This window comes from Triticum aestivum, chromosome 3D (assembly GCF_018294505.1).
Source record: "Triticum aestivum cultivar Chinese Spring chromosome 3D, IWGSC CS RefSeq v2.1, whole genome shotgun sequence".
Classification (NCBI taxonomy): Eukaryota; Viridiplantae; Streptophyta; class Magnoliopsida; order Poales; family Poaceae; genus Triticum; species Triticum aestivum.
The window spans coordinates 18,831,079-18,975,257 of record NC_057802.1 but is presented as its reverse complement, the minus strand read 5'-3'; the positions used below and the strand labels follow the sequence as shown (position 1 = coordinate 18,975,257).

At 48.2% G+C, this 144,179-nt stretch overlaps 2 protein-coding genes and 4 pseudogenes across 2 annotated transcripts; all 6 read right to left on the bottom strand.

Annotated features, from left to right (window-relative positions):
• Positions 1-18,792: 18,792 nt before the first annotated feature.
• Positions 18,793-28,843, bottom strand: LOC123073838 (LEAF RUST 10 DISEASE-RESISTANCE LOCUS RECEPTOR-LIKE PROTEIN KINASE-like 2.4). The gene is made up of 4 exons (XM_044496856.1): positions 27,959-28,843; positions 20,957-20,995; positions 19,162-20,227; positions 18,793-19,084 (listed from the first exon to the last, which is right to left on the bottom strand). Exons 1-4 carry the CDS (start codon positions 28,674-28,676, stop codon positions 18,937-18,939), a joined length of 1,971 nt encoding a protein of 656 aa, XP_044352791.1. The 5' UTR covers positions 28,677-28,843; the 3' UTR covers positions 18,793-18,936.
• A 15,907-nt stretch (positions 28,844-44,750) lies between these two features.
• Positions 44,751-61,357, bottom strand: LOC123073839 (PR5-like receptor kinase; annotated as a pseudogene).
• An 887-nt stretch (positions 61,358-62,244) lies between these two features.
• LOC123076967 (LEAF RUST 10 DISEASE-RESISTANCE LOCUS RECEPTOR-LIKE PROTEIN KINASE-like 2.2) lies at positions 62,245-78,159 on the bottom strand (annotated as a pseudogene).
• Positions 78,160-83,968: 5,809 nt separating this feature from the next.
• LOC123076969 (uncharacterized) lies at positions 83,969-91,468 on the bottom strand. The gene is made up of 2 exons (XM_044499143.1): positions 90,685-91,468; positions 83,969-84,233 (listed from the first exon to the last, which is right to left on the bottom strand). Exons 1-2 carry the CDS (start codon positions 91,340-91,342, stop codon positions 84,133-84,135), a joined length of 759 nt encoding a protein of 252 aa, XP_044355078.1. The 5' UTR covers positions 91,343-91,468; the 3' UTR covers positions 83,969-84,132.
• A 7,819-nt stretch (positions 91,469-99,287) lies between these two features.
• On the bottom strand, positions 99,288-100,019 carry LOC123076065 (uncharacterized; annotated as a pseudogene).
• A 23,989-nt stretch (positions 100,020-124,008) lies between these two features.
• Positions 124,009-140,967, bottom strand: LOC123076968 (LEAF RUST 10 DISEASE-RESISTANCE LOCUS RECEPTOR-LIKE PROTEIN KINASE-like 2.1; annotated as a pseudogene).
• Positions 140,968-144,179: the final 3,212 nt, after the last annotated feature.

Here is a 144,179-nt window from a genome sequence, read left to right as displayed (position 1 = left end):
GGACATATCTGGTTGTTTTACATACCATGGAATACATGATTAATCCAAACACAAAAGTGTGTGGAATCTGCATCATGTATTTTACTCATCAGTGTTTTGGGACACCGAGTCTTGCAAAAACTCTTTCCATGTGACTTTGGCAAGAATCACTCCTTGGCGTTTTAAATGCTAAAAGGTTTTAGCATCTTGTCAATATGTATTCATTGCTTAGCCCCATTAGGTAAATCTATCTCCATAGATCATCATGCCTAATATTGAGGCTATTTAGCCTAAGCACTTCATCGAAAAACTATTTTCAAATGAAGTCCTAATTTGTGTCAAGAAATTTATTTCCAATTACCAATGTGCCAAGCACATAAGGTTTTTAGAAATATTATTACGCTCCCACTTACTTTCTTGAATTACAAGCATCTTCGTTACCCATTGATGAAGTCAAAACCCCTTTGACCATTTCATCAAAACCCGAAGATTCCAACTCCATTTTGCTCTCTTCTGTCCATTGCTGGAACTCTGAAGTTTGCATACCTACTAGCATCCTCTGGATCGACAAATTACTTTGGACTGTATCATATACAAGTCCTAGCTTTCATTTCCATCAGATGGAAATCCTTTTATCATCCATGTTTCATATCTCATGATTGAAATATGTATTAATTGCTAGTTCAACCCGAACCGACTTTAAGCATCGCTACGATGAAAACAACCTCATCGTAGTCAACTCTTGAACTTGTTATTCCAACAAGTCGAGCTTTATGGATAAAACATTTTATCCGTATCAGTTTTAAGTTCCATAAATATTCTTTAGACTCTAAGTCTTCCGAAAGGTGTATCAAGGTTTTAATCTTGAATCACTTATATGGAAACTAACTCGGGTTGTATTGGCATTTAGCCAATTCCGGAGTCAGGGCCCATCAACGCTTCCTTGTGTATCGTAGGTATAATGTTGTCTAACAACAATATCTCGTTTGCGCACCTGAGAGGTTTGCACGAGCCTTGCCTACGTGGTTCAGCTGCAAGTTCGACCGAAGTTCATACATTTTATTGTAGAGACTTCCGTATCAGTCGCGGTAGGAAACTCTGGAATTACTTCCAAGGTCTCTTTCCTTTGATCTGATGACGTAGATACTGTTTATCTCGTCGAGTTGCACTATTCTCCCACTCACCTTTTTGAAAGAACCATTCTCTTTAAAAGCACACCGTTTCGCGGCAAAACTATTTGCCTCGGTATAGTGAGGGAGGAATACCCAACATTTTGGTATAACCTACAAAGTAGCACTTGTCTGATTTGGAATAGGTTTGTAACCTTTTACACAAGCCCCATATTCCAAATGTTAAGAAAAGATATAACATGGTTGGGCGTACCATACCATGGCTTCATTTCAACAGACCCGATGTAGCTCTTTTCAGTGTAAAAGCCGCAGTCTCTAAAGCATCACTTTAAAAGGGATAATGGCAAATTTATTTATGTCATCTTTCACCTTACCATGTCATAAATGGTTTGATTACATCTCCACAGACTTTCCACTTGCAGTGGTGTTCCGGGAGGTGCAAGTTATGAAACCCCTTTCACAACTCATCAGACATTCGCTAAACATGTAACTCAAATATTCCTTTGTGCAATCAAATTGCAGAAACATAATTTTCTTGTTACAATAACTTCTACTTCATTTTTGAGAACCTTTCGAATGATTTCAAAAGATCCAGACTTACGTCTCATCAAGTAAATATCCATATATCTACTTGAGTCATTTCTGAAGATAAATAAATCCACCACTAACAACACTTATCGGACTACACACATCAAATGTATGATCACTAATAAGTTTGTTGTTCGTTCCTTATGGCCTGTGAACGGTATTTTAGTCACTTCACTTTTCGGAGGAAAGTTGCAAGTGTCAGATGATTCAAAATCAAGAAGACTTCAAAATCCATCATAGTGGAATTTTCCATGCGGTTTCTCCAATGTGACCAAATGTAGTGCCACACTTGTGTGGTATTCTTTTAGTCTTGCGACATTTAGCGTCAGTGTTATGGATGTATCATATTACCATCAATATTCATAACATACATGCCATCTTGGATGGAAGCATGGCCCTTCATGTTATTCATAATACTTAACAACAATTGTTGTTTTTATGAACAACTCTTTTGCAACAAACATTGTGCAATGGGCTAGAGTGTATGAAACTCTAAAATGAATTATGAAAGTAAACCCAGAGGTATTGTATTATTATCAATATTCATAACATACATCTCATTCATAATGAAAGTATGGCCCTTGTGTTATTCATAACATCGAACATAAAAAGTTCTCTTATGAACAACCTTCTTGCAAGATACTTATGCAATGGGATAGAGTTTGTAAAACTCTAAATGAATTATGAAAATAAATACAGACGGCAATACACCGATGGAAGGTATAGTAACATTTACTATGTTCCCTGTGTATACCTTAACCTCATTTCTAGCTAGTCTTTCAGGCCATAGTAGTTCTTACATCGAGTTGCAACAGAATGCAATCGAGCGGGCAATTTTGTGATGAACTCACAATACCCAAGAATTAGTGATTAACATGTTTAACCATAATTCGCAAGAACTATATCTTTGACCAGCCTTCTATACATCAAAAACTTGTATGACATTCATACATGAGCTGGATATTCCAGTCTTCTTTCCTTTTGCCTTTATACTTCTAATAGTTTAACTTTTAGTATTTCTCCTACTCTCAGAAGAAGCACCCAACTTAAGAGTGGCATTAGCCCCGGACTTCCTAGGTGTGTAAGTCATACTAACACCCTTTGGACACTTCCTTTCTCTTTAAGTTGTTGTTTTATTCACCTTTCATTATATGACAGGCGTTCTTCTGGATCCCTTTCCCAACAGTCAAATGCATAGTAAACACTTTTACTAATGCTTGCAAACAAACATTGCTTTGTTTGTATCTGAAAATAATTTTCAGTTCCATGAATATCATATAACTATCCCAACTTTCGAAGTTTGGGTTTCATGGAAGCAAACATATTCCACTTGACCATAACAGAATTCTAGCTTTTGGATCGAAGGACGAGAGTCACATGATCCATAGCATTAGCGGGAGGATACGGAAAGCATGCGATAGGACAAAGTCCTTCTCGGCACTTTTGAGGACAATCCTCATATTACGTTACCAATCGTAAAGTTTTAACCAGATATTTAACAGCTATTCAATTTTAATAGGGAAGGTGGAAATGCGAGCCATTATTCTACAACTATTATGCAAGAAACACTTAGACAGTGTTCATAATTAATTGCACTGAGAATTAAACATGTTAATTCAACAGTGCGCTCCCACTCAAATCAATATCTCTCACAATTAATTTTGAGTGATACAAGATCCAGACTTCAATTCATCGCCATAGAATCATCATCTCATAACGGGAATTTTAATCGGTAGGCCAACTTGCCGATCACATCTCTATGTGACTCTTGCTCATCTTTCGATGCGTGTGTTCCGAGCTCAGGACGATCCTGCCATGAACGTCAAGACAACCAAGTGATCTTGCTGCGAGGTCTGACCTCACCCGCCTCACACTTCTCTAATCGTTCGTACCCATGCATCCATGGCGCACCCCGAAAAGATAGGTGCCGTGACGGTGCTACACTTGGGAGAACACTAACTACTTGATATTTTAAGTGAGAGATCACCCTAATAAAAGTGACTACCGCGCAATCAAGAAGGGTGCATCATAAGGGATAAACATCTCAGGCAATTCATAATAGCATGATATGGTATAGCCCTTTCTGACGGAGAAGTATTTCATTTCTTCGTCTTTGGCATTCGCGTCGGTGTTCACCTTCGCGAAGATTGCCACCACCTTGTCGATGCACCAGATAATATTGCTATCTCTATAGCTAACAAAATAATGCATTACAACAAGGTTGACACGCAGGTCATTAAAGTGCAATCATATGGCTCCAGCCATCATGCCGAATCATGACACACATGTCATGTTAATCAAATTACATCATATAGTCATCTCATACATAATCGAATTAGTATGAGCACTGCTATACCACATCACATGCACATCCTGCAAAACCAAGTTAGACGCCTCTAATCGGTTTATGCAAAATTTATTTTACGTGGCTTCTAAGGTTTTGACTTAAACCGCAGCGACCAACGTTCATCATCAAGTATGATTATTCAAGTTGCTAGATTAACATCTCGGGGTGTATGAAACACGAGATAATTAAATCTCGAGCCCCATACTAAACTTCGTCATACGCATGACCCCCGTGCAGATAATATCTGCAATGCCCTTTCATCTGCGAATTTCATCTTTCTTTTGACTACGGCAGAACCCAAAGAACTGATAGCACTTCCATGATCAATCAGGATCACGGATTGCCAGAACTTTGTAAAATTCCACCATGCTGTCTTGAGATTGAGCAAACGCAAATTCTAGGGAAGCAACAAGAACGTCGGGTAACAGATTTCATCTGTCACCCGCATAAATAATTTTCAGCAATAGATCTCATCTACTACCTAATTATATTATGCAATACCCATACATCTCCATGTATTCTAGATCGAAACCTGCATCTACGCATAGCACGGCTCTTGATGCCACTGTAAGGGAACGCAGCAGAAAACAAAAAATTTCCGACCTACGCACCAGCCCAGGACCACTATGGAGACTGCATACATGGTTTGATCTTTTTCGTTACCTACTCGTAGCGCAGCGGGAAGTAGAGTCGATGACGATCGGCGGTGCAGATCCCCGCAGCTAGGATTTACAGCCTCCCAACCGCGAGGATGTATACCCTCATCTGCTCCTCAGACAGCCCTCCGGGAGGCGGTCGAACAGCCCCCCGGACGGTGTCGCGGACAGCCCTTCGGGAGGACCTTCGAAACTCGAACGGTCACTCGGACAGCCCTTCGGGAGGACCTTCGAAACTCGGACGGTCACACGGACAGCCCTTCGGGAGGCACTCACGAACTAAGTCCGAAACTACGATCTCTCTACAGAGTTGCACACATACGGTGTCATCTATCCGGCAGGGCTTCGTCGTCCAGAACTAGTTCCTGCCGGAACCCAGACAGCCTTACGGCTCTACGAAACTCTTTTCGTGGGAGGGAGAGAAGAAGCCAGATAATGCATGGCATGTGTATGAGAGCAAGGGATGAGTGTGGAGGGCTGCCCCTCCACCTCTATTTATAGGAAATCCCAAGGGGGTAAGGTAGTTTCACAAAAAACCCAAAATGCACATGAATGAAGTCCTTCCACAAGGACCTAGGAGTGAAACCAAGGAACAAGAGGGTCCCCAAGGGGGGATAACCCATGTGGCCGGCCACACCCCCATGAGGGGCCCAAAAATGGCTCCTATCCATCCATGTCATCCCCAAGATCTTTTGGAGCAAAGCCCCAAAAGGTGGTTTTCCATAAAGTAACCATAAAGCTGATTTTCACTATTCACGACGACATTTTTCAGCGTCTGATCGAACTGAAAATATTTATGTGGGCTAAGAACATTTCCAGTACCCACTAAAATGATTTTCAACGCGTTCCGAAACAATTCCGGTTTTAGTGATTTTCATCTGCGAAACGCATCTGAAGTGGCTCCGGCAGCTCCGGAACATTTCCGGTTTTTATCTCAGAAAATTCCAAAAAGCTTCCAGAATGATTCTGGCATCCTCCAAGAATTATCAGGCATGTGCCGAAACCAATTTGCCTTAATGGTGTATCCCGAAACAACTTTTCGGTATCATCGAAACTTATCCGATGACCTCTCTCTGCGGTACGATTCCGCTGTCCGAAACTTTTCGGTGTCCGAAACTTTTTCGGTGATTTTCTCTCAGACTCCCTGTCTAGTATTCAGCAGATAGATGACCCTTAAGCGTGTGACCCTATAGGTTCGGTGAAGTATAGACATGACCCGGAACCCCTTCCGATCAATGATCAACATCGGAGCCGTGGACACCCATATTGACCCCTATACCCACACGAATAAATATTCGAGTGAACCTCCAGTTGTCGTGTGCTATTCCTGTTGCTTCGCGATATGTTACAAATACCCGAGGTGAGACATGTTGGCATTCCCGTGGATCAACAACTTGTCCACTATGCTAGTTACCTCGTTACCGGTATTGTTCTCTTTTCTCGTTATCGTGTTCCGGCATCCCCGTGATCAAATCACAAAGTGTCTGGCCAGACGATGATGGATACCGTAACACCGAGAGGGCCCAGAGATATCTCTCCATCGTCGGAGGAGCAAATCCCAATCTTGAGCTATCAAGTTACTTGACACACTTTTCCATGAACCCGTAAGCCGCCGTAATAGCCACCCATTTACGGATGACGTTTAACAAACCCCAAAGTTCATGAAGCAAGCATGAAGAAACTCGATACTCTCATGGTCTAAGGAATCATGCAAACGTTAACCATCTCTGTGTTATGTACCAATAAACTTGTGACGAATGAATATCATAGCATAACATCAATCCGGGTCGATTCAACACAAATGTTCTCTTAACATTGTGCCCTCAAGGTTGCTGACATAGACATGCCCATGATCAGGAAAACATAACCATCATGCAACACTCGAGCTAGTCTTAGAGGCCAGACTAGGAATACATTTTACCGTTTATTATTCCACACGTGCATATGAGTCTTCCTCCGAGCCTCGTGGTTATTGCAGACTCGAGAACCATAGCAGTTATAGCATGGAACATAAACATAATTATGAACTCGGAGATAAATAATATCATTTATTATTGCCTCTAGGGCATATCTCCTACAATGAAACCTTCGGGAGAGTTATTTTTGGAACAAACGCAATCCAGGAGACTTGGAGTGGATGTCAAGGAAGCAACGAGGCGGCCACGAGGCAGGGAGGCGCGCCTAGGGGGTAGGCGCACCCCCCACCCTCATGGGCCCCTCATGGCTCCGCTGACCCACTACTTTCGCCTATATATACTCATATACCCCGAAAAAATCAAGGAGCACCACGAAACCCTATTTCCACTGCCGCAAGCTTCTGTACCCATGAGATCCCATCTTGGGGCCTTTTCCGGCGCTCCGTCGGAGGGGGAATCGATCACGGAGGGCTTCTACATCAACACCATAGCCTCTCCGATGATGTGTGAGTAGTTTACCACAGACCTTCGGGTCCATAGTTATTAGCTAGATGGCTTCTTCTCTCTCTTTGGATCTCAATACAAAGTTCTCCTCGATTCTCTTGGAGATCTATTCGATGTAATACTTTTTTCGGTGTGTTTGTCGAGATCCGATGAATTGTGGGTTTATGATCAAGTTTATGTATGAACAATATTTGAATCTTCTCTGAATTCTTATATGTTTTATTTGATATCTTTGCAAGTCTCTTCGAATTATCAGTTTGGGTTGGCCTACTAGATTGATCTTTCTTGCAATGGGAGAAGTGCTTAGCTTTGGGTTCAATCTTGCGGTGTCCTTTCCCAGTGACAGCAGGGGCAGCAAGGCACGTATTGTATTGTTGCCATCGAGGATAAAAAGATGGGGTTTAAATCATATTGCTTGAGTTTATCCCTGTACATCATGTCATCTTGCCTAATGCGTTACTCTGTTCTTATGAACTTAATACTCTAGATGCATGCTGGATAGCGGTCGATGTGTGGAGTAGATGCAGAATCGTTTCGGTCTACTTGTCACGGACGTGATGCCTATATACATGATCATGCCTAGATATTCTCATAACTATGCGCTTTTCTATCAATTGCTTGACAGTAATTTGTTCACCCACCGTAGAATATGCTATCTTGAGAGAAGCCACTAGTGAAACCTATGGCCCCCGGGTCTATTTTCCATCATATAAGTTTCCAATCTATTTTATTTTGCAATCTTTACTTTCCAATCTATATCATAAAAATACCAAAAATATTTATCTTATTATCTCTATCAGATCTCACTTTTGCAAGTGGCCATGAAGGGATTGACAACCCCTTTATCGCATTGGTTGCAAGGTTCTTATTTGTTTGTGTAGGTACAAGGCGACTTGCGTGTAACCTCCTACTTGTTTGTTTGGTTCTCAAAACTGAGGGAATACTTACGCTACTTTGCTGCATCACCCTTTCCTCTTCAAGGGAAAACCAACGCATGCTCAAGAGGTAGCAGGAACACACCAGCCCTGGTGCGCCCCTATAGAGGCTAGCCCTATGAGGAAGAGAAGGAAAGAGGGGAGGGCAAGGAAAGTGTGGATTAGGATTCCTACTTCCTTCCCTCTCCCCCATCTTTCCTTCCACCTCGGTTATATATGGCAGGGGGCGCGCTGCTTGGGAGGGACTCCAAGTAGGATTCCTCCTACTTGGGCGCCTCCTATGGCTGCTCCTCCCTCCCTCCCACCTATATATATGAGGAGGGGTGCGCCTAGCACAAAACATACAATTGCCTAGCCATGTGCGGCGCCCCCTCCACAGTTTACACCATTGGTCATATGTTCGTACTGCTTAGGCGAAGCCCTGCGAGGATCACTTCACCATCACCGTCACCACACTATCGTGCCGACGGGACTCATGTACTACCTCGACGTCTTGCTGAATCAAGAAGGCGAGGGACGTCATCGAGCTGAACGTGTGTAGAATGCGGAGGTGCCGTGCGTTCGGTACTTGATCGGTTGAAGCGCGAAGAAGTTCGACTACATCAACCGCGTTGTGAAACGCTTCCTCTTACGGTCTACGAGGGTACATAGACACACTCTCCCCCTCGTCCCTATGCATCTCCATGGATAGATCATTGCGTGTGCGTAGAATTCTTTTGTTTTCCATGCAACGATTCCCGACATGTCCGACTCAATAGGAAAGCACTATGGTGCGGTGTAGGAGGGGGGCGATGCCCAAGTCATGGCTAACTCGAGCTCTGATGGCGACAAGTAAATGTGTGGTGTGACTGGACATGAGTGATCATGAGTAATTATTGTTGACATCACCCTTGAGGTGAATAAGTTGGGAGGTGAAATTATAAGCCCCTATCTTAAGACTAAATGATGGTTGAGTATGTGGACTTTCTAAAAAGCTCCGACGTGATACCCTTCCTAAAAATATGATGAATTGCAATTGCGTTGTTGACTAAGAACACAGTTTGTTAGTTTTCAAGAAAGTTTATGCTTTATACTTCGATGTTGTGATGAATTGTTACTTGCTCATGAGAAGTTATATGATAATGAATATTGCTGTTATAATAATGATCATGATGCTACTATGTCCGTATTTTGTTCTTATCGACACATCTCTCTCTAACATTTCGACATGATTATCGATACCGGCTTTCGCTTGAGGACAACGGAGGCCTAAACTTGGGGAGTTGATACGTCCATTTTGCATCATGTTTTCCTACTGTTATTTATAGTGTTTTTTTATCAATATAACACTTTGTGGAGCAATTCTAATGCCTTTTCTCTCTTAATATGCAGGGTTTACAAGAAGAGGGAGATTGCCGGCAGCTAGTATTCTGGACCTGAAAAATCTGTGTCAGAGATACCTATTGTGCATCTCCAAATGAGCTGAAATTTCACGGAGATTTATTTTGGAATAAATAAAAAATACTGGAGAAAAGAAGTACCAGAGGGGGCCACCTAGGTGCCCACGAGCCACCAGGGCGCGCCCTGGTGGTTTGTGGGGCCCCTGGCCAGCCTCCGGTGCCCAACTTCTGGTATATAAGCCCATTTGCCCTAGAAAAAAAAATAAGGAGAGGACTTTCAGGACGGAGCGCCGCCGTCTCGAGGCGGAACTTGGGCAGGAGCACTTTTGCTCTCCGGCCGAGCGATTCCGCTGGGGATACTTCCCTCCGGGAGGGGTAAATTGAAGCCATCGTCATCACCAGCAACCCTTTCACCGTGGGAGGATCAATCTTCATCAACATCTTCACCAGCACCATCTCATCTCAAATCCTAGTCCATCTCTTGTATTCAATCTTTGTGCAAAAACCTCAGATTAGTACCCGTGGGTTGCTAGTAGTGTTGATTACATCTTGTAGTTGGTGCTAGTTGGCTTATTTGGTGGAAGATTATATGTTCAGATCCATTATGCTATTCAATACCCCTCTGATCTTGGACATGAATATGATGTGTGATTAGTCACTTTTGTTCTTGAGGACATGGGAGAAGTCTTGTCATAAGTAATCATGTGAATATTATATTCGTTCAATATTTTGATGATATGTACGTTGTTGTTTCCCTTAGTGGTGTTATGTGAACATCGACTACATGACACTTCATCATCCTTGGGCCTATGGGAAAGAATTGTGGAGTAGTTATTAGATGATGGGTTGCTAAAGTGATAGAAGCTTAAACCTGCGCTATTCCGTAGGGGGCTGATTTGGATCCATATGTGTTTCATGCTATGGTTAGATTTATCTTAATTCTTCTTTCGCAGTTGCGGATGCTTGCAAGAGGGTGCAATCATAAGTGAGAGGCTTGTTCAAGTAAGAACAACACCCAAGCACCGGTCCACCCACATAGCAAATTATCAAAGTAGCAAACACGAATCAAACAAACATGACGAAACTGACTAGACGAAATTCCCGTGTGTCCTCAAGAATGCTTTACTTATTATAACAGAGACCGTTCTGGCCTGTCCTTTGTTACATAAAGGATTGGGCTATCTTGCTGCACCTTTATTATCGTTACTATTATTCGCTCGTTATAAATTTCCTTGCTATCAAACTATCTGTTACCTACAATTTCAGTGCGTGCAGAAAATACCTTGTTGAAAACCGCTTGTCATTTCCTTCTGCTCCTTGTTGGGTTTGACACTCTTACTTATCAAAAGGACTACAATTGATCCCCTATACTTGTGGGTCATCACATCTTGATCCGATGGGCATATCCGCAAATGGGCTGAAAGCTTAGGAGTCGTACCGGATGATCAACTCCGAACTGACTTCTATCACATCCAGCAAGAAATTGCGCAGATTATCATGAAAGAAGTCCTCTACAAGAATGGATTGTTCCATGGCGGGCCAATATCGCGGGCTAACGTCCGAACTCGCCTAGCCCTACAACGTCTAGGTAGTACGCCTTTCACGAAGCTAGGGTCCATCCTCCCGTATTTGGAAGGATGGAACGTTGAATGAATGACTTTCAGTATGATACTACTTTGTGTGACGAAACTTTTAATTTGGTACGATGAAACTTTGTGTGATGTAAACAGTGTGGCGCTCTAGTTAATTAGTTTTGGTACCATGAACTTCGTTAGTTATCTTTACTATATGTTGGTTCCTTCTATTTGCTAACTCTTTGTATTCGTGTTGCTCGAGTATATTATGTTGCATATGATTGTTGTTAATATTTTTCTTGTATTTACTAACTCTTTCTCTAAGTGTTGCTCAAGTATATTAGGTTGCATATTATCATTGAAATTGTGTGATCACCATGCTTCTCTAACAGGCACATAGATCATTGATGGCGAAGAAGTGGTATGCCGTGTACATAGGGAATGTTACAGGAGTGTATGACGAGTGGCCAGAGAGTCAGGCCCAAGTGTGCCGCTTCCCGGGCGGAAGCCTGAAAGGGTTTGATAGCAGAATGGAAGCCGAAGCTAGTTACTTGAGGTTCACGCTAGCGCAAGAGAGAATTCAAAACCGGCACCTCAAGAAGTACTATGTAAGTCTGCTCTTCCTCATCGTCATCGCTCTTGTCTCGTATGTCATAGTTTAGGTAGATGATGAAACATGTGTGTGTGATGACCATGTAAGAGACATGTGATAACTTGTATTGCTATTTTGAGATGATGATGAGACCTCATTTATGTTTGATAATGATGATATGAAGAGACTATGTTGTACCACTTTGATGATGACGATGAGACATTCTTTTTTCATATAGTTTCAATGTACGTGTAGTAATTGTATAAAACTTACAAATACAAGAGAATAAAAAAAGAGAAAATCTTAGCAGCAGCGAGGGGTTTTGGAGTAGTAGCAGCGATGCCTTACCAGTAGCGTAAGTCGTAGTGCTGCACTATAGAATATTAGCAGTAGCGATGGTTGGAAGCGCGCTACTGGTAGATATAGATAGTAATAGTGCTGGGTAAGAAACGGCGCTGCGGCTAAAAGTTAGTTGTAGCACCGTAGCAGTAGCGCAGGCCCCGCCAATAAACCCGCGCCACTACTAGGGTTTTCCCTAGTAGTATCATGATCGTACATTATTTGAAGTACCTGGCTTTCAGCACACGAGAACACAAAGAAGATGGGTTTTGAAGGATTTTCTCCAGGTGTACTTGGCCAACAACGCTTGATTGAAAGCTTCAAAATTTCCGAACCCCATCCCTCCATCTCTCTTTGCCAGATACATATTTTCCTAGGCTATCCAATGCACCTTTGTCTCACCTTCAGCTGCTCCCCACCAGAATTTTGAAGAGATCGATGTCAAGTTCCCGCACATCTTCTTTGTGAGTTGAAAACAACTCATAGTGAATGTTCGTGTTGATTGTAGGCCTGATTTTATAAGTACTTCCCTCGCCGCTTTGGACAACCCTTGTCCCTTCCAACCTGAAACTTTACCCTTTGACCGCTCCTTGACATATTGAAAAGATCCATCCTTCTGATTCAATACCAATAGTTTGTTTTAGCGTGCTCTTGTCCTCTCCATTACATCCTCTGCCAAAGAAAATTGATGACTTTTGGAGATTCACCTTCTGTCCAGACGCGGTTTCATTAGCTTACAGAATCTTCCTTAGAACTTGGAGGTTACCCTGTGATCCTTCAAGGAAAACCACACTATCATATGCAAATAAGAGGTGAGTCATACTACCTCTTGAGCACTGCGTTGTTTTTCCCTTGAAGAGGAAAGGGTGATGCAGCAAAGTAGCATAAGTATTTCCCTCAGTTTTTGAGAACCAAGGTATCAATCCAGTAGGAGGCCACACACAAGTCCCTTGTACCTACACAAACAAATAAGAACCTTGCAACCAACGCGATAAAGGGGTTGTCAATCCCTTCACGGCCACTTGCAAAAGTGAGATCTGGTAAAGATGATAAGATAATATTTTTGGTATTTTTATGATAAAGACTAAAAGTAAAGAAAGCAAAATAAACGGCGCCAGAAATAGCTTGTTGACGGGAGATTAATATGATGGAGAATAGACCCGGGGGCCATAGGTTTCACTAGTGGCTTCTCTCAAGATAGCATAAGTATTACGGTGGGTGAACAAATTACTGTCGAGCAATTGATAGAATTGAGCATAGTTATGAGAATATCTAGGTATGATCATGTATATACGCATCACGTCCATGACAAGTAGACCAACTCCTGCCTGCATCTACTACTATTACTCCACACATCGACCGCTATCCAGCATGCATCTAGAGTATTAAGTTCATAAGAACGGAGTAACGCTTTAAGCAAGATGACATGATGTAGAGGGATAAACTCATGCAATATGATATAAACCCCATCTTTTTATCCTCGATGGCAACAATACAATACGTGTCGTTTCCCCTACTGTCATTGGGATCGAGCTCCGCAAGATTGAACCCAAAGCTAAGCACTTCTCCCGTTGCAAGAAAGATCAATCTAGTAGGCCAAACCAAACTGATAATTCGAAGAGACTTGCAAAGATAACCAATCATACATAAAAGAATTCAGAGAAGATTCAAATATTGTTCATAGATAATCTTGATCATAAACCACAATTCATCGGATCTCGACAAACACACCGCAAAAGAAGATTACATCGAATAGATCTCCAAGAGAATCGAGGAGAACTTTGTATTGAGATCCAAAGAGAGAGAAGAAGCCATCTAGCTAATAACTATGGACCCGAAGGTCTGAGGTAAACTACTCACATATCATCGGAGAGGCTATAGTGTTGATGTAGAAGCCCTCCGTGATGAATGCCCCCTCCGGCGGAGCGCCGGAAAAGGCCCCAAGATGGGATCTCACGGGTACAGAAGGTTGCGGCGGTGGAATTAGGTTTTCGTGGTGCTCCTTGATGGTTTCGGGGTACATAGGTATATATATAGGAGGAAGAAGTAGGTCGGTGGAGCCACGAGGGGCCCACGAGGGTGGAGGGTGCGCCCCCCTGCCTCGTGGCCTCCTCGTTGATTACTTGACGTCCACTCCAAGTCCCCTGGATCACGTTTGTTCCAAAAATAACTCTCCCGAAGGTTTCATTCTGTTTGGACTCCGTTTGATATTCCTTTTCTGCGAAACTCTGAAATAGGCAAAAAAAACAGCAATTGGCACTGGCCTTGGGTTAATAGGTTAGTCCCAATAATAATATAAAAGTGTATAAATAAGCCCATTAAACATCCAAAACAGAATATATAATAGCATGGAGCAATAAAAAATTATAGATACGTTGGAGACGTATCAAGTCACATGGGGCCAGTGCTCCCAAATTCTACACCACTAATGAGATTTTCCCTTTTGGCATGTTGAAGCAAAGCTGAGAAACCTTCAACACAAAAGAGAAATAAATAAGGGGAGAGCGGGTCACCCTATCGTAGCCCTCTTGATTGTAAGAAACTTTTGAAAAAACCCCATTCAACTTGACAGTAAAACGAGCACTCTGCACACATCTCATTATCATGTGAATTCATGCTTGGGCAAAACCGAACCGCTCCAGAGTTCTCTCCAGGAACACCCACTTGACCCTATCGTAGGCCTTTCATCCTATCCAATTTTATGGCACGGAGCGGCTTCTTTCTTTTTTCCCTTTCTAATAGCATGCACGCACTCATACGCCAGGAGCATGTTGTTCGTTATTAGTCGTCCCGACACGAACCCACTTTGCTCTTCAGAGATGAGCACCAAAAGGATTATATTTAATATATTTGCCAAAACTTTTGCAGCTAATTTATAGAGGACATTGCAAAGACTTATAGGCCGGAATTGCATCAACAGCTCCGATGAGTTGATTTTCGAGATCATCACAATGATTGTATCATTAAAGCTGTCCGGTGTTGCTGCTCCATCAAGAAAATCACGAACTGCTTTGCAAACGTCGTCCCTCACCAACGTCCAGTGACATTAATGAAACATCGCCGGAAGCCTATCCGGTCCCGGCATCTTCGTTGGCCCCATCTGAAAAAGAGCAGCCTCAACTTCAGAGTCAGTGACCGGGGCTGTAAGTTTTCCATTCATATCAGCCGAGACCACTTCAGGAAATAAGTTTAGGATCCGGTCCGCATGTTCTGACCCTTCTGATGTAAAAGTTGTTCATAAAAGCTAGCTTCCATATCACGCATACCCTCATTCTCTGTACACCTCTCTCCATTCTCTCTACGTAAGGCTCAGACTGTATTTTTTCTCCTTCTATGAGAGGCTCTATTCTGAAAGTACTGGGTGTTTTGATCACCCTCTCTTAACCAGTCAATATGAGACCTCTGTTTGCGCATAATTTCCTCCCGTGCATAAGTCTCCTTGAGCTGAATTTCAACATCTCGCACCTCCTATGTGTAGCCTGTAGTTCTTTTTTGGAAAGCTTGGGACAGTGAGGGCAAACCCCCAGTGACTTTATATTAAAACCATCACCCCCAGTAGTGTAGCCTGTAGTCAGAGCCCTCTCCTTTGCATCCCGAAGCTGGTCCTTTACTAGTGCTATTTGTCTACGGATTGAACCAAACACGGAGCGGCCCCATGCATGCATAGAGCGGGATAGGTGGTGTAGCTTGCTGCATGCATGAGCTGGACCAAAATCGAGCTCAGCTTCCCTCCATGCCTGGTCTACCATCACGTCGTATCCTTCATGCCTAGTCCACATTGCCTCAAACCGGAAGAGGCGCGCTACACTCGGCCATGCGTCAGGAGCCGTCACCATGACACGAATCAGAATGGACATATGATCAGACTCTTCAGTAATGAGGTTCTCAACATTTGTAGCTGGATACATGGACATACAATTACTATTGCACGTTGCCCTGTGCAGCCTGACTTGGACGTTTTCATCATTCTCTCTCTTGTTATCCCATGTAAATGAATATCTTGTATATCCCAAATCTACCAATCCGTAGTCGGATAGGCAATCTCTAGAATATTCCATCTGTGAAAAAGGTCTTGGGTTGCCACCCCACTACTCCTCCTAAGTAAGAACCTCGTTAAAGTCCCCCGCACACAACCACGGGAGCTTATCTTGTGATTTCAAGTACCGCGGAGCATACCACGATTTTCTCCGTAACTCCATCTTTGGCTCCCCATAGAAACCAGTGAATCTGATGGTTTTGCCATCAACACTCTACTCCGCATCAATGAATCACCTTTCGCCACCCATAACTGTTTTGGCATGCGCTTCCTCGACTCCTGACTAGCAGAATCGCGTGGTTCCTTTGGGCGGTACACCCCCTCCTCCTTCCGTTGTTTTCTAATATACCCGCCCCTCCTCTTGCCTCCCCTCTCTGTTGGTGCCTCGAAGTTACTCACCGGCTCTTTTCCTCTGCGCCCAGCTTCCCTGTCCCTCTCTGCATACCTACCATTCTTCTTGTTGAAGCACTCTTGGCGGAAGTCATTCTCCCTCTTTCTTTCTAGCTCATACCATAGATCTTTCTCTCTGGCTTCATCAGCTCTTCTCCTGTCCTTGGGAGGACTATTTACTTCTCTCCTCTCCCTCCCGTAACCCTCAGCAGTGCGGGATTTATTTGACCGAGAGAACTCTGAGTCCAGGTTTCGTTTTGTAGGGAGATCCCTAACCCTACCATGCATGAATCTTCCTTGGCCACTCCGGCCAGTGCGAGAGTTTTCAGCGCTGTTGTTGCTGCTGGTAGCTCTACTTCCCATCCCTCCTTTATAAGATGCATTCCTACTCAGGGAAGCTCACAACCACACACCCCATTGAGCCGACTTATCAGACGGCGGGTCACACTTATCATTGACATGAACCAGTCTACCACATCTGAAGCAAAAATGCAGTATCTTCTCATAGTAAAAATTGAACCATGTACCCTCTTCATCATCTTCCGGTGCCTTCAAACTGAAACACTGCACCAGCGGTTCATAACAGAAATCTTGGCCCGAAATCACAGATATTTCCCCCTTACAAAGCCATCATATTTCACATCAACCTTCACCACATGGCCCAACCAATTACCCAAAGCTTCCCCAAACTCCTTCGTCCTTTTATCCAGTGGTAAATCCTCTACACGGACCCAAACTTCTATCGTATTGAAAATCATCCCTGAAGCCCTGGTCTTACCATCGTAATCCTTTAGAATCGGAACATTAAAATCAAATTGCCAGGGTCTGTTATTTCTTGCATGCTTCCAGTCTCCTTCCCCTTCAAAGTGAACCTAGAATAGATTGTTTCCCAGATCCCGAAATTGAGCGTCTCGGTGTAAACCCCACGCCCTCCTCATATAGCATTCCAGGCTCTTGTTCATGGGTCTTAACGAGCACACTTTTCTGAACAGAGACCACCTCCTCGCGGCTGGGATCTCCTCCACTAGTCCTTGGAAAACGAAACCCTGCACTTCCTTCTCCGTTAACACCATCCTGCCGAGTCTGGTCGAGAGGCTTGCCGTCGCATCTGGCGTTCTGCTCACCGCCGGCGAGTCCGCGTCCTTCGATCGCCGTGTCATCTCATCTTCCTTAGCTCCACTCTTCGCCGTCGATCTCGGGGTCGCTGTCTTCTACTATGATACCTCAACTTGCCGCCCGCCTTCCTTCTCTGCTATAGCCCCCCATCTCAGGAGAACTGAAAAGCCCTAGTCGATCCGTGCTTTGGGAGGCGCCGTCGCCGCCCAGATCACCATCGTACCACGAACACCTCCGATGAGAAACCCTAACCCTAGTGGTAGCCCGGGATCGCCAGCCGATCGCCCCTTGTCGCTCGAGGTGGACCCGCGTCATTCTCTCTCTCGTCGTGGTCTCCCATAAATGTTAATTAATTTTCCGTCGATGTAGCATTTCTAGTATGAATGTGTGCATCTGCAAATCAGAGCCTTGGAGGAGCCATACTTTTTGAATGGAAACATAATCATAAAGCGATCTTCTAAAAAAAAAAAGAGGAAAAGGGAAAGTAAGGCCGTAAGGGCAGAATTGGGTTGCGAGAACAAACTGGGCCTGGTTGCTTCCTGGGTCGTACTACTACTTGCCATCTTCGAGAAGGGCTATAGCCCAAAACCTCCGACGTGGATCGGCGTTGCGCCGCTGCTGACTTGCCGGTGCGTGCCCCTATTCCCCGCGCACCATCTCCCACCGCGCTCGCTCCCTTGCCGGCGCACGCTGCAGCGTGCGGCTGCCGTCGTGGCCCACGCAGAGAAGAGCCTGGCCTCTCGCCGCGGCGTCCCCTGGGGCGTGGATCTCTGCCACCACGGGTGAGATCACCAACCAACAGCTACGGACCCGCTCGGCGGCTACAGCGGCGAATGAGGGGCAGCGGAGGCGATGTTGTCTGAGAAGCGGCGCCAAACCCTCGGCTCGCCAGCGGAGGCAGAGGAATAGGCGGGCGGAGTTGGGCGGTCGTCGCCGGCGAGGTTCTGCGCGAGTCAAGGAAAAGCACGGCTACAAACTACGGAGAAGCACGGCTTGATTGAGTGGATACAATCTACGGAGAGGACCAAGGGCTTGTTCGGAGTCCCTCCCGCTCCTTAACTCCGCTCCCGGAGCAGCCGGAGCAGCAGTTTAAATTTACGGAGCGGGGAAATAGGTACTCTGCGGATCTTTGAATCTGGCAGAGCTAGAGGCTACCCGAACAGCTCCCAAGTATGTATACGCGTTCCGCTTTTACGATTAATCTGTTTGCTATGAATTGGCATATAATGTTACAATGCTTAGATGGATATACATTGTATGCATCCGGATTATGAAATTTTAGGGGCTGTAGTTACAGCCAAGAAGGCCTTGCTGGCTGTCTGCCTCCGATGCCTTTTAGCAGTTGGAACACAAAACTCATCACAATAAATTGTATTCCTTCTGTGGTCGGTAACTTAGGACGCTGGTATATGGATGCTCTTGACTCTAGGTCATGCATACATGGAATATGGTCTACTACAATGCCGAATTTCGCTGCGCTTGTTCAATTTCTGAATGTACTCTAGTACAGGCCACCTTCTCACAGTCTTGATTCACAAGGCCTATCTGCTCAGATCTGGTAGAACTTGAACTTTGTACATCCATATTGTGAGCTGAACTTTCACTGCAATGAGAGATAAGCACGCAGGTCAGGTTGTTGCAAAGAAACAAATGAACAAAAATATGAGAGAAATATCTTACAGTAGTTCACAGAAGTTCTGCTTCGGCGGCATGTCCAGATCATCTAAGCTTCTCTCAAACATTTCTAGAACTTTGGTTATAGTAGGGCGATACATAGGTAACACTTGTATGCACCACAAGCCAATGAATGTCATCTTTCTCGCAATCTCCTCAATTTCTCTTGTCACTTCACATGCTTGTAGTCCATCATCTTGTGCAAAGTGATCGTAAATCCAATCTGGAAAATACTTTTCGCTGGATTTTGCAACAATTGATTTTACGTTTCTCCTACCTCCAACCATCTCCAGCAGCATCATTCCATAACTATAAACATCTGACTTTGTTGAAACCACCCCGAAGGTTCGAGAGTGAACTTCTGGGGCGATGAATCCAATTGTTCCTCTAGCTCCAGTCATTGAAAGATTGCTCTCCTTTGTATGACACAACTTAGCTAGACCAAAATCAGCAATCTTTGGGCTAAAATCTTTGTCTAGAAGGATATTTTGGGGCTTGATATCGAAATGGACGATACGTGTATTACAGCTATGGTGCAAGTATTCGAGGCCACGCGCAATCCCGATTGCTATCGCATAAAGCCTCTCCCATCCTAAAATTTCTTTGGGGTGCTCTGAATAAATGTACTGATCCAAGGAACCGTTGGGCATGTACTCGTATATAAGAGCTCGTTTTGATCCCTCCAAACAAAACCCAAATAAGCTAACAACATTAACATGAGAGGTCCTGCCAATGCTCATGACCTCATTCACAAACTCGTCCCCATTTCCTTTGCAGTCATGCAAGAATTTCACAGCCACCAGAGGACCATCATGTAGTCTTCCTTTGAAAACCACACCATAACCACCTTTCCCAAGCTGATTGTTGCGAGAAGATGTTATCTTCATTACCTCTGAGTACGTGTATCTTGTTGGAGCTAGGGATCCATACGACACTATCATGGCCTCATAATTCTTTTCAGTGGTGCTGCTAGTCTTCTTGCAAAGGAGAAACCATAGTCTTTTCCCCTTTCTATGCCATATCAGCACATAAAGACATGCAAAGAGAAATGTTGCAGCTACTGATGTCATACCTGAGATGGAAGCAGATGTTATTTCCTTTTGTAAAACAGAAGTTATAATACTATGATTTCCAGACCATCATTAGTATAAATTTCTCCTTCCACAAGAGTACATGGTGGCAAAAGTTGCAACAGACTGTTTTTTTCTAAACCCAAGCACACTGCACCCCTTATCTGAGCTTTTCAATACTGCTTTGATGTGTGCTACTCAACTAACTTACTACATGGAAGTTCCATTTTTTTTGTTTCTCTCAAACAAATAAACATATCGACTTCATACTTTGCAGATCAACAAAATTCGGAACTACAATGTTTGAAAAAAGTTTCATACTCTTTTGCTCAACGAAATCAGATTTTTTGGTTAAGAAATATTATTTGTAGTATATATGATGTACGAAAAAGTCCAAAAGTTTTTCCACACGTTGTAGTTTAATTATTTTGTTGACCTGCAAACTTTGAAATTAGTATGTTGTTTCATTTGAGAGAAACAAAAAAGGAGGAAAAGTTCACGCACGGATCGAAAAGTAGCAAATAGATGGTTGGATAAGGGGGTGCAGTGTGCCTGAGTATAGTCACAACCTTCTCTTCAGATTTTTCTTTTAAAATCAATTTTCAATGATTACAGACATGATAAATTTTTGATAAATGCTTAATTTCCTATTTAATCATAGAGAATCACTATTACTGAACTACTTATATTCAAATTGTTACATATGAAAAGATGGCAAAAAATTACCGTACCTATTACCATAATCTTCTTCCCTCTCCTCTCGCTGCTACCTGGAATATAATGTAACAATTATGAGTAGAAATAATGTCCCCTAATAGTACTACATTGGTTGTTTTTCCAAAAGAAAGAGATATAAGCATCGTATATGAATATCCAATATTCTGCTGATGAGGTATAACACACACAAGAAACATTGCAAGATAGTGAAGAACAATAGAACACGGGCTTTCTTTTGACTAAGCAACTATGTCGCTCAAATACAGGTTTAACAAAAAATATACTTTAATTATAGCCTGTGTAGATTTGATAGCCAATATAAGAGATTGCATAAACTGTGAGTTATAAGGATGTGTTTCAGTGACATTGCAATGAACGGTATATCTCAGTCCGCATTTTTCTGCAAATGTCCGCCGTACCAGCATGATGCACAGTGCACCAAAACCAAAGAGTACTTAGGGCACAGAACTAGACCGGTCACACTAGTTAGTACTTAGTACTGCATTTTAGTAAGCAGTGTAGTAATTAGCAGGTAGACGCATGATGTGTTCACTTCTCCTGTAAATCTCCTCTGTAACAGAACCTGCTTATTTTCAGATAAAAAAATAACTTACTAATCTTGTCAAAACTGAACTAAACCGATGCATCGTTTTTGCACAGGTCAAACCCACTGTCGCTATTATACGTGCGAAGCTTACCACAGATGTTAGACGGAGACACGCGGTCTGTGCAGTGGCACTCGAAGATATCGTTGGTCTTATTAATCAGGCAAAGCCCTCCGCTCTCCTCGCACGCCTTGCAGTCACCCACCATGTACTCCAGAAGAAACCCGCTCTGCATCAGCCGCCCGTAGTCCGCCCCGGACGCGCCCTCGTACCCCAGCACCGGCATCGTGGACACCCTGCAGCCCCCTGGCACCGGACTCCAATGGTCGTTGGGCTTGTACGCTCCGGCAAGCCATGTGAACGAGTTGGACGTCGGCAAGGTGAATCCATCCGAACAATTGACAGGCGCCCACGCAGGTGGCGGAGGCTGTGACCGGAGCTCGGTGCAGTTGTTGAGGAATAATAGCTCCTGGTTGGTCGCGCTAATGCGGAAGGGCGTGAGGCCGAGGTCGGAGGAGGCATTAATGTTGAGCTCGGTGTCACAAATGCCGTAGGAGGAGATGTCGGTGTTGATGGCCCGGAATGAGTTGTCTTCGTAGGAGATGTCGAAGATCTGGTATGGCTGGAGGTACGCCCTGCCATCTACGCACCTGACCTGAAAAACTCTGTAGCCGCACTCTGGCGGGTGTGTGCCGTTGAGCCTGAAGGGGTGCGCGATGCGCAGGTCCCCGCACAAGGCCGGCTTGCAGGACGACAGATTTTTGGCAGCAGCAGCAGCAGTAGTTAGTAGTAGTAGTAGTTTTGGTCAAAGGCCAGGGAGTCCCCCCTTTTCGAAAAAAAAAATTTGGTCAAAGTATCGTTGTCATTTTCCACCGGCATTGACCGAAAGAAATATTTCACGACGGATCAGTGAGCTTACCACTAATAAATGTCAGGAGAGGGGACTGATCCCATGTCAGGAGGAAGCCATTGCCGATGAGCCACTCGTAGTCGCTCGCATGCGCCTCGCCCGACAAGCTCATCACCGACATGGTCGTGGTGCTGCAGCCGTCCAAAGCATAGCTGCTGTCGACCCCGCCTGTCTCATTGTAACGCCCTCCCACACGGACAAACGTGTTATTACGGCACGCTGTCTCCGTCAGCCCTGCCGTCCACGGTGCCGGTGCCCTGGTGCAGTTGTAGAAGATGAGGTTCCGGTTGAGGGTGCTCATGGAGAATGGAGGCCCGATCTTGGTGACTGTGTTGGCCCTCGGGACATGGCAGCCTTTGTGGCTTGAACCATCGAGATCTCTGAGCTTGTTGATGTCAGAGACACGCAGGGAGTGGTTGCCGTAGAAGATTACGAGGATCTGTAGCCTGTACCCGCGGTCGTTGTACCCGAGGTACGGGATGCCGTCGGTGCTGCAGTGGACCTGGAAACCGAAGTGGGCGCACCTGTTCTCCCCAGGACCTGAGACGATCCCAAATGGGGAGGAGATGGTCAAGTTGCCGCATGGCTCCGGCGAGCATCCACTGTCTGCCGTCGCGACCATCGGTGCCAGCATTCCGGAGACGATGACGAGGAAGAAGAACAGCATGGCCCGACACATGGGAACACACGAGGCGGATTTTGGTCAATGGTTTCGTTGACACATGGGAACACACGAGGTGGATAATTTTTTGACGGGAGGAGATATGAACCAAACCTAAACTGCATAATTCATGGTAGGAGGAGGGGATATGAAGATAGATAAATTGCGTGGATGATACCAAGATAAATAAATGGAGGAGAGATGCAGAACGAAGGACCACAGAAGGGAAAACAGTGAGGTTGAATACATGCCAAAAGTCTGATTTGAAGATGTAATATTGATTGAAGGGCGATGATAAGGGAGAACAAGTCTGATTTGAACATAGTGCAAGTGGTGCTAGCCAACAAATTTGACTGGTTCTATCACTGAAGATATAATATTGAAGGGCGATGATAAGGGAGAACAAGTATGATTTGAACATAGTATAAGTGGTGTTAGCCAACAAGCTTGACTGGTTCTGTCGACGCATTTACTTCTCCATACCCACTACCACTATAGAGACTCGATGCTGTCGTGCTGTTTTGGGTGAGTAGAACATATGGCAGCTGCAGAGAAGTGGAATGGATCCATCTTCTTGCTCTTGCACATGGCAGTAGCGGAGTATTACATAACAGTGGGCAAACTAGATGAGTTGCATGCCATCACCGCCGTGTGTAGCCATGGCGCCCGCATGTGAAGCCATGTCCCATTGGACGTGGCATAAGTAGCTGGCACACCCGAACTCCAAGCTCCGTGCGACATACCCGCTGGTCTCGTAGGCGCGCGACGAACTGGCCGTCCTACCGTCCGCCGCGTCCTTCATTCTGTTTTCTTAAGCCCGTGAGCCGATGGCCATCGTCCTCCCATCACGCGTGCCGCCGCTAGGCATCGTCCGAGTGCTGACGCGCTCTACCGTGGTACAGGCGTGCGCACCCCTGGCCATGTCGCGTGTCTCGCGCGAGCTCTACGTGCAGACGCCGCGAGCCAAGCCGCACGGCCCCGACGACCGTCGCGCCTCCGTTGGCCTCGGCGCAACGTGCAGTGCCGCATGCCATGTCCTCGCACAGCTGCTCGCACCCGGCACATGGCCGGTGCCACAAGCTGTTGCAGTGCCACCACGCCAGCTGGCCAGGCTTCAAGCCGCACCACCGCATCGCGTTCTGCTGGCGCCCGTGTGCAGAGTTCGCAGCTCGCCGCCGCCGGCCATGGAGGAAGTGGACGGCAGTGCTAAGCTGTGTTTTGGCTTTCGGTTTGCATTTTTTTCCGCCCCTAGACGAGATGGACGAAATTCGGCCATTTCAAAAATTCCGGTCAAATCTTGGACGAAATTACAAAATTTGACCGAAATATGGCAGAAATTCGGCCGAAAAAATTGAAAACAAGCAGAGCAAAAGTATAGCAGTAGAACAACACTAAGGAATACGTATGTACGTATACGTTTACCAAACTTTGCATCAGTCAAACATCACCATCAGCTCCACAAAGATTGAAACAAGGACGGGGAGATGTGCTGCAGAGTTGAGGAGGATTTGCCGCTGGATTCACCTACAGCCCGCAGTCGGCAGAGGTCTGTAGCAGGGGCCGGGCCACCGGGAAGGCGCGAATGGGGCAGGAGCTGCAGGCTTTAGCTGGGAGGCATGCGGCGACGAGTGGAGGAGCCACGAGCCCGCGACTGGGCGCAGCGCCGCCGCCGCACACACACGGGGGAGCGGGGATCGTGATTCATTTAGGGTTCGGGTGTGGTTCGATCGGCAAACTGTGGGGTGGCCCCAGAAGTTGGATTGGGCCGAAAACAAGTTCAAACTGGGCCGAAAATTTTGGCCGACACAGACAATTACCGGGCCCAGACGAGATGGACGAAATTCGGCCGAAAATCAAAACACAGGTGCTAAGTGGCCGCGCGCCCCGACCCACTCTGCATCATCCGAACATGTATAAGGAGACGTTTTCGTTGGATAGCTAGATTATAGAGAACTAGTTTCCCTTAAACTTGATTTTTGGTGTAACAACCCAAAACATTGTTTGGATTATCTAACTAACTCGCGGATATAGTAAACCGAGTTTTCCAAAAGCCCAAAAAACGAGTTTATACAAAAACGACTAATAGACGTTTTTATATAAACGGGTTTTCTATACGCACCAGGAGATCAACGAAGTCCCAGGCGCAGATCGTGGTAAACTACGCCGGCCGTGACAGCAGCTTGCCGATCTCGGCCAGGCACCCAGAAGCATGTTGCGATGCTCCACCTAGCCCAGCGCCTCCATGGCGGACATGGACTTCGGCCGGCTGCCGCCTCCATGGTGGACGTGGACTTCACAACCACCTCCGTCGTCGATATGCAGATACTCCAGCTTATAGGTCATGGTCCCGCCTCCCTAGCATGTGCGTTGTGCTCTGCTGTTACCGGTGAATCAATCCAGCAGCTAGGTGTTACATGCATGTCTGGCCTGAGAATCAATCAAGGCGATTTACTCCGTTTACTTGTGTCTTACCATATGCGAGCTACATGTACGTGCATCTTCACGGCGGAAAGAATTCGTCACCGGAGCAACGTTCGATGGGAACCTGGACCAACATGCATGACACCGGCTAGCGAAGCAGAGCACGATCAGGCGATAAGCACGATCACCCCGGCGGCCACGCTGAAAACCGCGAACCTCCGCCGGAGAGCCGTTTACGGTGTGGTTGTCTGCCACTATGCGTGTAGGTGCCAAGAGCGAACCGAAGCACCACACCTCCATGAATTGTTTTCTCCCAAAACGAAGAACTCAAAATCCCGTTTTTCTACTTTCGCGTCCAAACAAGGTATTGTATGTACCGACGTTAACAGAATAACTAACCAAAACTGGTTTTCCTAAAAATCCTCCAAAAACTCGTTTTCTAAAATCTCACATCTAATTCCCTGTATCCAAACAACCCCTTAGGGAGCCACCGAACGAGGAAGACGATGTGGGTTCTATGTGGTGTCCGCGGGACAACCCACTTAATCCACTTCCAAATACGCTAGATACGTGGGTGTCCACGAATGCAAGATATGTGGGATTTTAAGTGGGCACCGTGGGCGGCCCATGTCCACTTGCAGCCTGACTTCTGATGAATTGCGTGGACGATATATGTAATGACAATAGATGAAGGTGGGAGACAGCTAGAGTACGAAGGATTTGACTGGTTGAGCAAATGATTTTTTGAAAGAATGTAAACAGTTCAGCATAACCCAGGGACAAATCTTGACTAATGAGATGGTGCGATGCGATGTAACAGCCAACTATGGACCAAAGATAGACTGGGTGTGCTTTGCAGACAGCAGCACCATGGTAGCGTTCCTGACGTATATTTCACTCTCAGCGTTTTACTTTTAAGAGTCGGTATTTCAAATTTCCTGACATGATAGTATAATGTAAACCATGAGTACGAGGAATTAGATGTGTCCATTACATGATTGATTGGTTATATTAGGAAAATCCAATCAAATTAGGCACTGCTCGTCTTAGATTAGCTACGAGCTTGGTTAAAAGGTGATTTGACAGGTGAACTTACGTGCAGATGCAGGAAGAGGGCGCTTCCATGTCAGGAGGAAGCCATCGTTGATGAGCTGCTCCTAAGCGCTCGTGTTTGCCTAGCCCGAGCGTGGATAGTGGAAAACTGTTGGAGATATGGTACCGATGAAAAGGACTTGCGTGGTGGAATGTTGAAATAAAGGGAGGTAATTAAGACGGAAGGTGAAAAATTGACTCGTTGATTATTCAGCAGACTGGTTTTTTCCACCAGCACAACCCAAACAACAAGTCTGGACCAGGCGATGTGAGTGCCAACAGTGCGTGGACTAAGGTTGACTGAGCGCACTTGGCAGCAGCAGCATATGCATGCCACCGAGAGGATACGGTGGAGCATCTCCATAAAGTTGTGACTCACTTTCAAATAAATAAACAAGCCAATAAGATGTGTTTCTACAATTCTACAAAATCTCAGAATCAAATTCAATCTACACATAGTGAAACAAAAAAAAAAGACGAATCCAGCTATAAATAGTGTCTGATATTGTGTCTTTTTTGACACTCTTCACAGCTCTAGTTTTATTTTCTAATTACCTATCTTTTATATCTAATTTGGATTTTTCTTCAAAAAGACACAACCTTTTATGAGATGCCATTGTGCATTGGTATGTTCTCACCTGGCACTGTCTCATATCTCTCGACCTCTCTCAAAAATGGCACTAGCGACAGTGCAGTATTTCTAGCAATGTTTTAAATAGCGGGCTATAAAAAATAGCGGCGGGCCTCCAAATCAGCTATAGCGAGCTATTTATGAAGGCGACCATTGAGCGGCACCCTGCTGAAAGGGCTATAGCGGAGCTATAGCCGGCTATTTAAAACTAAGATTTCTAGTGGTGGGAAGGTGCCTCGGTTTTTTATATATTATTATATGGTCAAATTTTGTTTGTCATATTATGTGTGGTTTCTAAATCATCTACGGCAGCTGGTTATGTATTGGTGTTGGGCTGCTAATTAGATGTGTCCATTTTTGCAATAAACACTAAAGTGAGGAAAATGCTTGACAAAATCATTTTAAAGTTCTAACCCGTTTTATTTGAATTTTGAACCTTTCTCTTTTTGGATAACACAAACTCTCCTTTGATCAATTATGGGTAACTCGACTTCAATGCAAATTCAACTCAGCATGGTGCTATGTTATCAATAAGTTGCATTAACTGATTGCACTGCACATTGTATAGAAAGGAGTAAAACAGCAAGGTACGTGAGGTTACCAGTACCAGGCGGGCGGTCATGTGGAAAATGTACGTGAGGCACTGCACATTTTTGCAATAAACACTAAAGTGAGGAAAATGCTTGACAAACTTACGTGGAAAGATAGGGGGATGAGGCGGGAGCGGCACATCCCATGTCAGGAGGAAGCCATCCCTCATGAGCTGCTCGTAATCGCTCGCATTCGCCCCTGCCGACGAGGCCAGCACCGGCATGATGAGAGCATTGCAGCCCTCCAGAGCGTAGCTAGCATAGTTCCCGGTCGCGTCGTGAGATACTCCCGCGCGGACAAGCACCTCCCACTCGTTCATGCAGCTCACGTTCATCTTCACCAGCTCTATGTTCTGACGTGCCGCGGCCGCTGCTCCGTCCTCCTCGGTGCAGTTGTACAGGATGAGGTTCAGGTTGACGGGGGCGATCTTGAACGGGCGTCCCTTCAGTTTGACTGAGGTGTTATAGAACACCGCAAGGCACTTGTCGGTGGCGTTCAATACGTCCAGCTTGCCGACATCAACGGCATGGAAGCTGCGTTGCTCGTAAGAGATGTTGAGGATTTTGAAGCCTCTGTTGAGGGGTATAGAGCTCCGTAGAGTTGGATCGCTGTTGTTGGTGCAAGCGACATCGTAGCCCGGGTGGGGATCAGAACTGCATGATTTTCCCGTAGCTTTGTCGGTGAGCCAGAAAGGATCCAAGATGCTGACGTTGCCGCACTTCTCGTCCGAGCAGTCTCCACCCTGCTGGTCCTCGGCCACCACGAGCATCAGTGGCCGCCACCACACCCCCACAAAGACCAAGAACCAGCAGGCCTTAGCCATCGAACGACGAGCCTTGAAATTTGTGTCAACAAAGAGAAGGGGAGCAAACTGGATCAATGATCATGCATGAGCTGTGGGAGGGAGATACGAGAGAGAAATAATGGGGCTAGGAATGAATGACATTTGGATGGGGCAATGGAGTCCTTTTGCAGTCATCTTCCGTTTAACATGAAAACTACTCGAGTATCCCAATTGACGGGGCAAAGGGAAGACCTAGGACAAAATTATGAGTGGAAGTGGGTGCATGACTTTTCAGACATGTCGATATCGACATGGTTGCCGAAGCTGGCGTCGTTGTGTGGTGCAGCAGCACGACGCACGTTGTTGCTAGGATGGAGAGGAGGGCGTGTAGCAACGGGTGGCTGGTGGCCGTATGGCTCAAGCTGCAACGGATAATACTGAAGCACGAAGATAAGGCAGAAGATATTATGGATGGTGTTAGCCAACTACTTTGAATGGTTTGTTAGACAACGTTGACTGGTTCTCTAGACGCATTTATTTCTCCATACCCTTCAGAAAGAGTCAACATCCAAATGTCTCGATCCATGTCTAGTAGGTGCAGTGCTCCACAGTTTTATTGTGAACGTATTTCCGCCATAGAATGGCACTGTTATGTTTAGAGCAAGAATCTGGAGGTACGGGAGCGTTCTCAGTGTCTGTATAATCCCATATACTGTTTGAACCAAGTGGAGCACCGCTCGTTTTGGGTGTATTAGATGTATATCAGGTTCTCAACCAGCGGGGTGTTGTCTATTTTTGTGAGTTTAACAGGTTTGTGAGTTTAGAGGCAAGAAATTTGGAACAGCAACAACAAATAAGCTAGTTGGGGACATCGGAATGGTTGGAGACAGATCTGGCGATCAATTGGCCCCTGATGAGTTTTCATCAAAAGACAAATAGATGGATGTGGGATACATGATAGTGTCGGAATTGCGTGGATGATGATTTCAGAACAAAATAAACAGTTCAGCAGATCTCAAGGGACAAGTCTTGACTAATGAGATGGTGCGATGCGACGTGACTGCCAACTATGAACTAAAGATGAACCCAAGGGCTGAGTCTGATCTGCAGACATCAAACCCATGGTATGTTAATTCATGTCGTATATTTCACTCTCAACATTTTACTTCTAAGAATTGGTATTTCAAGTACCGTGGCATGATTGACCATGAGAGCCCTTTTACAATACCCCAAAAATTATATAAGCTATCCAGTTAGACTGGTCAAGTGGCCATTATCATCTGGCACTCCAGAATTAGTTTGTGGGAGTATACCAACTCAAAAGGTCACGGAGTACCTTGGTCACAGGGGCAAAACCGTCAAACAACCTTCCTTATCATTCTTTTTACAAGAAAAATTTCGGTAATACTAATTCAGTGAACATTTCTTCAAACGCTATTCTTATTCGCCGTGGCCGGAAGTTGGATTCTGCACCGCAGGAAATCAACTAGATGCAAGCCGTGCACGCGCGCTTTGATGGTTGGGTCATGCATGTCCGAGAGCCCGAGATCTATACGGATCGACGTCGGTGACAAGACCTCCATAGTAGAGGCGGCGTCCTTCGGTACAAGGGCAAGCGGACGGGTGAACAGAGCCAAGGGTCATGGGTACGTCAGATAGTGTCGTTAGATCACGAGGAAGCGGTCGCGGGCTCTATGCCATGGAAACCGTCACTAGGACAAGAGGCAACCGTGTTGGTGGGCAAAAGGACGTGATAGGAGATGCCACACCGGCCATGGCGACGGCGGGGGACGTATAGCCGCCGGGTTGGGGATGGCGGCCAGGGCCGTAAGATCCAGAAATGACTAAGCTGCCCTCGTATACAGACGATTTTATCCAAATGCATCAACATATTCTCCGTCGAGCAACTCATGAGCAGCATCGGAATTATGTGGTTGAGCATTTGTGGGCGCTTCTAGGGGAGAAGTAAAAAATATGTCAAAATAAGTTGAATTAAAATATGAAGTATTTTATTGGAGAACTTCATGTTTATATTGTAACATTTATATTTCAACTATTGTTGCACGGGAATATTTACACAACATGATTATGGATGATATTTATCTTTAGTTATTTTAAATGCTCCAGATATAGGAAAAACAGGGGCACATTGTGATGGAGAGCTGCCCCCTATCGAGATGTTATTTTCAGCCACGGCGTGCACACATTTTTAGATGCGGAGTATCTGCTCCCAAGCTCAAATGCTCCGTGATGAATAGTCACAGAATTAAACAAATTCAAAAAATTATGAAATTCTTTTGTGGCAAACTTCGAAAAATGCTTTGTGTTCTTGAAATTTGTTATCATGAAAATTACGTTCGTGGAAGTCATGGCAAAAAAACAAAAATAAAACTGATGCTGCAATTTTTTAATTTTTTTTGGGATTTTAGTGTTCATCTCGAGCTCATTTGAGCGCGGGAGCAGAAGATGACTTTCACGTATTTTCAACTTATTATTTCCATGGCACATTTGACCAAGTAAAGGCCAGATAAGAAATCATGCCAGTGATTCAATCCATACTGTAGAAGTTTCTATCAATGTGCTTACCTAATCATATAGTACAAGCCGCTACTAAGATATTTGATGTGCTTTAGGGAGTTCTACCAATATATTTAACAATATTGAAATATACATGAACAGACAAAACACCCAAAAATATATATACATATGTGTGTTACGCAATTCATGCAATTTTTAAAAATTTGAATTAATTGAAGGATTTGTGTTATTTTGTGAAAAAATGTATTTAAGGTCACTAGTAGGAAAAGGGGCTTTTACCCCGGTTCATAAGGGCCTTTAGTCCCGGTTCTGGAACCGGGACTAAAGGGTCGTTACTAATGCCCTAGCCCTTTAGTCCTGGTTCTTACACGAACCGGGACTAAAGGCCGTCCACGTGGCCGGTGCGGGGAGCCCAGGCAGGAGGGCCTTTGGTCCCAGTTGGTGCCACCAACCGGGACCAATAGGCATCCACGCGTCAGCACCTGGCAGGAGCTGAGGTTTTTGTTTTTTTTAAAGGGGGTGGTTTAGGGGTTTTGGGGGGTTAATTTAGGTGTTTCATATATTGTGTTAGCTAGCTAATTAATAGAGAGAAGTGTCCTCTCTTATCTCCGTGCTTTGTCGACGCTACGTACTATATACGTATGGAGAGGAGTAGACACGCTAGCTAGTAATCAAATGAAGGAAACAGAAGATCGTCATGAACATATATATATATGCATACAGAGAGAAGTGATATCGACCACCTCTCCTTCTCCGAGATATTGGTCGAACAACAAGTTCTCGTATATCTATCCGACACTACCGGCTACATATATACAATAATTATCTCTTACAATACAATCTCCTAATTATATTGTAGGAACACAGGGTCCACATAGTATTCTCCGTTTTCAGCGATCACGTGGTCAAGGAAGAATGCCGCCAATTCCTCTTGAATTCCTCGCATACGATCTGGTGCTAGGAGTTCATCCGCTTCCGAAAAATCTAATTTGAAGAAGGGGGTCAATACATATATATATGAATAAATGAAACTCAACACAAATGATGGTAATAAAATAAAATTGTGAATATTATTGCTTACGCACTTCATATTGTTCTTCAGTGTAGCCCCGCTCACAGGTATGGTAGCGGATGGACTCGCAAATGTAGTATCCACAGTAATTATTCCCGGGTTGCTGCCACAACCACTTTACAAGAAATAGAGGTCAATCAAACTGATAAGCAAGCATGCTAAATGGTATTGATCAAACTAGCGCTTGAATCACTAGGAGATGCGCGGAACATGCTACTATAGTACTTACTTTCGGGTGTCTAAATTGCAGCTGGTTCGGCAGTCCCGGGGCTTTTGAGGTGAATTTTCTCCAAACCCTGCCAGACAAAGAAAACAATTACTTGATATCAGGAAATGAACAAAGTTGCTGATATGGTGGATAATGATCGATTTAACTTACTTCTGGAGCATTTGAGTCATGTTCGCATAGTCCTGGGGATCTTTTCGTCTCGAGTCTAAGACGGTTACTACTCCCGGCTCAAGCTTAATCTCTAGGAGAATATAGTGGAAGTTGCGCATGCATGCATAAGTCATCAATTACATTACCATAACCTGGACTAATAAGGGAAACCGAATATGCACAAGACAGTAACACTCACTTGAAGTTGTAAGGAAAGAGTATTATATCTTTGTTTTGATTTATTACCAACGATTGTAGCAAGTTGGCCTCGGCTTCTTTGGCATGAAATTTAACCTGATATGCATCTATGAGATTTGTGTTAATGAACCCAATATCACCGATTTGTCTTTTCTTCAATTCGGCGATCTTCAATCTGCATAATATAGTGAGGATAAGTATAAATACATGCAATGAAAGAGCTGACCTATATAGAGAGACTTAATGACAGAAGTAGTACTACTTACAGACAGTAGCAAGTGATCGTTGTTTTATCGAGGGACATTAGATTGTAAAACTGGAAGAAATCCTCAAATGGAACATTCAGCAGTTCAATTCCAACGAGGTCATGCTCCGGTTTAACTCTCAGCGTTAAAGTACTCATCCCATCAGACTCTCTGCAGGTTTTCATGTACCAATCATGTAGTCTTCGCATCATCGTGCTTAGAGATTTGACATCTTTGACGAGAGGCTTCCCGTAATGGTATTTGTGTTCGTCCACCTCCATGATTTCATAATGTACATCGTCGGGCAGGTAATCTCCAAGATCGGTATAACCGGGCACCATACCCGGATCATTAGCGACGATGTCTTTTGACACCTTGAGCGGGGGGCACGATTGGTTCTCTTGTTCGCCGAGCTGGGCAATTTTTTTCCCAGCTCGTCGTTCTTTCATCCTTTTATCACTGACAGTACTTCCCGACCGCTCCGCTTCGGCATATGCCTTTGCAAGAACGCGCTCATAGTTGCCTTTTGGCGGAGACTTTGGTGGTTTTGTGAGGGCAGCCAGAGTGCGCTTTGCTTTCACCGGATCTACCTTCTCCTCCGGAGGTGGATGTTTCTTTGCTTTGTCCCCTTCAAAGAAGTTCTTCACTTCGGCTCGCACGATCTTCGCGTTCTCCTCCTCGGTCCTCTCATATGGTAACTTCTCTGGAGTCTTCAGAGAAGGACCGAATCTGTATTGCCTCCCGCCTCTGGCAGCTGTACTGCTAGACGCCGACAGAGCAGACGGAGCGGCTGCGGCTGTCTTCTTTCCTTGCTTACAAGGCGGAGGAGAAGGACTACGACGCGCCGGAGCAGCCGCAGCGGCGGCGGGTCTCTTCCGCCCTTGCTGACGAGGCGGAGAAGGAGGAGGCTGGCTGCTCTGGCGCGCCGGCGCTGGCGGAGAAGGAGGCGGAGTGCCGCCACGCGCCGGAGAAGGAGGCTGAGTGCCCTGATCACTCGCCGGAGGAGGAGGCGGAGTGCCCTTACTCGCCGGAGCCGTCCAGTTCGGAAGCTTGATGAGCTCCTTCCGCCATAGGCATGGAGTCTTCAGAGCTAAACCCAGCCGAGTCTCCCCTTCACCGGTAGGGTGGTCAAGCTGGAGGTCCTCAAATCCCTCCGTTATTTCATCCACCATCACCCTAGCATATCCTTCAGGAATCGGCCGGCAGTGGTAGGTTGCGCCGGGTTCAGTAGGTAAAACAGAGCCAACAGCCGTCTTGACTTTCAAGTTCTGCCATTCCGCCATAAGGTGGCAATGTTGAGACTCCGTGATAGCATCCACGGGGTAGCTAGGAGTAGCCGCATGCTCCAGCTGAGGCAGCTCGGTGGAAGCCACGCTGCTTCTACGCTGAGATGGCGGTGTAGCTTCGGGGGCAGTTTCGGCATCTCTATTGCTGTCTCGTTCCTCTAGCACTTGAACCCTTTCGTGCAGACGCTGAATTTGGATCTGCTCCACTTTTTTCCTCCTCTCCTGGGTTTTGTAACCGCCCGCGTCCGGAAAACCAGCCTTCCACGGAACGGAGCCTGGCGTGCCTCGTGTCCGTCCAAGGTGCTCAGAATTCCCGAGGGCCATTGTGAGCTCGTCGTTCTCTCTGTCTGGAACGAACGTCCCTTGTTGTGCTGCATCGATATAGTGCTGAATCTTCTTGACGGGTATTGCAAGTTGCTCGTCCGTCCAACGACACCTCCCTGATACAGGGTCCAAGGTTCCGCCAGCCCCGAAGAACCAAGTCCTGCAACGGTCTGGCCAGTTCATTGTCTGTGGTTCGATCCCTTTATCAAGCAGATCCCTCTCAGACTTGGCCCACTTAGGCCGGGCTTTGAGGTAGCCACCTGACCTCGTGCGATGGTGAAGCTTCTTCTTCGCAGCATTCATCTTGTTTGTCGATGACATCTTCTTACTCTTTTAAGATGTCTTCTCCAATCCTAGAGGGCATACGACCTTCTTTGCTGCGTATGTACTGTCGGGCAATTCGTTATCCTTTGGAAGCTTCTTCTTCAATATTTTCAATAGCTTCTCAAATCCTTTGTCAGGCACAGCATTCTCTGCCTTCCACTGCAGCAATTCCAGTACGGTACCGAGCTTTGTGTTGCCATCTTCGCAATTGGGGTACAACCCTTTTTTGTGATCCTCTAACATGCGATCGAACTTCAGCTTCTCCTTTTGACTTTCGCATTGCGTCCTTGCATCGACAATGACCCGGCGGAGATCATCATCATCGGGCACTGGTTCCTCTTCATCTTCAGCAGCTTCCCCCCTTGCAGCATCATTGGGCACATCGTCTGGTTCCTCTTGATCTTCAGCAGCTTCCCCCGTTGCAGCATCACTGTATTCAGGGGGCACATAGTTGTCATCGTCCTCTTCTTCTTCGCCGTCTTCCACCATAACCCCCATTTCTCCGTGCCTCGTCCAAACATTATAGTGTGGCATGAAACCCTTGTAAAGCAGGTGGGCATGAAGGATTTTCCGGTCAGAGTAAGACTTCGTATTCCCACATGTAGGGCATGGACAACACATAAAACCATTCTGCTTGTTTTCCTCAGCCACTTCGAGAAAATCATGCACGCCCTTAATGTACTCGGAGGTGTGTCTGTCACCGTACATCCATTGCCAGTTCATCTGCGTGCATTATATATAATTAAGTGTGTCAAAAACCATTACAGAACATCATGAATAGATAATTAAGTGACCAAATTAATAGAAGTTCATCATCACATTAGAACCAAAGTACATACATAGTTCTCATCTAACAACATATATATAGCTCTCCAGAGCATCTAATTAATTAAACCATACATTGAAACTATGTAAAACATTTCAATGCGAAAACAAATGCGATCATAATCGCAACCAAGGTAACAATTGATCCAACGGCATAATGATACCAAGCCTCGGTATGAATGGCATATTTTCTAATCTTTCTAATCTTCAAGCGCATTGCATCCATCTTGATCTTGTGATCATCGACGACATCCGCAACATGCAACTCCAATATCATCTTCTCCTCCTCAATTTTTTTTATTTTTTCCTTCAAGTAATTGTTTTCTTCTTCAACTAAATTTAACCTCTCGACAATAGGGTCGGTTAGAATTTCCGGTTCAACCACCTCCTAGATAAATAAAATCTATGTCACGCTGGTCGGTATATTTGTCATAAACAATAAATGAATCAAATAGTTATAAAAAGATAATATATACCACATCCGAATCATAGACAGGACGAGGGCCGACGGGGGCGGATACCAAAACCATCGCACTATGTAATAAGAAGGAATAAAATAGTAAGAAAATTAGACAAGTATCTATCTAAAGTAAGAATTTTTTTCTTTCAAAAAGAAGATAAGAACATGAGGCTCACCACGGTGTTGCCGGCGACGAGATCGGCGCGGGCGGTCGACGGCGGTGAAGACGGGAATGGGACGTGACGGGCCGCTAAACCTAGACAAATCTCGAGGAAAATGGAGCTCGGAGGTCGAGTTTTGAGAGGAGAAAGATTAACTAGTGTGGCTCGGGCATTTCATCGAACACCTCATGTGCATAGGAGGTGAGCTAGAGCACCACAAAGCCCTCCCCTCGCCAGCCAGAGAAAAACAGAGCACTGTGGAGTGCTCTGCTGTGGCGATGGGGTATATATAGGCACCTCAGTGGTCCCGGTTCGTGGCATGAACCGGTACTAAATCCGGGCCTTCTGTCCCGGTTCATGCCAAGAACCGGGACAAATGGTTGTGGGCCAGGAGCGAGGACCATTAGTCCCGGTTCGTGGCTCGAACCGGGACAAATGGTTCCATACGAACCGGGACCAATGCCCACGAGGCCCCGGCCGGCCCCCTAGGCTCACGAACCGGGACGAATGCCCCCATGGGTCCCGGTTCGTGACTGAACCGGGGCTAATGTGAAAACTGCCCTGTGACCTTTGCCCCGTTTTCTACTAGTGGGTATTCAATTTCACTATTTTGTTAACAGTGCATATCTCGAAATATGATAGAATTGCACTCATCACAATTTCCTTAACAAAATACAAATCAAAACTAGCACAATGAAATTGTTGTTTCAATGATATACATTACATATAGCAATATTAGTATATTGTCAACTATAGTAAATATGTAATATAAAATGTACAAGCATGAAAACTGTAATATAACATAGAAATGTGATAAGAAATATAAAAGTTTTGTATAAATAGCAATATATGAGACATGGTTTTAAAAATTAATATGTGATCATAAAATATATTTTATCAACTGGAAATTATTTGTATGCTTAAAAAAATCATCATATATACCTTTCAAAACCATTAAGAAATTGTGGTACCTTAATCACCATGAATGAACTCTTGTGAATCTAATATATTTCGAAGGTTGGAATGGAGGTCCAGAAGTGTGTCATTCGCTAAGAAAGAAAAGTGGTACTTAATTATACAATAAAATCATTCTAGACCACACATTCAAAATCTAAAACCAAACACACGAATTACAATTTAATACTCGTCATAAGAATGTACATCCATCAACTTCAATAAAAACTTATGTTCCAAATAGTGCCATGCCTTTATGGTCATATATTCAAAATTTAATATCAAACACTCCAACAGAAGGAGGTGGAAGCCATCCACACCAGTATTCTAAAGAAGCGGCAACAAAGAACATGCGAGGCCTTGCGCAAGAGCAGAATCAGACGGTCCACGCTTTGGACGGACTACACCCAAAGAGGAGAAGGAGAACAATGATAGGTCAGACAGCTCCTGCGATGAGCAGACCCGGCATGATCCATATTGCGTTTTTGACCGCTACTTCCACGAGAAGGACAACAAGGGCGCCGGGAAGGGTAAAGACAGCCGTGGATGATCTTTGCCATAGCTAGTACGTTGGTAGAACATGCAAATTTGGTAGTCTGATGGCATGTTCTAATGTAGTAGCCAGACGATGTCTGTTACATCATTTACGTAACGTTGCCTGTCTTTGTATGAATTTGACGTATGCTAATTGAGGTGTCCGGTTGTGCGAAGGAAAATTTGAGGTGTGAGTGGTCAATGCCTGGCTGCCCGCGGACACATTCGGAGGCGTTTATGGGGTCCAAATTAGCAAGCTCCGGCTATAGATGCTCAAACTAACTAACAAGCATTTGCAAATATTTCAACACATATCAACATTTATAACAAAAGATAGGAATTTTTAACGAGTTTTTTTATTTTCTTTATCTTTATCTTTTTTATTTAAACTCTACGCACATATATCTATACTGAATTAGAGTGCTATATCTATATTGTCTCATCATGTGTTCTGTCTTTTCTCTCACACTCAAACCTTACAAACAAGCATTGCCCAGTGCCTTCGCTGAACTTCAATGAAAATACGCAATATAAAACGTAATGTGAGTAAAGCCCATGAGAAAAAGTTCCAGGCCAGTTCAAAAAAAAAGAATTCAACACAACACTCGAACAAATTAGAATTGCGCAACACCAAAGATGCCACAACAAATTAATCACACACTTACATATAGATCCCATGGAAAACATAGGAGTTCTCTTACATCTCACATGCCATCACAATACTTAGATCTCTCATCACAAGTAGACTCCACATAACATAGAACCCTCGTCATACATAGAGTACTCTCACAAAAGACAAGCCAGGAATATTACAACTGGCTAGTTAAAGATGCAGTGCAGGATAGATAGTTCAACATGCAGTGCAGGATAGATTTCCATTCAGCATTTCATTTGGTGAGCCAGTCATCAATTCAACTGCTGAGTGGATAAAGTGTGCATGACATGAGAATCCCTCCACAAGTAAAACCAGCACCAGCGGCTAAGAGGTCCTTCCTGCGCTTCCTCGTGATTAGCTTCGCGACATCGTTGAGCACCCGCTGGCTTCCAAAGGGGAAAAAAGAAAGAGCGTTCAGGACCAATAGTATAATGAACGAATTGATCTATATTGTTTAGTGTCAGCCGGGGGGGCATTAAGAAGATGGTCAATTAGCTCAGAAGTTCCTGCAATAGCTTCCCCTCGAGAGTTTCTAAGCACTGCAGCAACTGAACCTATTCCATCACCAAAGAAACTTGCATCAGTATTCAGCTTATACGAACCTGGAGCAGGTTTCTGCCAAGTAAGCCCTTGGTCCTTTTGTATCAGCCGGGGGGCATGGTTAGCAGCAATGGCATTTATAGCAAAGGCTGAACTAGGCACAGGTTTAACTCTTTCTCCTATTACTGCTCCTCTGCGCTCCCACCATATATACCATGCACCGACAACAATTGTTTTTGTAGACCCGGGTGGCCTAGAACAGGGGATTTCCTTGATGGGCTACAAAGTATATCTTCAAGCACCACTGACCCTGATCGATCACACTTCAAAGCATTGGAAATTACCTCATCTAGCCCCAAAGATTTCCACACTTCCTTCGCTCGTTTACAGGTAAAAATCAGATGCTTTATATCCTCGGGGCCGACTTTACAAATTGGGCATTGTGCCGATACCTTTATGTGTCTGTTGCTCAAAATACAGACTCCTGGAATAATTCAATGTAAGGCTTGCCAAGTGAAAATCATAATTTTGCTCGGTATGTGCAGGTTCCACAATATCTCCCATACCGGATTTGTCATCGAAAGAAACAAAGACTTTGACTGGTTGAGTAACGATTTATCATTTTCTGTTTCTTTTTTTTCAGCAAAATTAACGATTTTTCTAGGTGACCCAGGGACAAGTCTGGGCTCGGCCGGACCAATGATGTGCGGTAGTTTACTTTTTTGAACACGTGCGGTAGTTTTTTTAGTACGGTTGACTGACTGTGCTTCTCCGCAACACCATGGGCCACTCTGAGCCCGTGCTCGGCCATGAAGTCTCCCTGCTCGATGGCCGGCCCGCTTGGTGGGGGTTCGGCGGACGGGAAAAGGCCGAGAGCCCAAATCTGCCAGCGGTAGGCCGCCGCCGCCGGCTAATCTGCCATATGCCTCGACTCACCGTGGTACCTCCCTCTCCCCTGTCGGCGTTGCTGCATCCCGCAGCTGTCGTCATGGCCCATCGCTAGCCTCCCCGGCTGCGTAATCACACGGCCTGCCACGGCCACAGGGCGTCTCCCGCTCTGCGGCGCCGGTGGTCAGGGTGGGAAATGCTGGGCCCGGAGGTGATGTCGAGGGAGAGTAACGAGGCGGCAGGGAGATCTGTGCCGCGCCAGAAGTAGGGCTCTCGTTGCCGGCGCGGCTGTGCGCTCGTGAGGGGAAATGGCGGTGCGATTCTATCGAGTGGTCGCCAAGAGCAGCAAGGTAAAAATTAAGTGTGCTCCCTTCTGCTTCTATGGTTGATTTGGCCATTATCTTCGAAAATGCCTATGTGAGCCCGAGCTCACAATCGGTACCATTTATTCATCTCGCGGTCTGTGCGGCAGACTGTATAGAAACAGGTATATGCTCCTCGTTCTTATTTCCCGAAATAGCATGTGGCCCTCGGATCAGATAAGTCCGTCAGTTAGCTGCGACGCGGATAAGACGGACGAGGACGGATTGGGCCGTTTAGTCATCGAAAAATTCTGTTCCAACGGGGTCGTGCTCGCCGTACCCCTCTTCTGCATCTCCATTCGCTTGCAACTCATGAGCAACATTCGGTTCACCTCCTTCCTCTGCCTCTCCAACTTCGCCACCGGCGCTAAGCTGAAAAAAAAAATCACATTGGATTAGCACCATGGCTACAATATTATACTCCCTCCGTTCCAAAGTAGATGACCCAACTTTGTACTAACTATTTAGTACAAAGTTGGGTCATCTACTTTGGAACGGAGGGAGTAGCTATCAACGACTAGTTTACTCAAACACCTGGAGAGAGAGCGAGGAAACCACAGAGTTCTCGCTACTCACAGGCACACGATCATCTCCCTGGTTAACTGACGCTTCTGAATCTGCGTTTGCCTGCATTGGCCTGCTATCAGATTTACATCGTCAGGAAGAAGCGCATTCAAGATTCAGACAGCAGAGCAAGCGTACCTGAATCGAATCATTGCACGCCTTGGAGCATTCTTCAGTTCTGGTCAACGAAGATGCAGTCCGGGAAACTTTTGAAGCTCCCATCTTGGTCCTCCCAAGTCGGAATGGCCGTGAGCTACTCCATGAGCCAGACCCCATCGTCCATTTGTAGACACTCACGCCATATCTCCCGCCCACTAGGCTCCAGCACCTGATAGAACAGTGGCCACATGCATTTAGTCATGTCCCTGCTTCAATAAGCCAAATGACAGGTACGTGTACGCGTGCACAGAACAGTTTTTGCAAATCAGGTCAGCCTTGGCATAATTGTTCGTTATTTGCTATTCTAACAGGACTGTAACCGAGATTTGGTACCAGAATTATTTCGTACATACAGTTTCTATTAAACGTGGTTCAGACACCATATGAAGCAACTGCAGAAGCAAGCATCATAGCAATAGTTTCAGATAAAAATTCAGATAACTGAAATCTTACAACCCTGACAGGAAAAAACACATACATCTCACAGATATACGAAGCCAACTAATCCTGATGAACAGATTACAGATCATACAACCCAGACAGGAACAAACACATGTTCTGATTATCTGAAAGTAGTATTTTGCTGACTTATAAGTAAATGTCCCAGATAATTATTTCACCCTAACTTCTGCTGGCTTCTGACAGTTGTTCCGTCGGTGCCCTTCAACGCCATAGTTCTTGCATCTAGCCGGTTTACGTGGCTGTTTTGGCACATCCCTGTGCGCTTGTGTCCTTGCTGCCTGCATATGCCGCAAAATCTTGTTCTCTTACTTATACCCTCATATGGCGCTTTCTCCCTACTTGATGTCGGTCTGCCCACTTGCTTCCGTTTAGTCAGAGGCAATAACTTTGCTAGCATATTTCCAGACTCGTATGCAGTCACCATCACCCATGGTAATATGTGTACCTTCTATTTCTCGACAAATATCACCTCCAGATTGTATTCCATTCATATCTTTATTATTGTCTGCTAGCCTGTTTTCCAGACCCAAACCATCTCGGACGTCTGTGAATGGCTTCATTTCCACTGCACACTTCTTGAACAATGAAATCAGATGTTCGTAAGCTGCCACACTGGAGTCACCCATACGCACAAGCACCATAGCTTGCATGTACATTGAAATTCCGGAAACTAAATGGGTTTTCCTGAGCCTTGTCCTGGTATTGCATCAGGTGTGCTGGAAGGATATCGATTGCATCTCTGGTCCACCTCTTCACAATGTGCTTCTTTGGTATTTCCTTTACACGAATGAAGTCCAGCACCTGCACATTAGAAGATAAATGCACAAACTACACTGTTAGATCTCATCCAAGCCACATTTTCAGCAATTAAGTACAATACATGTCCACACACCAATGCCATATAAATCACCTTCAGGATATGGCTGCACAGCACCCCCATGTGAGCAAACTGACCACACTCATAGTCAAATTCTCCCTTGTTTCCAGTACCGTCACCTTGTATGAAGTTCTGGACCACTTCTCCCTCCGGGCTGCATCTGTATGTATTGCGACATATTTTCTACCTCTCTCGAGCTCCTCAACCTGATATGCTCCACAATGTGCTTCTTTTTGTGAAAGGTACATTCTCCATATTTCCGAAGAAGCTACCGATAATGCTGTATGCCTTCGCCAGATTGACATTGTTTTGCCGCAGCTGCATCACAAGGTCCCTGCTGTAAACATCAATATGCTTGTGTGATGGCCAGTGCAGTGTCTGGCCATATGTTTGTGAAAGTGCATGGTTGTGCACATCTCGATGCTCAGCTATGTACCATCCATTATCCTTTGATCACAACAATCTCATGAGTGCTGGGCATTCACAGCGGCAAGACCGTGTATTTTCAACTATTGGCTTCGCCTGTCGACATAAACAGAAATGCATATTCAGTACCGTTAGGTCATCTCAGTAATCATAGACAACTACTAATCTTTACTAGTAAGTTGTATAAGCATTTGTCGTACCGCACATCCACAGACTATCTCTTGCATGCACTTCGTCTGGTTAATATTTAGCCTGCTCTTTCCATATCTAATGCCAAATCCTTTCTCCCAAGAGTATAAATTGTAAAAGTCATAGGCCTCACCGAGTGTGTCGAAACTTGTTCCTATCTTAGGCACAACGACAATTTCTCCTGGCTCCTCTGCAAACTGTCGCACGGTCTTCTCCAAAGCCGTGACCCTGCCTGCGCAAGGAGCCCTGCCTAGAGCAGCAGCACCCACACGCACTCTGCTAGACATTGTATGAAAAAAAAAGTAATGACATATTTCTCTCACTGTACTGAAACTGCATCATATATAAGACAAATCGTTCTCTCCCATATGCATATTTCCTGTGTACTTTCCCAACAGTACTAATTTTGCATCAGTATTAATCATGGTTGCATTCCATATTGCAATAGTATTGTTTCTAATTATATGCATTTTACCAAATACTGCCTACAGAAATGAACATGTCATCTCAGACGTCTTGTGGCAGTTCATGCTATATTCCATATACTGTACATGATACTGGTGATTTCGATCTGAATCCCTAAACAAACATGCAATTACTCTGCAAATATGCCGTACCTTTGTGTCCGGCCCGGTGTCTTTGGGTCTAATTGCTCTATAGACTGCTCAGAACAAGGTGCCTTATCTGAACTTCCACCCTCAACAGCTGCCTCTTCACGACAGATCTGGCCGTCTGCACTAGAAGCTGCTGGTACTGGCATCTCAACATCGACACGGGCTCCATCGTGCTGTTGTTATCATTCACCTCCTCTAGAAGTGTTCTACTTAATCCAGAACAAAATATGAGGCGACAGAATCACAGCCGGCCACAAAAAAGGGATCCAATCCATGCAAAACAATTGTTCATCGAGTAGAATCTAACCTGTTTATTGGTTGCATCAGGAACTCCATGGCCGCGGAGTACCTGTGAGCTCGCTGGAGACCGCAGTCGCCTTCGCCGCAGTAGATTTCCCCACCTTACAGCCGCCTGGGAAGAAGGCCTAATCCAAGTTCACTGCCCTAGCAGCCGGCGGCCCACTTACGGCATTCACTGCGTCAACCACCACCGCTACCGGAAAGCCACTGATCTGATCCACGGATCAGGACGCCGGCTACGTCTCGAGCCACGGCTCGGTCCTCGTTTCGTCGACGGCGTGCAAACTTCCGTTCATCAGGGCCCATGTGTCAGGCCCGTAAAAGGGAGTATATGAGACTTTCCCCGTTCGTAGTGGCCCTGCGGTCTGCCACCTCCATTCAATGCTCCGAATCTCGGAGCTATTCTGGGCGGGTGTGATTCCGAGCTCCTGTGAGCTCGGGATCACATACTCCGCGTCCCATTATCTTTTCCAATTTTTTGAACTAAAACTACGACGAGTAATTTGGAACAGAGGGAGTACATGTATTAGTACCATTGTTGGAAGTTGGAATACCAAACACATGAATCACCAAAACAGCTTTTATTTGGTTATCAATGTTCTCACTCGTATCAAATACAATAATCTCAAACAGCCGGGTCATTCTGAGAGACACGATGCAATGTTTGAAAAATAAATATTACTGTTACACACTGCTCCCATACTGTAACTCTAATATCATAATGGTAATGCAGTGGCAATTCAAATTTGCATGTGTCCACTTAATCCTACTTTTGGGTCATGGTAACAGAGCAGGGGATGCGGAGCAATATGATGATCTGTAACCATAACTTGTATGCGACGACAAGTATGACGGGATCGAGGTACAAGAAAGGAACGGCTTCGGTGGCATCTCCAATTCATTGATTCTCTTTTCCAACATATCAATCACCTTGCTCATTGAAGGACGGTTTTCGGGGTTAGTTTGTATGCACCATAGGCCGACTAAGGCCATCTTTCTCATGGCCTTTTTAAGGTCGCAGATGACTTCACAACTTTGTACCTGTTCTGCTATACTGTCATAAATCCTGTTTGGAAAATACACATCACTTGAGCTCTCGGTATTCCCTTTTCCTTTATTTATCATTCCCCCTACCATTTCCAGGAGCATCATTCCATAGCTATAGACATCTGAATTTGTAGAACCGACTCCAAAACCTATAGAGAATACTTCTGGAGCAATGAATCCAATGGTACCTCTTGCTTCGGCGACAGAGAGGATGCTACCAGCCTTGAGGTGACACAGTTTCGCTAAACCGAAATCTGCAATTTTGGGACAAAAATCTTGACCTAGAAGTATATTCTGAGGCTTGATGTCAAAATGGATGATACGAGTACTACATCCTTGATGCAAATATTCCAATCCTCGTGCGAGCCCAAGTGCTATTTGCTGTAACTTGTCCCATCCAATAACTAGATCTGAATTCTCTGTGTATATATATTTCTCCAGTGAACCATTAGCCATATACTCATAAACAAGGGCCCGCTTAGCTGCTTCTAAGAAAAAACCGAGCAGACCGACAATGTTGATATGTGATGTCCTACAAATGCTAATTGCCTCATTTAGGAACTCCTCTCCATTGCCTTTGGAAACTTTTAGGAGCTTCACTGCAACCGCACAGCCATCTTGTAGGCTACCCCTAAATACCGTGCCATATCCACCTTCTCCAAGTTTATCCTTGAAAGAGCTAGTCATTTGTTTCAGCTCTGAGTACTTGTATCTTTTGGAGCCAAAGATCCATACTTCCGCAGCATTTCTTCCATGCTTGATTTATTACCAGTCTGCTTTGGGAGGATTAGAAGACTAATCTTTTGCTTATGTCGGTGCACCCCCCAAACTAGACATATTAGCAAGTTGATTGTAGCAGACAGAGAAACTGTAAAAAGCCGAAAAGTTGACATCATTTAGTAAAGTTGACAGTATATCAGTATAAGCATGAGACTGTGTAAACTATCCCTTTTCTAATATAGCCATTTAGGAATCTTTCAATTTCACATCATTAAATTAGAAATCTCCATAATTTGGTCAATTTTAGACTTAGCAGTTTGCCTTTAGATAGCATCAAAGTATGGAAGTTTGTGACAAAGTGTCATGTATTTTCTGAGGAGAAGCCATGATAGACATACCTATCAAAATTAACTTATTCTTGTGCCTACCATATGCAGTGAAATTATTATGGTTGGTCAATGTAAGTATGAATCACAAAATAAAAAAACATGAAAATGAACCATGGCAATTTGACAGCCAAGCGCAACTAGCTATTAGAAATGCACGCGACATAAGCAGATCAAAATTTTAACTCCAATGGGAAAGATCAGTAGACCGACATCACATCAAAACCTGTAGTTTCTAAGATGTCATGTAGGTGAAAATAGGAGCAACCACTACCGGAATCGCACCCTATGCCGACAGCCAGGGCCGTCGGCATAGCCCTGACTGGCCGTCAGGACAGGCCTATGCCGACGGCCCCCGTCGGCATTGGGCCGTCGGCAACATATCCGTCGACGTAGCCAGGAAGGCCGTCGGCATAGGCCCTATGCCGACGGTGTCCGTACATCTATGCTGACGGCCTTGGCCGTCGGCAACGTTATCGCCTAACGGCGGCCGCCGTCAAATGCTGACCAACGCCTGCTCGCCACGTGTCATGTCTATGCCGACGGCTAGGCCATCGGCATGCTTAGTTTGGAACTATGCCGACGGCTAGGCCGTCGGCATGCTTAGTTTGGAACTAATGCCGACGGCCTAGCCGTCAGCATAGTTCCAAACTAAGCCGTCGGCATAGACGTGCCACGTGGCGAGCAGGCGTCACCCCTGGGGCAGCCGTCGGCATAGCTTCATACTAAGCCGACGGCGGCATAGCCCCGCCACATGGCAGCAACTGGGCACTCCTGGAGCAGGTCTATGCCGACGGCCTAGACGTCGGCTTAGTTTGAAACTATGCCGACGGCTAGGCCGTCGGCATAGACCTGCCACGTGTCAGCCACTGGGTGCTCACGCCAGCTCTATGCCGACGGCCTAGCCGTCGGCATAGTTTCTGTCTGTTTTTTTTTCTTTTTTCTATTTTGTTTCAGCTCAGTTCATTTGAATATATACAACATCACACAACAAATATATGCATCACATAACAGCTGGCCCAGCAGCATCACACAACAAATTCATCATCACATATCATAAGAAGCATCGCAAAGCATAAACATATAAGTATCATCACCACCAAGCATATAAGAATCTCACAAACAACAATAAGAAACATCACAAGCATATAAGTATCATCACCACCAAGACCGCCACAATGTGACCCAAAGGCTTAAGCGCCAGGACGTCGAGCACCGCGGAGGTCGTCACCGCCAGGACCGCCGAAGCCCAGGTCGTCACTGCTAGCGGCAGCGCTACCGCCAAGACCGCCTCCACCTCTGCCTCCGCCTCTGTGGATCAGAGTGGTCGGGCTCCGTGACTCGGGAATGCTGCGAAGACCACCGCCAATGGTAGATCCACCTGTTCCCTGGATGTTGAAAAGACATATTAACGGGATATATGACTATGTTGAAAGGCACGATATGCTTTGGGTGAATAGATTGGGGATGAACTAACCGGCGAGGGGCCAGCGTTCTGTGCCACAAACTCCTCAAAGGTCAGCAGCCTTGGTTGTGTTGGAGGACATTGTGCTGGTTGCAACTGAGGACACCTGCCGGCCGCCATTTCCTGAAAAGCGTGCTACATCTGGCGATCCCTCTGCTCATGGTATGCATAAAGCCTCTCGTGCCACGCCATGGTCTCCTGGCGTGTGTACTCCAGGTAGGCCTACGGTATGACATGATGGAACTCATAAAACTACTAAATGCGGAAAATAAAGTGAGCAATGAAGATAAGAGGGAAAATACTTACAGATTGCCGCTCCTGAAAGAGGGACTGTGACTGTGCACTGGTCCCTGGCATGCTCGTGCGCTGGCTCAGGCTCGGGTCGATCCGACGGAGCTGTGTGTAGGAGATAGTAGGAGTGATCACAGCATCGAGAACCACCTCCCGACCGTGCTCCTTCGGCCCCATGCCCACCACCACCCTATCGTCCAGATCCGCCGCAATGGGGTCAGGTGTGTCAGGATGTAACTTCAGATACCCTTCGGAGTAGGCCTTCTTCCTCCCCGCGGTATTCTTGCCGTAGTACTTGGGCTCGCCAGGCTTGGGGTCCTTCCGCGTATGGGCGATCTCCCACACATGCATGTGTGAGAGCGTCCGCTTCAGTTTCTCCTCCTGCACCACCAAACAGAGGTTAGTCATACATAAGAAAGTGATGGTAAATAGAAGAAGAAGAATGTTTAATGGGGTTAGTCATACATTAACTGCCTTGTGGAGACAGTGGTTTCAGTTTCCTTGAGCATGTACTCCCTCCTTCCCTCGGTTAGCCTTGTTTTTGATTCTCATAGCCGCCCAGGCTCCAGCCTCATCACACCAAAGATCCACCAATGCCGCCCAGGACTCGTCTTTTCCATAACACCAATTTGGACACACCTACATAATGAAAGCATAATGGCATGTCAACACGAAACGGTGAAATGTACCACAAGGTAATGAAAGCATAATGAAAAATCTTTTATACTTACCGCCAAGAACTCGTCCCTCTCCAAGGTAATGCCCATCCTCCGCGCTTCTTCCTTGGTCATCTTCACACTAAGATAGTCGTGGTAGTATGTCGAGATGGCCACATGGCGCACCTCGTACTGCATCTGGCGGGCCTTCTTCTTGCATTGGCGCAGCACGATCTGGTCCGCTCTGGCCCTGTGCTCCGAAAGAACTCGATAGAATTTCTACAATCATGCATGAAACAAGAATGGAAGAAGCCATGAGTTAAATCATTCATGAAACTAGAGTGGACTTGTGCTTCTGAAGAGAACTCACCCAGAAAGTAGTGATCACGGCATTGGCATGGGTCTCATGGTCCGCATGGAGGGCCGCTTCCCAGTGGTCCCAGCTCGTGGCCAAAACCCAACGGTCCGGGTGCCTGACTGGATCCGGACAGTACAACCCCGGCCAGTATAACTTCAGCAAGACGGTGATGAGGCTGTTGGGAATACGGACCCCTTTAGAATATATCCAGTTGCTGCAAAAGAATGAACTATTAGCATGTGACAAGCAAACTAAATAACAACCGGAATAAGCATGTGACAAGCAAAATAATGAAATTATTATAAAGTGGCACTTACTCTTTCCCCGTGGGCTCAATGAGCCACTTCTACTCCTCAGTAGCAGGAACCTGCTTTGGTAGCTTTGCGTTACCACGCAGCCATCCCTTGTTGTCATCCCCCTTCCCGTCACCACCATCATCCCCACCACCACCCTCCTCCTCGCCTGCCTCCCCCTCCCCAACCTCCTCCTCCTCCTCGTCCTCCTCCTCCTCGCCTGCCTCCTCCTCCACCTCCTCCTCGGCCCCATCCCGAACCTCCTCCTCCTCCTCGTCCTCCTCCTCCTCCTCGCCAGAGGGTACCTCACTAGAGGAGGGCCTCGAAGACAACACCCCTAAGTCGGTGAGGGTGCGCTCTTTCTGGCTGCGACCCCCCGTAGTGGCTCTCCCCCCACCACCTCGCCCTCTAGGGGCTCTCCCCCCGCCCCCTCCTCCTCTAGGGGCACCTCTCCCTCGACCTCCCTATGAGGAGTCATCGTCAAGTAGCCGGGGGGAGGATTACGTGCTCGACCACTTCGACTAGGCAGGCCGACGACCTTGTGTAGGAAACCCACGCCGTCGGCCTTCCACTTGCCCATGTTCCATGAACCTGCATTGAAAAGAGAATAAGCAATTAGTAAATTAATGAAATGAAGGAAAAGACGTGATAATAAACACATTAATAAAAATGCATAAAAAAGCATATTCCTAAACTATAGAAAAAAGACTTGAAACGTACATGTGCTAGAACCCATATGAATCATCACTGTTGTAACCTCTTTCTTGGTCCGTCTCATCATCACTATCAATCATATCATCTTCGTTGTCTGACGGAGGTGGAGGCTCTTCCTCGTCGTCAGCGTCTTCGTTTAACTTTTCTAGCATAAGTATCTCATTTTCATTGACAATGGTCTCACCATCATTCCATGCATCGTCGACGTTTGGATCCACATCATCATCACCCAATGGTCTAGCGTCATCGTTTCTAACCACGTCATCATCATCATCATCAGGTTGCTCTTGATAGAACACTCCCTCGTATGTCATGGGGTTAATGTTGTAGTAATCGTCTTCATTCGGGCCCGGTAGCTTACCATGTGGCAACACCTTGAACACAACTTCCCAACTAAGGATGGCAATTTTACCCATGGATATCCGACCCGAATGGATAGGGTTTGGATATGATTTTGTGCCCATGGGCGACGCCCAAACCCGACGCGATTACTCGTGGGTAGGGCATGGATATAATCTTGTACCCATGGGTATACCCAAACCCGACCCGATAGTATTACTTAATGGAAAAAAATCTACTATCTCTACCCCATTGTCACATGTTCTACTGCAATTTAACACTTTGTTATCTAAAGCATGCAAAAGAAATTATGCAATCCCCGTCGTAACTTTTATTAGTTGACATGCAATCCCCACTGTAACATACTCCAGCGCCCCTTCCATTATTTTTATCTCCTCATCATTCTCATCTTTCATAGAAATACTAAATGATATTAGGTTGTTAGTCGACGTTGATTTACCATAAGTGATGCCTAGCTTGCCACGAGGTGAATAATGAAATAGCTTATCTCCTTATGTTAACAATTTCATATGTCTTATTTATATGTCTTGAGAGGACCCAATGGATATCCAATGGGCATGGATATCCATCGGGTTTGGACATGGACACAAGTTTTCACCCGTGGGTTTTTTCATGGGCGGGCAAAGACTGTCTGCATGGATACAGATATGGATTTGATATTGTTCAACCCGATCCAAACCCGAACCATTGCCATCCTTATTCCCAACCCTTTAGGTACTCTTTCTGGCATGGGTAAGGCAGATAATATACTTGTGTAGCTTGGGTAGCCGCAATGAAGAGATCGGCTCCGGCATAGACGGTTGATGGTTTAACTTCGACCAAACCAATGGAAGGTGTATGTTTTACCCCCTCCCGCGGATCGAACCATCGGCATTTGAACACAGGCAGACTTAGGGTCTCGCGCCCCTGGCGGAATTTAACCTCGTATATATTTTGTACCCTTCCGTAGTAGTCTACTGAATTTTGACCGGGGGTGTACACTCCGGTATTTATAGTTTTGGGATCGGGCCGGCTGTTCTGGTGCTCCTCTGTATGGAAGCGATACCCATTCACATCATACTTTTTACATGTCATGACGGCAGGGTCAAAACCCATGGAAACCCATCTCAATTCATCATCCATAGATATGTTCGGATCTTTTCCCTACAAGTATAATTAAAATTGTTGCGTGCATTAGTTCGGTTAACAAATAAATGTTGAACTAGGTATTTAATAGGGGAGTGTGGAAAATTACTTTCTCCATGAACCAAGCAACAAAATTTTTACGTCTAGGGTTTCCATGACAGAGAAGAGTAAGTGCCTCCGCCTCAGTAGAAGGATTCATTCCCGTCCATTCCTCTTGAACGAAATCACTAAAAAAAGAAAAGCGGTGTTAGACCGGGACTAAGTGAACATAGAACATGATGATGTGGAAGACATAAAGGAATGGTGTAGTGGTATTACCTCATCCACACTTCCTCAACTTCCTTGATGTTGTGCAAGATATAGAACATGAGGTCCTCCCACTCTTGTCGTGGCATGTTATAAGATTTCGAGGCTCTAGCCCTCCCACCTTGCGCGTTGAATAGATGGAGCCTAGGTTGATACTTGGGCTCTTCTATATTGTATCGAGGCACCTTGTTATGTAGATGGGAATGTGGTCTGGATAGTATGATGTCCTGAGGTTTGACACCTCCTCTAGGATAGCTGCCTCAGCTATGGAAGCTTCAATCTTAGCTTTGTTTCCACATTTCCGTCGGAGATGCTTGTTCTGTCTCTCAGTGCCGTACTGCCAGCGATTCTGCACAGGCCCCCCCCCCCAACAATACCTTATTCGCGAGGTGCAGAATGAGATGTGTCATAGGAGTAAAGAAGCCTGGCGGAAAGATCTTCTCTAGCTTGACTATCAACTCCGGTGCCTTCTTATGCAATTTTTCAATCACCTCCTTACTTACTTCTTTAGCACAGAGCGTGCGGAAGAAATGGCTTAGCTCGGCAAGCACTCGCCAGACATCCTCGGGGACATAGCCTCGAACCATCACCGACATTATCCGCTCAGTCCATACATGGTAGTCATGACTCTTCAGGCCGGTCACTTTGCCCGTTGAAAGATTGATTCCCTTACTTATATTCGATGCATAACCATCGGTGAACTTCAAAATTTGTTTCAGCCAGATAAGTACTTCCTTTTTTTCTGGCGGTTTAAGGACAAAATCAGCATTTGGCTTGAACCAGTTTTTTCGACCGCCTGTGGGAGGCTTCATGTTCAGACGTGGTCTATCACAAATTCTATGTTGATCAGCTCTAGATTTAACGTTATCCTTCGTCTTATCAGGAATGTTGAGGATCGTGTGGAAAAGGGACTCTGCCACATTCTTTTCGGTGTGCATCACATCAATATTGTAAGGAAGTTTGAGGTCCTTGAAATAGGGAAGCTGCGAGAAGGGGGTAATGTGAGTCCAGTTGTGCGTCTCACCATATCCCTCGAAGCCTTTGGCTTTGCCTTTGACTTTATGCTTGAGAGCTTTTAGCTAAGCAAGAACATCTGCCCCCGAAAATGATGGAATCTCGGTTACTTCATGAACAACCCGGCCTTTCGTGAAGTTCTTCTTGTCTTCCCTGTCTGGATGGTCTGGAGGGAGGAACTGTCGATGCAGGTCAAAGGCTACATACTTGCCACCCTTACTCAGCCAAATCATTCGCAGAGCCTGCATGCACACTGGGCATGGCATCTTCCCACTTGTACACAATCCGCAGAATAAGCATAGCCGGGAAAGTCATGCATGCAATAGTGCAACCAAACTTTCATCAAGAAATTTCTCTACAGATCCCGGTTGTATGTCAACCTCGAAAGTACCAAGAATGGTGCAAAGCATCCACCAGCGGCTGCATAAACACACCCAATTGCTTCCCCGGGTATTCAGGCCCCGGAATGATGAGCGACAAGAACATGGTCTTCCGTTGCATTAGGGCACCCGGAGGAAGATTGAGCGGAATTACAAACACGGGCCAGCAGCTGTATGGATTGGACGACATACCATATGGATTCAACCCATCACCTGATATGGCTATTCTGACATTCCCAGCCTCGGCTGCTTCCTCGGGGTATTCTTCATCGAACGACTTCCATGCTTCCCCTCACGATGGATGTACGATTTTTTTTGGATTATACCTTATACCTTCCTTGTGCCACTTCATCATTTTGGCAGACTCCTTCGTGATGAAAAGGCGCTGCAGTCTTTTTATAAAATCAAGATACCGAAGAACCTTAACAGGGATGGTTAGCTGCTTTTTCTCACCATCCTCACCGACCACCTCAATGTACCGAGACAAACCACACTTCCTACAGTACTTGTCATCCGCATACTCGTGCCTAAACAAAAGGCAATTCTTCGGGCAAACATCTATTTTCTCATAATCCATAGAGAGTGCCTATATGATTTTCTTTGTATCGTACATGCTTTTCGGCAGTTCATGACCCTCAGGGAGGCTGTTAGCCCATACTCCCAGGAATGCTTCGAAGCATTTCTGGCTACAGCCGTACTCAGCCTTGACTGCAATCAGTTGCGAGATGGCATCCAGCTGAGATATTTTCGCACCCGCATAAAGAGGTTTATTCGACGAGGCCAAGACCTCCAAGAAGGCCTTTGCGGTTGCCTCCGGCTCCTCCGGTTCATTATCTGAAGGTGTCGCATTTGCCGTTTCTGCAACAATGACATCATCTAGCATGTCCCTGACCCCGTCGTCCTCATATCCATCGATGTGTTGTCGCATCACCTCCTCTCTACCACGGTCCTGCTCGGCTATGTTTATCGGCGGCATGTCAAAGTTTGGCATATATCCGTGCGTGTGAAGGTGCTCACTCATGTCCGTCTGATTTCTACGGTGACGTCTGGCACATCTCGCACAGGGGCATGGTGGGATAGTTCTCATTGGACGACGGAATATCTCCTTCAAATACACATCGGTTTTCGCGATCCACTCTGATGTTACTCGATTCCGACGGATAAAACCACTGTACATCCACTGATTATCTGCCATCCTCTGCTTTTCTGCAAGCCACACAACATAATTAAGGATTCACTTAAATTAATCACATCAAATTTTCAGTTTCTACCGCGTTGAATCCACCTACATCTAATAGGTAAATATGGGTCCTAATCCCACCCGAGGATGTGTAGATTGAGTACGTTCTCCATTCTACCCCGTTCCGAGACAAAATTTCGGCAGCACCTCCCCGCTGTTCTCTAGATACACGTCTCGGCAAATAGCCAAGAGAATGTGCTCCGGAGAACAATGGGGAGGCGCCGCCGAAATCCTGTCTCGGAACGGGGTAGAACATGGAGAACATACCCAATCTACACATCCTCGGGCAGTCCATGGAAAACGCTGGACAATCCGAAAGAGCTGCGGTGATAAATATGCAATTGAATGCATATTTATCAATGCAACCCTTTTGGACGGGAGACGCCTAGGTTACGCTAGTTGACTTTAGAATGAAATCTAGTGACATGATTAAAAGAGCGTAGGAGGTGTAGGTGGATTCGTAGCTCACCCTCGGCTGTAGAGGAAGTAGTCGAACAGAGGAGGGACGATCCGTGACCAACAACTCCGATGACGATCAATCCACCGACATGAAACTCTACAAAACCTGCAAATTCCAACGCGACAAAAATTTAGAACATCACAACTCATAAAGCATATTTAAAACATATAAACATGCATTCATTTTTCTTGAATCATGTAGGGTTATTTCATCACATATTCATCATCATCATCATCACAACTAACAATATTAAATAAATATTCATCATCATCATCACAACTAACAATATCAACAATATATTCATCATCATCATCGATTCATCTCATCGAACCAAAAAAATTTGCAACATTCATCCATCTATCTATCTCTATCTATCTATCTATATATCTACCAATCTATCTATCTAAAAACGGAAAAAAAGGTGGAGGTCTCACCGGCAGGGAGAGGCAGGGCGAGGCGGGGCCAGGCAGGGCCGGGGCGAGGAGGCGACCGGTGGGGCGACGCGGCGGGCGGTGGGGGAGTGCAGGATGGGGGCGAGGTGGCGGCCGACGGGGCAGGGCAGGTCGGGGCGAGGTGGCGACCGGCGGGGCAGGGCGGGGCCTGGCAGGGCGAGGCCGCGGAGGAGGGGGCGGAGCAGCGGCCGGGGTAGAGGCAGGGGCCTCCAGCGAGAGGGCGTCCAGCGGAGGGGGTGGAGGCGGTGGCACGACGCGGGTGGGGACGGTGGCGCGGCACGGGGTGGAGGCGGCGGTGGCAGCTGGGGACGCTGGAGCGGCGCGGCGGCGGGTGCGGCGCACGGCACGGAGTGGAGGCGGCAGCGCAGGCGGGTGCGGCATGGCGTCGGTGGACGGCGGGGTCGGGCTCGGGGTGGGGATAGGGAACGAGTGGATGGGGATAGGTCACTGCCCGAACGGATAAGGCCACCCTATGCTGACGGCATAGCCGTCGGCATATATTGCCATGCCACGTGGCACCCTATGCCGACAGCTATGCCGTCGGCATAGATAGGAGGCTGCTAAATGGCATAGTTTAGTCCCACCTCGCCCAGGGACAAGCAGTTTGACCTGATTAAATAATTCACTAATCCATATGTTATAAGCTCCGGTATTCATTAGACTTATATGAAGAGATCGTACAATAATGGTAAAACTTTCTGTGCCCGGGCAGCCGGCCCGGTGCCCGGGCACTAAAGGTTTCACCGTAATTGTCCGATTTCCATGATGAATACCGGAGTTTTTAATAAATTCAATTATTACATTTTTAAGATTTTTAGTTTACCGTGTGTATGGGACCCGATGCGTGCAAAGTGAAAGGGCTAGATCCCGTGGTCAAACTCTACAGGGTTAGGCGGGACGGGGGCCCTGGGGGGTAGCAATGCCACCGGCGCGTCGCACCCGGCCCTCATACATGCCATACGGTGTGGTGGCATGTCCGAAGAGGCGGCACGCATCTCCGGGGTGTGCCCCCCTCACGGACGGAGCCGCCGCCGGCACCTGGAGGGGGAAACAGACGCGTCGGGTCTACACGGAGGGGATCTTGCTGTGGCTTTGGCCCGGATGTTGCTCCAAAGTGTTCCTATGGGCTGACCTAACACAACCGGGTGGATAGGTCCACTGGTCAAAGCCCGTCCGTGCAAAGTCAAAGGGCTAGATCCCATGGTCAAACGCTACAGGGTTAGGCGGGACGGAGGCCCTGGTGGGGGGGTAGCAATGCCACCGGAGTGTCGCACGGGGCCCTCGTACATGCGTGGTGGTGTGGTGGCATGTCCGAAGAGGCGGCACGCGTCTCCGGGGTGGGGCCCCCCTCACGGACGGCGATGACACGGTAGTAGACGTTGTGCGGTAACGATGCGGCGTGAATATTATTAAATACCCGGAGCGCGATAAAATCATGAGTTTTTTACACGACGTGGGCACATGTGCTATAGGACTGATGGTAATTTTTCGTGATGGAGAAGTATCTGAACACTTCCCTCTACGCGGATTGCTCTTCGCGTGTCTACGACTGTGGCCGGCGGCCTCCGGGGGCTAGCATGCCGCCAAATCTTGCGTAGGCGGCCTCTCACAAGTCTGGAAGTGTTGTGGCGGTTGCAGACGCCCGGCACGTGTCTCCGGGGTGTGCCCCCCCTTACGGACGGCGCCGCCGTCGGCACCTGGAGGGCGGAAACGGACGCGTCCGGTCTACACGGAGGGGATCTTCCTGTGGCTTTGGCCCGGATGTTGCTCCAAAGTGTTCCTATGGGCTGACCTAACACAACCGGGTGGAGAGGTCCACTACTCAATGCCCGTCCGTGCAAAGTCAAAGGGCTAGATCCCGTGGTCAAACGCTATAGGGTTAGGCGGGACGGGGGCCCTGGGGGGGGGGTAGCAATGCCACCGGAGCGTCGCACGGGGCCCTCGTACATGCGGGGTGGTGTGGTGGCATGTCCGAAGAGGCGGCACGCATCTCCGGGGTGTGGCCCCCCTCACGGACGGCGATGACACGGTAGTAGACGTTTTGCGGTAACGATGCGGTGTGAATATTATTAAATACTCGGAGCGCGATAAAATCATGAGTTTTTTACACGACGTGGGCACACGTGCTATAGGACTGATGGTAATTTTTCATAATTTTTCGTGATGGAGAAGTATCTGAACACTTCCCTCTATGTGGATTGCTCTTCGCGTGTCTACGACTGTGGCCGGCGTCCTCCGGGGGCTAGCATGCCGCCAAATCTTGCGTAGGCGGCCTCTCACAAGTCTGGAAGTGTTGTGGCGGTTGCAAACGCCCGGCACGTGTCTCCGGGGTGTGCCCCCCCCCCTTACGGACGGCGCCGCCGCCGGCACCTGGAGGGGGGAAACAAACGCGTACGGTCTACACGGAGGGGATCTTGCTGTGGCTTTGGCCCGGATGTTGCTCTGAAGTGTTCCTATGGGCTGACTTAACACAACCAGGTGGAGAGGTCCACTGCTCAAAGCCCGTCCGTGCAAAGTCAAAGGGCTAGATCCCGTGGTCAAACACTACAGGGTTAGGCGGTGGGGGGGGGTGTGTAGCAATGCCACCGGAGCGTCGCACGGGGCCCTAGTACATGCGGGGTGGTGTGGTGGCATGTCCGAAGAGGCGGCACGCGTCTCCGGGGTGTGGCCCCCCTCACGGACGGCGATGACACGGTAGTAGACGTTCTGCGGTAACGATGCGTCGTGAATATTATTAAATACTCGGAGCGCGATAAAATCATGAGTTTTTTACACGACGTGGGCACATGTGCTATAGGACGGATTGTAATTTTTCATTATTTTTCATGATGAAGAAGTATCTGAACACTTTCCTCTACGCGGATTGCTCTTCGCGTGTCTACGACTATGGTCGGCGGCCTCCGGGGGCTAGCATGCCGCCAAATCTTGCGTAGGCGGCCTCTCACAAGTCTGGAAGTGTTGTGGCGGTTGCAAACGTCCGGCACGCGTCTCCGGGGTGTGGCCCCCTCACGGACGGAGCCGCCGCCGGCACCTGGAGGGGGGAAACGGACGCGTCGGGTCTAGACGGAGGGGATCTTGCTGTGGGTCTGGCCTGGATGTTGCTCCAAAGTGTTCCTATGGGCTGACCTAACACAACCGGGTGGAGAGGTCCACTGGTCAAAGCCCGTCCGGGCAAAGTCAAAGGGCTAGATCTCGTGGTCACAGGCTACAGGGTTAGGCGGGACGGAGGCCCTGTGGGGGTAGCAATGCCACCGGAGTGTCGCACCGGGACCTCCTACATGACGTACGGTGTGGTGGCATGTCCGAAGAGGCGGCATCCATCTCCTGGGTGTGCCCCCCCCCCTCACGGACGGCGATGACACGGTAGTAGACGTTCTGCGGTAACGATGCGGCGTGAATATTATTAAATACTCAGAGCGCGATAAAATCATGAGTTTTTTACACGACGTGGGCACATGTGCTATAGGACTGATGCTAATTTTTCATAATTTTTCGTGATGGAGAAGTATCTGAACACTTCCCTCTACGCGGATTGCTCTTCACATGTCTACGACTGTGGCCGGCAGCCTCCGGCGGCTAGCATGCCGCCAAATCTTGCGTAGGCGGCGTCTCACAAGTCTGGAAGTGTTGTGGCGGTTGCGAATGCCCGGCACGCGTCTCCGGGGTGTGGCCCCCCTCACGGACGGCACCGCCGGCCGCACCTGCAAGGGGGAAACAGATGCGTCGGGTCTACACGGAGGGGATCTTGATGTGGGTCTGGCCCGGATGTTGCTCCAAAGTGTTCCTATGGGCTGACCTAACACAACCGGGTGGAGAGGTCCACTGGACAAAGCCCGTCCGTGTAAAGTCAAAGGGCTAGATCTCGTGGTCAAATGCTACAGGGTTAGGCGGGACGGAGGCCCTAGGGGGGTAGCAATGCCACCGGAGCGTCGCACCGGGACCTCATACATGCGGGGTGGTGTGGTGGCATGTCTGAAGAGGTGGCACTCGTCTCCGGGGTGTGCCGGCCCCCTGCAAGTGACGGTGGCACTGCCTTGCGTGAAGGGAGGGGGGCACACCACGGAGCCCCAAGACAGGCGTCTACGCATGACTGAACACTTTCACATATGCATCGGGACCCGTGCGATGTTTCGGGTGACATAGCTACACCCCGAATCCCCCCACTAACTAGATTCCCTCCGTGTCGACCGTTTCCCCCCTCCGTGACACGGCGACAGCGACGACGTTCGTAACGGGGGGCAATCGATATACCATCGGGTATGTATTTTTAGATAAGGCATAATTATCTTATGGAAAGCAAAAAATAATATAAACTATAAATAAATAAAAAATGTATGCCGACGGCAAGCTGCGCACACGGAGGTACACTCCCACGGATCGATGACATGGCATCGCACACGGATCGGTGACGTGGCAGAGGGGCATGGGCCAGGCCTATGCCGACGGCTATGCCGTAGGCATATCTCTGCCACACAACGCCCCCCCCCCCGGCTCGGATCGATGACGTGTCGACGACGCTGATCGGTGATGTCAGCAACTCTATGCCGACAGCATAGCCGTCGGCATAGATATGTCGACGACCGCCGTTACCTCCCGTCGGCGTAGGTTCAACGCTGTCAAACGGTCAGCGCTGACCCGGGTAGGTGGGCCTGGGCTGTGCCGACTGCCTTGGCTATGCCGACGGGCCCCGTAGGCGTATCTCGAACGGTCCCGACAACCTTATCTATGCCGACGGCCCCGTCGGCATAGATAGACGTATGCCGACGGCTTTTCTACGCCTACGGCCTGTCCTAGGCCGTCGGGATAGGTCTATATATGCCGACGGGGGCCGTCGGCAACCCATGTTTTTCTGGTAGTGAACATGTCAGCTCAGCTAAACAAACAAAAAATAAAGAGGATAAGAGTATCTCCAACGCGGACCCCCAAACCACCTGCAGCCGTCCGGACCGCGTGATTCGGACATGTTTTGCCATCCAGCACGGTCATATATCGGTCCGCTCGGCGGTCTGGACGTCATTTTTCTTGCAAGCCCGGGGGAGGGGGCACACAAGCGTCTGACATCCCTGGCCTACCCAAACCCTCTCCCTTGCTCGCGCCATTTCCCGCTCGAATCGGTCAGTGCCGCTCTAGAGCATTCAGTGCCGCATTCACGCGTTCATCCGTCATCAGATCATTCTACAAAGCACAACGCGTTGACCAAGTCCAAATCATGTACTAATCTCAAATTGGGGATCTCAATTGATTGACAGAGCTTCCACGCCTAGAGAGCTTAGTGAATTAAATGATAAGTCACAGGCATGACTAATTTGCTTGGTTCGATTAGGGAAGTGCAAACAAATTAGACACTACTTGTCCTAGTGTAGCTATGAACTTGAAAAAAATAATTTGGTGGTTGAACTTACGTGCTGCTGTAGGCAGAGGGGGAGGGGGGCCTCCCATGTCAAGAGGAAGCCATCATTGATGCGCTGCTCGTAGTCGCTTGCGTTCGTCTTGCCTGACGACGAGCCCAGTACCGACACGACGATTGCATCGCAGCGCTCCATGGCGTATCTGGTGTAGTTCCCGATCCGGTCGTGATGCACTCCCGCGCGGACAAACACCACCCACTCGTTCCTGCACCTCACACTTGTCTGCAGCAGGCCTCTGTCCGGACGTGCAGCAGCCACCGCGCTTTCCTTCGTGCAATTGTACAAGATGAGATTCAGGTTGCCGAGGTCGATCTTGAACTGGGTGTCCAGTTTGGTGGAGGGGTTCCCAATCTGTATGCCGCAACTGCTGGAGGCTTCCAATAGTTTCTGCTTGCCTTCATCAACGACTCGCAAGCTGCGTTCCTCGCAAGAGATACTGTTGATTGCAAAGCCGGGGATGAGGGATTGAGGGGCACGGAGCTCCGTAGGGATGCACTGCTGTTATTATAGCAAGTGACCTTGAAGTCCAAGATACCACACGATCTTCTCGCGTCTGTCTCAGTGAGCCAGAACGGATCAGAGATGGTGAGGTTGCACACCTGTTTGCCGAGCGCGAGCAGCCTTGGCCTTGCTGCTCGTCTGCCCCGACGAGCATCAGTGGCAGCCACCAAACCCTGATGAAGACTAAGAACCAGTAGACAGGAGCCATCGAAATACAAAACTTGTAATTTGTGTCAGCAAGACACAGAAGGGGAGCAAACAAAATTGGTGATCATGCATGTGCTGTGTGGCAAAGGACGGATGCTATATGTGTTGTGTGATCAAGTGGGTGCAGGACTTTTCAGACATGATGATATTGCGGTTGTTGTCCTAGCGCTTTCATGTGCCGAAGCAAGAAGATACTAGATGAGAGGTCATGCCGATTGAACAACACACTATTTCCACTTGACAAGGTTAAACCTAACAGCCCTCTCAGCCGACTCATTTATTTTGCCTCAACATGTTCATTATTTTGAGAACCATATTTCTCAATCTTATATTTGAGTATATACAGGCAACCAAATCATCTTAACAAAACTAACTACGCACATTTTCTTAGCAAGCCAAAACTGGGAGTTAGGTCGTTTGTTGCCCTAATGAACTGATTTAAATTTCATCTATTTACGCAATCCAGGGTAAGCATAACACCAAGTTTCACATGTTCTTTTGGAATCTTGAGGCGGCCGGACAGATCACATCGCCAGCTAATTAATCTAAGAAATATATTACACCTGCATGCAACAGGTCCTGAGTAATGCTATTATACCGCTGGCTAGCGGTGCCAATAGCCAGCCCAGTAACTTGCTAATTGATGGTTACATCAAGCACCTCTGCTCGCCAGCGGAGGGAGAGTAGTATGTGCGCGGAGTTGGGTGGTGGTCGCCGGCGAGGTTGTGCGCGCGTCAAGGAAAAGCACGGGTGTGCTTGATTGAGTGGATACAATCTACGGAGAGGACCAAGTAAGTATGCGCCTTCCACTTCCACGATTTAATCTGGTTGCTATGAATTGGGATATAACATCACAATGTTTAGACTGATATACATTGTATGCTTCCGGATTCTGAAATTTTAGGGGCTCGAGGTAGCGCCAAATCGTGTGTATTCAGTTTTGGGGGAAAATTACAGTCAAGAAGTCCTTGGTAGCTGTCTGCCTTCGATGCCTTTTAGCAGTTGGAACACAACACTTATCAGAATTAGGACGCTGGCATGTGGATACTCTTGACTCTACATGGAATATGTTCTACTACAATGCCGAATTTCGCTGCGCTTGTTCAATTTCTGAATGTACTCTAGTACAGGGCCACCATCTCACAGTGTTGGAAATGAATGTAGGTTCTTTGATTCACAAGGCATCTGCTCAAAGAGTTGGCGATTGTTGTACGATTTTTGAATTCACAAGGCTGATCTCCTCAGATCTGGTAGAACTTGAACTTTGTACATCCATATTGTGAGCTGAACTTTCACTGGAATCAGAGATAAGCGTGTAGGTCAAGTTATTTACATTATCATAATTGTACAGAAAAACAAAGGAACAAAAAATATGGGAGAATATCTTACAGCAATCCAGAGAAGTTTTGCTTCGGTGGCATGTCCATGTCATCTGAGCTTCTCTCGAACATTTCTAGAACTTTGGTTATAGTAGGGCGATACATAGGTAACACTTGTATGCACCACAAGCCAATGAATGTCATCTTTCTCGCAATCTCCTCAATTTCTCTTGTCACTTCACATGCTTGTAGTCCATCATCTTGTGCAAAGTGATCGTAAATCTAGTCTGGAAAATACTTTTCGCTTGATTTTGCAACAGTTGATTTTACATTTCTCCTGCCTCCAACCATCTCCAAAAGCATCATTCCATAACTATAAACATCTGACTTTGTTGAAACCACTCCAAATGTTCGAGAGTGAACTTCTGGAGCGATGAATCCAATTGTTCCTCTAGCACCAGTCATTGAAAGCTTGCTCTCTTTTGTTTGACACAATTTAGCTAGACCAAAATCAGCAATCTTCGGGTTAAAATCCTTGTCTAGAAGGATATTTGGGGGCTTGATATCGAAATGGACGATACGTGTATTACAGCTATGGTGCAAGTATTCGAGGCCACGAGCAATCCCGAGTGCTATCGCATAGAGCCTCTCCCATCCTAAAATTTCTTTGGGGTTCTCCTGAGTAAATGTACTTATCCAAGGAACCATTGGGCATGTACTCGTATATAAGAGCTCGTTTTGATCCCTCCAAACAAAACCCAAATAAGCTAACAACATTAACATGAGAGGTCCTTCCAATGCTCATAACCTCGTTCACAAACTCGTCCCCATTTCCTTTGCAGTCATGCAAGAATTTCACTGCAACCAGACGACCATCATGTAGTTTTCCTTTGAAAACCACACCGTAACCACCTTTTCCAAGCTGATTGTTGCGAGAAGACGTTATCTTCATTACCTCTGAGTACATGTATCTTTTTGGAGCTAGGGATCCATACGACACTATCATTGCCTCGTATTTTTTTTCAGTTTTGCTGCTAGTCTTGCAAAGGAGAAACCATAGTCCTTGCCCTTTTCCATGCCATATCAGCACATAAAGACATGCAAAGAGAATGGTTGCAGCTGCTGATGTTATACCTGAGATGGAAGCAGATGTTATTTCCTTTTACAAACCAGAAGTTATAAAACTATTCTTTCTGACCATCAGTAGTTTAAGTTTCTATTTCTGCAAGAGTACTTGGTGGCAAAAGTAGCAACAAGCTAAGTGGCATAAATTGATAAGTCATGCTAATATGCACATGCCCGGAGTTGCTTGACTCAGATTTTTATTTCAATTTTCAATGATTACAGACATAATAAATTTTGAAGTTACTAATTTGTCATAGAAATTCACTATATATCAGTAAACTGCTGATATTTAAATCATTACATATGAAAAGATGGCAAAAAATTTAGCATACCTATTAGTATAATCTTCTTCGTTTTGTTCTTGCTACCTGGAATATAACATAACATTTATGAATAAAAGAAATGTTGTCGAATAGTACTACATTGGTTGTTTTTCCAAAAGAAAAAGACAAGCATCATATATTAATCTTAATTATTCTGCCAATCAGATACACCAAAAAAAATGTTGACAGACACTGAAGAACAATAGAATGAACTACATATGTGAGTATCTCTTGATTGAGCTACCATAGTACCATGTCACTCAAATCAAGGTTTCACAAATAAAAAGAAGTTATAGGCATGTGTAGATTTAATAGCCAATACAGATTCGACAAAAAAAAACCCCGTGTGTTTCATTGACATTGCAGTGGACGGTATCAGTCTGCATTGCATCCAATTAGTGGGAACATGTCTGCTCTGTTAATTTATTCTGCAAATGTCGTCCAATAGTATGATTTTAATTGTGATTACAAAAGAAAGAAACAGGTATCCTATATGATTCTTCAATATTCTGCCGATGAAACATACTAAAAAAATACACTGCAGGATAGTCAAGAACAATAGAGCATTGACTTTCTTTTGAATGAGTAATATGTCGCTCATATACAGGTTTGGCAAAAAAAAAAGACCTATATGGATTCGATAGCCAATATAAAATATCACATACACTGTGAATTAGAAGCATGTGTTTCATTGACATTGCAATGGATGGTACATCTCAGTCCGCATAGCAATTATCAGGAACGTGCATGCTCTGTTAGTTTTTTCTGCATGATCCACAGTGGACGAAAAACAAAGAGTACTAAGGGTACAGAACAAGACCGGGTAAAGTGGTAGTTTTTGGCTGGATGAGCCCCCCCAGGGATATTACCCCCTGCTTATAAACGACGTAACTGTTATTTCAATTAATAAAGTGGTGTTGTTTTAAAAAATAAGAGCAGTAAGGGTACAGAACTAGACCGGTGCATGAGTTATGTTTAGAGCAAAGAAGTGGAGGCACGGACGGAGCATAGTGAAGGTACAGTTGTTGGGCAAATAAGCCACGGCCATGTACTGGGCATAGTCCGACTTGTGTCTACGGTTAGTCTGACTAGTGTCTAGGCTTAGTCCGGCTAGTCTATGAGTGCGTGCGTGTGCGGTGAGTGTGCTGGACGCGAGTCCGTGGCCGTGCGCAGTCCGTGGCAAGTGTGCGTGCGTGCGTGAGTCTGTTGACTAGAGTAGCGGGAGGTTGCGTAGCGATGGGGTTGCAGCCGGCCGCGTAGGACGTGTTCGTGCGCGTCATGGGCCGAGCTTGCGGATCGTGGCCGTTGGAGAGTGGAGCGCGGCGTCGTATGTGCGCGTACGCGTATAAGACTCCCTCCTGTGTACTGGTTCAGTTGTGGGTGCAGTTCGTGCTGCAGGAGAAAAATTTGCCGTTCGTGCGGCGGGCGTTCGAGTGCCGAGAAAACCACCACCGTGTCCACTGCAGCTTCTTCTTCCTCCTTTCTTCTTCAGTCTCTGTGAGAGAGAGAAGTACAGAGAGCTCCGGCGAGCGAGGGAGAAGGCCACGGCAACAACAACAGTCCCATACAATTTTTGAAGTAAGTGGAGCACTGCTTGTTTCGGGTTTTCAATTATCTCGTCTTGTCTAATTCTGTGTGTTTAACAACAAATAGATAAAGGTTGGACGGGAGACTGAGGCCGGCGGACTTGACTGGTTGATGGATGATTTGTCGAAAGAATTCTCACTAGTAGTACGGCAGAACCCAAAGGTGCGATGCGATGTGACCTCCCACTCCCAATATCATTGTTTGCTTTTCATTTTCAAAGGAGTAAGAATTTACTGGAATGAGATTCAGTGTAAACAGCAAATATATTTTCCGGACTCACTGCACTCGTCTGGGCGCACGCCGTCGGAGCAATTGCAGGAAAACCCGGTGCCGTCGTTGGCATAGCTGCACCGCCCACCACTTGCCACGCACTTGGGGCACTCGTCTGACCACAGTGTCCACTCGAGAAGGTGGGGCGGGTCCGGCGGAGGAGGTCCCCAGCCCCGGGCCGCTGCAGGAGCTCGTCAATCGCGGGGCACACGGCCGCTCTCCAGCGAGGCGACCTGGCGCGGATGGAGTCGGCGGCGGGGCGGAGCAGGGCGGAGGCGCGGAGCGCGAGAGCGGATGCGGCACCGAGGCGCGCGGCGCCGGTGACGAGCCGGGTCCACGCCGTCATGGCTGCGGGCGGCGGGCGGTGGCTAGGGTGGGGAAGCGAAGAGGGGGAGGAGGGGGCGCGGGCGGGCTTGGTTGGTTGTGTCGTGTGTGGGGGAAGAGAGGGGCGGGGGTTTTCTGCAAAAAACATGCCACGTCGGCACCTGACGGGCGGGCCCCGCTAGTCAGATACACCGTCAATACGTGTTTATACGCAGTTTAGACCTATTTGCAAAAATTTAAAGCAATGTTGGTACTGACACGTAAAAATTAGCAATCGTGGTATCAATCTGCATGTGATGCTTCAATTGTGGTACTTGTGTGCAATTAACTCAGTTCCCGGTGGCTGCCATACTCCCCGCCAAGTCGGTAGAAGGACTCGTTGGCGCAACGCGTGCGGTTGAATCCCAGTGGCGTCACCTTGCTTGCTGCAGTGGTTAAGGACGAGCAGCTCCCTGTTCTTCTTGCTGATGACGAATGAACTCAGCCCGAGACCCAGCGATACGTTGTAGAACCACCCCTTGGTGCAGCCGTCGTCGAGCGGGAGGTTGTTGTCCACGGCGATGAAGGAGGAGTTATCGGGGAAGACTTGAACAACCTGGTAGGCCCCAAAGCTGGAGCGACTGAGGAGCGTTTGGCTTCCGTTGCAGTTGAGCTGGAAGGATGGGGGCCCGCATGGTGGCTGGCCGTCCTCCTGCAGCCAGAACGGGTAGGCTATGCTCAGGTTGCCACATGCCCTGGGCGAGCAGGCAAGGGGATCTGCCGCGCTACCCGGCGGCGGCAGTCGGAGGAAGGAAGCAAAGATGAGGAGGGGCGGGATCATAATGGGTTTGTGGTGCCGGCCGGGATGGAGTGAACGGAATACTTCAGACCCGACGGGGTTCTTGCCATGTGCGTGCGTGAGTTGACTGCTCACCTCACGCCATCCTTGACTGGTTGGGCACATCTTGACCTCACCACTAATGCAACCGTACGGGTCGTCGTTGTCGGTGCGGTGAACTTTGGACCCCGGACCAGCCTGATCACTTGGCTGCGATACCCAAGCAGCGACAAGCTGGCTGGGGATATCTATGCTACTCGAAAGTTAGGAGATGAATTGCCTTGTATGGAATGGGAAAGACGAATATTATGGAGGTGGGAGACAGCTAGACTCTGGAATAATTGGCCGGCTGAGAGTGTAACTGCTTTTTACATCACGAGAGTGCAAAAACAATGCTCCATTAGATGCCCTATAAGTAAAAAGAAATTACTCCAAATTTGCAACACCTTCAAAATAGGGCACCAAGTGTTGCAAATCGGCATTTTACTTGTAAGAAGCATTTAAAAGTTTCTTAATATGATAAAAATTTAGAGTAATGTAAATCACGAGTACGAGTAAGCTGCAATTGATTGTGGTTGTGCTATTACCGTGGATAATTAGTTCAACACTTCAAAGCAAAGAGAGGAGCGGGATCATAATGGATTTGGTGTGGAGTGGTGAAGCCTGGGATTGAAGTGAAGAAGACTGAATATTTCCTCCCAGACGGGATTCTCATTGACATAAAGCTGTCGTAACTCGTAACCTCACAGCATCATTGTCAGCTGACTCTGGAGGAGGTTGAGCAGAGCACGATTGCAATCAAATCACGGCATCTCTGTCCGAAGCCCATGTGGCAGAGCACCTCAAGCAGATAGTCCCATATGACGGAATCAAATGCCTTCGCAATATCCAGCTTCAGGAAGATTGCCCCTTTCTTGGCTCTATGGAAACTCTGGACGAGATTTTGAACATACAGAAAATTGTCTTGGATCGATCTTCCTTTGAGGAAGGCACTTTGGCTCATAGATATTAGATGCTGCATAGTTGGCGCCAGTCTATTGGCAAGGAGTTTTCCCAGGATCTTAGCAACACTGTGGGAAAGACTTATTGGGCGATAATCAGCAGCGCGTAGAGCATTTTCTTTCTTCGGGATTAGGACAATGAATGCAGAGGTCAATAGGTTCCAGTTTCTAGCATCAAGGGCGGAGAGCTGGTTAAGGGCATTCAGCAAATCCACCTTAATCGTGTGCCAACATCTTTTGAAGAAAAGCCCAATGAAACCGTCCGGGCCCAGTGCCTTCTCTGCTGCCATTTCTTTAATAGCTTTGCCCAGCTCATCCAAGTCAAATGGGTGATCCAGGTGTGTCAGGTCTGCAGATGGCAGATTAAGATTAGACAAGTTCATTCGCAGAGTGGCGCTTTCCGGTTAACCCAACAAGGAGATGAAGTGATTTTTGAGGACTGCTGCCTTGTCCTCATGGTCAGAAGCAACATGGCCACAATGATGAAGGAAGGGGATATGATTCTTCCTTCTTCTGCTGTTGGCGCGAAGGTGAAACAGCTTGGTGTTCGCGTCACCAACTCTGATCCAAACTAATCTTGATCGTTGCCTCCATCTTATTTTTTGAATAGCAGCGAGGGCAAGCAGCCTCCCCTTTAGCAACGCACGCAAGTCAAGCTCCTGTTGTGTTAGTGACCGGTTCTCCATCGCGAGGTCAAGCTGCAATATGACCTCGGAGGCAACTGCAGAACAGAATCTTCTCTCTTTGATCAGGTTTTTACTCCACTTTTTGAGGGCTTTGGCTGTTCTAGTAAGCTTGATGTGCAGCTTCCGAATGCAATCATTGGTATGTAGTTGCTTGGACCATGCCTGGGAGACAACCTCACTGAAGCCATCCTCGTTTGGCCACCAAGCCTCGAACCGGAATCCAGAGAAGTGACGCGCTTGAATCTTCTTCATGATCAGAGGGCAATGGTCAGAGATGTCAGTGGATCCCGGCAGTAGCTGGAAGTCAGGGTATCTTGATTCCCACTCCTCAGTGAACAGCACTTTGTCTATCTTGGTTAGGGTAGAATTCAGCCTTTCATTTGACCAGGTGAAGCGGCGTCCGATCAGCGGCAACTCCTTTAAATGCAGGTCATCAATGGCGGCACGAAAGGCACGGATCATACGAAGGTTGATATTGCTGTTGCTCTTCTCGGATGCACGGCTAATAAGGTTAAAGTCTCCAAGTACGACCCATCCTGACGGAGCCAAGGCTTTGATGTGTCTGATCTCATTCAAGAAGTTGAGTTTGTCCTCGTCAGATTGTGGGCCGTAGACCCCTATCAATAGCCAAGGCGAGTTGCAGCAGAGGTCGGTGATCAACGCGGACACTGAGAAAGTCCCCTGTAGCAGCGGTTGCGGAGTAACTTTGATGTGATCAGAGGAGGCGGCAATGAGGATGCCCCCTCTGGTGCCAACAGCAGGAAGGAAAACAAAGTTGTCCATGAAGGAGGGATCCAAAGTTTCGGCGATGATGCTGTTAGAGATAGAATCCAGCTTTGTCTCTTGTAGACAGACAAGCTTACAGTGGTGATCTCGAACAACGCCAGCAACAACTCGGCGTCTCGCGGAATTGTTTAGGCCTCTTACATTCCAGCTTAAGATCGCACTATCCATAACCAAACCAAAACACAACTGGGCAGGACCGGACAGAAGCACATGCAGACTTGGAGCCATAGTAGGTAAGAGCAGCAGGTACAGACTTAAAGAGACAAGCAGCAGGCGAAGTGAAGAGGTTGCAAGGCAGCAAGTTGGCCGAGACCGCTCTTCTCGACATGAAGCAGTGGCGTACAATCATTGGGAACCTGGGAGCAGCCACCATGGCCGGCAGCAACCGAGCTACTGCACGACCGCCGTGGTCGGCAGACTTGTGGAGGCGGAGGCCGAGGTACATCTTCCCTTCTTCGTTGTGGCGGCGGTCAAATCGGTGACCACGTCGATGAAGTGGGGTGGGAGGGGCCTCTGGTAGATGTCCTTGTACCGCTGAATATCGTCAGGGGCCGGCGGCTCGGCCGTCGTCTGGCCGTGCTTCTTGAGAAGGACGAGCTGGACCTTGGCCATGGTGGAGAGGCCGTGGCTCGGCAGTGAAGCAAGGCGACCACTACGCCGCTGGTCGGAGGTGCGAGCAGAGTCTGGGCGAGGGGGGCGGGGGGCTAAGCATCGGCGGCGATGGCGGCGGTGGGGGGAGCAGGGGAGATGGCGCTGGGGAGCAGAAAGATGCAATGAAGCGGTCGATCTGTCCCTGTGGGCTAATAGGAGGAGTGGTGGCTTGGGCCGGCCCAAAAGAGATCAGGTCCGGAAGCGGGCCGTTCGCTACAGGGCCCACCTCGGTAAGGATTCCGAGCTGGCGCGGGCCAATACCGCTCAGCCCAGCATGCAGCCTAGCTGGCACAACCACGGATTCGCCATCGCACTCTGGCAGTTGCATGTCCATGCATGCAATGGCCTCCACAGCCAAGCACGGGAGTGATCCGGGGAGGCCAGGTCGCGCCTGGTCCACATGCAGCAGCAGAGTGTTGGCAGCTGTGACAGCAATAGCAGGCACGCCTCCCAGCTCGGCAGAGGGTTCAGTAAACATGAACATGGGATCTGTCTCCTGCACCGGGTCGGAAAGGTGGTGGGCAGCTTCTTCTCTTGGGTGGTCGCATGCGACCAGCGCTGGGGGTGGGGCGTCATGCTTGTCTCCAGTGGCGTGGCCGTCAGGCGGCATGGCAGTGTCGGCGCCCGTCCCAGCCTGGTTAGCAGTGGCTATGCCAGGATAGTTGACGCCGTCACTGCCGAGAGCGCCGTCATCACGCACAGGAGTATCCACGGCCAGCGCGCAGTTAGGGCCAGCACCGTCCACCTGACGTTGATGCCGGCCGTGATGGCGGCCCTGCGCGCCATGCTTCGAGTGGCTACCGGAGCCAGGGCCATGAGAGGACGGCCAAGGGTTGGAGCCGCCTCCTGCAGCTCCCAGGTCGGCACCGGAGGTCGCGCCACCGCCTGGGCCTTCCTGGTCGTCGCGGCCGGCGAAGTTGAGGCGCGAGTGCATGGGTCCCCGCTGCTGCCGAGGAGGGAAGGTCCCGTCCTCGAAGTGCAGATTCCACCGGTAGTGCCACTTGGCTGAGTCGTCGCGAGGAGGCGAGTCGAGGTCGTCGGAGGGGATGCCGCTGTTGGCGCTGTGGGAGCTCGCCGGGCTGCCCCGGAAGGGTGGCTCCACCGGCTCGGCGGAGTAGTCATGGATGCGGTCGAGGTGAATGAGGACCGGGTACGCCAGCAGGCTGACCGGCTCCGACCGGCTTGGCTCGTCGCAACGATTCTCCAGGAACCTCCTGTGGAAGCTTGCCGAGGACTGGTCAGGAGGTTCCTCGACGGTTAGGGTTCCCCTGGTAGCGATCTTGGTCGGGTCCTGGACCCAAACCCAGGTGCAACAGCACGCGGATTCCTCGTCACTGAAGGCGCCTTCTTCGATGTGGTCGACGATGGCAGGGGCGGGGAAGAGCTGCTCCACATCTTGAGGCGTCCAGACGTGCCGTGGTGGCCCCTCGAGGCAGACGCGCGCCTTGAACGGCAGGCGGATCATGGTGGCACCAGCTCACCTGGACCAGGCGGAGAGCCTGAGCACCGCGTTGCCGATGCGCAGCACGCCCGGCGGGCGCAGGGCCACCCCACGGTAGCGCTGGTCGGAGAAACGGATGAGGAAGTCGCCGGGCTCGAAAACGGAGACGTGCATCTGTGTGCGGGCGATGCCGAACTGTATGGACGCCGCCACGGAAACGTCTTGCACCGTGAAGTTGGGACGGTTCCCAAGTACCGTGGCGATAACGGCGTGGCGCTCGAGATCCCGATCCGCGTCGGCGAGGGCAGGCCGCCACGCGATCGTGGCGGAGACCATCCTAGGGCGCAGGTGGACGTCCGGCACCGGGTTCTCCACGGCGACAGCGGGAGCGGCAGCAGCTGCGGCGAGGGGGGGCGCGGCTGCGTTTGGTGAGTGGGGGGCGGGGATGACACAGGAGGTTGCGGCGGCGGGGGGTGCAGGGATGGTGGCCTTGCGGTGGTGGTTGAGCTCGCGGGCACTGGAGACGTGCCCGGAGCGGGAGCACAAGAGGCACCGAGGGAGGTTGGTGCACGAAGCAACACGGTGTTTGGGCGAGAGACGTCGGAAGCAGTAGCCCTCCGCACGCGTCATAAATAGATGCTGGATGCGGGTGAGGGGGCGAGGGAGAGGGTTGCGCTGCCGTCCACCATTGATGGTGTGCCTCCTAGGCCGGTCACGGCGCCACCAGTATGGGGGCCTGACCGTCTGCCAGCCCTGGCCGCCATGAATGCCGGAGCTGCTGGCTTTAGGGTGGCGCCTCGGGTGGCCGTTGGGAGGCGTGCCCACGACCGGCCGCGGGGGCGGACGGAGTGAAGGCCCAACCACCACCGAGTTAAGTCTGGGCGCAAGCAACCCATCCCTGACGGAGGTTGCATCGGCAGATCCAGCAGCAGGGCTCGAGAGGGTGTCACGGTAGGAGGATGGGCAGCGAACTGCTAACGGTGGGGGTGGGCCTGGAGGAGGTGGTGGGAGGGGTCGGTCTGAGCTGGGGGAGGTCGGCGAGCGGCCGGCCATGGGCGCGCCGCCGCCGCAGACGGGGCGAGGGCAAGCAGCTAGGCGGAGCGGAGCGCTAGCGAGGGCGTAGCCACTGTCTTTCCGTGGATGATAATAATATACAGTGTGATATACCAATACAAATAAACGGGGAAATGAAGGACTTTGACGGACTGTTGATAGTTCAGCAGCAGATGGAACTTTCAGAAGAGAAATAATCGCCCAATGGAACGGAAGGGAGGTATAAGAGTCTCTCAGCCCAAAGGGAGTGCGATGAGATGTGACCGCTGCCGGTGGACTAAACATTGACAGTGTGAAAAGGGGAATTCGATACTTCTTGGAAACTTGCTGTTTGCGTGGAATAATCTAACTCACGTCAGTCTTTCGTGATTTTTCCTTTTCTTTAATCCACAACATATCAGTCAATTCCGTCCACCCGTCAACGGGCTGTCTGTTTTCTTTTTCTTTTTTTAATTTGATGGTTCCTCTAGAATCTTTACTAGTCTACAAAACTAAAGTATGTGAATTGTAAGGCAAAAATTTGGAACATCGATAATGCCAAGCTAGTTGGGCACACTGGAACGGTTGGAGATGGCTATGGTAATTGAATTGCCGGGAAACATACATTGGAATGATAGGAGATAAGATATGGTGATTGAATTGTGTAGACGATGTATGCAAAGACACATACAGTGGAGGACGGAAGGCAAGTAAAGCCCGACGGAATTGACTGGTTGAGAGATGTTTTTTCAGAAGAAAAAACAATAGTTCACTGGAATCAAGGGACAAGTCTTAGACCATTATTGAGGGCAATGAGATGTGACTGCCGATTGTGGATTGAAGATATGATAAGACTATCTGTGCCTGCAGTGCAGTGCCATGGTACGTCTATGTTCTATATTTCTCTCAGCATTTTGCTTTGAAGAATTGGCATTACAAGTTTCTTGCATGCTAAATTGTTCTAAGTACTTACTCGCGGTTGAGCTATCACCGTGGAATTAGGTCAGACACTTCAAAGGAAAGAGAAGGGGCGAGGAAGAAGATGCTGATTGTTAGAACTAGCTCAAAGAAGTTGCCCATTGAAGATGCTGCTATCAAGCTATAAATAAGTTTGATGAGAGAAAACTGTTGAAGTGTATATGTGGATTTCCTAGCCTGTTTAGGTGCTTAAACTTGCAACCAAGATGTTCAGGGTTCAAAACCTAGTTAAGGCAATAAATGATAATTACGGCAATGCCCCCGCTTCCGCTGCCCACGTCATAGAGTCAAAAGGAGCACATACCTGAGGGGGAGTGTTGGCTAGTGCATGAAGCTTAACATGGCATCAAAGCTAAGGTCTTGAGTTTAAATCCTGGCTTCCGCAATTTATCCAAAAATTGTTGCTTCCTCCCCCCCCGGCCACGTATAGGCTACGTAATATTTTTACTTTTTAATATAAAATGTTATATATTTCTAAATATAAGAATATCTCCAGCAGGAATAAGAAACTGCAGCGCGGCTCGGTCTTTTCCTCGGTCACTCAGTAATATGATTGATTACTTGGTTCTATTAGTGAAACCCTAGCTACGTACTTGAATAAACCTTGAAATGTGAAAAAAAAAGGAATTCGTTACTTTTTCAAAACTTTGCTGTTTTGCGTGAAATCTGTCTCACGTCAGTCTTTCTTTAAATTTTCTATCCTTTTTTCCACAACATATCAATCATTTCCATTCACCTGTTGACGGGCTGTCTTTGTTGGATTGTTTTTTTAATTTGCAGGTTCCTCTAGAATCTTTACTGGTCTACAAAGTTAAAGTATGTGAATTGTAAGGCTAGAAATTTGGAACAGCGACGGCGACATGCTATTTTGGTATATCAGAACGGTAGGAGATAGATATGTTGATTGAATTGTGTGGACGATGTACATTGGAATGGTAAGAGATAAGATATAGTGATTAAACTGTGTGGGCAACGTATGCAAAGACAAATACTGCGGAGGAGGAGGGCAAGTAGAGTCGGACGGAATTGACTGGTTGAGAAATGATTTTTCAGAACCAAAAAAAAAAAAGTTCAGTGGAACCCAACGGACAAGTCTTAGACCATTCTTGAGGGCAATGCGATGTGACTGCTGATTCTGGACTAAAGATATGGACTATGTGTGCTTGCAGAGCAGTGCCATGGTATGTCCCTGTTCTATATTTTTCTCAGAATTTTGCTTTTAAGAATTGGTATTTCTAGTTTCTTGCATGCTAAATTGTTAGAGGTAATGCTTTTTCAGTCATGAGTGCCGGTAGACAGTTACTTAGTCGTGGACGTGGTTGAGCTATTACCGTGGATAATTAGGTCAACACTTCAAAGCAAATAGAAAGGCTCAGAAAGAAGATGCTGATTGTTAGAACTAGCTTACGGAAGTTGCCCACTGAAGATGCTGTTATCACGCCATAAATTAGTTTGATGAGAGAAAACAATCTGATGAGTGACCTTACCACTAACAGACAGCTGCTACGATTCTTTTTTTGTTTCAATATCCACAACAAATCTCCCCAAGCCGTACCAACAAATTTTTGAATATGAAACAGTTAGACCTCTGAACATAATTTCTAAATATCATTTCATTAAAGGAGTATGTTTCTACGAAAAAAACTAACGCCCACACGTGTGTCATCTTGCACATCGCCCGCACGCCTCCATTACCACTCATTTTGTCACGTGTGAACAGATGACATCAGCAGTAATTTTTTCGATTTTCGGCTTAAAAACGTTTTATCTCCTAATTAAAAAATCGAATTAAAAATCCATTTTCATCATTAAATCCGTCTCGACGAGATCTTCAAAACCACACCCCATGTTGATATGTTTCGATGAAAAAAATTCCCAAAAATTGCCATGATTTTTACACTCTAGTTGCCATAGTGCTTAAACTAAAGTTGCCATGTGGCAATTTTCGTTTATAGAGCATGGCAATTTTATTATTTTGATGATGGCAATTCCAGTACTTTGACCATAAAAATTATTTTTTGTATGAACCATGGCAATTTTAAGTGCATGTATCATGGCAATTTTAGTTTATGGTTCATGACAAGTCTAGTTTCTTAATTTCCCGTTTTATAATATGTCAAAATTTACTTTTAAATGTAGAAAAAAATATCTGAAACATATCATGGCAATTTCAGTTTAAACACCATGGCAATTCATGTGCAACAGACATGATAATTTTTAACCAAAAAAAATTCGTCGAAATATATTGATATAAGATCTAGTTTCGAAGATCTCGTCGCGACGGATTTAATGATGAAAACAGATCTTCGATCGGATTTTTCATTTAAGAGATAAAACATTTTAAAAACAGAAAATCCAAAAAGATTCTCACATGCATGCATGCGGTGACGTGGCGTAGTCTGTGTGTTATAGGACGTGTGGGCGGGTTTCGCTCCTACCACGCCCACACGTGTGGTGGGAGTCAAACCCGCCCACACGCCCTATAACACACAGACTACGCCATGTCACCGCATGCATGCATGTGGAAATCTTTTTGGATTTTCGTTTTTAAAATGTTTTATCTCTTAAATAAAAAATCCGATCTAAGATCCGTTAAATCCCTTGCGACGAGATCTTCGAAACTAGATCTCATATCAATATATTTCGACGAAATTGTTTTTGGTTAAAAGTTGCCATGCCTATTGGACATGAATTGCCATGATGTTTACACTAAAATTGCCACGATATGTTTCAGTTATTTTCTTCTATATTTAAAAATAAATTTTAACATATTATAAAACGGGGAATTAATAAAACAAGACTTGCCATGCACCATAAACTAAAATTGCCATGATAAATGCACTTAAAATTGTCATGGTTCATAAAAAAAATTCATGGTCAAAGTACTGAAATTGCCATCATAAAAAAACTAAAATTGCCATGATCTACAAACTAAAATTGTCACATGGCAACTTTAGTTTAAGCACCAGGCAACTACAGTGTAAATATCATGGCAACTTTTGTGCAAAAACAAATTTCGTCGAAACATATCAACATGGGCTCTAGTTTTAAAGATCTCGTCGAGACGGATTTAATGGTGAAAACGGATTTTCAATTCGCTTTTCTAATTAGAAGATAAAACATTTTTAAGTCAAAAACCAAAAAAAATTCTGCTGATGTCATCTGTTTATACGTGGTAAAATGAGTGGTGATGGAGGCGTGTGGGCGATGTGTAAACGCCCACAAGTGTGGGCGTTAGTTTTTCCGTTCCCATTTGCATACTTATTTATTTTGGTATATCGCCTTGTGGGATGCCGTTCCAGAGCGGCAATGCATGCCGCGGCGGCAGCGTGGAGCGGCCACCACGGCTGGGGACGGCGACGGCGACGGATTGCCAACCCGCCATTAATTTCGCATGGCCCATAGATTAGGAAGCTGAGGCCAGATTGTAAACTCGGTAGACAGTGATTAGTTTGGCGAGCGAGCTTACCAGGCGGCAGCAGCCATGTGAGGAGGAAGCCATCCCTGATGAGCTCCTCGTAGTCGCCGGCATTCACGTCGCCGGACGCCGCGAGCACCGGCACGGCGGTGGCGGTGCAGCCCTCCAGAGCGTAGCCGCCGTCAATCCCGCCCGTCTCGTTGTACCACCCTCCCGCGCGGACAAACGTGTTGTTCCGGCACACCGTGTCCACCAGCCCCGCTCGGCGCGCCGTCCACGGCGCCGGCGGCTTCGTGCAGTTGTAGAAGACGAGGTTCTTGTTGAGAGAGCTGATGGAGAACGGGTGGCCGACTTTGGTTGCCGTATCGGCCGTCGGGACGTGGCAGCCTTTGGAGCTCGAACTATTGGAGAAGCCGCCGAGCTTGTGGACGTAGGAGACGAGCAAGGAGCCGTTGCTGTAGAAGATTTCGAGAATCTGCAGCCCGAACCCGGGCTCGTAGTACCCGAGGTAGGGGACGCCTTCGTTGCAGTTGACCTGGAACCCCATCTGGGCGCACCGGTTCTCCTCAGAGCCCGAGACGACACCGAACGGGATGGAGACTGTCAGGTTGCCGCATTTCCCCGGCATGCAGCCGCCGACGTCTGGTGCCGCGGCGAGCATCGGTGCTGGGATGATCGCCGAGAGGACGACGACAGCCAAGAGGAGGAGGCGAGGCCCGAGCCATGGGAGGAGCATACGAGGAGGAGGATGACTCCGGCCGATCGAGGACGACAGTGGGCAACGCATGCAGTGTGTAGGATATTTCTTTTGGCACCAAATGGACAGAGGAGAATAGTACCAGGACGAACTGCGATATCCATGGACCATGGTACGAGCGAGAGGATATGTGATATGAGGAGGGGAGGGGTGACGAGTCCCTTTTTTCCTGGCAAAGTGTGAGTGGTGTGCCGGAAAGTTTGACTGCAAGGCAACCAGCGTCCACACACGCACGAGAACTCCACCAGCCCCGGTCGTGGTCGAGCGAGCAGTGATGCGACCGGACCGGCCAAGGATGATGCCAATCCGGGGCCGATCGGTGCCGGGTAGTGTACGCTGTTGTCGGCCATGGATGGACCCATGGGTGAGCTAGTTGGATATACTTGTGCGAGGACTGGTAACGGTACTCGTAAACCACCAGTGAACTCTAAGCACGGACCGGTAAACCTCCATGCTGGTCATGGCGTGTGCGTACACCTACGACAACACTACGTAGTGTGTGTTTACTGACGGACCTGTTGACACCAAATGGCAATTAAATTGATGCTATGTTCAGAAGTTGTCCACAAGGGGTACCAAGCGCGTTGTCATCAGTCGTTACAACCTGGTAGGTAGGTAGAGTACTCACCGGGTTCTAATAACTATATAAACAATCAGTAGCAACCATGTATTTTCTCGACCCAGCCGACCCTAGAGTTGTTTAGTGCCGACTTCAGGGTTCAGAGTGTTGATCCGGTCGTCGTCCGTACGGTTAGGCTGGGTGTAGTATATTGCCTTCCTTTCCACTTGTGTTCATGAGCATCTACTAATCTAAACTTTTTTTTTCGGGGATCTACTGATCTAAACTGGTACCCACTTGCAGTAGATTAGTTTACGGGCTACAGCAAACCGCCGAAGCTTCGTGCAAGTAGTTAACATTCAGTTACCGGATCCAAACAGGATAGAAAGACAGACAGGCACTACCACTCAACTCATCAGAAACTAGCAGCTATTACATAGACGAGAATGCTCTGCCTTGGAAGCCAAGAAGGAAGGGAGACAGGCAACGCTACACATTTACCCGACCGTCACTCGTGGGCCGCACCAAAACACACCATAATCCGCTGGCCAATGCCCCGGCACGACGATGAAATGCATCTAGCCGCTGGAAGAAATGTCAGCCCGAGATAAGGAGAAAAAACAGAGGTAAATGGAACCTGTACGGAAGATGGAAAGGATCGCACCAACCAGCGCAAGGTCAATGGCATGACACTAACGAACCAAAGATATATGCAGAGCCGCCATGATTTGGGCACGACTAGAGAGAGAGAGAGAGAGAGAGAGAGATGATTGATTGCCTGGTTTCCAAGCGTCCTAGCTAGCATTCCAGGAAATGGATTAAAGAGATGATTTGCGGCGGGTGAACTTACGTGCAGAGGGAGGAGGGCGCACCCATGTCAGGAGGAAGCCATCCTTGACGAGCTGCAGGTAGTCGCTCGCGTTCGTCCTGCCCGACGACGAGCCCAGCACCGGCACGACGATAGCGTCGCAGCCGTCCAAAGCGTAGCCAGAGTAGTTCCCAGTGGCGTCGTAACGCACTCGCGCGCGGGCAAACGCCTTGCTCCCGTTCCCGCACCTCACCCCCGTCTGCGCCAGCTCTCTGTCCCGACGAGCCACAGCCACAGCCGCCGCCGCGCCCTTCTCCGTGCAATTGTACAAGATGAGGTTCATATTGCCAGGATAGATCCTGAACCAGATGCTGAGTTTGGCAGAGGTGTTCCAGATCGGTGTTCCAGATTTTTTGGTCTGATATATATACAAAATGAGATTTTGTCTGACTAAAAATATTATTTTAAGTATTTAAAATGCATGAAAAAATCTGAAAGTTTTTTCTCAGATTGTAGTTAGAATGTAATGTTGTTCTGCAAAATTTGAAGTTTATATGTTGTGTCGTTTGAGAAAAACAAAAAAAACAAATGCGTCTGCATGGATCACAATTCAGAAATGGATGGCAAAGATAAGGGGTACCATGTAGCCTGAGCTACAGAAAACCACACTCTAAATGTATTTCATTCAAATCAATTTTTGAAATATGCTCCAGCTTGGTTGTAACTGGGGACTTGAGGCTAGAAGTAGACGATTTCCATCATCTAAGTGAGAAAAATTCTTGCTTAAATCAACAGCCTGATTATTCAGCAGCAGATGGGTTTTCAAAAGAGTAAATCGTCCAGCGGAACGAAAACAAGGTGCAATAGTCTCTCAGCCACATGGGGTGGGGACGCGATGTGATTGGTGCCCGTGGACTAAAGCTTGACCAAGTACCCCACCCCAAGCTCCATAGAATCGGTACGATTCATCATTGAAAACAAATATCGCATTTATTAATCGTTTATTCCTATGTTCTGGAATTTTGATCTTAGAATGATGATGCAGATTAATTTAGAGGATTACTGGCACATGTCGACCGCATTATGCTATCCGGGTAGAGGCACACAAACTCCATGGTCGCGTTGCTGTACCGGCACTGACCGCTGCTAGAGACTCAGGTGGGGCAGTCCCCGATGCCAGTTCCTGCCAAATCCAGGACGGTGCACAGATGGTGCCATATTACCACTAGCAATGGCAGACGGTGACAGGTCTCGCATCTCTCACCTTTTTGTTAGAGGAATCCATATCTCACTAGTCATTTTAAATGTATATTGTCATTCCTAATCAATCTTCAACTATGCTCCAGCTTGTTTGAACTGTTAGAATAGTCATTATGGTATACGACTTCTAGTCCAAGTCAGTTGTATCCTACCCCAAGTCGGTTTGTACCCTCTTATATACTCTTGTATGCCGCACCAAATCATCAATAAGCAACAGTTTTATTCAGCTTTCATGGTATCAGATACCGGTCCCAGGGTTTAGGGTATGGCTCCGCCAACGCCACCGCCGCCGCCGCCGCCCAGCTACTTCGAGCGCCAGGCCGCACTCATCGCCAAGGCTGCCAACGCCGCGGCCGCTTCTCTCCCGGCCTCACCATAGCTCCACAAAACTACCCTGCACTCATCCTCGCCGCACCAATATCTCTTGCTGACACAATCTCCGACGTCAGCCCCTACATCCCCATAGTTCTTGATCTCGCCGCCCACAACTATTATCATTGGAGACATCTCTTCGATCTCCACCTCGGCCGCTGCAACCTGCGCTCGCATGTCGTCGCCAACTGTCTTCCCCGCCCCGACGATCCGCAATGGTTGAAAGACGATCCCGCGATCGTCCAGTGGTTCGACACCCGCATCACCACCGAAATCTTCAACATGCTCGATCACGACGGCGCCACCGCTGCCAACATCTGGCACTCCCTCCGTCAGCTCTTCCAAAGCAACACCAACGCTCGGAAAAACGCTCTCCACACCGAGCTTCGCAATATGGTGCAAGGAGACGCCCCGGTGAACCTGTTCTGCCAGCGCGTTAAGACCATTGGTGATGAGCTCCGCGAACTCGGCGATACAGTTAGCGACTCACAGCTAATCAATATCGTCGTCGTCGGCCTCAGCGAAGACTTTGCCAAGCAAGCCTCGTTCATACCGATGATACGGCCCCCTCCTACCTTCGCTGAAGTTCGTTCCTTGCTACAACTCGCGGCGGAAACACAAGCTCGCAAGGACTCTCGCCCCAAGGTCTTTCATGCTGCGGCTCATCCTCCTCTGCCGTCTACACCAGCGCCGCCTTCCAGGCCGGCTCCTGCCGCCGGGCCGTCCGCATCGTCATCTGTTCAACCGCCCCAGGCTGGCATCCTAGTCCGAACTACCGCGGCAAAAACCCTATCTACAGGCCGCCGTCGACTCGTTCGGTTCCGCCTACAACATCACCAGCACCGAGTCCTGCACCACCCACCAGTGCTCCATCTGCGGTTGCATGGCGGTCTCCTCATGATCCTTGGACGGGGCTTGTTCAAGCATGGCCCATGCCCTGGTCTGCTCCGTCCACCCTCGGTGCTCCGCCGGCATACTCAGGTGCCTGGCAACCCGGCCTTCGGCCGCCTACTGGTGCTCCCGGGGTTCTCAACCCCCGACAACCGGCCAATGCCTATCACGCCGCCCCGACGTATGCTCCTTATGGTCATTACAGCACCGACGGCGGCGCCTACTACACACCTCAGCCGGCCGTGCTCCCGACGCCACCCCCACCACAGCCGGCCAATGCCTGCTACACTCCCCAGCCGGCCCTACTGCCTTCACCATCGTATCCGCCGGCACTGCTTCCGACGGCACCCTCGCCTGCGACGCCGAGCTGGGATCAAGCTGCCTTTCTCCAGGCCATGAATAACTTTGCTGCACAAGGAAACTCAGGTACGGATTGGATCTTTGATTCAGGGGCCTCTAGTCATATGTCCGCATCTAGTAATTGGTTATCTTCTTGCACTAAATCTCCTTTCCCTTCCATTATCCTTGGAGATGGATCATCTATTCCTATATATTGTGTTGGTCAGGCTCAACTTCCCTCTTCCACCAAACCTCTTTTACTTCGTGATGTTCTAGTTGCACCCGCCCTCATTAAAAATCTTATCTCTGTTCGCCAATTTACTTGCGACAATCTAGTTTCGGCTGAATTTGACCCTTTTGGTTTATCTGTGAAGGATTACCTGACCAAGGCCGAGATCGCTCGCTTCAATAGCTCCGGTGATATTTATTCTCTTAATGGAGTTCCTGCCGCCACCCCTCCAACATCCATGCTGGCCTCCGTCGATCTCTGGCATCGTCGCTTGGGCCATCGCAACCCCGCCGTCTTAGCTTCTATACTTAGTGAATTTACCATACCATGTAATAGAGACTCTCATAATTCTGTGTTTTGCGAGTCTTGTCAATTAGGCAAACATGTGCGTCTTCCCTGTGACGCCCCCGATTTGACCGTACACTAATCATGCACGCAAATGTGTACGATCACGATCAGGGACTCATGGGAAGATATCACAACACAACTCTACAACATAAATAAGTCATACAAGCATTATAATACAAGCCAGGGGCCTCAAGGGCTCGAATACAAGTGCTCGATCATAGACGAGTCAGCGGAAGCAACAATATCTGAGTACAGACATAAGTTAAACAAGTTTGCCTTAAGAAGGCTAGCACAAAAGTAGCAACGATCGAAAAGGCAAGGCCTCCTGCCTGGGACCTCCTAACTACTCCTGGTCGTCGTCAGCGGCCTGCACGTAGTAGTAGGCACCTCCAGTGTCGTAGGTGTCGTCGTCGACGGTGGCGTCTGGCTCCTGGACTCCAGCATCTGGTTGTGACAACCAGATAGAAAAGAAAAGGGGGAAAAGAGGGAGAGAAGCAACCGTGAGTACTCATCCAAAGTACTCGCAAGCAAGGAGCTACACTACATATGCATGGGTATATGTGTAAAGGGGCATATCAGTGGACTGAACTGCAGAATGCCAGAATAAGAGGGGGATAGCTAGTCTTGTCGAAGAATCATGCACGCAAATGTGTACGATCACGATCAGGGACTCACGGGAAGATATCACAACACAACTCTACAACATAAATAAGTCATACCAGCATTATAATACAAGCCAGGGGCCTCGAGGGCTCGAATACAAGTGCTCGATCATAGACGAGTCAGCGGAAGCAACAATATCTGAGTACAGACATAAGTTAAACAAGTTTGCCTTAAGAAGGCTAGCACAAAAGTAGCAACGATCGAAAAGGCAAGGCCTCCTGCCTGGGACCTCCTAACTACTCCTGGTCGTCGTCAGCGGCCTGCACGTAGTAGTAGGCACCTCCAGTGTCGTAGGTGTCGTCGTCGACGGTGGCGTCTGGCTCCTGGACTCCAGCATTTGGTTGTGACAACCAGATAGAAAAGAAAAGGGGGAAAAGAGGGAGAGAAGCAACCGTGAGTACTCATCCAAAGTACTCGCAAGCAAGGAGCTACACTACATATGCATGGGTATATGTGTAAAGGGGCATATCAGTGGACTGAACTGCAGAATGCCAGAATAAGAGGGGGATAGCTAGTCCTGTCGAAGAATCATGCACGCAAATGTGTACGATCACGATCAGGGACTCACGGGAAGATATCACAACACAACTCTACAACATAAATAAGTCATACCAGCATTATAATACAAGCCAGGGGCCTCGAGGGCTCGAATACAAGTGCTCGATCATAGACGAGTCAGCGGAAGCAACAATATCTGAGTACAGACATAAGTTAAACAAGTTTGCCTTAAGAAGGCTAGCACAAAAGTAGCAACGATCGAAAAGGCAAGGCCTCCTGCCTGGGACCTCCTAACTACTCCTGGTCGTCGTCAGCGGCCTGCACGTAGTAGTAGGCACCTCCAGTGTCGTAGGTGTCGTCGTCGACGGTGGCGTCTGGCTCCTGGACTCCAGCATCTGGTTGTGACAACCAGATAGAAAAGAAAAGGGGGAAAGAGGGAGAGAAGCAACCGTGAGTACTCATCCAAAGTACTCGCAAGCAAGGAGCTACACTACATATGCATGGGTATATGTGTAAAGGGGCATATCAGTGGACTGAACTGCAGAATGCCAGAATAAGAGGGGGATAGCTAGTCCTGTCGAAGACTACGCTTCTGGACATCTCCATCTTGCAGCATGTAGAAGAGAGTAGATTGAACTCCTCCAAGTAGCATCGTATAGCATAATCCTACCCGGCAATCCCCTCCTCGTCGCCTTGTTAGAGAGCGATCACCGGGTTGTATCTGGCACTTGGAAGGGTGTATTTTATTCAGTATCCAGTTCTAGTTGTCATAAGGTCAAGGTACAACTCCGGGTCGTCCTTTTACCGAGGGACACGGCTATTCGAATAGATAAACTTCCCTGCAGGGGTGCACCACATAACCCAACACGCTCGATCCCATTTGGCCGGACACACTTTTCTGGGTCATGCCCGGCCTCGTAAGATCAACACGTCGCAGCCCCACCTAGGCTCAACTGAGAGGTCAGCACGCCGGTCTAAACCTATGCGCGCAGGGGTCTGGGCCCATCGCCCTATGCACACCTGCACGTTGCGTACGTGGCCGGAAGCAGACCTAGCCCCCTTAATACAAGCGCGAGCTTACGGTCCAATGCGGCGCGCGCCACTCAGTCGCTGACGTCAAAAGAGCTTCGGCTGATACCACGACGTCGGGATACCCATAACTACTCCCACGTAGATGGTTAGTGCGTATAGACCAAATGGCCAGACTCAGATCAAATACCAAGATCTCGTTAAGCGTGTTAAGTATCCGCGAACGCCGACCAGGGCCAGGCCCACCTCTCTCCTAGGTGGTCTCAACCTGCCCTGTCGCTCCGCCACAAAGTAACAGTCGGGGGCCGTCAGGAACCCAGGCCCACCTCTACCGGGGTGGAGCCACCTGTCCTTTCAGCCCCCTCATCAGAATCACTTGCGGGTACTCCTCGAGCCGACCCGACTTTAGTCACCACATGTGTCATGTATATAATGTATATAGTATATACCCGTGATCACCTCCCGAAGTGATCACGGCCCAGTAGTATAGCATGGCAGACGGACAAGAGTGTAGGGCCACTGATGGAACACTAGCATCCTATACTAAGCAGTAGGATAGCAGATAAGGGTAACAACTGTAGCAACAATGACAGGCTATGCATCAGGATAGGATTAACGGAAAGCAGTAACATGCTACACTACTCTAATGCAAGCAGTATAGAGAAGAATAGGCGATATCTGGTGATCAAGGGGGGGCTTGCCTGGTTGCTCTGGCAAGAAGGGTTCGTCGTCGATGTAGTCGATCACAGGGGTACCGGCAGCGGTCTCGGGGTCTACCGGAAAGAAGTAACGGAGGGGGGACACAGTAAATAACAGAGCAATCAAAGCATAACATGGCAATACGCGGTGTTAGAGGTGATCTAACGCGGCAGGAGGTGATACCGGCGAAGAGGGGAAACATCCGAGAAAGTATTCCCGGTGTTTCGCGTTTTCGGACAGATGAACCGGAGGGGGAAAGTTGCGTGTTCGATATGCTAGGAGTGTGTGGCGGACGAACGGGTTGCGTATCCGGATTCGTCTCGTCGTTCTGAGCAACTTTCATGTATAAAGTATTTTCATCGAAGTTACGGTTTAATTACTATGAATTTCCTAAGTTTTAATGTTTTTCTGAAATTAATTGAATTCGAAAAAGGGAAAAAAGAATAACTTTTGTCACCTAGTACTTCTCTAGCTAGGGTCTATTACAGGTGGGGTCAGGGGGTTGGGTTGACCCAGTCAACTGTGGAATAGTGCAACTGGGTCCCGTGTGTCATTGCCTTTAGTTTAATAAAATGGTTATTAACATGGGTGATCCCACACGTCATTTGCTTAGGCTAAATTAGCACTAAGTAAATACCAACTAACCCTATAACTAAATCTAAACAAGGGCCGGCCTCCATTGGCAGAAGCAACAAAGCAACGGGGCAGTGGCTAAGCAGGCATCAGGCAACAGAAATAAGAGCAGCAGCAGCGGCATAGTAGAAGCAGCAGTGGGCAGTGCAGCGCATGGGTGCCGGCCAGCAGCGTGCAGCGCGCAGCAGCAGGCAGTAGCGGCGCGAATAGCAGGCACGACGCGCACGGGCGCGACCAAGGCGCGGCACGCGCACACGCGGGCGTCGCAAGGGTGCAGCCACGTCGTGCACGGGACGAGCTACAGGGGCGGCGGCGACTCGGATACAAGCGGCAACGGCGCTACGATGCACTAGCGGGAAGAACAAAGAGCGCTATGGCCTCCTGTGAGCTCCAGGAGCTCGTGCGCATCACTGCCGAGGTCTGGGCAGCACGGCAACATCGGGTTCGACAGATATGATGGACGATAAGCTACGGTGGTTGCAGAGGAACATGCTCGAGCTCGAATTCAGGGACAAGGCAAGAGGGGTTCGATGCGGGTGCTCACAGCGGTCACGACGCAGTGGTCGGTGGGGCCGGGGACGGTCGAAGTGGCGGCCATCGACGGCGGTGACGATGATGTACGCAGTGACGACGAGCTCGATGGCGAGCGTACGGGCCTTCCCGGCTTGATTCACTGTTCGAGGACGAAGGAGACGACGAGGAGAATGCTTTTGGACATCTTGGCGCGACGAAGGGAGGTCGGTGGCCGCGGGATCGACGCGACGATGGTGGCGTTGGGTGTGTGTGGGGGAGAGAGCAACGGCGCGGGGAGTGGGGGGAAAGGGGCTAGGGTTTGTCCCGGGGTCGCGGGGGTCGGTCTTATAGCCCAAGGAAGCCGGGGGATGGTCGACACAGCGCCATCGTTGGCCATGGCAGCCTGGATGGCCGCCACGATCTCTTCTCTGTAGCAAGGTAGGGGATGGCTGGTTGTGGGCTGGGCCTTGTACTGTAGGAGTAGGCCGAGTGCGTAATAGTTCCCTCGGCCTTTTCTCTTACCTCCTTTTCTGTCAAACATTTCAATCACTGTTTTGCATTTAAATTTCATACCAAATAAATTTAGTTGACTATGAAACTTGTCACATAAATATTAGTTATTATTTTGGAGAGGCCCACAACGTTTCAAGTCAATTAGAACTACATAAACATTTGTTTATTTCAAGACGTTTATTTTTATTCCTGTCAGACCACTTTATATTTTATTAGGGATTAACTGGTGAGTCAAATGATGTTGGCTACATCACAGCAGTGATCAGGGGAATTTATAGAATAGTGGGAACATTTTAGTTTTACAGTTTGAAGAAAAATGTATTTGACTTTATTTTAAATTTGAAATTGGCTTTGATTTTTATCAAGAGGCAATTTGGCTAAGCTAATCTTGATGACATGGCACCATTAGTGCGAGGTCAGTGTAGCTTAACTACTGGGGTGTTACATTTCCTTTAATTCCTCTAGTTCTTGTAGCACTTATCCCTTTGAATTAATACATTGTAATTTATGGAACTCTCCTATTGCAAGTGTTTCGGGTTTTAAATACTACCTTGTTATCCTAAATGATTTCACCCACTTTGTCTGGACTTTTCCTCTACGCAACAAATCCGAGGTCCATTCTCTTTTCCTTAATTTTCAATGCTATGTGTCTGTTCACTTCTTCCTCCCAATTCGCTTTATCCAATATGACAATGGTCGCGAGTTTGATAACATTAAAAATCGTACTTTCTTCTTACAACATGGCATCCTGCTTAGGTTCTCATGTCCCTACACCTCCCCTCAAAATGGTAAAGCAGAACGCTCTCTTCGCACCCTCAATGATATAGTTCGCACTCTCCTCATTCAATCATCTATGCCTTCCAAGTTTTGGGCTGAAGCCCTACACATGGCCACCTTCCTTCTAAATATTCGACCTTCCAAAACTAAACCCAACACTACTCCCTATTATTCCCTCTTTCTTTCCCACCCCGACTACTCCGCGGTTCGTGTTTTCGGCTGTCTCTGTTTTCCCAATGCCTACGCCACTTCTGCAAATAAATTGTCACCACGCTCTATCCCATGTGCTTTTCTCGGCTTCTCTGACGAGCACAAAGGCTATCGCTGTCTTGACCTTCACACCGGACACGTTCATGTCTCGTGTCATGTCACGTTTGCTGAGCACATTTTTCCTTTCTCACAACGCACTACTACACCATCCAACACCCCTAGCTCCGCAAACACCCCCTCTCCCCATCCTTTCCAACTATATACTCCCCTACCTGCCGAACACAACTTATCACCACCACCATTAACACCCACCATAGCCAATCCCAACCATACACTCACCCCACCCGAGACGTCCCCAACACCCCCGACCCCTGCTCCCTCCCCAACACCCCCGGCCCCTACTCCCACTCCACCACCCAGCCCTGCTCCCACTCCACTACCCAGCCCTACTCCTTCGTCCGACTCTTCCGCTGCGCCGGACTCACCAGTACCCACCTTACCCCCTCGTGCTATTCCTACAGCAGCCCCGATTAATGATCATCGCATGCGTACTAGGGCCAAATCAGGATTTCATCAACCCCAAGACCGCCTAAACCTTCATACCTCCGTATCTCTCACTTCTCTTCCAAAGAATTACAAAACTGCTCTACTTGATCCCAATTGGGCCGCTGCCATGCAAGAAGAATATAATGCTTACTTCAAAACAACACCTGGCAACTTGTTCCTCGTCCTCCCAATACAAATATTGTTTCTGGCAAATGGATTTTTCGCCAAAAGTTCCACTCCGATGCGAGCCTCTCACGATATAAAGCCAGGTGGGTTTGTCGTGGCTTTTCTCAGCAACAAGGAATTGATTACGAAGAAACCTTCTCTCCTGTTGTTAAACCTAGCACCATTCGCACCGTTCTTAGTGTTGTTGTCTCCTCTTCATGGCCCATTCACCAACTTGATGTTAAAAATGCTTTCCTCCATGGTTCCCTTCAAGAAACTGTCTACTGCGAGCAACCTCTGGGTTTTAAAAATCCATCATTTCCAACTCATGTATGTCTTCTTCAGAAATCTCTCTACGGTCTTAAACAGGCCCCACGAGCTTGGTTTCAACGCTTCTCCTCCTTCATTCAAACAATAGGCTTCACTCCATCTCTCTCCGACACCTCTCTTTTTGTGTATCATCAAACTTCTGACACTGCCTATTTACTTCTCTATGTAGATGATACCATTCTTACCGCCTCCTCTCAAAAGTTCTTAGATCATATTGTCTCTCTTCTTAGATCTGAATTTTCTATGACTGACCTAGGACTCCTTCATCATTTCTTAGGCATTGCTGTTGTTCGAGATTCCTCCAGCCTTTTTCTTTCCCAACGCCAGTATATTCTTGATCTTCTTAATCGTGCTGGTATGCTTGACTGTCAATCATCTCACACTCCTGTCGATACTAGTTTTAAACTTTCGGCTACCGGTGAACCCTTTTTCGATCCTACTCTCTATCGTAGCCTAACAGGTGCTCTCCAATATCTCACCATTACTCGTCCTGAAATCTCTTTTGCTGTTCAACAAGCATGTCTCTATATGCATGATCCCCGGGTTCCTCACTATAATCATGTTAAACGCATTCTTCGGTATTTAAAAGGAACTCTCAATCATGGTCTCCACCTCAATAATTCTTCTCCAAACTCACTTACCGCATACTCTGATGCAGACTGGGCTGGTTGTCCTGACACTCGAAGGTCCACTTCCGGTTTTTGTGTTTTTCTTGGTAACAATTTGATTTCTTGGTCTTCAAAAAGACAGGTTACAGTCTCACGTTCGTCGGCCGAGGCTGAGTATCGCGCTGTGGCACATGCCGTTGTAGATACAATCTGGATTCGGCAGTTACTCTCCGAGCTACACAGGCCTATTGAGCAGGCCACTATTGTCTACTGTGACAACATATCAGCAGTCTACATGACCAGCAATCCAGTTCAACACCGACGCACAAAGCATATTGAGATTGATATTCATTTTGTTCATGAAAAGGTTGCTCTTGGTCAGGTTCGGGTGCTTCATGTTCCCTCTACGGCTCAGTTTGCTGACATTTTCACCAAGGCACTGCTTACTAAGCCGTTTCAAGATATCTGTTTCAGTCTCAACGTCGTCGAGCCTGTCGTTGATACTGCGGGGATGTTAGAGTAGTCATTATGGTATACGACTTCTAGTCCAATTCAGTTTTGTACCCCTACCCAAGTCGGTTTGTACCCTCTTATATACTCTTGTATGCCGCACCAAATCATCAATAAGCAACAGTTTTGTTCAGCTTTCATGAACTAAACTAGGGACTCTACGCCAACGGCAGGTGATTTCGATCATCTAATATAAGCGGGCAAAATTGTCGCGTGGAAGCATCCAATCCTAGGCACTTATCTACTGCCCGGTGCCTACTGCCTAGTTGCTGCCGAGAAGTATTTGACGAATGACGAGGATGAGTGAGCTTACCACTACCGCCACTCGGCGACTGCCATGTCAGAAGGAAGCCACCGCTGATGAGCTGCTCATAGTCTCTGGCGTTCACCTCGCCGGTTGCTCCCAGCACCGGCACGACTGAGGCGTTGCAGCCCAGCAAAGCATACCCGCTGCCGATCCTGCCCGTCTCATTGTACAGTCCTCCCGCCCGGACAAAAGTGTTGTTGCGGCACACCGTGTCCACCAGCCCTGCTTGGCCTGCCGGCACCTTGGTGCAGTTGTAGAAGACGAGGTTCTGATTCAGAGGACTTATCGAGAACGGAGGCCCGACTTTGGTGGCGGTGCTGGCCGTCGGGACATGGCATCCTTTCTTGTCGGAGAGATTGAAGCCTCTGATCTTGTGGACGTCGGAGACTAGCAAGGAACCGTTGTTGTAGAAGATGTCGAGGATCTGAAGCCTGTACTCCGGCTTGTAGTACCCGAGGTAGGGGACGCCGTCGGTGCAGTGGACCTGGAACCCGAACTGCGCGCACCTGTTCTCCTCAGAACCCGAGACGACCCCGAACGGGGCTGAGATGCTCAGGTTGCCACATCGCTCGGGTTCGCAGGCTGCCTCAAGCAACAGCGCCGGCATCGTGGAGATGATGAGGAAGGATAGGTAGAGGCAAGGCGGCCCAAGCCATGGGAACATCGCGGAGAACTTTGGTCGAGAATTTTTTGGTACCAAGTCGATGAACTGCACATGTATGCGAGGAGAGGGGAGTCAATGACCGAGTCGTGTGTGCAGGGACATTTGAGTGCTTTGTGGCTGGGCAACCATCGTCCACACACGCGAATTCCATCCTCGGTCTAGATCAGGCTCATCATGTGGATCAGTGCCGGCTGGTGCACGCTCTTGTTGACCATGGTTGAGTTAGTTGGTTGAACGTGCTTGACTGGTAACAGTGTCTGTACACAGTACTGGTAAACTAACGTCCTGGTATTATAAAGTGTGTTTTATTTTAGTCTTAACTGTAAAATCTGAAACGTTGAACACATCTAGCCACCTAAATATCAGCCTGACAGAACGAGAAGGCCATAGTTAAATCCGCACGGAAAGTCGGAAAGACAACACTAGCAAGGCCAATCTGCATGCCACCATGCTGCGAAGATATATTCAGCGATTCAGAGATACCATGGCGGGAGGAGCGATTTAACAGGTCTTTGGAGGCCTCATACGAGAGAACTTCTCGCGGAGGGCTTCGGAAGCCGAGGCGGCGGCCTCGGGCGGTGCGGCGATGCCGGCTCTGCGGCAAGCGGCGCTCGTTGGTGCTCCTCCTCCCCCTTGGCTGTGCGGGCGGCGAGCGGTGGAGGCGTCGGGCGCAGGACGCAGCGGGTGGCCTGGTGCCCCTGGCTGCGAGTCAGATCTGGAGGTCCTTCCTCCCCCTTCCTTCGCCTTTTCCCCACTGGATGTGGTCTGTGGCGGTCGATGGTCGCCGGATCCATGGAAGGTGGGGACGCCAGAGGTGCGAGATCGGTCCGAGAGAAATCTTTGGCCGGCTTTCCGGTCACAATGGCGGCGACGCCTGCTGGCGCCGTTCCCCTTCTCGGAGGCGCCGTCGAGGTTCGATCCCCGCCCCCTCCCTTCTCATACCCGGGTGAAAACCTTAGCCAGTTCTGGGCTTGGCGGCAGCGGCGCGGCATCCGCGCCGTCACCTTGCTGAAGGTGCCGTCTTGGGCGAGTTGGGGGTGTGCACTGGCGTTTTGATGTGGTTTTCCGGCGAGCAGCGACATGGCAGTTGGAGGTAGCGCCGGGATGCCAATTTTCACAAGATTAGCTCCTTGTATTTGTCTTGTAGACCAGCCGTGTGTGTGTGTATGTGTGCTTGCCGGTGAGTCGGCGCCATTGCCATGGCAGGGGAGGGGATAGGGTTCCTCTCCCAGTGAGCAGCAAAGTGTGGGCGGTCTGGACATTAATTCATTGAGCATTGATCTTATCTCAGCTACGGTCGCTTATCAACTCTGCTATTTGTTCCATCGGCGTCCTCGTCCTTCAGCAGCTTCGTTTCTTCGTGTATGACCCAGTGAGCTGCGGTTGGGCTCTTCTCCTGGTGATCTTTGCTCAGTGGGTTGGTCAGGCGGAGAATCTCCCAAGGTGCTCCAAAATATATACCGTTCCTTACTCTAGGGTGAGTTGCTCCAATTGCCGACGGTCCGGCGCCCTTCGATCCAGGGTGAGGGGCAGGGGTCCCCTTCGGAATTGGAGAGGGAAGGTTCAATGATGGCGGTCTCCTTTCGGAGTGGATGAGGGCGTGTTCATCTCCACTAGGCGGGTTTTCCTCTTGAAGTTTTCTCGCTGTCATGCTTCGGTGTTTCATTCGCGTCGAAGGGCTCCTTCAGCATTAAGCTAGTTTTACTGTAGTATCTTCTTGTGCTTTCTATTGTGGTGCTTGTAGGCTGCTTTTGTAGCACCTTGTATCTGCCGTTTTCAGTTTCTTTGTTTTTCTTTCTTGTTGTAAGAGTGATTGTAATTCCTGGCCCGTTGATGGCTTTGTTAATTCAAAGCCGGGCTCTGCTTGAGCCTTCATTCCAAAAAAGTTAACAGGTCTTTCCTTGCCCCGTCAATTGGTATACTTGTGGAGTACCCATGTTAGACGTACAACGACCGTTGCCCCCACCATATGCCATTCATTCTAGTGTTGTCAGAGAATAATCTGGCTAAGAATGAATGGCATATGCTGTGAGAGAATAATCTGGCTAAGAATGAAAGGCATATGGTGGGGGCAACGGTGGTCGTACGTCTAACATGGGCACTCCACTAGTATCCTAATTGACGGGGCAAGGAAAGACCTTGGACAAAATTATGAGTAGCTGCCAATCAAGTGGGTGCACGAATTTTCAGATATGTCGATATCATGGAATGATCTTGAATAGTATCAGCACCGTGAGATGCCGGGCAGATCATATAGTCTTGTATTTCTCTCTCGGCATTTTTCTTTTAAGAATCTTTATTCCAAGTTTCCTGATAAGATAAATACTCTGTCCGAAAATACTTGTCAGAGAAATGGATAAAAATGGATGTATCTAAAACTAAATTACGTATAGATACATCTAACCCTCCGACAAGTATTTCCGGACGGAGGCAATAGTTAATGCAAATCATGAGTACCTCTAGTCAGTAATTAGTCGTCGAGATATTACCGTGAAGAGTTTTTTTGTTGAGAGAATGGGGGACTGCTTCCTCCAATTTCATTTTAACAAATCAATTGCCATTCTTACAAACCCCCAAACTACAGGTACTTAGGACTCCAAAAGAACTTAAATTACCATGGATAATTAGTTCAACACATCAAAGCAAATTAAGAGCATGGGTGAAGAGTAGAGAAAGAAGGTAACTGATTTTTAGAGGTAATAAGTTGCCCATTGATGACGCTCTTCTAAGTCCACAAATATTTTTTATGGAATGAAAAACAATTTGATGAGCGAGCTTACCAGCAACAGACGGTTGTTGCCATTTCAAGAGGAAGCCATCGCTGAGGAGCCGCGCGTAACTGCTCGCATTCGCCTCGCCATATACCCCAAGAACCGGCAGGAAGGCAGAGATGCACCCCTCCAGAGAGTACCCCTCGTACTTTTCTGAACCATTGTAGAGCCCTCCTACTCGAACAAATGTGTTTCTCTTGTCGCTGCATCTCAACTCGACCAGCGCCCGGTCCTGACGGGCGGCCGCTGTTCCAGCCTCCTCTGTGCAGTAGTACAAGATGAGGTTTAGGTTGACTGGGTCGATCCTGAACGGAAGGCCGAGTTTGATGGAGGTGTTCCAGAATGGGACTTGGCAGCTGTTGTAGGTGTGCAACAATTCCAGCTTGCCTAGGTCGATGACATGCATGTTGCGTTCCTCATAGGAGATGTCGATGATTGCGAAGCCAGGACCGGAGGGTACAGAACTCCGGAGAGCTGGAGTAGTGCCGTTGAAGCAAGTGACCTCGAAGTCGGAGTTGCCGCACGATCTTTCCGCCCCCATGTTAGTGAGCCAGAATGGGTGGGAGATGGTGATGTTGCCGCATCTCTTCGCCGAGCCGAAGCAGCCTCCCACTTGTTCTTCCTCAGCTGCTGCCACGAGCATCAGTGGCAACCACCAGGCGGAGACAAAGATAAAAAACCAGCAGCTAGGACGCATCGGAACATATAAGGCTTGGAATTGGTTTCAGCGACAAAACGAAGGAGGTATCTGAATTGGAGATGAGCTGATCGTCGGCTGTGGGGAGATAGAATTCAGGGAGAATATGCATAATGAATGATATACGGGGGAGTGGTAGTGAGTGGAGTCCAGGAGCAGTCGTCGCCGCGTAGCCTACTACACCAATTGACGGGGCAAGGGAAAGACTTGGGACGAAATTATGAGCCATACATGTTTTTCTTCTTACCTTTTCTAGTTGGGAACCATACATGGTTTGCTTTAAACATGATGAGAAAAGAAATGTACATTGTATGGCAAAGTCAAAGAACAAAGCTTTCCAGTGTTCAAAAAGGGAGGCGCGTTCTTGTATGTGTTGATAGAAGTGCTTCAGTCAATAGACCCTTCCTCGCTTGCTAACAAAAATGTTCTTCCACTCAAAAACACATGCATGAGAGGTGTAATCCCTAAAAGCAAACCAAATAGGTACAAGGAAAAATCAATATACAGGAGCTCATTCCAGGTATGAAACTCATAAAAATTCATGCTCCGCTGAGAAAGATGGGCGAGTCCGTGAGTGTCTTATTTTTCAGGTCCCTGCGTCTCACGCTGTATTGCAACGCAAGCATGATCGATCTTATGTACCAGAAAATTGCCATCGCAACACAATACAATATGTACTGACGGCTGCCGTCGGCATATTCTGAGGTATGCCGACGGCCTTTCCTCAGGCCGTCAGCATATCTCCACCTATGCCGACGGCCTCAACAAAAGGCCGTCGGCATAGACAGTTATTCCGGTAGTGCAGCATGTTGTCTAATTCTGTGTGTTTAACAGGCATGTGATTTTGGAGGCAAGACATTTGGAGCAGCAATGACGACAAGCTAGTTGTGGACAACGGAAAGGTTGAAGATAGATCTGGTTGCACAAGCGATGATTTTTCAAAAGAAAAATAGATGGAGGTGGGAGACAGCCTGAGTTCGAAGGAATTGACTGGTTGAGCAGTGGTTTTTCAAAAGAATATAAATAGTTCAGCAAAACCCCACGGACAAGTCTTCAATAATGAGATGGTGCGCTGCGATGTGACTGCCCACTGTGGATTAAAGATAGACCGAAGGACTGAATATGTGTGTGTTGTGCAGAGTGCAGACCACAATGGCAACCAGCAGTTCGGAGCAAGAGAGAATACCGTGGCTAATAATGAATCGACATATTTATGGGTGTTGCTCCCACCACACGTGTGGGCGTTATCAAAGTCCTTAATCGAATCAAAAGATCCTAACTATGCCACTCCGTTGACCCCGTAATTCTCTGCCCGTGTGTGTAGCAAAGCACACCAGAAGGGCGAGAGCGGCAATGGTAGGTTTTTTTTTTTAGAAACAGGGCAATGGTATGTTTTTTTTAGAACTAGGGCAATGGTGTAGGGTTTTTTTTAGGGGTGGGCAATGTTGTAGGTGAGTATGCTCGTTGGGCAGGATCGGTTCCAATCAAAGGATAAGGAAAGTGATGGGTAGAATTGGGCTGTTGGAACAAACTGGCCCACGTAGTCGCATGCGGAGAGGAGAGGAGCAAGTAAGTATACACCTTCCCTCAAAAAAAAGTAAGTATACACCTTCTGCTTCCACGATTAGTTTGATTGCAACGAATTGTCATATGTTTTGATGGATATACAGTTTGTATCCACATCCTTAATTGTAGGCACGCAATTATGTTTATTGAGTTTTGCGGGGAATTTATACTCTTATTTATTTTGAGGAATGGTTTATATCGCATTTCTCACTAGTTTATCTCTACGTTCTGCATATTTAATTCTAAATGGATGACCATTAATTTGGAGCCTTACTGCCACATGTAGATCGGCTCATCATGCCACTGGGGCCTTTTTGTACCGGCACTGACCGACACTCGCTAGTCAGGAGGGGCAGTCGCCAATGCTGGTGCTGGTGCCCGGCTAATCCATGACAAACGCGGCCTTTAGTAGCTGGCTGTAGTTGTCCGTTGTCAAGACACCGGCAAGTACGTGTATGTGCAAGTAGCAAGTGAGGTTTACAGAGCTTCGCAGGGATGGAGAGTTGGTGTTCCTCGTCTGATGAGCTGAAGCAAGATCATCCACACGCCCTTCCGTGCGGGCTTCCTGTTTTCTTTCTTGTTTTTCCTTGCTGGAGGCTGCGCCCTTGTGCTTAAAATGGTCGCCTGTGACCTTAGTTATGCTTTATGGTTTAAAGACTGGTAGCTTTTGGATGTTGGTAGTTGGTTAGGGTTCTCTGGTCTCGATTTGGATTCGTGGTGGTTCCGTTAATGAAATTGGAGGGACCCCCCCCCCCCCCACCCACCCTCTTTTGCTCAAGAAAGGTACGTGTATGTGCAGCTCCACGTGGGGATTGCGGGCGGCGTGTCCCGGTCGTAGCTCCTGCCGAGGTACGTGTAAATGGACCTGCCGCAGCTGGGCACGCCGTTGGCATTCACGTACTCATGCCCGCGCGGCCCTGTCCCTCTCTTGCAGTCGTAGAGGAAGCACAGCACAGGGCCGTGTTGCTGGGGCTGATCTTGAATGGGTTGAGAGCTAAGCTGGCCGAGACGTTGAAGTCTGTGCAACACAGGACGACCCAGGGATGGAAGCCGAGGCATTGCTGCTGGTGCACCAGAGCTCGAACGCCGGGTGGCCGCAGGGGCGCTAGCTCCGGCTGGGAGTGGCTGGGCGCGCCGAGCTAGAACGGTTACTTGATGGTGAAGTTCCCGCATGTCACAGACTCGCACTTGGCTTGCCTGCGTTGATGGGAGAGAAGCAGTGAGATCAAGAGGGGGAGCTGTGAGGTTGGCTCAAGGTTTTGGTTACCGAATGATGCAATTTTAACCAGGGGGACTGGTAAATGTGGTTATCATGATTACCGAGAAATACCGAGAATATTTTGAATGAATTTTATTGTTAATTTTGAATTCAAATAAGTGAATGAACGAACATTCGAACCAGAGACCTCTCAATACAGGAACTAGGTTGCTACCAATACGTCAGAACCAACTCTAATGGCAGTAATTAGATCTACCTACTTTAGTACAAATCAAGCGTTTGAATTCAAAATTTTGAAAAAATTGAAATTTTTTGCTTGGTACGGGATTTACCGAGGGGCACGAAAATATGCGGTAACCATGGCAAATCTCGAAATTTTGACCGGTAACCAAAACCTTGGGTTGGATACATGCCAGCAGTCTGAGTTCTGAATTGAGGAGGCTGATTTGGTACCAGGGAAGGATGGCGCAAACTCGACAGATAATATGGAAGGACGAAGATGAAGGAGAAGCTAATACAAGTGGTATTAGCCCGTGGACACATTTATTTGATGCAGTGTTCCACAGTTTTATCACGAAGGCATTCCATACCCACAAGAGAGTCAACATCCAAATGTCTCAGTCCATATTTACTTGGTTAAGTGTTCCACAGTTTTATCGTGAAGGTATGCGTTCTTATGTTTACTCGGAAAGTGAAGACCTTGCAGAAAATTAAGTTGACAGTTTACTCGGAAAATGTACAGTATCAGGACTTCTGATATACGTCGAACTTCTGGATGCCGTGTGCTCCAGGGGCAGTTGATGGTCGAGGTTTTGTGCTTGTATGTTTTTCTTCTTCTCTTTTTCTATTTGTATGCCGTGAATTGTTTTATAACTACATCCATGATCCATCTGTACACTGTATAGCACAAGAACTCAAAGACAGATGATCCAAGAGGGAAGCACATTCCTTTTTTTCTTTCTAAAAAGGACGTTAAACCCCTGGCCACGATCTTTCACACTCCAAGGCTGGCTATTGAGAAGCCGCTCCTTGCCCCCGTGCCGCTTCCCCCGCGGGCGGCTCGGGTGGCGGCGCCAGATCCAGCCGCGAGCGGCCTCCCTCCCTCCCCCTTCCCTGTCGCCGGCCGGAGCTACCAGGGCGAAGTCCCGCACGCCACGGCCGTCCCACGAACCCGGTCGCTCTGATGCCAATTATTGGAACCGTGGCCTTCACCCTAGCTAGCCCTAGCTCGGCTCTACCTCTCTCTCGCTGTTTGTACGATGAACCGAGGAAGAAGAAGACCGAGATAGAAGAAGGATGCGAGGACAGGGTGGTTTTTCCTAGCGCAACAACGCCTCCACGAGCTCGTACTCGTCACACCACCACAGCTGTTACAACGAACCCTTCGAGGGTTTTATACCCAGGGTAGACGCTGGACACGATCCCCACGTCTACACCCGCCCGAGCGCTCGGTCCGGCCCGCTCTGGCCGCGCCCACCCCGCGCATGATCGCGCCTTGGACGCGGCGAGCCCGCATCAGCCCGACTCGGTCACCCTGACCCGTTCACCAACAGCTGCTCCTGGTCCGGCGCAATGCATGCACGCACACGCGCGCCCCTACCCTAATCCACGCACGCACACACGCACGCCCGCCACGCTCCCGATCTGTCCCGCGTGCTCACACACACACACGCCCGACACGATCGCCGTGGCTTATGCCCAACAGGCCGAGCCCATCACCGGGACGACAGTCGCATCACAGCCCTCCAAAGCGTAGCCGGTGTAGTTCCCCGTCTTATCGAAACGTACTCCCGCACGAACAAACGTGGTACTCGCGTTCTCGCATCTCATCTCCGCCAGCGCCCTGTCCTGATGCGCCATCGTCTTGGTGCAGTTGTAGAAGATGAGATTCAGATTGCCGTGGCTGAACTTAAATGGAGGTGCCAGTTTAGCAGAGGTGTTCCATCTCGGGAAATGGCAGGTCTTGGAGTTGTTAAAGTCTTCCTCTTTGTGCACACCAACGACGCGCAATTTGCGTTCCTTATAGGATATGCCCATGATTGCAAAGCCATTGAATCCAGAGCTCCGTAGAACTGGAGTGTTGTTAAAGCAACTGACCTCAAAATCCAAGGGACCACACGATTTTCTGGTCCCCCAGTCAGGTAGCCAGAATGGGTAGGAGATGGTGAGATTGCCGCAGCTGTTCGCCTAGCAGCCATCCCCTTGCTGCTCCTCAGCCGCCAGAATAAGCACCAATAGCAGCGACCAAACCCAGAAGAAGGCCAAGAACCAGCAGCCGGTAGCCACAGGAGAATAAGCCTTGTAAATTTGTTGCAGCAACAAACAAAGGGTCAGCCGGAATTGGTGATCGTCATTGGCAGTCAAGAATGAATGGTACTATATGGACGGAGCAAATGGAGTCATTGGCAGTCGTCATACGTCCATGCATTCGAATTTCTTGATTACCCAATTGACGGGGCGAGGAAAGGCACTGGACAGAATTATTAGTTAGTGGCTGCAGGACATTTCAGACATATCGATATTGTGGGATGGTCTTGAATAGTCTCAGTTTTAGTGCCGTGAACTGCCGGGCAGATGCACGTATGCTCCCGTCACCACGAAGTACGGTGTGGCTCTTGCTAGGCCGCCGAACTAGAACAGCTAGTCGATGGTGACGTGCACGCCTTGGGCGCGCAGGTCACCGCCGTCGTCCCATGGTGCAGCCCCGAACGTACGTCGGGGGGGGGGGGGGGGGGTTGTGTATGTTGTGTGGAAGAATGCACGGACACGCACACGGTGTGTGGGTGTCGCGATGCCACTTTATTTCATGGACTTGTCTCTGTTCCGTCTGTGAGACTACTGAGTTCGTTTTTACTTTGTGCGTGAGTGCTGTTAGAGCATCTCCAGCCGCGCCCCCACAGGCCCTCTTCACACGTTTTTCGCCGGCTCCTAGAAACCCGTTTTTCGCTGGCTCGGACCGAAACTGGTGCCGGCGGACCCAGGCAGAACCCGGCGCCCTGGGGGGCGCCTGGGGCGCCGGCACAAGCGAAAAGGGCGCTGGAGATGCTCTAACGGTGTGTGGGTGTCGCGATGCCACTTTATTTCATGGACTTGTCTCTGTTCCGTCTGTGAGACTACTGAGTTCGTTTTTACTTTGTGCGTGAGTGCTGTTAGAGCATCTCCAGCCGCGCCCCCACAGGCCCTCTTCACACGTTTTTCGCCGGCTCCTAGAAACCCGTTTTTCGCTGGCTCGGACCGAAACTGGTGCCGGCGGACCCAGGCAGAACCCGGCGCCCTGGGGGGCGCCTGGGGCGCCGGCACAAGCGAAAAGGGCGCGTGGGTCTGCCCTGTCGGCGAGTCCAGCGCATATTCCCGCCGTTTCTTCCCGCTTTTCTCCCACTTCCCTCCCATTTTCTCCTTTCCTCCTGCCAATCTCCCTCCCGCTGGGAGCGCATCAAGGCCGAGTTCGACGAGCGCAAGCTCGTCGACCCCTACTTCAAAGGCGTCTACATGCAGCGCGGCTCGAAGGCGATGGCAAACCATTGGGGGCGTATCCAGGGGGCGTGCAACAAATGGATGGGGTCGTCGAGGAGGTCGCGGCTCGCCCGGAGAGCGGCGCCAGCAATGAGGATCAGGTATGACACGCCCGTCTCCCGCCTGTCTTCGCCGTGTGCGCCCGCCAACTGTTTGTTCCTTCGCGTGGTTGCTGCGCATGTTCGCCCTATACCGGCAGAGCAACAGCGACGCCGAATTCGAGTGCCTCCACGTTTACAAGCACATTGACAAGTGCGAGAAGTGGGCGGAAGTCCGGCGCACCCTCGACAAGGCCAAGGAGACCTACAAGCCAGACACGCCGACTCCTGGCACATCGGAAGGGCGGTCGGACGGCAACAAAGGTGCCAAGAAGAGGAAACACGCCGACGCGGCCACCGCTCGAGTGCAGGAGTCCATCGAGCACTGCCTCGCCGACGCGCAGGCCCGGGCCGTGCTTCATGAAGAGAAGACCGCCGCGCGGTGGTCGGCGTTGATGTCGAGCAGCGCCGTCAAGCTCGACCTACTCCAGAGCAACGTCGCCGCGAAGAAGAGAAACACCGACCCGGCTTTCCTGCTGGGCGGGGCGGACATGCTCCAGAGCACCGACGAGGCGGTCAAGGCGTGATACTTGGTGGAGCGCGACCTCATCCTGAACCAGCTTCCCTCGACGATGCCCACGCCACCGCCGCCGCCAAGCCCGCGTGATGACGCCTCCACGACGCCCAGCAGCACTGAAGCCGCACCGACACCGCCCAGCGCAGAAGCAGCTCCGGGCCTTGATGCGCTCCCAGCGGGAGGGAGATTGGCAGGAGGAAAGGAGAAAATGGGAGGGAAGTGGGAGAAAAGCGGGAAGAAACGGCGGGAATAGGCGGGGGGGGGGGGGGGGTGTTGTGTATGTTGTGTGGAAGAATGCACGGACACTCACACGGTGTGTGGGTGTCGCGATGCCACTTTATTTCATGGACTTGTCTCTGTTTCCGTCTGTGAGACTACTGAGTTCGTTTTTACTTTGTGCGTGAGTGCTGTTAGAGCATCTCCAGCCGCGCCCCCACAGGCCCTCTTCACACGTTTTTCGCCGGCTCCTAGAAGCCCGTTTTTCGCTGGCTCGGACCGAAACTGGTGCCGGCGGACCCAGGCAGAACCCGGCGCCCTGGGGGGCGCCTGGGGCGCCGGCACAAGCGAAAAGGGCGCGTGGGTCTGCCCTGTCGGCGAGTCCATCGCATATTCCCGCCGTTTCTTCCCGCTTTTCTCCCACTTCCCTCCCATTTTCTCCTTTCCTCCTGCCAATCTCCCTCCCGCTGGGAGCGCATCAAGGCCGAGTTCGACGAGCGCAAGCTCGTCGACCCCTACTTCAAAGGCGTCTACATGCAGCGCGGCTCGAAGGCGATGGCAAACCATTGGGGGCGTATCCAGGGGGCGTGCAACAAATGGATGGGGTCGTCGAGGAGGTCGCGGCTCGCCCGGAGAGCGGCGCCAGCAATGAGGATCAGGTATGACACGCCCGTCTCCCGCCTGTCTTCGCCGTGTGCGCCCGCCAACTGTTTGTTCCTTCGCGTGGTTGCTGCGCATGTTCGCCCTATACCGGCAGAGCAACAGCGACGCCGAATTCAAGTGCCTCCACGTTTACAAGCACATTGACAAGTGCGAGAAGTGGGCGGAAGTCCGGCGCACCCTCGACAAGGCCAAGGAGACCTACAAGCCAGACACGCCGACTCCTGGCACATCGGAAGGGCGGTCGGACGGCAACAAAGGTGCCAAGAAGAGGAAACACGCCGACGCGGCCACCGCTCGAGTGCAGGAGTCCATCGAGCACTGCCTCGCCGACGCGCAGGCCCGGGCCGTGCTTCATGAAGAGAAGACCGCCGCGCGGTGGTCGGCGTTGATGTCGAGCAGCGCCGTCAAGCTCGACCTACTCCAGAGCAACGTCGCCGCGAAGAAGAGAAACACCGACCCGGCTTTCCTGCTGGGCGGGGCGGACATGCTCCAGAGCACCGACGAGGCGGTCAAGGCGTGATACTTGGTGGAGCGCGACCTCATCCTGAACCAGCTTCCCTCGACGATGCCCACGCCACCGCCGCCGCCAAGCCCGCGTGATGACGCCTCCACGACGCCCAGCAGCACCGAAGCCGCACCGACACCGCCCAGCGCAGAAGCAGCTCCGGGCCTTGATGCGCTCCCAGCGGGAGGGAGATTGGCAGGAGGAAAGGAGAAAATGGGAGGGAAGTGGGAGAAAAGCGGGAAGAAACGGCAGGAATAGGCGGGGGGGGGGGGGGGTGTTGTGTATGTTGTGTGGAAGAATGCACGGACACTCACACGGTGTGTGGGTGTCACGATGCCACTTTATTTCATGGACTTGTCTCTGTTTCCGTCTGTGAGACTACTGAGTTCGTTTTTACTTTGTGCGTGAGTGCTGTTAGAGCATCTCCAGCCGCGCCCCCACAGGCCCTCTTCACACGTTTTTCGCCGGCTCCTAGAAGCCCGTTTTTCGCTGGCTCGGACCGAAACTGGTGCCGGCGGACCCAGGCAGAACCCGGCGCCCTGGGGGGCGCCTGGGGCGCCGGCACAAGCGAAAAGGGCGCGTGGGTCTGCCCTGTCGGCGAGTCCAGCGCCTATTCCCGCCGTTTCTTCCCGCTTTTCTCCCACTTCCCTCCCATTTTCTCCTTTCCTCCTGCCAATCTCCCTCCCGCTGGGAGCGCATCAAGGCCGAGTTCGACGAGCGCAAGCTCGTCGACCCCTACTTCAAAGGCGTCTACATGCAGCGCGGCTCGAAGGCGATGGCAAACCATTGGGGGCGTATCCAGGGGGCGTGCAACAAATGGATGGGGTCGTCGAGGAGGTCGCGGCTCGCCCGGAGAGCGGCGCCAGCAATGAGGATCAGGTATGACACGCCCGTCTCCCGCCCGTCTTCGCCGTGTGCGCCCGCCAACTGTTTGTTCCTTCGCGTGGTTGCTGCGCATGTTCGCCCTATACCGGCAGAGCAACAGCGACGCCAAATTCAAGTGCCTCCACGTTTACAAGCACATTGACAAGTGCGAGAAGTGGGCGGAAGTCCGGCGCACCCTCGACAAGGCCAAGGAGACCTATAAGCCAGACACGCCGACTCCTGGCACATCGGAAGGGCGGTCGGACGGCAACAAAGGTGCCAAGAAGAGGAAACACGCCGACGCGGCCACCGCTCGAGTGCAGGAGTCCATCGAGCACTGCCTCGCCGACGCGCAGGCCCGGGCCGTCCTTCGTGAAGAGAAGACCGCCGCACGGTGGTCGGCGTTGATGTCGAGCAGCGCCGTCAAGCTCGACCTACTCCAGAGCAACGTCGCCGCGAAGAAGAGAAACACCGACCCGGCTTTCCTGCTGGGCGGGGCGGACATGCTCCAGAGCACCGACGAGGCGGTCAAGGCGTGATACTTGGTGGAGCGCGACCTCATCCTGAACCAGCTTCCCTCGACGACGCCCACGCCACCGCCGCCGCCAAGCCCGCGTGATGACGCCTCCACGACGCCCAGCAGCACCGAAGCAGCACCGACACCGCCCAGCGCAGAAGCAGCTCCGGCACCGCCAAGCCCGCGCAGGCCGACTCCGCCCACGCCTGGGGCCGACCCCGCCGAGTGATGCGTTGCGCACGCCAACTTCTGCCGCTCTATTTTTTGTACGCCTGACTATATCCGATCGCCGAACTGTGACTTGTGATCGCCGGACTTGTGGCGTCTTTTGTGAGCGGGAACGACCAAGTTCGAATTTTTCGCGTCCTGGGGCCGGCGCCTGGGGGCGTGACTGGGAGCTAGGTCGCCCCAGGGGCTGAACTAGCGCCGGTTCGCCCCCAGACCGCTTTTTTTTAGCGCCCTGGGGCCCGAACGGCTGGGGATGCTCTTAGGTAGTGCATGCTCTACGTGATGCTGCGTTGCGTTGGAAGATCGAGAATTGCAATGGTAGGTGGGTCGTTGCGATTGACTTCAATAAAAAATGGAGAGGTCCGGGAACATTTCTTCTGTCACGCATCCCATCTCTAGGGCGAGTCGGGTGGCGATCCATGCCGCAGCCAGTTGCCTCCTCCTCTTGTTGTCGTCGATGATGCACTGAAGGGCATAGCCTACGGACAGTGATGGAGGCCTTGGTGTCTGGATAGTCATGGCGAACTCCCACTCACGGGCAACTGGCGCTGCAGGCCGACGAGGCCCCCGGCAGGGAGGTGTGGCTGCGGCCGCTACCTCGATGCTGGATCGCATTCCCGACTCGACATGCACGCACTGTGGTGTGTTATAATGGAATTTTGTTGTGTGTCCTAGGCATGTCTGACTCAAGTTCTTTTGGAGACATATAGGTGTGTGGCATGACGAACTTCCCGACGACACGGTGGCGGTTTTAGGCGGGAGACGACCCGTCATAACTTCTGGTGGCACCATCCCATCCTTGTGAAGGGATCAACTAGTTGGCTCCATCAGACGTGAGTGGTCGTGTGGTGCTGATGCGTCGACAGGGCTCAAGCACTCTTGTCTGTAGTCATGTAAATGGTCTGCCCATAACAACATCTGGATCAGTGGATCACGGCCCCTACCTTTTATTGATGAGTGGAGACTTGTCTCGTGAATTGGATGACTACCAATTGAGTCTGATCTTTGATCTAGGCTTGCGTTGGTGCATGGCCGCAAAGAGTTCCAGCATCGGCATGCTGTTATCACCGGTGAAAACTACGATGGTTCTATGTGGAGTACAGGGTGACACGGGTTTGGAAGACACATCACCAATATGGTAACTAGAACACCAGTTCATAACAGGAGTGAAAAATCCCTGATCTTGTTTTTTCTATCTAGAAATGTAGCGATAAACTTGCATTCTTACCTTGTTGAATAAGCTGTCTTTGTACCGCTGTCTCTACTTTCATTGGTTGGAGCTCGTTGTCGAGGATGAAAATTGGTGTCCTGTCATCTCAGGCTGGACGTGACAATAAAACCACAGGCATGTTATCTCTTTTCAAGCAGGGTTATAGAGGGCGACGTAGTGGTAGGTGTTTATTCACATCTTGACGAGATTCTACCATTGTTATCCATCTCACGTACTTTACCTGTGTTGATGATTTTTTGTTCGACTACCTTGCATCAAATTTTAATGCCATGAATTTGTGCATCCGCGGACCAGAGTTTTGGACGTTTTAGCTTTCCTTTTGGAGACGAAAAATGATTCAATTTGGAGAGGAAAACGATCTTCCAAAAAACAATAGAGAGAAAGGCAAAATTGAGCTGCGAAAACAGACCGTGCAACCCTTGGTGGTTTGCTTTATATATAAAGCGGGGCGAAAGTCTTTTTCGATAAGCAGACTGTGCCACGTGGTTGCTACCTTGGTCGTATGCAACTTGCCATGTCGCCGTCGGAAATCACTCCCCATTTTCTTCCGTTTGATGAGTTTGTTTGGGCTTGAAGGAACATGGGTCATTAAGAAGGCCTATGGCGCAAAATATCCGACGTCGAACGGCGTTGCGCCGCCACTGGCGGGCCGTATGTGCCCCCGAGTGAATCCGTGTGCCATCGCCGGCCGTGCTCGTCCCCTTGTCGGCACAGTTGTGGTGTGCATCTGTCGTCCTGACAATAGCATAGAAGAGCCTAGCCACTCGCCGCCGCGTCTCCTGGCATGTGGATTGCCGCAGCCACGGGTTAAATTACTAACCAAACGCAAGCCTAGTCTACCCCACGGACCCACTCGGCATCGACTGGGGCTACATGGGCGAACCAGGGACCGCAGAAGCGCTGTTGCCTGAGAAGCGTCACAAACCCTCGGCTCGACGGCAGAGGGAGATAGGAATACGGGCGCTGAATTGGGCAGTGGTTGCCGGCGAGGTTGTGCGCGCGTCAAGAAAAGCATGGCGCTACTTACAATCTACAAGAGAGGCCCAAGTGAGTATGCGCCTTCCTCTTCAATGAGTAATCTGCTTGCTATGGAAGTATGAGTTCACACATATATCGTCACAATGTTTAGATGGATATACATCCGAATACTGAAATTTAGGAGCTGTAGTTAGAGCCCAACTCGCGAGTATTGAGTTTTGGGGGAAATTTACAGTCAAGAAGGCTTTGATAGATGTCTACTGTAAGTGCATCTAGTGCCCCTTAGTGATTTTAGTGTATTGAAGACTTATAGGTTAAGGGACTAATATGTTTGTGAGTGTACACATATCTATAAGTCTATGAGAAGTTTGATATTTACAGAGAAAGTCGACCCCTAAAAATGAAGTTCTTCGACTGAAGACTTTAGTATTTCTGAAGACTTTGTGAAGATTTGAAAGTGAAGAAATTGATGTGACCTTAAAGACTTGGTATCCATTTGAGGAACATGAAGCGTGAAGACTTTTGTTTTCGTAGTTTCATTTTCTCCTTCTTGAGTCATAGGAAACACCGTACTGTTAAAGGGGTCGAGAAAATATTAAGGAAAAATTTCCATGTGATGCTCAACTCAAAATCCTACACCTACCAATCCCTTCGAGTGAATCCATTGGAAATCTCATACAGTTCAGTCATATTCTTTAGTGACAGAGACGAAGTTCTTCTGGTCTCTGAGGAATTTGTTCTCATTGAAGGGCATTTATGTCTTATCATGTCGGGCTGCTCCCTAGGCTATAAATAGCCGCCCCCTACAACCACTAGCTGGTTGACTGCTCCGAGAGAAACTGACACTTGTCATTTGAGAGCATCCCATCCTCCGAGGACTTTGAGCGAAAATCATCAAGTGAGGAAAACCCCAAACCCAAACACCTACAAACCCAAAGTGATTGAGCATCACTGAAGAGATTGATCCTGCGTGGATCCCACGCTTGTTACCTTTGAAGACTGTGCTTCTTCCAGACGGTTAGGCGTCATGGTCTAGAGCATCCAAGAGGAAATTGTGGATCGCCGAGTGACCGAGTTTCTGAAGGTTTGGAAGTCACCTGAAGACTTACCACGAGTGATTGGGCGAGGTCTGTGTGACCTTAGCTCAAGGAGAATACGGTGAGGACTGTGTGTCCTCAGATTTAAATACCTAGCCGCTCCAACCAGACGTACAACTGAGACAGCAGTTGGAACTGGTCTATCAAATCATTGTCTTCACCAAGCCTACTGGTTCTATTTCCTCAACTTTTTCATTTCCTCATTACTGTGTTATATGCTTGTTCATATCTGTGTTTGAAGACTTTGACTGAAGACTTTCTCAATTTCCTCAGTTCAATTTCCTTAGTTTGTTTGTCTTTATCCTGTGTTATCCTGTGTTTACGCTTTCTGTGCTCTATACTTGTTTTCATTTCATCATGATGACTATGCTTGTGTTCTGCTATGCATACTTTTGAGTACTTATTCCACTGCAAGTAGTTCTTCGCTAAGGAATTTCCTCACCCACAAATTCCTCAGTGAAGAATTTATAAAAATCGCCTATTCACCCCCCTCTAGTCGATATAACGCACTTTCAATTGGTATCAGAGCAAGGTACTCTCTTGTTCTATGTGATTTTGGTTTAACCGCCTGGAGTTTTAGTTATGTCGACCGCAGGTATGATCAAGGTCTCTGTTGGGTGTCCTACCTTCGATGGGACGGACTACCCCTACTGAAAGAATAAGATACGAATGCATCTTGAGGCAATTGATAACAATCTCTGGTATGTTGTGGAAAATGGTGTTCCCTCTGTCTCACCCTCACTGAACGCTACCGATGTGAAGAGATTCAAGCAACTCGATTCTCAAGCGAAGAATATCATATGTGACCATGTGAGCAAAGGACAGTATGGAAGAGTGAGTGCTTTGGAAACTGCTAAGCTTATCTGGGATAGGCTGTCCAAAGTAAATGAAGGAGTCTCAACTCAGCGTGACTCTCGAGTTGATGTTCTTCACAATCTCTTCAACCGCTTCAAAAGACTCGACAATGAAAATGTTCAACAAACCTTCGATCGCCTTACTGACATCTCAAATGAGCTTCAAGCACTTGGTGCCACTGACATCACCGACCATGAGGTGGCGAAGAAATTATTGAGATCGCTTGACTCCTCATTTGATACTCTGGCTTTGATGATACAAGAACATGCTGATTACAAGTCACTTGATCCCGCTGATATCCTCGAGAGGCTAAATACTCATGAATTCCAGCTTGCTGAAAAGAGAGATCTCTATGGTTCGAGCTATGGCAGATCACGTGCACTGAAGGCCAAGGCAGTTTCCGAGTCTGAAGATGAAGACTCTGACAGCAGCCTTGGTGATCCTGAAGAACTGAGTCATGATCTAGCACTGCTAGTGAAGAAGTTCCAGAAGTTCTCAAGACGTGGTCGCTTTGGAAGACCCTCAAGGAGCAATGATTCCTCATCCAGTGACTACAAGAAGAGGCATTGTCACAAATGCAAGAAACCAGGACACTACATTCAAGATTGTCCTCAGTGGGAAAAGCTATGAAAGAAGAAGAAATACAAGGATTACAGTTCTGATGATGCGAAGAAAAAGAAGAAATCCTCAAAACCTTCATCATCAAAATCCTCAAAGTCTTCATCTCACAAGAAGAGCAGCTCCAAGAAGGCTCGGCCATTCATTGGCAAGGAAATGGACTCTGAGGCTGAATCTGAAGAAAATGAGGAAGAGGAGGCATCTGAGGATTCCGAATCCGGTGTGGCGAGCCTAGCCCTCGCTACTGCATTCGTCAGCAAGTCTATCTTCAACACTGAAAAAAATGACCTCACCAACAAGGCTGATGAAGGCAATGATGACTACGCTCCCACCTACTGTTTCATGGCAAAGGGTGCCAAGGTACTCAAATATTTCTCATCTGAATCAAGTGAAAATGAATCTGATGAAAACCTTAAGCCCAGCTATTCTAAACTTGCTAAGATTTCTGTGAAACAACAAAATACCCTTGAAAAGGTTCAAAACATGCTAGACAAAAGTGATGATATGTTGGGTGAAGAAATGGATCGCACTAAAACCTTGACTGGAAATCTTCAGAGACTTCAGACTAGGTTTGACAACCTTCAAGGTCATCATAACACTCTCTTGTCTGATCATGAGAAGCTTTCTTATGAATTTCTTCAAAGAAAGCAAGATCTTGAGAAGCTAAGAGTGAGTTATGAAGATCTTCAGAAGGAGCGTGATTCATTACTTGCTCAACAAATCAGCGCTGCTCAGGAAGAATTTGTTCCTCCATGTTTGAAATGCATTGAACGTGAATCTGCTAATTCTTCACCTGAATGTTCAAATGCTTCAAATGCTACAAATTCCTCAACTGTCTCTGCTATCATTAATTCCTGATCTGAGGACATTACTAGTATCACTAACGATGCAGGGCTAAAGGAATTGTACATGACAGGCATTTACAAAAGCCTCAAAGGGCATCAGACTCTTTGTGATGTGCTTAAAAAGCAGATCCTCAACAGGAACCCTAGGAAAGAGGGTATTGCCTTTGAGAGGAAACTCAATGCTGATGGTACATATTGGAAGCCTGAGCAGTACCCCAAAACCTCATGGGTTGCTGCAAAGGGACCTCCAGTTGATCCATCTAATTTATCTAGCTTTACATGTGAATCTTCTCATTCTTCTGATGAGTCATTTGACTCCAACTACAAACTGTTTAAAACTCGGAATGGTGAAGTATTTACTAGATATGTTGGCACTAACTACAGGAACGGTTCCCCTATGAAGAAAATCTGGGTTCCCAAACGCTGCCTTGAAAGTCTTCAGGTGAATGTCCTCATGACACCACTAGTGAAGATTAGGAACCCCAGATCAAATTCTTCATATGGACCAAATTCTTCATATGGATCAAAGTCCTCATATGAACATCATCATGCTAACAACTCTGTTTCGCAGGGAAGTGCCAAGGGCTATGAATATTAGCATTATTCTTCTAATCATTATGATCATAAGTCCTTAAATAATTTCTCTGCTTATTCATATGCTTACCCTAACTTCTCTTATGTGAAACGAAACGGATTGGCTTCTATGCCACCTTTCTCATATGGAGCTCGTAGAGTGATGAACTCTTTGCCACCCCTTCAGATGTGGGTGGTGAAGAAAAAGAACTAATCTTTTATGCAGGGTCAGGTCTCCAGACGTGCTCAAACGTCTGAAGAATTTGCTGGAGACCTGAAGAGTGCCTGAAAGGACGCAGGCTAATCATGAAGAAATGAACTTTCATTTCTCACGTCCTCATATTGTTTTAACTATTGCACTGGTTGATGAAATTCGTCTGATGAATTGTGATGTCATATTCTTCACTGATGAAGTATATGAAGTTCGTAAGCTGCACTAATTCATCTGCAGGATGATCAACCCAAAGCCACTGAGTGGGTCCTCGATAGTGGATGTACTAATCACATGACTGGTGACAAGAATCTATTGATGGATGCACCCTTATCACCATCACATCTGAAGCATATCATCTTCGCTGACAAAGGCAAAAGTCAGGTATTGGGTCTAGGTAAGGTTGCAATCACAAAGGATCGACACATGGACAAAGTCATGCTTGTCGAGTCCTTAGGATACAACCTCATGTCTGTCTCAATGCTTTGTGATCTTGATATGGTAGTTGTCTTTGGCAAGTATCGTTGTGTTGTGGTTATGGAAGCTGACAATTCCAAAGTCTTCGAAGGCTTTAGGAGAGGAGACTTGTATATTGTTGATTTCTCTACAGGACCGCAACCGGCCGTGTGCCTACTCGTAAAAGCTTCAGAAGGTTGGCTATGGCATCGACGACTTGGTCATGCAGGCATGAGGAATTTGCACACGCGTGCAAAGAAGAAGCATGTCATTGGCATTGAGAATGTCAAATTCCTTAAGGATCACTTGTGTGGAGCTTGTGAAGCTGGAAAGATGACCAAGGCTAAGCATCCAGCAAAGACTATCATGACCACTACTCGACCATTCGAATTGCTTCACATGGACCTCTTTGGTCCTAACCATTACTCAGCTGTCACAAATGACGCATCTCTCTATGGCCTTGTTATTGTTGATGATTACTCTCGTTACACATGGGTACACATTGTTACTTACAAACATGAAGTGCAGGAAGTCTTCAAACGATTTTCCTCAAGGGCTTCAACCAACTTTGGTGTGAAGATCAAGCACATCAGAAGTGACAATGGAACTGAGTTCAAGAATTCTGGTCTTGATGACTATCTTGATGAACTTGGTATTACTCATGAGTTATCTGCCCCTTATACTCCTCGGCAGAATGGCGTCGTGGAGCGCAAGAACAGGACTCTTGTTGAGATGGCTCGCACTATGCTTGATGAGTACAAGACGCCTCGTCACTTCTGGATTGAGGCAATTTATACTGCGTGCCACATCATCAACAGGGTATATCTTCACAAATTCTTCAAGAAGACTGCCTATGAACTCCTCACTGACAAGAAACCCAATGTGAGTTATTTCAAAGTATTCGGTGCTAAATGTTGGATTAGAGATCCTCATCACAATGCTAAATTTGCACCGAAAGCACATTAAGGTTTTATGCTTGGTTACGGAAAGGACTCGCACACCTACAGAGTCTTCAACACCGTTCTTCACAAGGTTGTTGAAACTGTAGATGTGCGGTTCGATGAAACTAATGGCTCGCAAAGGGAGCACCTACCCTCTGTGATAGGTGAACCAGCACCTGAGGAAACTATCAAGTTCAAGGCTACTGAGGATGTCATTCCTACTGAAGAATCTGCCGAAGAATTCATTCCAGAACGTGAAGAACGTCGACCTAATGCACCTGAATAAATTGCTGAAGAAAATGGTGCTGAAGAAAATGCTGATCAAATTCCTCGACGACAACCTACTCATCCTCGCGTTGCAAAAGAAGTGCAAGTTGAGAAGATCATCGATGACATTGAAGCACCAGGTCCTATCACACGCTCAAAAGCTTCACATTTATCTAACTTTTGTGGGCACTATGCTTTTGTCTCTATCACAGAGCCCACTAAGGTAGATGAAGCATTTCTGGAGCCTGAGTGGATTCAGGCCATGCAAGAAGAATTACATCAGTTCGAGCTCAACAACGTTTGGGAACTGGTCAATCGTCCAGATCCTCGCAAACACAATATCATTGGCACAAAGTGGATCTACCGCAACAAGTAAGATGAAAATGGCCTTGTGGTGAGGAATAAGGCACGGCTAGTAGCTCAAGGCTACACACAGGTTGAAGGAATTGATTTCGATGAAACTTTTGCACCTGTTGCTAGACTTGAAGCTATTCGCATATTACTTGCTTATGCTAACCATCATGATATCACTTTATATCAAATGGATGTGAAAAGTGCATTCCTCAATGGTAAGCTTGAGGAAGAAGTATATGTTGCTCAACCCCCAGGTTTTGAAGATCCTAAGCATCCTAACAAAGTCTTCAGACTAAATAAGGCCCTCTATGGCCTCAAGCAGGCCCCTCGGGCGTGGTATGATACTTTGAAGGAATTCCTCATGAAGAAAGGCTTCAAACCCGGTTCACTCGACCCTACTCTTTTCACTAAATCATATGATGATGAATTGTTTGTATGCCAAATATATGTTGATGATATCATCTTTGGTTGTACTGACCAACGTTATAGTGATGAATTTGTCTATATGATGAGTGAAGAATATCAAATGTCTATGATGGGAGAGTTGAAATTCTTCTTAGGTCTTCAAATTCGTCAACAGTGCAATGGCATATTCATATCTCAGGAGAAATACCTCAAGGATGTACTGAGGAAATTCGGCATGCAAGATTGCAAAGGCGTCAAAATTCCGATGCCCACAAATGGCCATCTGTGCACTGATGAAAATGGTATTGACTTCGATCAAAAGGTATACCGCTCCATGATTGGTTCTTTATTGTACTTATGTGCATCTAGGCCAGATATTATGCTTAATGTTTGCATGTGTGCCCGATTTCAAGCTACACTGAAGGAATCACACCATAAGGCTGTGAAACATATTCTTCGATATTTAGCTCACACACCAACACTAGGATTATGGTACCCCAAGGGCTCGGCTTTTGATCTCGTTGGATATTCTGACTCTGACTATGCTGGTGATCGTGTGGATCGCAAGTCAACATCTGGTACATGTCATTTCCTCGGACGATCTTTGGTCTGTTGGTCCTCGAAGAAGCAGAACTACGTATCACTATATACTGCTGAAGCTGAGTACATTGCTGCTGGTCTTGCTGTGCTCAATTGCTGTGGACGAAGCAAACTCTCAAGGACTACGGCGTCAACGTGAAGAATGTGCCTCTCTTCTGTGACATTGAGAGTGCCATCAAGATTGCTCACAACCCAGTTCAGCACTCGAAGACAAAGCACATTCAGATTCGTCATCATTTTCTTCGTGATCATGTGTTGAAGGGCGACATTTTTATTGAGCATGTGAAGACTGAAGAACAGCTAGCCGATATCTTCACAAAGCCCTTGGATGAGAAGAGATTTAGCAAGTTGCGGTGTGAGCTAAATATCTTAGAATCTTCGAATATTCTTTGAAAAGGACACTCATCCTAACACTTATGCAAAATTGATGACTTAGATGTGCAACCCATGAAGAAACGATTTTCTTCAACCAATGAAGAATAACACTCTAAGTGTGAAGAAATTAATGAAGAATTTGATTCTCAGAACCCTACGACAATTGTACGCGGTGTCCGAAATCATCATTCTTATACGGTGGGTCACACTACTAGGAAAACGATTTTTAACGACGGGATGTGTGGTCGTTAATAGTGAGAATGCGGTCGTTGAAAGTCACTAACGACCACATCTTTGTGGCCGTAGTAGGCTCCGTCGTTAAAACTATAACTACCACATTTTCCCGTCGTTATTTTATAACGATGGGACAATGTGTTGCCGTTAATTGTGAGAAAATAACGACAACAATTCGTGTACTAGCGACCACTTATCCCATCATTTGAAACATTTCATGGTTATTAAAATATTAATAATTACCACTTTATATTGTCAATGACCATCCATCTCACCATTTTTCTTGCCTGTAACAACCAATCGTAACTTCTACAGATATTATTTTATGTTACTTGTAACTTTTGACTATTATCAACCACACCAATTAAGAACCAAAATAATTTGAACAGTCAATGTATCACAACCTGTTTTCACTAATCAAAACCACATATGTTGAACATGATACAACGCTGAAGTTAAAAATACCATTAAAAATTATGAACGAAAAACACTCTCTAGACAAGCATTGTAGGCGTTCAGGTCTAACTACAAAAGTGTCTTTTTTTCTTCATAATCTTCGGCCATGGGACAACATTATAAGTCCTTGTATTTGAGTGCATATCATTCTTTGTCAATGACTACAATGCCTTGTGAAGCTTCTGTTATGGTGGACCATCAATTCTGCAAAACCGTAAATCATTTATAAGTCAGTACATATAAATGAACTAGCACAAAGGATAATTGCATATGAATTCATGTTCAAGCAAATAAAAATGCATACTTTACCTGTAGCTTAGACACGGCTTAATGGAAATTCTTATATAGTCCTTATGTGAGAAACACAAACTATTTTAAGTAAATATTAATTGGTATATTTCTTGTATAATTCGAGGAAGACTTGAGTTATTTTATATCTAGGCAAGTGAATTGAGTTATTTTAGTTGTGGTATATACCCAACTAATTAACACTGAACACTATTCTACACTGCTTGAAAAAAAACTATTCCGCTCAAGAATAAGTGATATACATACATACATGTAACTCTTAGTCGTAACCTATATATCATAGCCTAGTGAAGGAATTAATTACTGTGCTAATCTGCAAATCTTTGGTTTAGCAAAGAAAAGAAGAGTGAATCTTCAGTATTTGTTGCCTACACTACATACAACTAATATGACTACATGACACTACAATTACCATCTACATTCCAAGTGAGAAGCTCAAGTGCTCACCAAAAATGTGTTGTATTCATTCTTCATGCCACTTGAGTTAGAGTTCATGATGGCATCATTCCTCTTTCATCCTGCATCTAAAATAGTGAGAAATTAATCATTTGCATGCATACCTTGGCCCAGATAGCCATCTTGACGGTGTTCATGCAACAACTTTGGGGATGCCATCCAGTAGCTCTTTGCACAAGTTGAGAACACACATCAGGAGACAGTTCCTGCAAGGCGTAGAGAATATGCAAAAGTGAATGGATGGAGAACTAGAGGGTGAACATTTACATGAACAAACTGACTGACACCCTTGTTGCGCACCGTCCACTAAGAAGGCGAAACACTATGGCTCGTAAGGATATCAAACCTTTGCATATACACAAATTTTGTGTGGAATGAAGAGATTTATACACTTTGTTCTGCTGTGACAGGTAATGTGTGGAGTAATTAACTGTAAGGAATAATACGTACCAAGATGGGCTCATTTGGAGCGGCCTCCACTTTACGGGGATGCTTTATCTTGTACACTTTTGCTAGCTGGTGATAGATGGGGGGTAATATCAGATTTTTGTGTGAGCTGATTAAACAGGAGAGATCACCTCGAGGATTAGTACATGAGGACTTGCAGGAACGCCTTGCTCCTCGAGGATTCCCCTTGGCGTGCCTGCGGAAACAAGATACATGATTTCTCGAAGATGCATGTATCATAGAACGATAAAGGAAGGTGCTGCTGCTCAGCTGTGAGAGAAGTCTACCCGTGGCGTCTCCCCGGCGACGGTGGCGAGCTGAGGCGATGTCTTCAGTGCCCGTGCTCCATCATCACCAGATCGAAGCATCCCCAAAAAGAACACCGCTGTGGGCTGTGCCGCCTCCCGCCCTCCCCTGCTCCCGAAGTCCACCGGCCCTCCCCCGCCTGACTCTGCTCCTTGGCTCGGCCGCTCATCACCAAGGGGTGGAGGAAGATGCCCTTGGTGGCGAGTCCGCCCTATACAGGACGCACTCCAGATCCGGCCGCGAGCCGTGGATCCCCCATCGGCTGCGAGATAGAGGGGGCGGGGCTGCTCGTGGCACTCGATTTGGGCATAGCACGGGCCGTGTAGGGCACTGCTCCTTCGGGATCTGCAGCCGCGGCGGCCCTGAATTTAGGGGAGAGGGACGCTAATTACTGTCTAACCCGAAGAGAGATATTTAACCAACAACAAGCACGAGCTACTGAAAATTAGCGATCGTCGTTAGGAGGTTTCGCGGGGCTAATCGTACAACAACCGCATATTTTAATTGCTGGTCGTTATAGGCCTAATCTCTAGTAGTGTCACGCCACCACAAAAGTTGAAAATCTTCAATTTGAGTTTTTCCTCAGTTTTGAAATTCCTCAGTTGTTCATATTCTTCAACTTTGCAAAATCTTCATTGTTCCGTCGTTTTTCTTCATGAGCTATATATATATATATATGAGTTTATGTCCTCTACAGCATTCACTTATGGCTAATTCTTCAAGTTGGTTTTTCTGGTAAGTGAATGTGATCGGACCCTTCCCCCTCTATGCTATACTCAACCCAATCTATTCACAAATTCTTCATCTGCGTTCTATTTGAAACTCGTTCAAAATCTTCACTGTGTCCTTGTCAGCTGAGGAATTTGCGAACGGAACTTTTAACTTATCTTATCAAAATTTTCGGCTTTGCCGCTCAAACCGTTCCGCTTCCCACAATATACTTATCTATTCACCCACGATCTAACACGATCTCCACTTCTCAGTACGTGGGTGACACATGTCAAGCGAATGAGAAGGGTCAGGGGCACGTTCGTCCAATTTCTTCGGGCGAACAGTTTTTCACCGTGGCTATAAATACCCCCTCTCCCCTTCCTCACTTTTTTTACTCCGCTCGACCTCTCTCCAGCTCGAGCTTCTCAAACCCTAGCGCCGCCGCTACATCATCGTCGCCGGTGAGGAAGAGCTTCACTGCCTCGACCTCGTCGCCGCCGTACTCGTGCCGGCCGCGGAAATCTTCACTCCGCCGCCGCCGTAGCCGTCTTCCTCTGCCAAGTTAGGGCGTGGAAGATCTGCACAGACGAACTTCACTTCTCCACCTCACTGTTCGTCGTGTTCTTCATTCAGGGTAATTAAAAGTTACTTTTACTACCCTCCTTGATTCAAAGGTGTTTTTCTTCAAATCCTCACACACTGAACACCTCACATGTCATCTGTTCTTGATTCGTTTCTCTAAGCAATAATTTTTCTTCAAGATTCCTCAATTGTGTGGATCCTCGATCTATACAACTCCGGAACCTAAGACAAAGAACGCTTAGTGAAATTCTTCAAGACTCATCTGGTCAAATTCCTCAAACTTGTTCTTTTTGAAAAACCTTCTGAGAACGCATATGACCTCTCCAAATTCCTCGCAACTATACTCTGTTCACAGGTACTCATGTCTGCTGCTGAATCACTAGGTTCTCATCAACTTAACTCATTTGCAGCGTTCCTTGAAGAAAAGTTGCATACTTCTTCAAAGAGTTCAATTGTTCAAATTCCTCAACTGAAGAAAATGGCTGATGGAATGAAGCCACAGAAAGGAGGAAAGAGGCCTGAGGCCAATACTGCCTTTGAAATCCCTGAGGACATTTATGATGTGTACTGCACACCCCCTGAGGAAGATAAAAATCAGCGCAAGGTGCGCATTCAGAGGATAGAAAGGAGATGGGCAAAAGAGTGGAGGGAGTACAGGTATGTGAATCCAAAATACATGAAGAAATTCGCTGTTACTCCTCCATGCTCAAGACCACCATTGGCACCTGGCCAAGAGGCAGATCCTACTAGCATCAAGCGCGGTGAGGATTTTCCTGAAGAATGGGCCAAGCACCAGGCCAAGTTGGCCAAACAGGCAGAAGATGCAGTGAGGAAATTCAACGAAGATTCCTCTGCTGCTGTTGCTGAGGCCTCTATAAGGCCGAAGAAATCCATGGCAAAGAAGCCTGCGCACAAGCCAAGTGCTTCTTCTTCAATGTCATCACGGCCAATTTCCTCAGCTAAGCCCTCACGGCCAATTCCTCAAGCCGCTCCTGCTCCTCCAAAGTCCTCAGCTGCTCTGACAAAATCCTCAGCACCTGTGCATCTTGCCACGTGCCAAAGGACTACATGCATCTCTATTGCCTCAGGAGCTTCAGCTAGTTCCTAAGCTGCACCAAATTCTTCAACAGGACCATCTCTGTTGAAGACTAAGACCACTGCTGGACGAGGCTCTCGCCCAAGTCCTCACAAGAAGCAGGTCGCCTTCCAAGTTCTGTCTGAAGAAGACGAAGCTGATGATGAAGAACTTGCTGAGATCATCAGAGATAGGCAAGTCAGGGCCGCTAGAGCCAAGGGCACAAATGTGCCACTGCTTTTGGATCCAAGGTTGATCCTCGACTATATTGAGCTCTGGCACAAGGACCCAAACACTCCTATACCTGATTTCAAGTTGACACCTGGCCAAAGTCACATGCTGACCCATTTCATCCAAGAAGAAAAATGGAAATATGAGAAGGCCAGGCAGATCAAGAAAGCGCAATATAAGAAGGAGAAATTTCTAAAGAACAACGTTGTCACTATGACAACTGACGAACTTGTAAAGATTCAGTCTGAAATCAAAGTCCTCAGCGATGATTTCAATGCTTACTATGCTGATTGGCAAGGAGCCAAGGTCAGGTTTGTTAAACTGACTGAGAAGTTCACCACCAATGTTGCAGCTCCAACGCAACAGGAAATTCCTCAGGCTGACGCATCTGCTCAGCCAACTGAAGAGCATGCCAGCACAGCTGATGACTTTCAGACTGCTGAAGAAAATGTGAGTTCCAGGGCTGATGACTGCATTCCAGCCACTGAAGAAATTGCCAGGGCATCCACTAGTGGTGCGCCTGAACAAAATGAAGAGGTCAGGGCAACTGCATCAGTTGTGCCTAAAGAAACTGAACCAAATTCCTCTGCTCCTCCTGTGCCTACCCCAACTCCGATCCTTCCATCTGCATCAGATGTGAAGAAGACCAAGGCTGCAGAGCATGCAGCTGTGAAGAAAAGGAAAGCATTAGCTCCTTCAGATTCTTCAGCACCGAAGAAGATAAAGAAATTGACAAGTTCGTTTGCAAATCCAATTGATGTTGTTCCAGTTTCCTCCATGCCATCAAAGGAAATCATCCCTTTTGATGAAGAATATGAGATCCCTAGCAGATCTGATGAAGAAAATCCTTCTGCTGCTTCGTTAGAGCAGATGGATGAAGAAATTGAAGCGGATCAAATCCCTTCAACACTAGTTGTTTCCTCGCCTATGCCTCAGTTCACAGCTGAAGAGGCTGGCGTTGAAGAAATGGAAGATGAAGATGTGGACATTGGATGTACCACACCTGTGATGAATGATGACTTTTGGGAAAGTCAGCACCCCAATTCTCCACTCTTCACTCCACTGCAGCAAATTCCTTAGTCCCAGTCACTAAAGTTCAAATGGGATCTGATGAAGCTCATGAAGACATTCCAGCTGCTAGTGCTGATGAAAATGAAAATGAAGAATATAAGAACCAGGCTGCCACTGAAGAGGAACCAGAAATTCCTCAGCCTGAAGAACCTGAGATTGCGATTCCTGAGGTCATCATGCAACTGACTGACACTCCTCTGCCCAAGCGAAAGGATCCATTCTCAAGGAAGCAAAAATTCAAGGCTGATGATTTCTTCGGCGAGCACGTATTCTTCACTGAGTACAACCCTTATGACTCTGCTCGCATAGGGAAGAGGCGTTTCTGGACTGCCAGCCAGGCAAATTTCTATTCCTCGGTGCTGTTCAACAAAGACAAAGTCTTCGATCATGAGCACATTCCTCACGTGGATATGGAATCTCTGCCGTGCTTCGTGCCAGTCCTCAGTGTTCTTTACGACGCTAGACTGTTAAATTTCTGCACTGACATATGTGATTGGAATGAAGAGCTAATTCTTCAATTTTATGCAACACTGCACATCACCAGCAACTCTGAAGACGTGAATTCATGGGTGCTGGACTGGATGTCTGAAAACACTCACTACAAAGCACCAACTACTGAATTACTTCGTGCTTTGCCTCTCAGTCCGCCCCTTGAAGGTGCTTGTTGCGTCTAGAATGAACCTGAGCTTACCGATCACTACATGCAAGTGCTGATGAAGCCTTTGAAGCCAGGTCAGGCCCCAAGAACAAAATTCCTTGTGAAGGAATTGATGTATGTGCCTCAGACTGTCTACCGCATTCTGTCGAAGACATTGAGTCCAATCAAGGGCCACGACTCGAACGAAGAAGAAGTCGTTGGCATCATGAAGAATCTGCTTTTCAATATCATTCATGGCATTCCCGTCAACTTCCATGATTTCTTCATGAGGACTCTGGCCAATGTGGCAATGTCACCATTTGAGTTGAAGCCTTATGCACCATGGATTATGAGATTCATCAGAACAAGGTCTTCACTCAACTACAAAGCTGATACACTGAACCATTGCAGCTACTTGCCCCCGATCGAAGTCCTCAAAAGGACATTTTCCTCAGCTGATGAAAAGGGCAAGGCTACTGCTGTAATTGATGAAGGCATTCGTCCGTTGGCTGGACAATTTCGCAAGGCTGCATCCTACTCCACCAATGATGACTCTACCACCCATGACTCTGCCGCCAACGCACCCAAGCAAAATCCTCAAGGCACAGCACCCAGGGTGATGACTGATCGTGAGGTTCTCCTCAGTCTTCACCAGAAGGTTGATCGCAATCATAAATGGGTCAAGCGTCAGTTTGGTTCAATTCTTCACAACATGACTGCTACCCATAATGCAGTGAAGAAAAACCACTACTACCTTCATGAAACCCTCAATCGCACCTGGGTTGTTCTGTCTCAAGTCTATAGTGAAGAAGATCTGAAGAAAATGGGTCTCAAGGAAGATCTTGACTGGGCTGCACCTCCTCCGAAGAAGTACAAGAAGGTCAAGGTTCCTTCCTTGGTGGCCAGCTCCTATTCTTCATCACGTTACACTGATGAACATGAAGATTTGGACGACACTGCGGCAGGCCCTACACCAACAAACGACCCCAACAACGCTAGCACTCCTTCATCACCTTGATATTCTTCAGGGGCGTTTGTCCTCATTTTCGACCCTTTTGGTCATTCAAGAACAAAGGGGGAGAAATTTGAGTTAGTCTTGAAGCGGGTCTATCTTATGGGCATTTTTTTCTATGTTACAACTCTCGTTCTTCTGATGACTTTGCTGGATCGACTTGTAAACTTAAACTCTATGGTGACCTGATACTTTTGCTATGTTCTTCTGCATGCTTATTCCTCCTTAATGTTATTGCACGCATGCTGAATTACATCAGTCACCATATTTCATCATGCATTTCAAATTCTTCATATTATATGTCAAATGCGTGTATGAATTACAAGATATAGGGGGAGATCTCCATGATTCAATTCTTCAAGTGTGCATTGCTTCAAAAGCAAATTCCTCACTATGCACATCTTCAGGGGGAGTTCTTCTATATCTTGCAATCAAATTCCTCAATATCTGTATTTACATTTCATATGTTTATCCCCGTTGAAAACTTAACCTATATTGTCATCAATCACCAAAAAGGGGGAGATTGTAAGTGCATCTAGTGCCCCTTAGTGCTTTTGGTGTATTGAAGACTTATAGGTTAAGGGACTAATGTGTTTATGAGTGTACACAGGTCTATAAGTCTATGAGGAGTTTGATATTTACAGAGAAAGTCGACCCCTAAAAATGAAATTCTTTGACTGAAGACTTTGGTATTTCTGAAGACTTTGTGAAGATTTGAAAGTGAAGACTGAGGAGTTAGGAATTCGCCAGTGCGGATTGCCTACGCAGTGAGGAACATGATAGCCCTGAGGAATCTGAGCCTCAAATTTCCGACCGTTGCTGTGCTATGCGCCAGCTGTCTGAAAATATCTTATTCACCTAACGGTCATATCATTGAAGGGCATTTATGTCTTATCATGTCGGGCTGCTCCCTAGGCTATAAATAGCCGCCCCCTACAAACACTAGCTGGTTGGTTGCTCCGAGAGAAACTGACACTTGTCATTTGTGAGCATCCCATCCTTCGAGGACTTTGAGCGAAAATCGTCAAGTGAGGAAAACCCCAAACCCAAACACCTACAAACCCAAAGTGATTGAGCATCACTGAAGAGATTGATCCTGCGTGGATCCCACGCTTGTTACCTTTGAAGACTGTGCTTCTTCCAGACGGTTAGGCGTCATGGTCTAGAGCATCCAAGACGAAATTGTGGATCGCCAAGTGACCGAGTTTGTGAAGGTTTGGACGTCACCTGAAGACTTACCACGAGTGATTGGGCGAGGTCTGTGTGACCTTAGCTCAAGGAGAATATGGTGAGGACTGTGTGTCCTCAGGTTTAAATACCTGCCGCTCCAACCAGACGTACAACTGAGACAGCAGTTGGAACTGGTCTACCAAATCATTGTCTTCACCAAGCCTATTGGTTCTATTTCCTCAACTTTTTCATTTCCTCATTACTGTGTTGTATGCATGTTCATATCTGTGTTTGAAGACTTTGACTGAAGACTTTCTCAATTTCCTCAGTTCAATTTCCTCAGTCTGTTTGTCTTCATCCTGTGTTATCCTGTGTTTACGCTTTCTGTACTCTGTGCTTGTTTTCATTTCATCATGATGACTATGCTTGTGTTCTGCTATGCATACTTTTCAGTACTTATTCCGCTGCAAGTAGTTCTTCGCTAAGGGATTTCCTCACCCACAAATTCCTTAGTGAAGAATTTATAAAAATCGCCTATTCACCCCCCTCTAGTCGATATAACACACTTTTATCTACAGGTGATGCCTTTTAGCAGTTGAAACACAAAACTCATCATAATAAATTGTATTTCTTGTGTGGTCGGTAACTTAGGATGCTGTCATACGGCTGCTCTTGACTCTAGGGCATGCATACATGGAATATATTCTACTACAAGTACAATGCTGAATTTCGCTGGAATTATTCAATTTCTGAATGTACAGTAACATGCCACCTTCTATCAGTGTTGGAAATGGATGTAGGTTCTTTGATTCACAAGGCCTATCTGCTCATTGAGTTGGCGATTGTTGTAGGATTTCTGATTTCACAAGGCTGATCTCTTCAGGTTTAGCAGAACTTGAACTTTGTACATCCAAATTGTGAGCTGAGTTTTCACTGTAATGAGAGATAAGCGTGCATGCAATTTATTATTGCACTAGATAATGACATAGGAAAACAAAGGAATAAAAATATGGGATAAATATCTTACAATAGTTCACAGAAGTTCTGCTTCGGTGGCATCTCCAGATCATCTAAGCTTCTCTCAAACATTTCTAGAACTTTCGTTATAGTAGGGCGATACATAGGTAACACTTGTATGCACCACAAACCTATTATGATCATCTTTCTCGCGATCTCCTCAATTTCCATTGTAATTTCACATGCTTGCAATCCCTCATCTTGTGCAAAGTGGTCGTAAATCCAATCTGGAAAATACTTTTCGCTAGATTTTGCAACAATTGATTTTACATTTCTCCTACCTCCAACCATCTCCAGTAGCATCATTCCATAACTATAAACATCTGACTTTGTTGAAACCACCCCGAAGGTTCGATAGTGAACTTCTGGGGCGATGAATCCAATTGTTCCTCTAACTCCAGTCACTGAAAGCTTGCTCTCCTTTGTATGACACAATTTAGCTAGACCAAAATCAGCAATCTTCGGGCTAAAATCTTTGTCTAGAAGGATATTTTGGGGCTTGATATCGAAGTGGACGATACGTGTATTACAGCTATGGTGCAAGTATTCGAGGCCACGAGCAATGCCGATTGCTATCGCATATAGCCTCTCCCATCCCAAAATTTCTTTGGGTTTCTCTGAGTAAATGTACTTATCCAAGGAACCATTGGGCATGTACTCATATATAAGAGCACGTTTTGACCTCTCCAAACAAAACCCAAATAAACTAACAACATTAACATGAGAGGTCCTTCCAATTCTCATAACTTCATTCACAAACTCATCCCCGTTTCCTTTGCAGTCATGCAAGAACTTCACAGCAACCCGACGACCATCATATAGTCTTCCTTTGAAAACGACACCATAACCTCCTTTTCCAAGCAGATCATTTTGAGAAGACGTTATCTTCATTATCTCTGAGTACATGTATCTTTTTGGAGCTAGCGATCCATATGACACTATCATGGCCTCGTAATTCTTTTCAGTGTTGCTGCTAGTCTTCTTGGAAAGGAGAAACCATAATCTCTTCCCCTTTCTATACCATATGAACACATAGATACATGCAAAGAGAAAGGTTGCAGCTGCTGATGTCATACCTGAGATGGAAGCATATGTTATAATACAGTCATAAGGATTTCCAGGCCATCAGTAGTTTAAATTTCTCTTTTGCAATAGTAAATTGTGGCGAAAGTAGCAAGAAGCTAAATTCCATAAATTTCTCAGTCTCGTTATTATGCACAAGCTAAGAACTACCTGTTTCAGATTTTGATTTTAGAATCAATTTTCAATGACTACAGATAGATAAAATTTTAAGTTCCTATTTTATTAGTGAGCTACTGATATATAATTGGCCAAAAAATTAGCATACCTATTAGCATAATGTTGTGCCCTCTCTTCTTGCTACCTGGAATATAACATAACATTTATGAGTAAAAGCGGTGTCACCCAATAGTACTACGTTGGGCTTTTTTGGAAAAGAAAGATATGATCATTGCATATGAATATTCAATACTAAAAGAGCATTGCAACATTGAAGGAGGAACGTGTGTGTGCTCTGTAATTTTTTTTCTGCAAATGTTCCCTTGTAGCACCATGATCCTCACTACACCAAAACCGAAGAGTAGTTGTGAACTGACTTGTGGTTGGATGGTTAGAGGGACAGTGGTATCCTCAGCCCACCAAGGTTCAAATCCTGGTGCTCGCATTATTCCTGGATTTTTTTTAGGATTTCCGGCGATGCGCTTTCAGTGGGAGGAGATGTTCCCGTCTACGACGAGGGGGTGTGCGTGTGTGCGTTCATAGGGGTGAATGTATGCACGTATGTATAAGCGCTTGCGTCTGTACTGGTGTTCAAAAAAACCGAAGAGTAGTTATCGTACAGAACTAGACCACTGCCATGCATTATGTTGAAATCGTACTAATCATTACTCATAGAGTCATAGTGTATTTGAACTGCCCCCATTTTTTGACCCTACCCGGTCCTCCGCTCCTAACTCTACCTGCTCCCGTGCGGCGCCGCGCCGCTGCACCGGAGCGTCCCCAACGGTCGTCTCCCGTTCACCCCAGCTCACCCCCCCTCGCCAGCGCCGCTAGGGGCGTCGCAGGCAAAGCATGGGAGCCGCAGTGGTGGCGTTTCTCCTCGGCCAACGATTCGGTCAGGACGGTGGCGGTCCGCGATGGCTAGATCTAGAACAGTGGTGCGGGGCAGGCGGTGTTCGGCGACAGGTCCAGCGGCGGTGGCAAGGGCACCCGATCTGGATCCAGTCGGGCTACGGGCGGGCCGCACTAGCTGATATCATGTACCGTCCTGTCAATGGCAGGCTGCCCCTGGGATCGACCCGCATCATGAGAACGTCGGGGGCTCCGGCCCTGGGCATGGCGGTGGTGGCCGCCTCCTTCACCGGAGATAGTCAGCCTGAAGCTGGGTGGTCGGATCTCCAGATCTGTCATCTAGTCCCGGCTGTGAGTTGGGAAGACAGGGTTGCTGGTGAAAACCGAGCCGATGGCTGGCGATGGCGGCGTCTTGCGTCGTTACCTTGATGAAGGAATCACCGTGTAACTTTTGTCGACCCACTCGTGCTGCCTCGGGAGAAACCCTAAGATCTGGTCATCCAGATCGAACGATGGCGGTACTGCGGTGTCATTACTCTCTTGGGAGCATCATGGAGCAGAGCTGGAAGACAGGGGCAGGAGGTGCAGCGGCTAAGTCCTGCACGGAGCTTCGGTGGAGATGTAGAGTCATGCATGGCGACAAGTGCTACGCTGTGTCATGCCTGGTCGGCAGGTGCTATGTGTCATGGTTCTAAGTCTGACAGTAGAATGGGGGTAGGGATGTAGAGGCAAGGTCCTAGCTATGGAGAAGCTATACGCAAGAGTTTTACGAGTTCAGGCCCTTCTCGGAGGAAGTAACAGCCCTACGTCTCGGAGCCCAGAGGCGGTCGACTGGATTATATGCATGTGTGTGTTACAGGGGGTGCGAACCCTTGTCTCAGAGGAGGGGGCTGGCTTATATAGAGTGCGCCAGGACCCCAGCTCCCCTTCGTTACACATGATTCAATGTACATAAAGTGAGAGCGTTACAGATAACGTCAATAATAAAGTGCTATAAATGATCATTAAGTCTATGAGTAAACGCCCGACCGTTGCTGCGCGGAGTGGCTTTAGGTCTTCTGCACGTCGAGTGGTTGAATGGTCGAGTGACCTAAATAAGGAGGGATCTCCGAGTGAATGGTAGGTCGAGTGGATTGCACTTGACACCTTTGTTGAGCCCTCTCTATTTGCTCTTGAACTTCTTTGCTTCTAGGACAAGGACCTTAGGTAGGACGTATAGGTTAGGCCTATTACCCTACCCTAGGTCTATGTCCTCATCATTAGCCCCCGAATGGATTGAGGTCCGAGTGAAAAGAAGGTTGACGTTGATCTTGCTTTGACTCTTGTCTTTCTCAAGAATTTATCTCTGAACGGAGGCTAGTGTTGGAACTTCGGCTTCGTTTCAGTCGCCTTGATCGATTCAGGAATTGCCGATTGGTTTTTATAACGTCACCCGCCGAGTGTTGTCTTTGACGCGAAATCTTTGGCGTGATCGGTTGCAGAGGATCCTGGATTTCGCGGGATTTGCAATTTCGGTGAAAGCGCGCCAGGCGAAGCGTGCCGTGGTAAGCGGAGTGGATAAACAGGACGTTTCGATTTCTGCGCCACCTTTTTCGCCACGTACCCCGTGTGCGACTGTTGCGGGATTTGACAGGATCGCCCGGACCCACGCGTCAGCCACTCGGAAGTGGGCCTTTAAAAGCGGCGAGGCCGAGGCGTCCGCACTGTGCATGCCATTCTCCTTCTTCTTCCTCTCGCTCCTTCACGCCATCCGGCTTCTCCACTCTCGATGCCTCCGCTTCGCCGCCATGGGGAAGGAGAGAACGGCGGCGCTGGAACGCGGGAAGAAGGCGACGGGGGCGGCGAAAGGCAAGAAGACGAATCGGGGATCTTCATCGCGGTCGGGGCTGCCACGGGGTTGGATCCAGGGAGATTGGATCCGATCCTCGCTTCAGCAGGAAGACTTGGATGATATGGCCGAGTTAGGGCTGATCGTCCATGGGTCCGCAAGGCTGCCGGAGGGGGAAACGGAGCCACAGCCGTAACGGGTGAGTGTGTTCTGCTTGCCACTCATGTCGACCACGGTTTCTCGCTTCCTCCACACCCCTTCTTTCGAGGTTTCTTGAATTTCTTCGGGGATCAACTCCATCATTTCACTCCCAACACCATCACATACCTTGCCGCATTCGTGTCCATGTGCGAGAATTTTCTGGGGTGTCGACCGCACTGGGGTCTTTTCAAGCACATTTTCACCATCCGCTCCCAAACAGTGAAGAAAGCGAACTCGAAAGACGAGAAAACCCATGTTATCCACATGTGTGGGGGTCTGGGTATTCAGAAGAGGAAGAGGAGTTCCTTCCCTTCGATGACTCTTCCTGAGTCGGTCAGGGGCTGGCAGTCGACCTGGTTCTATTGCCAGGATATCGCGACCCCAGGCCAGTCGACTGGACTTCCCCCTTTCTCTTTTGATCGTGTTCAAACTCCATCTTCGTTGAAAGTGACCGCCGTGGAGAAGCCGGAGACGGGCATGTTGGTCGAGAGAGTAGTTCAACTGATCAACCAAGGTGTCACCGGTATGGATCTGCTGGAGGTGTTCCTCAGTCGGCGCATTCAACCACTCCAAGCTCGTGACCACTCCATGTGGATGTACTCCGGGGCTGGTGATACCGCTCGGGTTCATCCGGAGGAGGTGGAGGCAAAAACAGTGGCTGAGGGGCATCACCGGGAACAAGGACAACCCCAGGGGCGCCAGGAGAGTCAAACCTTTCAGCGAAAGCAACCAGCCAGACAAGGTCTGGCCACTACACTTGATTGAATTTGGATGTGTTTTCTGACTGTTTGTTGATCTGACTGATTTCCACTCGGCTCCTTGTTTTGTAGATTTATACAGAGATGTACTCAATGCCCAATGGCGAGCAAGCTCTGGAGCAGGACCGTGAAGGCGAGGACAGCGCGGAGGAGAGCGGCGAGTGGGAGTCACCAGCCGACAATGATGAAGATGAGAGCGATGAGTCGGATGACGAGGAGGTAGCCGACTCACCACCTCGTTCCAAACGTCAATCCAAGCAGCACCATGATCCCGCGGGCAGGCGCGGCAAGGCTGTGGCCTCGAGCGCTCCATCTCAAAAGCGCGCTCGGTCTTCGACTCCAGAATTGGCTGAGAAGGTCACCAAGCAGCCCAAGATCAATCCTTCGAAGGCTCGGAAGACCTTGCCTAGAATCAAGATGGACGTTCCTGTTGCTTCTGGGTAAATGTTCTCCCCGTATTTTCTTGTTCTGAGCGATTCTCTTGTACTGACCGAGTGGATGATGAACCTTTACAGCCCGGCTTCGGCTGCGACTGATATGGATATCGACAAGACCCCAGTCGACGAGGAAACCGCCGATGCAGCTACCTCCAAAGCCAGTAAGTCTGCCCAACTCGAATTTATTTGGACGACTGGATTGTTTGTCAGCTATCTCTTTGACTTTCTCTGTTTGTTGCAGCACCACGGGACGTTGTTGTGCTCCCGGACGATGAAGAAGAAGTACCGCTGAGGGGAAGGAGGAGGAGGGACAAGGAACTGGGCGGGAAAGCGCCTGAGGTCCAGGTTCCTCAGTCGACTGAGATGCCTGAGACGGCAGTCGAGCGATCGACAGATCTGGCACGTACCAACGTCACTTTCGCTATCCCGCTATCGACTGATTGCCCATCAGGATCAGCTGCTCAGACTTCTGCTGCGCCAATACCGACTGCTCTGCCATCATCGCTTTTCACTGCGTATCAAACTCCGGACGACCCACCGGCTGCCGCCAAAGAAGCTCTTCTTCAGTTGAACCTTGTGATGGGGCAAATGAAAGTGGTGCATGAGGCCAGTCAGGTGGCCTTCAACGCCGGAGCAGCTCTGCAGGCCAATGTCCAGGTTAGTTGATTCCTGATTGATCATACTTCTCATCCGATCACCCACTGGGTGTGACTGTTTTGAAGTTGTACGAGGCAATTTGAGTCGTCTTGATTTGAATCTTTGAACTAGTGGGGGCACTCTTAGTGCACCCACTGGGTGTAGTCCCCGAGACCATAGTTGACTGCGGGCAGTCGACTGTGGTCTGAGAATCTAAATTTTGTCACTCGGTCTGGACGGACCAGGTCGAATGAAACCAGAACCAGTGGGGGCACGCTAAGTGCACCCACTGGGTGTAGTCCCCGAGACCGTGGTTGACTGCGGGCAGTCGACTATGGTCTGAGAACTGCTTTTTTTACTCTCGCGCTGGGCAGGCCATGTCGAGTGTTTATTCAAACCAGTGGGGGCACGCTAAGTGCACCCACTGGGTGTAGTCCCCGAGACTGCCGTTGAATGTTTGATTCGGTGGTAGTCTTAGAGTAGCTATCACTGTGATGACTTTTTATCTCAGTCAACTGATATGGCTTATACTGCAGAAATCTTGTGATCTTGGGGCTCAGCTTTCAGCAATGAACAAGCAGCAAATCAGCCTCAACCTTGATCTGGAATTGGCCAAGAAGAATCTCAAGACTGCTCGTGATGAAGTAGCTGCCATGGGAGGTAACCAATCGTCAACTGTCTATCTCACTGCTGGCACTTTTCCTTTCCATTTTTTGAACCGAGTGACTCCACTCGAGCAGATGTATGTAGTGAAAACCGTCAACTCCAAGCCCGTCTGAAGAATGTTATTTCTTTAGAGAAAATGAAGCAGGCTTTGGAGAAGAAGGATCTGGATCTTGCTGCTGCACAGAAGGAAGCGCGAGAGAAGACGGCGCTTGCTGACAAGAAGCTTGCTTCAATCGGCAAGTTAGAAGAAGAGAACTCCAAACTGAAGACTGCTGTTTCTGATGCCAATCGGGAGGTCGAGCGACTGAAGAAAGACAAGGACAAGCTGACTGACGAGCTTGGGAGCCTCAAGGCCAAGAAGGGCGAGTTGGAGTCTTATCTGGGCCAGCTTGCTGCAAAGCTGGTCCTAAAACTTGAAGGTATCGATGATTGATTGACTTATTGCGGTCGACTGTCAAGCCTGATCGTATCGTCGACTCACTATTTATTCAACTGTGCAGAGCTTTGCCAAGACTTTGAAGCGGAAACTGGGCGGGTCGAGATGGGTCTCCATCCCATAAATTGTCCAGTCAAGGATGACGTCGCAATGAATGTGCTGCGATTGGAATCTCGCATGGGCAACGCGGTTGCTTATCTTGCCCGCCTGAAGGCGGCGATGACTCGGGTTGATGCTGAACTCTGGCCTCAGGCGGAACTATCTCAAGACCTCGAGTCTCTGATGGCTCGACTGAACCAAATACCTGACCGAGTGCAAGAATGGAAAAAGTCGTCTGCTCGTTGCGGTGCTGATGTCGCCTTGTCTCTGGTCCGAGTGCACTGCAAGGATGTCAAAGAAGACAAGCTGGCGGAGCTCAAGGTTGTTAACACAAAAAGGCACACTTTCCAGTCCTTTATGGACACTTTCCTTGACGCTTCCACTCGCATCGCAGAAAGCATAGACCTTGACAGTTTCTGCGACCCAGCCAGTCCTTCTCCCGACGAGTGACCAAAAAACATTATGCTCCACCTTTATTTGCCTCGGAATCCTGAGTGATTGTGTAATCTATAAACTTCTTCGGGCTTGATGCTCGAGTACTTTTGATATGCGGTCCGGAACCTTAGGATTTATCTGAACTTTGTTTACCTTGAAATATGCTTGCGTTTGTCTTCGAGTGGGTTTCGTTCTTCAGTCGGAATAATCTTTGAACTTGAGATGCAGCTCTGAGGAGGAGATTCCAGTCGACCTGCACCTCATCGTCCTTGCGGATGAGGATGGAGCGTACGTTGTACTTGTGGTGTAGCTCCGAAGGAGAAGGTTACAGTCGACCTGCACCTCGTCGTCTTTGCGAATAGGGATGGAGCGTACGTTGTATTTGTGGCGTAGCTCCAAGGAGAAGGTTGTAGACGACCTGCACCTCGTCGTCCTTGCGGATAGGGATGGAGCGTACGTTGTATTTCTGTCGTAGCTCCGAGGAGAAGGTTGTAGTCGACCTGCACCTCGTCGTCCTTAGACGAGTACTGGACTGCAGCTAAGCCCTCGAGTGGGAGGGTTGCTCATCACTCGGTAGGATTTTTCAAACTTAGGCGAGTACTGGGCTGCAGCTAAGCCCCCGAGTGGGAGGGTTGCTCATCACTCGGTATGATTTTTCAAACTTAGGCGAGTACTGGACTGCAGCTAAGCCCCCGAGTGGGAGGGTTGCTCACCACTCGGTAGGATTTTTCAAACTTAGGCGAGTACTGGGCTGCAGCTAAGCCCCCGAGTGGGAGGGTTGCTCATCACTCGGTAGGATTTTTCAAACTTAGGCGAGTACTGGACTGCAGCTAAGCCCCCGAGTGGGAGGGTTGCTCACCACTCGGTAGGATTTTTCAAACTTAGGCGAGTACTGGACTGCAGCTAAGCCCCCGAGTGGGAGGGTTGCTCACCACTCGGTAGGATTTTTCAAACTTAGGCGAGTACTGGACTGCAGCTAAGCCCCCGAGTGGGAGGGATGCTCACCACTCGGTAGGATTTTTCAAACTTAGGCGAGTACTGGACTGCAGCTAAGCCCCCGAGTGAGAGGCTTGCTCACCACTCGGTAGGATTTTTCAAACTTAGGCGAGTACTGGACTGCAGCTAAGCCCCCGAGTGAGAGGCTTGCTCACCACTCGGTAGGATTTTTCAAACTTAGGCGAGTACTGGACTGCAGCTAAGCCCCCGAGTGGGAGGCTTGCTCACCACTCGGTAGGATTTTTCAAACTTAGGCGAGTACTGGACTGCATCTAAGCCCCCGAGTGAGAGGCTTGCTCATCACTCGGTAGGATTTTTTCACACTTAGGCGAGTGCTGGACTGCAGCTAAGCCCCCGAGTGAGAGGCTTGCTCACCACTCGGTAGGATTTTTCAAACTTAGGCGAAACGGATTCGCGGCTAAGCCCCCGAGTGAGAGGCTTGCTCATCACTCGGTAGGATTTTTCAAACATTAGGCGAAACGGATTCGTGGCAAAGTCACCCACTGGGGGATTTCAGATGCAAACAAAAGTAACAACAACCATTTAGCAAGACTGTAAAGCTCTTGTCTTTGATAAACAGACTACAAAGGTATTTCTTATTACATCTCATCCGAATGAGTACTTAAGTATAAAAGGGGCAGAGCAGCTCCGCGTTCCAAGCCCGTGGCTCGTCTTTCTGATGCTCGACATTGTAAAGATGGTATGCTCCATTGTGGAGAACTCTGGTGACAATGAAGGGACCTTCCCAAGCAGGGGCGAGCTTGTGTGGTTTCTACTGATCCACTCGAAGAACCAAGTCTCCCTCTTGAAAGGCTCGGCCTCTCACATTTCTGGCGTGGAATCGACGCAAATCTTGCTGATAAATGATCGACCAGATTAAGGCCATCTCTCTTTCCTCCTCTAGGAGATCGACTGCGTCCTGCCGGGCCTGTTCTGCTTCATCTTCAGAGAAGAGCTCGACTCGGGGTGCATTGTGAAGCAAGTCACTCGGTAGAACAGCTTCTGCTCCATAAACCAAGAAGAACGGAGTTCGGCCAGTCGACCGATTGGGAGTTGTCCTCAATCCCCAAAGAACTGATGGAAGTTCATCGACCCAGCCACCTACTGCGTGCTTGAGATCACGCATCAGTCGGGGTTTCAGTCCTTTGAGAATCAAGCCATTTGCTCTTTCTGCTTGTCCATTCGACTGAGGGTGGGCGACCGAAGCATAGTCGACTCGTGTGCCTTGGGAAGCACAGAAGGCTCTGAACTCATCAGAATCGAAGTTTGACCCGTTGTCAGTGATGATGCTGTGCGGAACTCCATATCTGAATGTCAATTCTCTGATGAAACTGACGGCAGTACTGGCCTCAAGATTCTTGATAGGCTTGGCTTCAATCCATTTGGTAAACTTGTCGACTGCTACAAGCACATGAGTGAAGCCACTCCTACCAGTCCTCAGGGGTCCAACCATATCCAATCCCCAAACAGCAAAGGGCCAGACGAGTGGAATAGTCTTCAGGGCTGACGCAGGCTTGTGGGACATATTGGAGTAAAACTGGCAGCCTTCGCATTTGTCGACTATATCTTTCGCCATTTCATTTGCTCGTGGCCAATAAAATCCAGCTCGGTATGCTTTGGCCACAATGGTCCGAGAGGACGCATGGTGACCACAGGTCCCCGAGTGGATGTCATTGAGGATAATTCGACCTTCTTCTGGTGTTATGCATTTCTGGCTGACTCCAGTTACGCTTTCCCTGAACAGTTGTCCTCTTATCACAGTGAAGGCTTTGGATCGACGGACGATCTGTCGAGCCTCTTCTTCATCCTCTGGGAGTTCCTTCCTCAGGATATACGCAATGTATGGCACTGTCCAGTCGGGAGTGATGACTAAAACCTCCATGATTAGGTCGACCACGGCTGGGACTTCGACTTCAGTCGGATCTGTGGCACTCTTAGGCTGTGGGGGTTCTTCAGTGAAAGGATCTTCTTGAACTGAAGGTGTATGAATGTGTTCTAAAAACACGTTGCTGGGAATGGCTTCCCTCTTGGAACCTATCTTTGCCAAATCATCGGCTGCTTGATTTTTCAGTCGGGGTATATGATGGAGCTCTAACCCCTCAAATTTCTTTTCCAACTTCCTCACCGCATTGCAGTAACCAGTCATAGCTGGGCTTCTGACGTCCCACTCCTTCATCACTTGATTGACTACCAAATCTGAGTCGCCGTAGACCATGAGGCGACGGACGCCGAGCGAGATGGCCATACGTAACCCATATAAGAGTGCTTCATATTCTGCTTCGTTATTGGAGGAATCAAAGTGAATCTGGAGAACATATCTGAGCTTGTCTCCTCGGGGGGATACCAGTACCACCCCAGCACCGGAACCATTCAGCATCTTGGAACCATCAAAGAACATGGTCCAGTGCTCCGAATGGATTTGAGTTGGCAGTTGCTGTTCGATCCACTCGGCGAGGAAATCTGCTATTGCTTGGGACTTGATAGCTTTCTTTGCCTCAAACTTAATATCCAAGGGAAGGAGTTCAATCGCCCACTTTGCCACTCGACCAGTTGCATCTCTGTTGTTCAGAATCTCTGATAATGGAGCGTCGCTGACGACTGTAATGGAGTGGTCAGAGAAATAATGTGCAACCTTCTTCGTGGTCATATAAATCCCATAAACAAGCTTCGGATAATGTGGGTATCTTTGCTTTGATGGAGTCAAAACTTCAGAAACATAATATACTGGGCGCTGAACTTTATAGGCTTTTCCTTCCTCTTCTCGCTCGACCGTGAGTACCGTACTGACAACTTGTCCAGTGGCTGCAATGTAAAGCAGTAAAGGCTCTTTGCTGATCGGGGCAGCAAGCACCGGCTGGGTGGAAAGCAGGGCTTTGAGCTCTGCAAATGCTGCATCAGCTTCAGGAGTCCACTCGAACTTATCACACTTCTTCATTAGTCGGTAAAGAGGCAATGCCTTTTCACCAAGGCGAGAAATGAATCAACTCAAGGCGGCCAAACAACCTGTAAGCTTCTGTACATCATGCACACGCACAGGGCGTTTCATTCGGAGAATGGCACCAACTTTCTCTGGGTCAGCGTCGATCCCTCGTTCGGAAACGAGGAAACCGAGTAATTTTCCGCCCGGGACTCCGAATGTGCACTTTGATGGATTAAGCTTGATATCATACCTTCTGAGGTTGGCAAAAGTTTCAGCAAGGTCAGCCAACAGGTCGGAACCTTTACGTGACTTGACCACAATGTCATCCATGTATGCTTCCACATTCCGACTGATTTGAGTGAGTAAACACTTCTGAATCATCCTCATGAATGTGGCTCCAGCATTCTTCAGGCCGAATGGCATGGTGACATAACAGAAGCACCCAAATGGAGTGATGAAAGCTGTTTTTATCTCATCGGGTCCATACAGTCGGATCTGATGATACCCGGAATAAGCGTCCAAAAAGGACAAGCGCTCACACCCTGCAGTCGAGTCGACTATTTGATCGATGCGGGGGAGAGGAAAGTGATCTTTCGGGCAGGCCCGATTGATATGCTTGAAGTCAATGCACATGCGAAGTGAGTCGTCCTTCTTGGGGACCATGACAACATTGGCTAGCCACTCGGAGTGGTAAATCTCTCGGATAAACTCAGCTGCTAGGAGCCGAGCCACTTCTTCACCGATTGCTTTTCTCTTCTGCACGGCGGACCGTCGAAGATGTTCTTTGACCGGTTTTACTTTTGGGTCGACTCGCAAACGGTGCTCAGCCAGCCCCTTGGGAACACCCGGCATGTCAGAGGGTTTCCATGCAAAGATGTCCCAGTTCTCACGGGGGAATTGGATGAGCACTTCTTCCTATTTGGAGTCGAGTGTTGTCAAGATATGAGTCGGAGCAGCATTGGGATCGGTCAGATGAATATGAATCGGCTTTGTTTCACCAGACGACTGAAATGCTGAATCCGTGGCAGGCTTCTTAGCTCGCAACAAATCACTCGGATCTGCATTTTTTGATACTCCTATAATTCCACGACTGCCATTTGTGCATCGGCGATCTTTGAGCCCTTCTGGAAGCACTCTTCTGCCTTCTTCCGATTGCCAGTGATAGTGATCACTTCTTTAGGACCAGGCATCTTCAATTTAAGGTAAACGTAACATGGTCGAGCCATGAAACGTGCATAAGCCGGCCTGCCCAGAATAGCATGATAAGCACTCTGGAAATCGATAACCTCAAACGTCAACTTTTCTTTGCGGTAATTCTTGGAATCACCGAAAACAACATCGAGGGCGATCTGGCCGAGTGACTCAGCCTTCTTGCCTGGAATAACCCCATGGAAACTCATATTGCTTTCACTGACTCTGGACATCGGAATGCCCATCCCTTTCAAGGTCTCCGCATACAATATATTCAGGCCACTGTCGCCATCCATCAGAACTTTAGTCAACCGAGTGCCTTCGACGACTGGGTCGACCACCAATGCTGGCCTCCCAGGGGTGGCTATGTGTGTCGGGTGATCAGACTGGTCAAATGTAATGGCAGTCTGGGACCACTTCAGATAACTGGGCGTCGCCTGAGCGACCATGTTCACTTCTCTGTTGATGACTTTCGGTCGACTCTTGCTCTCAACATCAGCAAAAATCATCAGAGTGGAATTGACGTGGGGGTAACCATCATCGTCCTCTTCCTTATCCTCAACTTTGTCCGATTCTTTCTTCTTTTCTTTGGGTTGTTTCTCTCGGAACTGCTGGATTAGGAGCCGACATTTTCGAGTGGTATGTTTCGGGTAAATGAGATTACCCTCCTCATCTTTTTTGATGTGAATGTGGCATGGTAAATCTAACACATCATTTCCATCTTGATCTTTTACTTTCCTAGGGTTCCATGGCCCTTTGGGCTTCCCCTTGAACTTTCCTTGAGTCACGGCTAAGGTTTCTCCAGGAGCAGCTGGCTCGGCTTGGCGCTTCTGCTTTCGACTGGAGTTCCCTCCCCCGGTTTCGTGGGCGACTGCTTTGTACTTGCCACTCCCGAGCCGATCCTCCTCTTCTCCGTTAGCATACTTGGTGGCAATTTCCATCATTTGACTTAGAGACATATCTCCGGTCTGACCGAACTTCAGATTCAATTCTCGATACTTAACACCTTTCTTAACGGCACAAACTGCTTGGTGATCAGACACATTTTCCACCGTGTGGTGCAACGTGATCCACCTCTGGATATAATCTTTCAAAGTTTCATTCGACTTCTGCACACAAGACTGTAGCTCAGTTAGCCCCGCTAGCCGTTTGCATGTACCCTCAAATGTTCTGACAAACACTCGGGCAAGCTCTTTCCAGCTGTAAATATTGCCAGGCGCTAACTGATTCAACCACGCTCTAGCTGAACCCTCTAACATCAGAGGCAGGTGCTTCATGGCCACTTCGTCATTGCCACCACCGATCTGCACAGCCACTCGGTAGTCCTCAAGCCAAGTGTCAGGCTTGGACTCACCAGTAAATTTGCTGACTCCAGTCGCCAACCTGAAGTTGGGAGGAATCACTGCTGCTCTGATGGCTCTGCTGAAACACTCGGGACCTGAAACATGCACCCTGTTGCTGGTCGGGTAATCTCTATCGTGGCCATCTCTGTGTGTTCTGTTCCTGTCAACCAAACCTTGAACGAGAATGGATCTCGCGTCAAAGCCTGGCTCCCGGGGGTCGACTGGAATCCTTCGCCCACCACTGTGAGGGCGCCTGTCATCGTGTTGCTGAGGCGCGTTTGACCCACTCCTTGGGGAAGGCGTGGGCACTCAATGACGATCATCATGGTCGAGTCGGTGATCATACTGCTCACGGTTTCTGTACTGATCTCATCGGTCCCCACGTCCCTCACTCCTCGGGGGCGATCTTGGACTGTGAGCCGACTGAACTGTGTCTGCTACCACAGATCTGCTATGGATCCTATTCCGCGACTGAGATACTGGTGTGTTTTGTTCCCCTGCTGCCCGAAGTAAAGCCCTGATCTGCATCAAACCTCTGCCAGCTTCTGACTGGGAGGGCTGAATCGACTCTGCTATTCGGGCTGCAGCTGTGAGATTCTGAATCGGAGTTCGGTATACCTGAGTTGGAGGCGGAAAAAGTTATCGTCGACTGGACTCAGGAATCCACTGCCGAGCACGCTCGTCGAGTGCGTGCTGGAGATTCTCCAGTCGAGTGCGCTCAGCCAAGTTGGCCAGGCGCATCTCCTCCAAGGCCCGGGCCTCGGGGGTCTCTCCAACGATAGGAGTGTGAAGTGCATCCATGTTGCGGCGGCGAAGCTCTTCACTCTGCTGCGAAGAGAGGGGCTCGGGGCGGTATTCCTCGTGGGCACGCGACGGATCTCCTCCGCCGTCGCCACCATCCTCGCGGGGGAAGCCAGGAGGACTGTGCGGTCCGTTGACCATCAGGACTTCCGCCGCGGGGTCACTGCTGTCGCACTCGGACGCAGTCTCAACGGAGCCGGTCGAACAGGCCGTAGAGAGTTTCGTCGGGCTCGATTGCCGTGACTTGGGGGGTGGCCGATTGGCGAGCCACCGCGTGCCTCACCCGCCGCTGGAGCCTCGACCGACCGGAATGCTTGTGCCGGCGGGCAGCAGGGAGTGAAGACGCCACCGGAGCCGACCGATACTGAGTCGACGGCTGCCGCAGGAGGACGCCGCGGACGCACGCGCGAAAGTACATTGCCCCGCGGACGGGGAGCGCCTCGACGTCGAGTGGAGCTTCTTGGAGCCAAGCGAAATCGTCGGCGACGAACACGAGCGCGCTGAAACGGATCTCGCGGCCCTCGGCCAATCCTCCGCCTGAAACCATGCCGATGGGGATCGGAAAAATCGCAACTTCTCCAACAAGTCGCTAAGACGCCGGCCCCACGGTGGGCGCCAAGTGTCGTGGTTCTAAGTCTGACAGTAGAATGGGGGCTAGGGATGTAGAGGCAAGGTCCTAGCTATGGAGAAGTTGTACGCAAGAGTTTTACGAGTTCAGGCCCTTCTCGGAGGAAGTAACAGCCCTACGTCTCGGAACCCGGAGGCGGTCGACTGGATTATATGCATGTGTGTGTTACAGGGGGTGCGAACCCTTGTCTCAGAGGAGGGGGTGGCTTATATAGAGTGCGCCAGGACCCCAGCTCCCCTCCGTTACACAGGATTCAATGTACATAAAGTGAGAGCGTTAGAGGTAACGTCAATAATAAAGTGCTATAAATGATCATTAAGTCTATGAGTAAACGCCGGAGCGTTGCTGCGCGGAGTGGCTTTAGGTCTTCTGCACGTCGAGTGGTTGAGTGGTCGAGTGACCTAAATAAGGAGGGATCTTCGAGTGAATGGTAGGTCGAGTGGATTGCACTCGACACCTTTGTTGAGCCCTCTCTATTTGCTCTTGAACTTCTTTGCTTCTAGGACAAGGACCATAGGTAGGACGTATAGGTCAGGCCTATTACCCTACCCTAGGTCTATGTCCTCATCACTATGCACGACAGATCTTTCAGAGTCTTCGTGTCTGGATGAATGCACAGGGCGGTGGCGCCGTTGGGCGTCGTGGTGGCGTCGACGGATGTCTGGACTGGCAAGGATAATGCGGATCTCTATCCTGAAGATTGGTCAGCGGTCCGAGGATGATTGCGGCTTCTGGCTTCTAAAACGTGTGCATGTGGCATGCGCTTTAGGTCTGCTGCACCGGTTGTTGGTCGCGATACGTTAGTGGATGGATCCGCGGCGACACTAATTTTAGATATGGGGTGAGAGCACTTCACATTATCGAACTTGTAGGTGTGGGTGGTGGCTTCGGTGGTGTCGTTACTCTCTTCGGGTGGCTCTTGGGAGCATCGTGGAGCATCGTGGAGTAACGATTATGATACATGTGCAGCTCATCACAGATGATCTCGACACGTCGTGGCGCAGTGACATTCGAAGATAACGTAGTCGGTGTTAATCCGTCAACGTCCGCCGCTCTCCTCGCAGGCCGCACAATCGCCGACCGTGTAATTAAGAAGAAACCCGCCCTTCATCAGCCGCCGCTAGTCTGCCCCGGCCGCTCCCGGGTACCCTAGCACTGGCATCATCGACACCGTGCAGTTCCTTGCCACCAGTGCCCTTTGTCGGGCTTTTACTCTCTGGCGGGCCACGCGAATGAGTTGAACGTGGTTGACACATTGGTTCCATCATTCGTGCAGTTCGCTGTCTCCCACGTAGGCACCGGCGGCCACGACCAGAGCTCGGTGCACTTGTAGAGAACGAAGAGCTCCTGGTTGACGGCGCTGATGGCGAAGGGCGCAAGGCCAAGGTAAGAGGAGGCGTTCACTCGGATCTTGATGTCACAAGTGCTGTCAGAGAGATGTAGTTGGCTACCTGGAACGATCTTTCCTTGTAGGAGATTTCCAGGATCTGGTACTACCAGAAGGAGTTCTCAAGGAAGGCCACGCCGCCGCCGTCATGTGTGTCGCACGTGACGCGGAAGGCCCGGTAGCCGCAGTCTAGTGGGTGTATTCACCGAGCTAGAACGGGTACATGACTCACGGGCTCCGCACGCTGCTGGCTTGCAGGATGACCACAATGACGGCGATGTGGTGTTTAGGGCGTGGGTGGCTAGGACAACAGTTAGCGGCAGTGTGGTGGAGCAGAGCACGACGGAGGTGGCAACGGGGACACGAAATGGATGCATCGTTCGATCTTGTTACAACGGAATGGAAGATTGAAGAGATGCTAACGGCTAGGGGGTGCTCCCGAAGGCGCAGAGAGGGAGGTGAACGGTCTAATGATGACGGGAGAATTGAGAAGGAGATTGCTGAGAAGAAGCACACGGGGTCGGATCATTTTAACTGAAGTGGAGATCACCACGACACTCAGACTCACCGGCGAGTGGGAGTGGGAGCTCACCCGCCACCTGGGTCCTCAGGGCCCGGTTGCCAGTGACTGGAGGAAGGTCGTCGGACCCGGTTTGCGTTTTAACACATCTTTACGTATCTACTGCACTGAAAACAACCAACCATTTCCTCCATTCTTTCCTTTGGTCATATATGTATCTATCCTTGTCGTGTGGACAGTGGGCGAATAAATGCAGTGGGATGTGGATCATCACGCGTGGATTATTCTTTTCCAAATGATAAATGTCACACGTGTGGCATGCAGCAATCCGGTCCTGACATTTTTTAGAAAAAAGGTTGCCATACGAAAGGAAGTAAAAAACCGAAACTTGTCATTCAAAAAAAAAAATTGCCATACTTGATAACTAAAGTTGTCATCATAAAACATTCGGAGTTGCCATGTGTTCGTGCTACACGGGTTGCACTTATCAAGGTCATATTCTTTCGCAAGCGTGCATAACTGCATCTGCATGCGTCCACCACGAGGCAGCCTATTCAACCAAATACGTGGATGATTTTATGTGGACTAGAGCACACGGCAGGGCGTCATCATGGTCAAGTCGCTGGCACTGACACGACGAGGAGGCCAACGCGTGCCGCTGGCTCTCAGGACGTCGACGAAAACAAAAACGAAGCATCACTGGTCGTGCTAGATAAGAGGGTGACCACAAGCATGGCTGAGCAGAACATGGCTGCTGCGGGGACATGCAACGGGTGCATCTTCTTACACCGTGGTAGCGTGTATTACACAAGTGTGTAAACTAGAGGAGAAGATTCCTTTTCTTCCAGAAAAAAAGTAGTCCTTTTACGGTACATCAAATAATTTCTGGCCGTTTATTTTTGTGATCCAATGGTGCAGATACGGGAATACTACATTAGAACTCTGGTAGTATATTTAGGCCTCATTAGTAGAAAAAGAGGCTTCCATACGCCCCCATTAGTCTCTAAAATAATCGAACCGCGACCAAAGGTGTCTTTAGTCGCGGTTCGGGAGGAGACCCGCGACCAACTATCTGGGCCCAGCGCGCTCAGTCGACAGCTGACGGACGGGAGGGGCTTTAGTCCCGGTTGGCCTGGCCAACCGGGACTAAAGGTCCTTAGGCTGGCCCGAAGGCCTTTAGTCGCGGTTGGCCAGGCCAACCAGGACTAAAGACCCATCCCTATATAGGACTCATCTCACTTCACTTAGCCACAATTGGTGCCACTTCTATTCACAATATTCAGAAGGGGGGTGGTGGGTTTGCTTTTGGTTCCTCCTATGCACACAAGGTGTTCGATGAAATGCCCGAGAGCATGAAACAAACATGATATGAAGTGTCCGAGCCACACTTGAGCTTGCTCATTTATTTTTCCTCCGCGATCGCGGTTAGCAACTTGAACCTTTCATGTGTCATTGATAAAATATGCATGTGTGTAGTTCATTGTTTAATTTGTATTATTTCTAGCTAGTTAGTTTAACAAATGCATGATGGTTAATTATATACTTTATATAATAATAATGCAGATGAATCGGCAATGGATGTACGGTACCCGACTCTCCGGCGAGTTCACTACGGGTTTGAAAGATTTCCTCGTAGTGGCAAATGCGAACAAGCAGCGAGGTTTTATTATCTGTCCATGTGCTGTCTGTAAGAATCAGAAGGGTTACTCCTCCTCAAGAGACGTTCACATGCACCTGCTTCGGCACGGTTTCATGCGAAGCTATAATTGTTGGACCAAGCATGGAGAAAGAGGGGTTAGAATGGAAGAAGATGAAGAAGGGGATGATATCGATGACAACTATCATGATCATTTCGGTGATACTTTCATGGAGGATGATGCTGAAGGTGGGGAAGGGTTAGGTGAAGGTGAAGAAGAGGCACATGATGAGCCCGCTGATGATCTTGGTCGGACCATTGCTGATGCACGGAGACGCTGCGAAACTGACAAGGAGAGGGAGAATTTGGATCGCATGTTAGAGGATCACAAAAAGTCGCTGTACCCAGGATGCGATAATAGTCTGAAAAAGCTGGGCTGCACACTGGATTTGCTAAAATGGAAGGCACGGGAAGGTGTAGCTGACTCATCATTTGAAAATTTGCTGAAAATGTTGAAGAATATGTTTCCGAAGAATAACGAGTTGCCCGCCAGTACGTACGAAGCAAAGAAGGTTGTCTGCCCTCTAGGTTTAGAGGTTCTGAAGATACATGCATGCATTAACGACTGCATCCTCTACCGCGGTGAATACGAGAATTTGAATGAATGCCCTGTATGCACTGCATTGCGTTATAAGATCAGAGGCGATGACCCTGGTGACGATGTTGAGGGCGAGAAACCCAGGAAGAGGGTTCCCGCCAAGGTGATGTGGTATGCTCCTATAATACCACGGTTGAAACGTCTGTTCAGGAACAAAGAGCATGCCAAGTTGTTGCGATGGCACAAAGAGGACCGTAAGTCCGACGGGGAGTTGAGACACCCCGCTGATGGAACGCAATGGAGAAAGATCGACAGAGAGTTCAAAGATTTTGCAGC

Excerpts from the sequence above, each read along its gene's own strand:
- LOC123073838 (XM_044496856.1), bottom strand. The coding sequence starts at position 28,676 with ATGGCTAAGGCCTGCTGGTTCTTGGTCTTTGTGGGGGTGTGGTGGCGG. Across the intron at positions 20,996-27,958 it reads TCATCCCCCTATCTTTCCAC|GTAGCAGCGAGAGGAGAGGG; the intron begins GTAAGTTTGTCA and ends ATTATATTCCAG. Across the intron at positions 20,228-20,956 it reads GAAGAAGATTATGGTAATAG|GTATGACATCAGTAGCTGCA; the intron begins GTACGGTAATTT and ends CTTCCATCTCAG.
- LOC123076969 (XM_044499143.1), bottom strand. The coding sequence starts at position 91,342 with ATGTTCCCATGGCTTGGGCCGCCTTGCCTCTACCTATCCTTCCTCATC. Across the intron at positions 84,234-90,684 it reads GTCGCCGAGTGGCGGTAGTG|ATGCTGGAGTCCAGGAGCCA; the intron begins GTAAGCTCACTC and ends TGTCACAACCAG.